This window comes from Lissotriton helveticus, chromosome 5_1 (assembly GCF_964261635.1).
Source record: "Lissotriton helveticus chromosome 5_1, aLisHel1.1, whole genome shotgun sequence".
NCBI classification, from domain to species: Eukaryota; Metazoa; Chordata; class Amphibia; order Caudata; family Salamandridae; genus Lissotriton; species Lissotriton helveticus.
Window position 1 is genome coordinate 1,566,728,312 of NC_136065.1, and position 144,179 is coordinate 1,566,872,490.

A 144,179-nucleotide genomic window follows, 5' to 3' on the forward strand; every position below is an offset into this window, starting at 1 on the left:
GTCATCCCCCCCTATTTATGGTGAAGTGACGATTCCTCAATTTCCCTACTAGGAGCCTTTAGCAATCCATCCATTATATCATGTCTCAAAAAGCTCAAACTACTGTCAGCATGGAGTCCAATTCTCCGTGCCCCACTTGCTTCTAGCAAGGTGTACCCATGCCAATCAGGGGTATCCATGCAGTGACAGCCATTATTTGCTACGACCCTGGCTCTCCCATTGGTACATCTGCCGCCAGACTTGCTATTACCAATACAGGCACTGTGAAGGGAGCGTCAAAGCCTAAGACATTACAGGGCTCTAAGAGATCCATATTACTTTCCGTACCCTCAACTCCCTAGGAGTTTTTGGGGTCCTAGGAGGTTAGCCCCTCATAGCCAATAGGAGGTTGTTGGGAAAAGGGTGCAACAAATAAACCTTGTTACATCATCGGGGGTCAAAACGGTGTATTGTCACTTCTGCTACCCCTAGTACTTTGGTCGATTGAGTCAGTGGAGGACTGCGATAACTAGTAGAGCCTCGAAGTTAGTGTTTTTTAGATTGGTGCACAGACAGGCGCTAGGAACCCCTCAAAGGAACCCTTCCTGAGCACGCACTCTATTAGTTGGTCGAAGCTGTATGGCCCCTCTTGCAGGATGGAGCCATATTTGGGCAAATTGAAGAAATACCTGCTACCCTCCCACCCCCCCTACTTTTGTGCATTACCCTGGACTACAACGAAATCCATGAGCTATTTTTAAGCTATGGAGAAGCAACGTTAAGTCTGGTAAATCTATTCTTACCTATATAAAATTACCTCCTCAGTATCTTGGTCATTGCTATTGAGACTACAATATTTTGTCACATTGATAATTCCAACATCCTTTTCTGATATGCAGCCAGCAGTGGTCTTGTCAATCCAGGTGGCGGCGCAGTCGTCAGGTCGGGAGATTTCGGTCTTCTCTGTTCAGGAGACAGTGGTCATTTCAGCTCTGGAGACAGCAGCATCTTTTGTGAAGAGGACAGTGCTTTTGTCAGTGAAAAGAACAGTGAGGTTGATTATACATATAGCTGGTTTGTAATCATGATCCTTTAATCGCAAAAGGCCTTTTAACATTTTATTGTCAAGACCAACACAGCTGAGTCAATAGGAAATGAAGATCTGCTCTAATAACATATATTGCATGCCTATGTATAGATAACTGACCCGGATACATTCAATACATGTGCAGCCGGGAGAGCGCACAGAACAAAAGCACTTTTCAGAAAGATCACAAATGTAGAGAGGTGAACAACGACTTCTCCTGATTGGCAAAACATCCCCAAAAATAGTGCCTAAATCCATAAAACATAGGCCCAGATTTCCTAATGCTTTGCACCGGGAGTGCACCACTCTGGTGACGCATACCCAGCACACATTTGGGGTGGGATTTACTATCCAACGCAATTAAGATTTACGTTGGAGAGTATCCCAAAGTAACACAAAATTGCTCTATATGCTGCTTTGTGTTACTTTGTGTGAGGTGGGTGTTCCATGAGTGGTGCATTGGTGTTCCCATGAAACCACTCATGTTTTTGATGCAAATCTCTATCTACAAACAGTGTTAGCCAGGGATTTGCAAAAAAATATCACGCTTCCTCGAGGCAGGCGTAACGAGGAGAACTGTTTTAATTTCTCCTTGTTTTTCCAACTTTGCATTTGTGCTGCATTGTACAACACACCTACAAAATGAGAAAAGCCTTAAAGTATAGTTTCTGCACTGGAAGAGAAACCTCCCATTACTAAACCTATGCTTCATAGAACGCACGCACTCTTGCCCCATGGTGCAAGGATGTGTGCGTTGACACATGGCTGCTAATAGTGCACCAAAGCTGGGGAGAGAAAACATGCACAGTATTTTACTAGTTATGGCACATTTTGTGTCTCCCCCTTTGACGCCAGACAGTGCAGCAACTTTGGTGCAGTGTTGTCTTGCATTAAAGATACTATGGGTGGCTGTATTGCAACGCCCATGTGCCACCCATGAGACCTCCCTTGATGCAAAGTAATGCATTGCACAAATTTACATTACTTTGGGAAACTAGCCAACTCAAATCCTGAGTTGTGTTGGATAGTGGATTTTACCCTAACACTTTGCGCTGGGTTTGCACCACAAAAGTGATGCAAACCTGGTGGAAAGCATTAGTAGATCTGGGCACTGGACCATAGTGTAGAAGTTGAAGGTAGTGCTGGACTGATTATTTACATTCAGAAACCAATGGGTAAAGCGCCAAGGTGCTGAAAGGCCAGTCACAAAAAGAGCAGGCGCAGCAGATGTGGAGGCAGCAGGGCCCTGTGGTAGTGAAACAGAAGAGAACAGCAGGCTCTAAGGGTGATGCAAGCTGCAGCATGGGTCCAACTTTACCAAGGATACAGTGAGCAAAGCGTTGCATGTAGCTGAACTCTGCCCTATACCACGGGTGCAGCAAGCACAAGCGTAGGTTTGCTTTATACCAAGGGTGCAGCATGCATAGGCATTGACTCTAGCAGGGCTTAGTTCTTTAACAAGGGTGTAGTAAGCAAAAGTGTTGGGTGTAGCTGGGCCCTGCTCTACACCAAGGGTGCACAAAGCACAAGCATTGGAGTAGCTAGACCCTGCTCTACATCATGGGTGAACAAACATAAGCGTTGGGTATAGCCGGGTCCTGCTCTTCAGCAAAGGTGCAGCAAGCTCAAGCTTAGGTTTACCGAACACTGCTCTACACCAAGGGTACAGCAATGCCTTGCCTTGTGTTACTTTGTACCAAGGGCTGTTTCCTGGGTGGTGCATGGGCGTTCCCATGAACCACCCATGGGTTTGATGTAAATCTCAATCTATGAAGAATAATAGACAGAGATTTGTACCAAAATCTTGCACCTCCTCAAGGCACGCATAATGAGGAGAAATGTTTTCATTTCTCCATATTTTTCCCACTTTGCATGTGCGCTGCATTGCACAGCACACATCAAGTGGGAAATGCCTAAAAGCATAGTTTTGTACATGAAAGGGCACCTTCCAGGACAAAACATATGCTTCCCACTACACAGACACCCTTGCTCTATGGCCAGGGCCACTGCAATTTTCGCATAGTTATGGATTTGCTGCATTTGCTAAAGACTCCTTCATCTGCTGCGTGAACTGCAGATTTAAACAAATTTTTTTTTGTTTCTAGCTTAAATGGTTCAAAAGGTACAAGAAATGCAGCAGCACATGTTGTTGCGCAGAGGAATGCCCTTTGCAAAGGTTGACTGGTCACCTTTCTGTTGCTTATTGCTATATTTGGGTGTTAAACCAGTACTATTGAGATGCATCTTATGCCCAGACAATGATAACACGTCTAAAAAAAAAAAAAATGAAACAATACGATCACAAAATATGCGGCTTTAAGCCACATAATTTGCCTTTTCTTGCCGCATTATTTAGTTAACCCTGCTGCTTAATTTGGCTTTTCCTTGATGCCCAATCTCAGTGGCCTTGACCTTGGCGCATGGTTGTCTGCGTTAGCTCATGGCAGCCAAAAGTTCGCCAGTGCAGGCAGAGAGCAGAACAGAGCCGCATCTTAGTAGGCATGGCGCTGTTCTGCTCTCTCCTCTTCACGCAGTGCAGTGACTTCACTTGCTGCCCGGGGTTGTAAATCTGGACTCAGGGGTCCATTGGCCTGAAGCATTCGGGTTCGTATGCACTGTAGTGCGCTGCGTTTGTACTAATAGCCATAGGGGCCAGATGTAGTATGCAGTACATTTACTAACAAAGGCAGCACTTTCCATGGTGTGGGAAAAGATGGACAAGTAGAGTCAGTGGTAGTGGCTGGAGGCGTTTGTAATACTGAGGGTGGAGGGACAAGGGGGAAGTGCCTGTGAAAGAAGATACCTGAAGAAGGAGAATTACTATAGCCAAAGGCTCACTGTGAGAGGTCGAGGAGTGGGGGAGGGGGGTGAAGGGAGATCACAAAAGCAGAGCATAAACAAAGGCGGGCAGAGAGATGAAGTTGAAAATGAGAAGGCATAGTGCATGAGAGAGAAGGCGAGATGTTGAAAGGTGCAAGGAGGTCTAGAAATTAGGAAATTACATAGAGACATATAGATCTTGAGCACATATGGACTCGATGGAACCCTGACAGACACAGTGACACAGAGTACAGGCAGGCATGGGGAGCTCTACTACAGAAACAAAGGAGCCTACATCTCAGAGAGGAAAAGCAACTCAGTTCGAAAGGTGAGAAGCAACCAGGCAAATGGGGAGAGGCACAGACGTAATGATGCACAGAAGAAGAGGGACTTAAACAAAGACGAGGCAAACAACTACTGCACAGGAGAAAAACACACCTAAAATACAGAGTTCAACACAGAGCTAAATAGAAACAGAAAATAATTCTGGAGGCCAGAGGGAGTAACACAGAGAAAGCCATAGGTACGACGCCGAGTTTCAGGATTAACGGCATTTGAGTCCGTACTGAAAACATATGGGCTTTTTCCTGGTGCCATGACTCTGGAAGCTGTTTTCCTGCCGCCATGACCCTGGAAGTTGTTTTCCTGCTATCATGACCCTAGAAGCTGTTTTCCTGCCGCCATGACCCTGGAAGTTGTTTTCCTGCTATCATGACCCTAGAAGCTGTTTTCCTGCCGCCATGACCCTGGAAGTTGTTTTACTGCTATCATGACTCTGCCAGATGCCCAGTCAGAAGCATCACTTGTCACATTTTGGGCCTTCTGTCTTGTTGTGAAGTACATACATGTGCTTGCACCTTGCTCTTTATTGGCGTGCCTTCCCTTCCAGAGCCATGCTTTAATAGCTCAGCAACAAGTACCTAAATACAATGGAAGAGAGATCTGGAACACAAGGAAGGTGCAGCGGAGAAGACATATCTAGCATCTAGCAAGAGATAGACTTAGAATACCAAGAAAGCCTTACAGATGCTAAGAGTGCAGGCGATTAAAACACGAGACAGCTGAAGAGATAATGAGTGAGACATTGGACCACAAGGAAACAGAGGAAGAGGTCAGGCACCAGACTGCCAGGTGCTCTTCCATCCCCCCGGAGGTGGTCACTCTCCAGGAGAGGCTCAAGGAGTTAGTCAGGTAGAATGAAGAATGGAGCGAGAGGCTGCACACAAACACAAGGCAGGCAGCTCAAGTAAAGGAACTGTCAGTAAATACTGCATGGTACAGAGAGTTCACCCTATGACCTAAGAAACAACTGCAGTGCAGGTAATCTCCTAACACCCCCATCCCTCCAGGAAGACACTGCACAGTCCACGGTCCCTGCCACATCCATCTCTAGTGACCAGCACCTCAGAAGACTTCAGGGACCTCCCCCTTCCCACCCCCGAGAGATCCAGGCTGGACAGTCAATAGTCTGTGTAAATCCTGCTCTCCAGCAGGGGGCGCTGGGTCTGTGCAGGGCAGTACGGCTCAGGCTCTGCAAGTGGGAGGCCGCCCCAGGCGTCCGTCGGGGTTTCAAAGTGCCCACAATGGGCAAGTCTCTTGGGAGTGATTGGCATGCACCTCCTTGGCCTTCATAGGCACCACTGTGGCATTGTACAGGGTGACACGCGGGGTGGTGTGAGGACTTGTGCACCTCCAAATTGATATGTTTGTGAAAGTATACATATGCTTGTTGGAATATGTCTTTTGGTTAATATGTGAACGGGTATAATAATGCATACATGAATGCCTGTGTGCAGGTGCACACATGTGAGCACATAAGACGTCTATAAAAGTAAACATGGCTGCATTGAGGGCAGAGCGGTTTGAAATGTCTGACAATGTGCATTTGTGTGTGGAACGCAATGTGTTTCAGCGGCAATGCACATGTGGTAAATGAGAATTGTGTGTGGGTAAGAATAGCGCAGCCAGGCATGGATCTGTGTTCAAGAATAGTGTTTGTGCCCTTGCCTCTATCTATGAAGGTGTGACTCAGATAAAGTTAACATGTAAGTGAAGTGTGAGATTCGTCTGTGTCAAAAGTACATTATTGAAACACACTTCCCTGAATTTATACATAGCACTATATGTGTTTGTGTGTATATCCGCCAGTTAAGGAGTACTCATGGAGCAGATCTGTGAATGCGCATGTCTCTGCCTTAGGAATCCATGTGTTCAATGTGAACCATGTGATTGTGTGTATGTCTTAGTATGTTAGTCTATGCTGAATTGTGTGGTCCTGTGATGAAACCGGCGCGTAGGTCGGTCAATGTGAGTGCTTGCATGCAGATATATGTATGTGAAACAGTGTCCATTTTGGGTCTTGAACGCCCTGATCCACGCCACGTTTTAAGATAACTAATGGCTTTGTAGCTTTGCTCTATTTTTGTGTCACTGTATTCACATTATTTTACAAGGATGTTTTGAAAACCAGGCATAGTTTGGACTTCTTGGGATTAACATTACATACCCCTGTCAAAAGCGTCCATGTGTAAATGTGTGCACCAGCATAACAATGTATGTGTATGTACATACAAGCATATGCCTTCAAGTATGTGTGTATTGTGCATTTCTGATAAAGAGACAGTATCTAAATGTGACCGCTTGTATTTCTGTACCAGAGCATTATGCATGCAGTCATGTACATACTAGGTGAGGCTTGTGCAAAATGTGCTTATAACCGAATGCATGTACGAATACTTGCAAAAATGGTTATTGTATCCGTTCACAGACGTGCATACACATCAGCAGTGTGTGCACTGGCCATAGTGTGGACCCTGAATGTAAATCAATGTATGTGTGCCTCTTGTCAAATGTGCATTGATTGGAGGGTGCATCAGTGCGACGGCGGATCTTTGCCGGTGTGCATCAGTGGAAGGTTGTGCTTGAGTGTGCTTATAAGTGTGCATTAGTGGAAGTGTGCACCATTACAAGTGCAGATCAGTGGGAGTGATCATCATTACAAGTGTGCCACAGTGAGAGCGTCATTCATTACCAGCATGCATCACTGTGGCTTGCATCCGGATAGCCTATTAGAGTGGATGTGCCTCTCTGCAAGCGGATGTGTAGATCATTGCATGTGCGCTTCCATGTGGGCTACATCAAAGCATGCATTTGTGAGTGTGCGCGCGCCTCATTACCAGTGTGCACCAAGGTGGGATGCATCCTGAGTGCAGACTGGTGTGAATGTACATCATCAGCTTGAGTGTGCACAGTTACAAGTGTACATGAGCGCTCGCTTTTCTCAGTAAGAGGCGGAATCATTGGAAGTTTGCCTTGGTGGTCGTGCTGTGGGACATGCCACCCTCTATGTGCCAACTGCTGATGAAGCCCCTTTCCTTCATCGATGCCCTGAGCAGGACCAGTCCGCGCCTTGGGAGGATCTGAAGTTTGAATATGTGAAACCTGGTCGGCAGGAGATTCCGAGCATAGGTGTGACTTGAGAGCATTGAGGAGTCTCTGCATCCCGCCTCGGATCGGGCCAGGGTCACAGGGTTTAGATGATGACAGACTGCAGGAGCCGGAAGCACAGCATGAGGTCCAGAGGAATAGGGGGCTTGAGCTGGTTCCCGTCCAGTCGCAGGTACCGCAAGCGGGGGATCTTCTCTGGCTCAGAGGAGAAGACTTCGAAGGACACCATGGAAGGGCAGATCTCTGTGCCGTTGACCTCTGGAAAGGAAAGCAAAGGATTACACACTGTTCCCAGTGAAGGCACAGTCAACAGTAGGAGTTGAGGGAACTTTTCAGCAGAGGGAGACACCATATTGTCTTGAAGGTCTATCTTATCAATGTTCTCCTAAAGCCCAGATTATAGACGTTTAACAGGTTCCTGGCTACTCAAATCAACACTAAAGGGGCAGTAATACTGCCCCACCCAAAACAGGCAACTTATTCAACTCAATCCTGTTCTCAGATATGCCAGACAATACTGGTTGCACAAATCCCTCCAGGATAGTGATTAATCGTGGTCAAGATGAAAACCGAGAACTTTAAAGTGACCACCCGTAAATTCCCAACACACAATCACACTAGCTTATTCGACCCTGTGAAAATGAGCTCTCATTGGGCACAGCTACCATTCCCTCAACCTGTGGTTATTCTAAGGACTGCCAGGCCTTTCAGAACCAAGAGTATTTGATGTGAGAAGAAAATCAGAAACGAATTATCTAGGCTACCAATCGGTTGGTATCTGATCTTCACACAAATAATGTGATTTTTCTGGGTTATAGAAAATACATTTGGAATATGACAGTATTTTAGAGAATTTAGCATTTTCTTCTGATGCTATAGCTATTTGTGTCTTAAAAATAGCTACATATTAATGTGAAATTATTTTTTTTTAAGTTAGGATAGTAACCAGGGCCACTTGAATTATGCGATTTTGCAGCCACAACTTTTTAAGCATAATTATGAATTTGCTATGTGTGCCACATAATCCATCATCTGCTGCATAATCTGCAAATTTAATCAAAAGAAATGTTGTTTCTAGCTCAAACGGTTAACAAGCTATTGAAAACGCAGCAACACCTATTGCCGCTCAGTGGAAGGCCTTTTGCAAAGGTTGATTGTCACCTTTCTGTTGCTAATGGCTACATTTGAATGTTAAACTCCTACTAATGAAGTGCAACCAATGCCCAAACAGACTTAACAAATGTAAAAATTACAAAATAATTAATACTATCACAAAATGTAGTACATTACGCCGCATAATTTGCCTTTTTGTGCTGAGTAATTTAGTTAACCCTGCCACATAATTTGACTCTCTCCTGCCGCATAATTCCAGATTCCAGTGACTCTGCAAAGAACATTTTACTCCAAAAGCACAGTTGAAGCACTTGCTGCTTGGATGTGCAATTTAGAACCCCTCTCACCTCCCCGCATCACACCTAGTCGCATTCCAACCAGCTGCCTAGCCTTGCCTTCCTCTAGACCTATATCTGTATTGCATATGAAGGTATAAGTCTGTCACAATTATGAGGAGTAGCAGCGGTTGTTCTGCACCGTGATTGTGTTGAAAGACAAGCTTTTCGAAAGTGCTCCTAGAATGTGAGAAAATTCATTTGCATGACTCTTTTTTAAACACCTGAAAGCTTGCAGTTTAAGCGCCTAATACAACTGTGATAGGTCTTTTTAAGTTTGGCGTGTAATGGTGGTGAACATATGTATGCCTACTGTAAGGGGATTTGGTTCAGCCTCCTTTAGCGACCACTGTTTTTTTTTTAGCTCAGGAGCCTTCAGCCACATTGTCAGTGACTTCATGGAATAACCTACACAAGTATTTGACCCTCAACCTCTTTCTATTGGCTGCACGGATGTATCCTCCCACCCTATAAGAATGTACGAGGAACTTTTTGCATGTGCAGAATGCACTTTGTTATCACACATTTTTTTAAATCTCATCCATGCTGTGTAAACACAAAACAATATTTTTTTGAATGTGCTTTAAAATTCCAATGCTTGTTTTCTTTACTGTAACTTTCTAAGTTTTAAACATAAATTTTATTTTTTGGGTAAAATGCAACCAATTATAAACAATCAAAGCAGCTAACAGATGATAGGTAAAAACATCAGACAAATTAAAGCTTACGCAATATGGAAAGAAGAAATAATGAAACAAAGATAGTTGCATATGGAACTTTTGGTATAAAAACATAGGAAGGAAAAAAGAAAAAGAAAAAGGGGGTAAAGGGGAAAGGAGAGACAAGGGTAAAGGAAATATTCATATTGTAAATAAATAAATACATGTGCAGGTAAAATAGATGAATACATTTTAAAAGGTATCGAAAAATATAACAAAGAGATTGCTGTTTAACAGTGTAAGATAAAATGAGAAAATATATAATTACAACTAAAAAAGCAATAGTATATCATTATTAACAAGTCATGGTGGTTTGGGAACCTCTTCAGATGAAGGATGACGATGGGTAAACCTTTGTGCAGAGACGTCTAGGATAGTAGTCATGGGAGACCATATGCGTTCTCTTTTGAGGAGTAAAGACATAGGGGAAACATAGGCATGATCTAATCGATGATTATAACATACACTGTACCACCAGGATAGAAAGGAAAGTTGCGTAGAGTATTTCCAATTTTTTGTTATTTGTTGGAAAGCAATAGCAAATCAATAAGTCCACAATGTCCATGTTATGAGAAAGGGTTTGCCAATGAACAGATAATGTGCCTAGAAATACAGCTTCAGGAGAAAAAGGAAAATGGGTATGGCAAATGATGTTAATTTGAGCCCATACCTTCAACCAAAATTGATGTGTAGTGGGACTGGAAAAAAGCATATGAAATAAGTCTGCGTGAGTAGCATTACACGTCCAGAAATTTGAAGAAAGTGCAGGTTGAAATTTATGCAAGGATAATGGTGTAAACAAATCGGTTGTAAATAAAGAAAAGTGTTTGGGTCATACGAACTATTGTTACTTACCTGTAAACAGGTGGTTCTCCAGTATTGGTGTCTTTCATAGATTCACATGCTTGAATATTCCCCGTCGTCGAAGTGGGAGTCCCACGGTATATAAAAAAATAGCAATAATGCTAATATAACATAAATGATAATATCATATAATAATAAAATAGAGATAATACACTGTAAAAACCTCTACAATGGTAACTTCCATAGGAAGACAGTATAAGAGAAAAAACTCATTTGTAACATATCAGTGTCATTATGTTGGTCCAAACTGCAGCCAATCAGGCTCACGCACCCTCTAGAACCTTCTCCTCAGAAGCTCAAGCCCTCAGATTTTCGTAGCACTAGTAACAATAGCGTATGAGGAGAAGAGAGCCTCTGAGGGGAGGAAGGGTGGGTCGCATGTGAATCTATGAAAGACACCAATACTGGAGAACCACCTGTTTACAGGTAAGTAACAATAGTTCTTCTCCAGTATTAGGGGTGTCTTTCATAGATTCACATGCTTGAATAGAATAGATAGCAGTAACTCCTTAGCACTGGGATTGCAAGCATCTTCACAAGAAGTAAACACATAGCTTAAAAGCATATAGCAATCACAGAAGAGAAAGGAGGAGGGAACAGAGGCTCACCTTATTTAAAGAGATGGCGAAGCACTGCTTGCCCCACTGCGGTATCCGCCTCGTTGATGGAATCCAAACAGTAATGTCTGGTAAAGGTGTGCCTATTCGACCACGTTGCCGCCCGGCAAATCTGGTGTAGAGGCACTCCGGCAAACAAGGCGGTGGAGGACGTCATTGCTCTCGTCGAATGTGCCTTCACAGGACCCTGTAAAGGCTTGCCAGCTTGTTGGTGACAGTAGGATATGGCTGCTGAGAGCCATCTTGCAAGTGTCTGTTTTGTCACTGAATGTCCCCTTCGCATTCTTCCATATGCTACAAAAAGCTGATCTGATTTGCGGAAGGGGGCAGTTCTTGAAATGTAAAACTTTAGACAACGGCTGATGTCTAAGGAATGAAGGCGTTGTTCTGCCGGTGACTGTGGATTCGGAAAGAAAGTCTTCAAGAAGACAGGTTCGTTCAGATGGAAATCTGTAGGCACTTTTGGCAAAAAAGAGGGATTGGTCCGAAGAGACACCCCATCTTGTTTGAATTGCAAATAAGGAGGCTTGATTGTGAAAGCATGAAGATCGCTGACACGGCGAGAAGACGTTAGGGCCAAAAGCAAAACGACCTTCCAGGTAAGAAACTTGTTGTCTGCTCTGTGGATTGGCTCAAAAGGAGGCTTCATGAGCTGTGACAATACCACGTTGAGCTGCCATGCCGGAGGCGGGCGTCTGATAGGAGGAAACTTCCTGAAAAGACCTTTAAAGAATTGTCTGATAATTCTGGATGAGCAGAGAGAGGTTGAGCCATCATGCCTGAAACGTGAAATAGCTGCCAGAAAGACCCTCAAGGTGGCATGAGAGAGGCCAGACTGAGCAAGGCTTAGAAAGAAGGGCAACAGCTGTTCTGGGGCAGAAGTGAGTGGGTGGACATTTGCTTCTGCGCACCAATGGCAAAACCGTTTCCACTTTAGTTTGTACGTTTGAACAGTTGAGGAAGCCCTAGCAGAAGCCAGAATCTCTCTGCATTCCTGGGGCATCTCTAAATTCGCGAATTCGAGGAATTCAGGTTCCATGCCCATAACTGAAGAGTGGTCGGGTCTGGATGGCAGACTTGGCCCTCGTCCATGGACAGAAGATCTGGACGTGGATGCAGACGAATGGGCGTGCATTGGGACAACAGAAGAAGTTCCGAGAACCAAGCCTGTCTGGGCCAACGAGGTGCAATCAGTATCAAGTGGCAGGGTTGCCTGCGCATCTTCCACAACGTCCTCGGCACCAATGGTATGGGAGGAAACGCATAGGCGAACAGGCCGCTCCAGTCCATGAGAAGGGCGTTGCCGCTGGACCCCGGATGAGGATGCCAGCTCGCAAAGGCGGGGCACTTCCGATTCAGTGGAGTGGCAAAAAGGTCCATCAGGGGACGACCCCAACGGCGGAACACCATGTCCAGAGTTTGTTGATGAAGCTCCCACTCGTGGGTAGACGATGTGGACCTGCTCAACGAATCCGCTAGGATGTTTGAAACCCCCGGCAGATGGACCGCCGTCAGGGAGATTCGATGATGAAGAGCCCAGTTCCAGATCTTCTGAGCTAGCCGAGACAAGGGCTGAGATCTTGTGCCGCCCTGTTTGTTCATGTAGTGCATGCTGGTTGTGTTGTCCGTTTGAACCAGCACGGACTCTCCTTGCACTACTGGCAGAAAAGATCTGAGAGCAAGGAAGATCGCCAGCAGCTCCAATCTGTTGATATGCCATGTTCGTTGTGACGGTGTCCACTTCCCTTTGATTGAAAGGTCTAGGAGATGAGCTCCCCAACCCTCCATGGATGCATCTGTGGTCAGCGTTAGATCCGGAGGAAGGGCCAGAAAGGAAACTCCTTCGTTTAGGTTGGATGGTTCTCTCCACCAAAGGAGACTGTCTTTCATGCGAGACGAGACTCTCACTAGATCGTTGAAGGATCCTGACACTTGGCGCCATTGCAGGTCTAGTTCCTCCTGAATAGGGCGAGTGCGGAGCCTGCAGTTCGGAAGCAGAGCGATGCAGGACGACGCCATCCCCAGAAAGGACTTCAACATGCGCACAGAAACTGACTGTTTTGAACGGATGAGGGTGACCAGACGTACTATTTTCACCTGTCGTTCTTGGGAAACGAAGGCTTTTGATAATTCCGTGTCGAGAATGGCACCCAGGAAGTTCCTTCTTTGTGATGGTGTTAAGTGTGACTTGTCCACGTTGATGGTCAACCCCAGTGACTCGAAAGTCCGCAGGCAGAGACTTGTGTCGTGAGCCAGCTGAAGAGGAGACGGAGATTTCAGAAGGCAATCGTCCAGATAAGGAAAAATCTGCACTCCTTGAAGACGTAGATAAGCCATGACTGGGGCCAGGACCTTCGTGAAAACACGAGGTGCCGAACGCAGGCCGAAAGGCAGCACCTTGAATTGGTAATGGACAGTGCCCACCTTGAACCTCAGAAATTGGCGATGTTGTTGCAGAATCGGCACATGAAAATAGGCGTCTTGCAGATCTATCGTGGACAGAAAATCTCCGCTGCAGAGAAGCCGCAAGACTTCTGACAATGTGAGCATGCGGAAAGACTGCTGTTTCAGAAAGAAATTGAGCGCCCTCAAATCCAGTATAGGCCGCCACTCTCCCGTCTTCTTGGCAATGAGGAAAAAACGTGAGTAGAAACCTGTCCCTTGTTGTGATATAGGAACCACTTCGACTGCACCTTTTAGTATGAGAAGACGAACTTGATGTTGCAATTCTAGAAAATGGGGAGGTGGCGGGCCTGATGGCGGAGAATGAGGAGGAATCTCTGTGAACTCCAAGGCATGACCCTTGCGAACAATGTCCAATACCCATTGGTCCGATGTTATCAGAGACCATTGGGAATAAAACTGCGAGATTCTCCCTCCAACTCCTTGTGTGACATGAGAGTCACTGGCGTTTGTTGTTGGCACCCCTATAAGTAGGTTTTCCTTTATAGGGTCGTGACTGATTTTGGCGAGTAGACTGCTGAGAGGAGTAACGTTGATTGCCTTGGTTGAATTGGCGGTACTGAGTGTGTCCTCCTCGAAAATTCGTGGAAGACGAACCTCTTCCACGGGCGCCACGAAAGGGCTGCTTCTTAAATTGTAAGGAGACTAGCGATTTTGCTGTATCGGTGTCCTTTTTAATTGACTCAAGCGCCTCGTCAATGTGAGCGCCAAAAAGAGATTCACCGTCATAGGGCATGTCGAGTATCTTCGACTGGACTTCTTGCCGGAAAGAAGTGGATTTAAGCCAGCCCTGGCGGCGGAGAGCCGCAGCACTGGCGAGGATGCGAAATCCCGTACTCGCCACATCAATCGCGCAGTCAATCATTTCCTCTGACGCCCTCATGCCATCCTGGAGAACTTGCTGGGCTTCCGCTCTGGACGCTTCTGGAATTAGAGAAACGAATGCGGAAATGTCCGACCACATTTGCCTGTCGAAGCGACCTAGAATGGCCAACGCATTTGCAGCGCGTACCGATGTAGAGGACATGGTGGAAAATTTCTTCCCAATGGCGTCCAAACGTCGACCCTCTCTATCAGGTGGAGTAGTGAGAGGAGTCGCCGGATTACGGGATCGTCGCTGTGCCGCCTGTGTGACAACCGAGTCCGGTTTGGGATGCGACAGCAAACAAGCAGGTGAACCCGCAGGAGCCTTGTACTTCTTTTCCAGGCGAGGGACTTGTGCCGGCAAGGAGTTAGGAGAATGCATAATTCTTATCCCTTCTTTCCATACAAATTCTATGATTGGTATGGTGTGAATTTGTTTGTATGGTTTGTTTTTGAAATCGTAGAGAAAGCAATCTTCTTGCCGTTGTTCTCTCGGCAATTTAAAGCGGTCCGCCGCTTTATTCATCAGCACATGGAAGCTTGCTGTATCAATGGTAGGCGCATCACCCGCCTCTGGCTGTTGCGGAGAAGGTGTCTGTATCCGATAGTCGTCGTAATCCGCCATATCTGGATCCTGATCATCGTCAGTATCCTGGTGTAATTCCCCTTCTTCACTGTCCGACTCATCCACCCCATGCGCACCAGGTTGCGGAAGAAGAGGGGGGTGAGGGCGGGGAAGCTCTGTCAAAACAGGCTGCTCCAAAGACTGTGGATGGGTGGCAGGGCCGGAGTCCTCCGCAGGAGCGTGGCTTGGAGTACCCTGAGGGGTAGGCGGAAACCTTCTGTTGTAGTCATCCAGCATATGCTGGAGGTTTGAAAACAAAGAAACTGGAAAAGATGCCATAGGCAACTGGACAAATTGGTCATCCGGTTGGACCACTTCCTCCACGTCCTCCTGGTCAGAACTGGAGTCTTGACATTTTATAATCAATTCTGATGGACTGTGAGCTTCATCGTCATCATCTTCCCCCATAGATCCAGTCTCGTGATCAGTTGCCATCAAAGGCGAGGGTAATTGGAGATCAGGAGGCGGCAGCTGCATAGAAGAATCCCTGCCAGAGGTCAAGGAAGGCAGTGGTACCAGAGGCATGGTGGCAAAAGAACCCGATCCTGACGAGGATCCTGAACATGCCGCTGAAGAAATCGCCATCGTCGACGAGGTAGGGCCCACTGAGGGATTCGTCGTCGACGGTATCGTCGTCGACGGAACGTGCGTCGACGGAGCCGTCTTTGCTGGAATCTGAGGAGACGGAAGCCTCGTCGACGGTGTCTTCGTCGACGGTATCTTCGTCGACGATACTTTCGTCGACGGTATCGTCGTCGACGGTACCTTCGTCGACGGTACCTTCGTCGACGGAACCGGCGTCGCCTTCTTCGACGACGACGCCGTCGTCATGGAGCTGGTCGACGGAGCACTCGACGTCGACGGGGCTCTCGTCGTCGGAACCATCGTTGCCTTCTTCGTCGACGATGCCGACGTCGACGAGGTGGTCGACGGAGAGGCTGACGTCGACGGGACCTTCGTCGACGAGGAATTCTTCGACGTCGAAGAGGTTTTCTTCGTCGACGGTAACTTCGTCGCCGACGAGACAATAGGGATCGTCGACGGGATCGTAGGAGTTCTCGTCGACGTCGAGGATGTCGACATCACCGTCGTCGACGACGAGGAAGCAGACGTCGTCGTCACAGAGGTCGTCGACGAAGACAGCAAAGCCAATCTTGTGGACTGAACGGTCGTCGACGAGCCCGTCGACGACCTGGGAGTCAGGACTGTCAGAATACTGATAGAGCCTGGACAAGACGCCTGAGAGCCAGGTCTCGTGGGCGTTGACACAGAAGGCATAGAATTTGAAGATTGTGCCACAGGCAAAGCCAGCTTTTTCTTTTTCTGAAGAAAAGGAGAAGGCAAGTCTTGAACACTCCCACGCTTGGAAGGAACAGTGGAACAGCCTGACTGAAGACTTACTGCGTCTGACAGAACATCTTCTTTATCTTGGAGGCGCTTCAACCATATAAGAAGGCGACCTTCCCTGTCTCTGAGAGTCTTAGAAGGAAGAGCTCTACAGATTTTACATTCATCCACCTTGTGGTCAGGGTACAGGCAGTAAATACACTTTTGGTGGGGGTCCTTCTCAAACAAACGTAGTTTCCCACATGAAGAGCAAGCTCTAAACAAGGACTTCTTACTTGACATTCTTGGAAAAATAATTTGAAGAGACAAACTTTGAAGAAAACTGAGCAGAGCTCAGGGAGACTCCCTTCACACGACGTGCGGTAGAAAATCTGAGGGCTTGAGCTTCTGAGGAGAAGGTTCTAGAGGGTGCGTGAGCCTGATTGGCTGCAGTTTGGACCAACATAATGACACTGATATGTTACAAATGAGTTTTTTCTCTTATACTGTCTTCCTATGGAAGTTACTATTGTAGAGGTTTTTACAGTGTATTATCTCTATTTTATTATTATATGATATTATCATTTATGTTATATTAGCATTATTGCTATTTTTTTATATACCGTGGGACTCCCACTTCGACGACGGGGAATATTCAAGCATGTGAATCTATGAAAGACACCCCTAATACTGGAGAATAGCTGATCTTGAGGTCTTGCAGAGTTTCAACCATAATTTATCCCAAAGTATAATAGGCCATGACAAATAGAAATCAGATTCCCATTGGAGTTCCGTGTGAGTCTTAGATATTTGTATAATTGGAGTACTGGGAAATTTTTTAATGGATGAGGCACTAGCTTGGGCACTTAAAATGGGAAAACTATTGCGTTGAGATGAAGGGGTTTGTGGTATAGAGGATATAAGAGGTAGAGAGTCTATTAAATGTTTGATCAATAAATTAAATTTAACAGAAAAGGATTTTGGTAGTTGATAAAGTGATTGTGCATCAGAGAAGGTAAGGAAAGAATCGTGTAAGTATAACTGATGGATCCAACGTAAACCTCTATCTCGCCAAGTCTTCCAAAAAGTTTTTTTTTTTAATTTTAAGAACTGTATTATGCCAAATAGAGGAGTTAAGAAATTGATCTTTGGGTGAGAGGTGAGATAGCATAAAGAAATGCAATAATTTGTGAGAAGTGTTATGTATAGTTGAAGATAGAAAACGAGATTTATGTGTGAAAGTGAGGGATTCATCAATAGAAAAAGGGTATAAAAAAGAATGTTCTAAATCCTTCCATAATGGAGAGGGATTGGGAGCAGAGTCCTTTAAAGATTTAGAGAGTTGCCTAAGAAGGAAGGCGTTATGGTAAAGTTGAAAATCTGGAAAATTAACTCCACCCTGAGATTTAGGGCGCCTTAGATAAAGACATACGTGGGTTTTTTCTTGTCCCATAAGAATAATGAAAGAATAGAATACATTTTTTTGAAAAAGTATGCAGGAAGAGTGAGAAGGATAGCTGAAATCATATAAAAAATGATGGGAGCAAGCATCATCTTAATAGTATCAAGTCTGCCCCACCAGGACAAATACAAAGGATGCCATTTATCCGTGGAAGAACACAAAGTAGAGAAGAGACGGGTCATATTTATGGAAAGCGTTTTCTTAATAGAGGGAGCAAATAGGAGATCTAAATATTTAATTTGTTGAGGATTCCATGAAAAACTCGTAGGGAGATTATCTTGTTTGGAACAAAAAATATTTAAGGCTAAGATTTCACATTTATCGTGGTTTATCTTGTACCCACAGAGTAAAGAGAAAGCATTGACTTCTGCTAAAAAGGCTGGAATGGAGAGTTGTGGTTTAGATAAAAATAAAATAATATCATCCCCATATACACTCATTTTAATATGGAGTTTATCATGTTGGAAATGTATTTCAGAGTTTTGTTTGATTTTAGCTAAAAATTGTTCTAAGGCTAAAATAACAAGCATTTACAATGCAATAGGTCTAGCACTGACATTATCTTAAGCTATTGACACTGAAAATGACGTTGTTTTTTTTGTTTTTGTGTTGTAAAACATAAATAAAAGGTATTTGCTATTGACTATTGACATTGCAAATGACAATGCCTTTTATTTGTGTTTTCTTTTTCAAAACATAAATAAAAGGCATTGGTATTAACAATGCCAATAACTTAAAGTAAACTTTTAGCTATTGCCATTTTAAATTACAATGCCTTTTATTTATGTTTTACAAAAGAAAAACAATGTCATTTACAATGTCAATAGCTGAAAATAATGTCAGTGTGAGACCTACTGCATTGTAAATGCTTGTGTTAAAATTTCTGAGGACTCCAGGGTGGCATGTATGGTGAAGTAACCTCTTGCATGGACTCAGGGTTCCTAGAAGAATCTATTGGCGGTGTTGGTGTGGCTCTGATTGCCGTGGATGTGCTTTTAAGGGATGGAAATCAAAACAGAGTGGGGTAAAGAGCCAGAGAGGAAATTATTTTAAAATATTCTCACACGACCAGCTTGAATCAAATTCTAGTTGTGTGGAGAAAGATGGCTGGCAAGAGTGCATAGCAGGTAAGGATCACAGTATCGTTTTATTCAATTCATGTTGTGAAAATGGCAATGAAGTAAAGGGGGCTAAAATGGAGTGAGAATTGACCAGGTGTGCTGTGCAGTCATCTTGCTACTCAGTATTCTAATATACATTGATGCCCATCTATGCAAACAAGCTTGTCTGCAGATGAGAAAACATCACCCTTTATTATTCCTACAATTGCGACACCATGTGAAGGACAACTACAACTTGGCAACGAATGCTCTCTTTAACGGAAGTCAAAGACATCTTTACCACGTGATTCCAAGGCATTGAAGACAAGGTGTTCCAGACCTGGGCTTTCCTTTTCATAAATCGGTGTTTTCAGGCGTATTAGTACAATGGGGTCACCTAAAATGAATCAAGACTACAACTCTCAGAATGCAGTATGTAGTTAAATGGATGTAAAGAACCATATAGCTGTTCCTGGTGACAAGGAGTGGGCTGGTAGCCTAGATAGCAAGGGAGTGGGCAAATCGTAAATGTGTTTAGCCAAAAAGAAAGATGCTTCCTGGAACGGAGGCGGAATTAGAAACGAGACAAGCTACTGGATGTCATGATAATTCCTCCTTCAAATAACATTTCGAAATTACCTCATGGCATCTATTAAGAACACTTGGAAATCGATGTCTTGCTTAAAACACTTTGTTATTTCTACTGAGTGGTTAAAATTAAGAAGAAGAAAAAGAGAACATCGGATCATATCAACTATAAAGACAGTCTGCAATTCGTAACCAAAGTTTCAATTTACTGCCACGACTGTACCAGGTAGTTTGATGTTTTTCTCATTGTATTTTTGTTTCAGCTAATAAGCCATACAAAAAAAATTAGATTTCTATATAAAAGTATAGCAACTACGATGATTGAATACAAGTAGCTGAGTTAGGTTTTTCCTTGTTATTTTTAAATCGGATAAGATACCATTCATGTTTAGGAAATTGGTTAAGGTATATTTGGTACATTGGAGACACAAAAAGGAAGCCCATTGCCTGTTTTTTCAAATTCTGCGAGAGAACCATAAGCTGTATTCCTGTAAAAGGGTGACTTTATTTCCCTTCGAAAGATAGGAGTGCCAGGCAGGGGGACTGATACAGTCTTCTCCCCAACACCAAACTCTTTATTGTTTTTGATTTCTAAAGCTGGCGGAGGGATGGGCCTCCAACTAGTCACTAAAAGTTGCAGCTTGGCCTCTTAGCAGGAGATTTAAAAGACCTGCACTGCATGATAACAGCTTTCTCAAAAGTGTTTCCCCAGAACCGTCCCTGAAACACAAACACTGCAACAGCCTCGCCCTTTTTAACTGATAACAAGCATTTACAATGCAACGGTCTCGCCTTTGCCAAAGTTAGAGCTATTGGCATTGTAAATGACAACATTTTTATATATGTGTTGGTTTTAAAAACAGATAAATAAATGACATTTTCATTTACAATGCCAATAGCTGAATCTCTCGCGAATGCGAAACCTACTGCATTTGCACCCACACACACACACACACACAGCCACACACACACAGCCACACACACACAGAGCCACACACACACACACACAGAGCCACACACACACACACATACACACACACAGAGCCACACACACACATGCGACACAACACCTTCCCTTCACTTTTCAGCCAACAGCACCTTGCTTCAGGAGTTTGATAGAACAAGAACGTTAAACTACAAGTCCCAAAAATGCAAAGTGCGGTTCTCTGGGGTGAGGTTGGCTACACACAAGGTTCTCTGGAGGTGAGATTAGCTACACACACGGTTCTCTGGAGGTGAGATTGGCTACACACAGGGTTCTCTGGGGTGAGGTTGGCTACACGCAGGGTTCTCTGGGGGTGAGGTTGGCTACACACAGGTTTCTCTGGGGGTGAGGTCGGTTACACACAGGGTTCTCTGGGGGTGAGGTTGGCTACACACAGGGTTATCTGAGGGTGAGGTTGGCTACACACAGGGTTCTCTGGGGGCGAGGTTGGCTACACACAGGGTTCTCTAGGGGTGAGGTTGGTTACACACAGGGTTCTCTGGGGGTCAGGTTGGCTACACACAGGTTTCTCTGGGGGTGAGTTTGGCTACACACAGGGTTATCTGAGGGTAAGGTTGGCTACACACAGGGTTCTCTGGGGGGAGTTTGGCTACACACAGGGTTCTCTGGGGGTGAGGTTGGCTACACACAGGGTTCTCTGGGGTGAGGTTGGTTACACACAGGTTTCTCTGGGGGTGAGGTTGGCTACACACAGGGTTATCTGAGGGTGAGGTTGGCTACACACAGGGTTTGCTGGGTGCGGTTGGCTACACACTGGGTTCTCTGGGGGTGAGGTCACCTGCCCCATTAAAGGTAAATACTCATTTTGCATTTAAAAAAAATAATAAAACATTAAATGGGCTTTCTCCACTGTACCTCTGCTTGGAGTCGGATGGATGGATCCGTTTCAGCACACACCACGCGCGCTCACCTCCCGCTAGCGTTTGCAGATGAAGACCGGCGCGCCCAGCGTCCTGGTGGGGGGAGAAGGGGCCCATCCCCCACAGTACCACAGATGGCGGCACGGCCGGACTGCTGCACTGCGCCGCCACTGATGATGCCACCGCGGGCGCCGGGACTCCTCTCCGTGCAGCGGGCGCTGCTGCTACACATGCCGGGGGCTGCTGGGCTCTACTGCCGGAGTGGCAAGCGGGCCCCCTGTCCCCGGCCGTGGGCTCCCTCCCTGCCGGCGGTGCCCGACGCATGCCCCCTAGCCTTTGTTATTAGGAACTGCAGCTTATCCGTGCGGCGGACGCGGGGCGCCGATGAAGGGACGGAGCAGCCGGGGTGCCGCCTCCCAGCTGGGCGGACCTGGCCACCGCCATCAGCAGCCCCTTCACGGAGCCCAGAGACATCCTATCCAGCCCCAGTAATGCCCCCCCCATCCCTCATACTCCTAATCGGCTCCAGAAAAACCCACAACGATGTGTGTGCCTCTCGCTCATGAAACCAGAAAACGCAATTCACCAAGGACGAAAACTTAACTCTGTCTCTGCAGCCCCCCTAACTCTGTCTCTGCAGCCCCCCTAACTCTGTCTCTGCAGACCCCCCTAACTCTGTCTCTGCAGCCGCACTAACTGTGTCTTTGCAGGCCCCCTTTACTCTGTCTCAACTGGCCCCCTTTACTCTGTCTCCGCTTGCCCCCTTTACTCTGTCTCCGCTGGCCCCCTTTACTGTATCTCAGCTGGCCACCTAACTCATTCTCTGCAGGCCCCCTAACTCTGTCTCCGCAGGCCACCTAACTCTGTCTCAGCAGGCCCCCTAACTCTGTCTCAGCAGGCCCCCTAACTCTGCCTCTGCAGAGCCCCCAACTCTATTTCTTCAGACCCCCCTTAACTCTGTCTCTGCAGCCCCCCTAACTCTGTCTCAGCTGGCCTCCTTTACTCTTTCTCTGCGGGTTCCCCTAACTCTGTCTCTGCAGGCCCACCTAACTCTGTCTCTGCAGGCCCCCTAACTCTGTCTCTGCAGGCCCCCCTAACTCTGTCTCAGCTGACCTCCTTTACTCTTTCTCTGCAGGCTCCCCTAACTCTGTCTCTGCAGGCCCACCTAACTCTGTCTCTGCAGGCTCCCTAACTCTGCCTCCGCAGGCCCCCTAACTCTGGCTCTGCAGGCCCCCTAACTCTGTCTCAGCAGGCCCCCTAACTCTGCCTCTGCAGAGCCCCCAACTCTATTTCTTCAGGCCCCTTTAACTCTGTCTCCGCAGGCCCCCTAACTCTGTCTCTGCAGGCCGCACTAACTGTGTCTTTGCAGGCACCCTTTATGTTATGTTATGTTAATTTTATTTTTATAGCGCGCTGCTGCCCCAGCAAAGGGGTGTCCAGGCGCTCAGACACGTACTATAACATAACACGCAGAAAATAAGAGGGAGCGGCTACTCAGAGATAGGAAACAAAAAAGTTTTAATAGCACGCCTGAAGATGGACAGGTCTTTACTCTGTCTCAGCTGGCCCCCTTTACTCTGTCTCCGCTGGCCCCCTTTACTCTGTCTCCGCTGGCCCCCTTTACTCTGTCTCCACTGCCCCCCTTTACTCTGTCTCAGCTGGCCCCCTTTACTCTGTCTCCACTGGCCCCCTTTACTCTGTCTCAGCTGGCCCCCTTAACTCTTTCACTGCAGGCTCCCCTAACTCTGTCTCAGCTGGCCCCCTAACTCTGTCTCCGCAGGCCACCTAACTCTGTCTCAGCAGGCCGCACTAACTCTGTCTCAGCTGGCCCCCTTTACTCTGTCTCCGAATGCCCCCTAACTCTGTCTCTGCAAGCCCCCAAACTCTGTCTCTGCAGGCCCCCTAACTCTGCTTCTTCAGGCCCTCCAACTCTTTCTCTGCAGGCCCCCTCAACCTGTCTCTGCAGGCCCCCTAACTCTGTCTCAGCAGGCCCCCTAACTCTGTTTCTTCAGACCGTCCTAACTCTGTTCCTTCTGGCCCTCCAACTCTGTCTCTGCAGACTCCCCTAACCCAGTCTCTGCAGGCCCCCTAACTCTGTGTCTGCAGGCCCCCTAACTCTGCCTCCGCAGGCCCCCTAACTCTGTCTCAGCAGGCACCCTAACTCTGCCTCCGCAGGCCCCCTAACTCTGCCTCCGCAGGCCCCCTAACTCTGTCTCAGCAGGCCCCCTAACTCTGCCTCCGCAGGCCCCCTAACTCTGTCTCAGCAGGCCCCCTAACTCTGTCTCAGCAGGCCCCCTAACTCTGCCTCCGCAGGCCCCCTAACTCTGCCTCCGCAGGCCCCCTAACTCTGTCTCAGCAGGCCCCCTAACTCTGCCTCCGCAGGCCCCCTAACTCTGCCTCCGCAGGCCCCCTAACTCTGTCTCCGCAGGCCCCCTAACTCTGTCTCAGCTGGCCCCCTTTACTCTGTCTCCGCATGCCCCCAAACTCTGCCTCCGCAGGCCCCCTAACTCTGCCTCCGCAGGCCCCCTAACTCTGTCTCCGCAGGCCCCCTAACTCTGTCTCAGCTGGCCCCCTTTACTCTGTCTCCGCATGCCCCCTAACTATGTCTCTGCAAGCCCCCAAACTCTGTCTCTGCAGGCCCCCTAACTCTGCTTCTTCAGGCCCTCCAACTCTTTCTCTGCAGGCCCCCTCATCCTGTCTCTGCAGGCCCCCTAACTCTGTCTCAGCAGGCCCCCTAACTCTGCCTCCGCAGGCCCCCTAACTCTGTCTCAGCAGGCCCCCTAACTCTGCCTCCGCAGGCCCCCTAACTCTGTCTCGGCAGGCCCCCTAACTCTGCCTCCGCAGGCCCCCTAACTCTGTCTCGGCAGGCCCCCTAACTCTGCCTCCGCAGGCCCCCTAACTCTGTCTCTACAGACCCACCTAACTCTGTCTCCACTGGCCCCTTTACACTATCGCTGAAGGCCCCTAACTGTCTCTGCAACTCCCCTAGCTCTGTCCTATTAGACGACCTCTAACTCTGTCTCTCCCATTCTCTGGCTGCTCCGCATGTCCCTGTCTCCTGAGACTGTCTCTGGCCCTGTCCCCCCATGCAGTCACTATGGAGTAAAATCCCATTTCCCCTCACGGATCTGTAGCCAAACTCAGTGCGCATTTCACACCCATTTTAGTGGATAAAAGCCAATTTCTGCCATTTCATAATGTCTGAAAGCTGTGCATGAAGGGCCTGTTTAGCCTCAGCTGGACAGAATCTGATAACGATCAGATGCCAGAATTTACATAGAATGGCGGCCTCCGCGACTGTATGTTTCAAAGATGCAGGGGTCGGATGAGGATGTCCCTACACTGAACCCGTGTGTGATGGGGCTAAGAAAAGGCGCTGACGGACGAATTCTGGTTAAGAGATAGGAGGAAATACCAGGTGTCGCATCTACGAAGCGCCTAGATTACAGACCACCACTGCCCTCTTGTAACCTGTTTTGAAACATTTACCTATGGTAAAAAAAAAAAAGTGTTCTGCCTTCAGGGGAGTATGTGATTGCATGATTTATGTGAGTGTTTGTTGAGACTTGTACAGCACTGTTTTCTACAGGACACCCACACGACCGAGCCCAGAAACCTGATAACTTCAGCAGTGAGTCTGGCCGCACAAACCACCAAGGTGGGTGTAAACGCCACATTGTCTCTCTAGGCTGGGAGGGCACTGGATTCACACTGGATCACAGAGATCCATGTTGAGGAGAGTTCAGATGGATCAGCTTCTACCCACCGAGAGATCATGCATGAAAGGCCGGCAGAGGGTCAGTTCTCTCTGGGGATTTCCGCTCAGTGTTGCTTTGACTGGATGCTCAAACTTGGCGTCACATAAAAGGTGCAAGTACCGTTTTTATATATTTGGGTTAACAGTTTAAATCCCGAGGTAGATTTTTCAATGTCTGCTTGCGTTATGTTGGTGTATCTTTGGTGCGACAAGAGAAGCACGTGCCCAGTGAGCATCTTCTTGCAGCGGAAGTGAAGGAATCCATCAAAGGTTCCCTAAATTTCTGTATGACACCAGCAGCTATCCGTGCGCTCGTGGGTCTGTCGCACAGTGGTCCCATTAGCCTTCGAGGCGCACTACTTCCTAGCATCTAAGCTACCAGGTAACAACTCACTGCTCTGGGGTGCCATCACTCTCGAAGGACGTGTTTATAAACTGTCACATTTTCGGTGATCAAAGGAGAGACCAATGGGCAGTCCAGAACTTTACAAACTTTCTGAGGGGTAGACCTGGGGAACTCCACACGTAAGTTCCTAAGAAACATTTTCATGGAGGTAGAGACTGGAAATGTGTAAACAACTGTTGCAATGTTGTCCTGCTAATTAAGTATGCATTCACTGTTGAGAACACTCAAGGGAAGTTGAATGTTTGTACCAACCACCTGGCACAGGTGATGGGACATCCAACCCCATCTCATTCTCTCAGATGCTGTATTTTGCTTAAATCGGTGATTTGAGCATGGAATGGGAAAGGCCTGATTTAGCGTTAGGTGGTGCTGTAAAATATCCTGTTTTCGGAACAAAGACCGTAAACCTCTAGAGCACAGACAAGTGGACTCCCTGTGAATTTAGCAGGGGTTTGTAGAACTGCAAGAAGTTCCATGTAGGTCGTAATGCAATCTGCAAACTGTTTCAAATAGAAGCAAACAAAACACAATAAAGCACACATCTATGCCCATGTCTGAGGAACAAGAGGCTGCACGTTGTGCTGGATGCTTCAGTGCAAAGAAGCCTAAATATATGCCTTAGAAAGAGTGTACGCTTCTGGGACCAGGCGTGATTGACCACGCACGCGATATTTAAAACGATCTGTCTTGAGATATATAACCTGTGAATTCAGACATATTTCCTTGCGGGCTATTGAATTTTGAATATTTTTTTTAAATAAGCTCCATACATCTTCAAAGGCCAAGTTAAAGACCTTACAGCTATGACTCTCCGTCAATGCAGTCCTTGAATCGCGACACAGTACTGGAATCAGGAAGTGTAGCGCACAGTGTAAGCCCAACATTGTGATTATCTAGGATTGGGCCCATAAAGACCGAGGCAACAGTCTTGGGGCTGTGAACGTGGGTTGCTTACATCAAAAAAATGGCAATGCCCAGTGTGCAAGAATTTATATTTTATTTAACTTTGGACAACATCGGCGTCAGCGTCCATATTTTCGTGACATTGCTGTCTAACATGTGACCTGAACGGTTGTTTAACCTATGTCATAAAAAAACTGATAAATTTCGGTAATTGATCAAATGATGTCCCGTAGCCACCAGAGCAGCGTGCACTTTCCCAAGGAAAGAGCAACTGCCCAGGCTGAATAGCATTGTATGCAACATTTCATGCCCTGAGAGCAGATGCCGTGAACACTGGGGCTCCATGTATTAGAACAGAGAAAATCTTTGACTATCCTTCGTTGCAACTGTTGCTCTTTGCTTAATTTCTACTCATTATGAGCATGGGAATCATGTGCTAATGTAGTAAATGTGTGAAGCTTTTGTCTAAAGCCCATAAAGGGTGTAATTTCTCCATGCTAAGAGGGTCCCTTTCCCAATCCTTTGAAGGCGAATCTATGCTGGATTTGGAACTCTACTGAGTTTTGCTGCATTTTCCATTGAATTGAATGGTTATTGATCTAGCCTTCATGGCCCAGCCCATGCATTTCTGTACTTTAATAATTGAGTAAACCTTAAAATGGAGACCCTTGTCTGTCGCTCTGTAGCAGACATGCTTTGTTCTTGCCTCTTGTATGCTCCCTACCTAGCTTACGATGAGAGACAGGTCCAGCAGGAAGCAACAAAGTCCAGCAGGTACTACACCTCTCCTGTTCCAGTGCTAGTGCGATCCGGAGGAAAGTAAACGTATGGGTGCGTGTCCTGGAAGGTCCTTCAAGGCCCTATAGAGAATAATCCTGGCGAGGACCTGCATTTGGAAAGAAGATACAGAGGCGACCCTGTCAACCTCTGTATAGTAGCTGACTCAAGCTCACCCATGCTTACAGGCAATACAACAGGATCCTAAAGATCTGGATTTCCCCATTTTCTCTGTCAGTTTGTCATCAACTTGAGGCAAGTGCAACTCATCCAGTTTAGAACTGCCACTGTGGTCTCATAAAAAGGATTTTCTGCAGTCTTTCGACCCGCCTCCTAGGACAGATGAGAGTTTGAAGACCTGTATAGGTGACAGTCCAAGGGTGGAAGAGCTTCACAACCAGATCAAAGTACAAGTTAAACATCCCTGTGGAGATTCTCAGTGGTTAGAAATAAGGAGGTGAAAAGTTTGAGAGCCCCCAACAATAGTGGGGGTACAGAAAGAACTGTATCAAGGATAGAATAGGAGCACCCCTATCGACCTCTGACTGTGTCAAAAAAGCGGATGGGTCCAAAAGAGCCTGTGATGAGACATCTGGCAGTTCGGGCTGGACTGTTCCCATGAGGCACAGGTTCAAGACAGCATATAGCTGTGTCTGAACTGGGGTAGCAAAGTGAGCTAAAGAACGATGATGGATTCAACCCAGATCTGTGACTGGGGGTGAGTGTCTGAAAAGTTTCAGTGCTCCGTCCATCATCTCCTTGTCTTTACATCTCCGTGGGAGACATACTTACCATGTAGCATGATCAATGGGAGAACAGATTCTGTCCTCTGAGTGTGGCCAAAATCCAATCTGAAAACACTGATGCCATTGCACCAAAATTCCAGGGGCAGTGAAAATGGCGTCACGCTGTCTTAGACTTTCTAAGATATCACAAGCTAGGCTCCTTGACACACTTTTAGATCCCAACTCATCCATCTGCTCCTGAGGATCTGTGGAAAGGGTAAGGAGTGAATGATATTGAAAATAAGCATGCCTTGAAGAGCCTGCTTACTTCCTGTTCAGGAAGATATTTTAAAGCCCTTTGACACCAGCAGTAGCAAGGAGAACGCCAGAGACACCGAAGAACAACTAGAGGGTACCGATTTCTGCCTCCTGCTACTCTTAAATAATATCCATGCATGATGATTGTGAAGGCAGTTTAAGATCTCCAAAACGTCCTTCATTTGAGATGCAGCCATTTTGGTAACAGTGGCAAGTAATTATGGAGAGGAGACACCAGCACCACGCCCTAACACTGGACACCACGCTGCCTGCCACCTCACGTCGCGGAAGGACATCCAAGGCTCTTTCTCATGCAGAAACTGCAGCTGCACCCGTACCCACCTCCGCACTGAAGCTCCTCCCACCGCCCAGCCGACCCACTGCATACCCGACCAGCTGAGCCGCATCCTCCTCAACATGCGCTCCCTCCACATACATGCCACAGAAATCTGGGAGTCCTCTACTCTGCTTCTCCCGAAAATGCCTTCCTTACGGAAACCTGGATGAACCCCAGCTCAGCCCCAGACATTGCCACCACCATCCCCTATGGCTACAAGATCATCCGCAAGGACCGCACAAACCGACCAGGAGGAGGTATCGCCATCATCCACAAAAACACCCTCCACCTGACCACCCACTCGGATGACCCAATGACAACCATGGAACATCTCCACTTCCAGGTCTTGACCAACCCCAACACCACCAGACGTCCTGGCCCCCGCCTGTCTTTCACCGACACCATCATCGACTTCATTGCACCCCACACTTTCGCATCCACAGATTAAATCCTACTCAGCTACCTCAACTTTCACCTGGACAACCCCAATGACAAGAACACCACACCCCTCCTAGAGAACCTCACAAATGTATGACTCAAGCAGCTAGTAATCTCTCCCACCCACCCAGCAGGACATATGCTCGACCCCGTCTTCTCTGCCAGTGAAAACATCCCCTTCAGCCACACCTCCGAACCCCTCTGGACCGGCCACCACTGTGTCCATTTCACCTTCACCAAACCCAACGTACATCACTGCACCCTCCGCCCCGGCAAAAGCTGTAAAAAGGTCATTGAAGAACATCTCACCACCTCCCTCAGCACAACCACATAGCCAACATCCACAGACGCCAATACCTCGGCACGCAACCTCCACTGATGGTCTTCAACTGTTCAGACACTCTGGCACCCCTCAAGAAAGCACCCAGCAACAAATACTCAAAGAAAGCCAGCTGGGTCACTCCCCCTCCACAAGTCCAGATGCACCTGTAGACAACTCGAGAAAAGATGGAGGAACAACAGAACCCCGGAATCCCACACAGCCTTCAAAGCCGTCGTCACCGCACCCGACCTCCTCCTCAAAACTATAAAGAAAATGACCCTTCAAGACAGAATAAACACCAATGCACACAACAGTAAAGAACTCTTCGCCCAACAGCGAGGCCACAGAAGTCCCACCCTTCCATGCCCTCTTCAACAAACTTGGCACCTACTTCAGCCACAAGATCAAGCAGATCTATGACAGCTTTGACACCCAAGAACGTTCCATCACTCCCGCCACCACCGCACCCATCAACGCCAGCCCCCTAAAGATCCTGCCCAACTGGACGTTGCTCACCACGTATGACACTCTCAAGACCATGAAGAGCATACACTCTGGACACCCCTTGGGCCCCTGCCTGCACCACATCTTCTACAAAGCCGCAATCCCCATTGCCCGAGCTATGCCGCACCATCAACTGGTCCATCAAGATTTCCACCTTCCTGGATGACTGAAAACACACAGAGATCAACCCCCTGCTGAAGAAGACATCTGCCAACCCGATGGACCACCTCAAGAACTTCAGACCCATCTCCCTGCTCCCCTTCCCAGCCGAGGTCATTGAGAAGGCTATTGAAGCCAACCATGTCCTTGACATTTCCCAATCCGGCTTCTGAAGCAACCACAGCACAGGGACTGCCCTCCTCACCGATGACATCGACTCCCTCCTTGACTGGGGCAAAACAGCAGCCCTCATCCGCTTGGACTTCTCAGCCACCTTCTACACCGTCTCCCACCGCACCCCAAGCACGAGACTCCAAGACGTCGGCATCCATGACAAAGCCCTGGACTGGATCTGCTCCATCCTCACCGGTAGAACAGGGTGAGTCAGACTACCACCGTTCCTCACAGAACCGACGGAGGTTGGCTGCGGAGTCCCCCAGGGCACTTCCCTCAGCCCCACCCTCTTCAATGACTACATGGCCCCACTCACAGCCATCGTCAGGAACCACCGACCCAGCATCGTCTCCTATACCAACGACACCCAGCTGATCCTCTCTCTCACCAACTGGCCCACAATTGTTTGAAACAACTTCTGTGACAGGATAAAAGCCGCAGCTACCTAGATGAGAGACAGCTGTCTCAAGCTCAACTCGGACAAGACTGAAGTCCACATCCAGAGGCCCACAACCTCCGCTTGGGACGACTCCTGGTGGCCCACCACGCTGGAAACACCCCCCTACACCCAATGACCATGCACGAAACCTCTGCATCATACTGGACTCCTCCCTCACTATGAACCGATAGATAAACACCGTCTCCTCCTCATGCTTCCACATTTTCTTCCTGCTTTGAAAGACCTTCAGATGCATCCCCACTGAGTCCAGAAAGACGGTCGTCCACACGCTCATCAGCAGCAGACTCGACTATGGCAAAGCATTCTATACAGGCGTCTCCCAGGAAACTACAGAACAATAAAAACGCTGCAGCCAGACTGGTTCTCAACATCCCTCCCTGCAGCCACATTACTCTTCACCTGCAAGAACTCTACTGGCTTCCAGTCAACAAAAGTCACCTTCAAGCTCTTCACAGATGCCTACAAAGCACTCCATAACGCCGGACCAGTATACCTGAACCACCGCCTACCATACCTCGTATCCACCAGACACCTCCACTCCACCCAACAGGCCCTTGCCACCGTCCCACGGATCTGCAAGATCAGGACTGGAGAAAGATCCTTTTGCCACCTTGCCGCCAAGACCTAGAACGCCCTGCCTCTCTACTTCGGGCAATTGCTGACCCAATTCAGGAAGGATCTCAAGACTGGCTCTTCAACTAATCTCAGTGCCCCCCCTCCTCATTGCCTTGAGACCCTCATGGGTGAGTAGATACGCTCTACAAATAATGATTCATTGATTGAATGTGATCTGCAAGATGGAGCTGACATATACACTAGTAAAGAGGCAGACTTAGTGAGTTTCCGGACTCTGAGGATATATAAAAAACTAGAACAGTGCCAATCAATGATTGTCAAGGGGATCTGTGTCATAAGTGAAAACTAGCTTTTGATCAGAGAGGACTCAAAGGCCTAACAAAGGAACCACACATAATTGGGGCAGCATGCATTCTTATACCAAGATTAAAAGGCCCACCATTACCATCCTCTTTGAAAAGCTTAATACTCACTTTCAATGACATTGTCATTCAAGTACAAGTGCTCCAGTGTGGGGCTGATCAGCGGCACAGTGGTCAGTCTGTTATGGGACAACTGCAGAACCAACAAATTTGAGACGTTGAAAATGTTCTTGGGCGTGCCTTTGTCAGACAATTGGTTGTAGTTTAATCTGATGAAGGCCAGGTTAGGGAAGTCTTTAAAGTAGTCATCAGGTATTTCCTCAATATTATTCCTGTCCAGAAAAAGCTGGTGGATGGTGTTGGGGACACCCGATGGCATCTTTCGGAGGATGTTGTGGGCAAGGTTTAGCTGCATGAGGTTCTTTAAGCCCTTGAATGTGTTCTTATTAAAGATCCCATCGCTCAGCTTGTTGTGGTGAAGGTCCAAAAGCAGCAGGTGCTCCAACTTATTAAATACACCAGCAGGAATTTTGGAGATTTGGTTCCTGCTCAACTTTAATTGTTCCAAGTGGGCAGGTAGAAAGGCAGGCAGTTCCTTCAGCTGATTCCTCTCCATGTACAAAAAGGTGAGATTGTCCATCTTCTCCAGTATGCCCCTTTCCACCCTCTTAATGCGGTTGTTGTCCAGGTTGATCCATTTGATCTCAGTTGCATTCCTGAAGGATTCTTCCTGCAGGTCGTCAATGAAGTTATTCTGCAGATAAAGGTACCGGGTGCGGGCGGGGATAATTGGGACCTTTCTCAGGTTTCGGCTGTCACAGTAAAGTGCTGATGGGAAATCTGGTGGGCAAAAACATTCCCGTGGGCAGTCTGGGAAAACTGATGGTGGACCAAAAGGAAGAGGTGGCGGTAGGTCCGTCGGCTCCACTGGTTCCGGAGGAGGTCGGGTGGGCTTCTTGGGTGGCTTGGGTGGCTTGGCCTTCGTTGGCTTTGGTCTGCGTTGCCCATCAACCTCAGAGAACAGTAGCAGGATCAGAGGGAGCAGCAGAATAAAAAAGTACTTCATGGTACAGACCCCCAGCAGCTGGAACACAGAAAGTGCAGAAGAGGCTAGTTAGACATGGTCCAAAGCAGTGTTACACCCCCCGGCTGGACTAAAAAAATCTGTTGAACATGATGACAGAAATATGACAACTAAAACAACCCAAATACATACTGCTAATTTTAATGATGTTTTCACAACAAACAGTTCCCTTTGTATCTCTACTGCCCTCAGTCCCTCCTACCTTCTGTTTTAGCCTGACATGTCTCTGCTCTAGCATTCCCTGTTTCCGTATCAGGCCAGAGTGTCGATGGGCACATCTGACCTTTCACAAGCTACGTTATGGTGCGTGGTGAAGATGTTTTGTCACTCATCAACACAGGCATTACCAAAAGCACATCAACCCACATCTCAGGAAAGTCCATTGGCTACCAGTCGTGAAGAGCTGCCAGTTCAAACTGCTCACCTATGCTTACAAGGCACTTCACAATGAAGGTCCGATGTACCGCTGCAAACGAGTGAACTTCCACCTACCAATCCAGGAAACTCCTTTCCAGATCCCTCTCTCTAGCAGCACCCAGCGCATCCGTCGGGCGAACTATGGAGGCTGCTGCTTCTCCCACCTGGTGGCTAGGATCAGGAACACCCTCCCCCTACACCTAGTGTAGCTCCGTCTCTCCAACAGTTCAGGAAGGACGTCAAGACCTGGATGTTCAACCAATAGGAATGGGCAGAGGAATCCTGCAGCAGGACCCCACAGCACCAAGACCCTCATAGTAAAGCACCCACACTCTACAAATCCTGATTGTTTGATTGATGTACAAGAAGCATCACTACTAAACTTGTCCCAAGGAGCAGAAGAAAATGGGTACAGATGATACTCTTGAGTTGTGTGCTGGGCCAACTTCCCCTAGAGAGACTTGGAGGATGCCATGCTGAAAGAGGGCATGACTTGCAAAAGGAGCACTTCTCTCTATAAAGCATTCAGTACAGTGAGATGGCCATCCTTCCCCCTTTGTCTGCCAGACGGAGCAGGAACTAGACCTCAAGATGGTATCTGGAAGTGCTAAGATCATTAGATGTGTATGTGGGTCAACAGGGAGAGCAGCTACACTCTGCCATTATACCTTTACATTGGGTTAAATCCCATAATCAAACCTATAATCTGGAACTCCTTACCCCCTGCAGCCACAAAGTTTTATCATAACTGAAGCCAGTTCAATTCAATTCAAAGACTTTATTTAAATCACAGGGATAATAAAAATACAACAAAGAACTTCACACGTGCATATAAAAATAAAGAAAAATTAAATAACACATCGTAAATCTTGGATAAATATAAAAAAACAGTCAAAGAAAAAAAATGTTAAAAAAGTAAGAACTGTTATACAATAGGAGCCCTTACACAATTAAAAAACAGAATCAAAAAGAAAAATCAGTAAAATACATCAACATAGCAGCCGGTAAAGCGAAAGACTCGAAGGGATTAGCAGCACAATAAAGGTTCTGATAATGACAAAACCCCTAATTGCTGTTGTAAGGAGCAAAAATATGTATACATTAAAGAATGAATAAGACATAAATACGTAAAGTTGCTAAGAGCCCAGTGCACATTATTGACTAAAGGCACTGCTAGCCAACCGAGGGAGTGAAAAACAACAGTGATGAACAGCGTCTAGTGTCCAGTCTAGGGGGGCAATGCCTTAATAAAGAGTTAGCCTACTTAGGGACTAATCTTTCAAACTTACATCCAATCCTAGCACTCCTAACCACCAAGAAAAATATGAATTCCAATCCCCAGTGGTTAGCAGTCATATTAATAACTATATTATATGCATTTTTAATGTCTTAACGACCGGGCCATTAAATATTTGGCCAAGCCAAAAACCACTACCCGGCGTATGTAGGTTTGCAGCAGTCTAAACTCCTCTTGGTACTTTCTAATGCCCACATTTTTGCAAAGTGGAAGAACCCCCTTTGCTCGAAGGTGGCGAACAATTAGGCAAAAGAGCAGTAAGTTGGTAAGAGATTCAGGGCTCCCTCAGCAAGCAGGGCAGAGATTGTCAACAGAGCCCTTTGCCTCCCATCTGCTGGAACACGCTTTGACAGGTAGGGATCCACAACTAAATTGCAGGAATAGTTTCTTTGCCAGTGGGGGACAATCTCATCTACAATATGCTAATACAGCACACAGGGTTTAACTACAGTGAAGGCTATAGTAATTTCTTGCAGTGCAACACATGTTCTACAGCGACACACTCCCAGAATTCCGCTTTTATGCTGGCTCTAGAAGTCATGAATAATTTCTTAAGGAAAAATCAGTAGATATCAAGGCCCAGTTTCTGAAGTGGAGCCTTGACAGCCCAAAGCCACAGTATTTTGTTAGCACAGTATGGAGCGATGAGGTCTCTCAGGCCCACCCAGTAGGATTCTAAGGCAGTAGTGGACCAAAGCCAGTGCCAAAAGGTAAGGAGTCTAGACCCGATCTTATGGGCAATCCTACACTGGGCCAGATTTAAATGGAGAGGAGTCAAAGGGCTACTCACTGGAAGATTTAATAGGGATCTCAAGAACCTGTGCTCCAATGAAAAAAGGCTGTACGTTTTCGTACAACCCCATAGCTCAACTCCATACATGACTGACCCCAGAGCCTTGATATTATACATCTCAAGAGCTGGGCCACCTTTCTGGAAATAGTCTTCCTATGGATTTTTGCTATACTTGCTGTATGCTGAATAAGGGACAACTGCACCTTTTCCATGTGCGGTGCCCAGCACAGTTTAGGCGTGAGTCTTATGCCTAATCAAATTCAGCCACCACATCTGGGTGGGTGTCACCAACCAGCAACCGTCTCTTGCAACGGTCACCTTCTGTTTAGAAAATACCATACATTTGTTATTGGAGCTATTTAGCTCCAGACCCCGCTTTTCACAAAACAGCTGAAAGGTGTTCAAAAGCTGTTGCAACCCCTAGTATGACTTGGAAATCGGCAGAGTATCATCTGCAAAAATGAGGGCAGAGGGTCTCCTCCCCCCTATTTTGGGTGTGTCACAGCCATCCCAGTTCACAAACTCAATCACAGCATTGATATATAAGGAGAACAGGATAGGAGCTAAAACACACCCTGTCTAACCCCCTGGTCAATGTGGAGGGGATCTGTCAATGCCCCATTCTCCCGCATTCTTACCTGGGCAAGGGTATCAACATGTAACCTCACAAAAATGTTGCGAGAGGCTAGCCTGGTATATGATGTCCACTAATGTAAGTGGGCACCGTGCACCAGTCCAGACAACCCTTATGGGGATTTCAGAGGTCTTAGACAACCTTAGAAAGCTCTCTAAGTGGTAGCTGTGAAGAGCAGCATTCAGGCTTAGCCCAGAAGGAGTGTAAAGCCGCTTGTTTTAGCAGAATGCAATCTTATTGTATAGACTAACTGAAAAGAACCACACCAAATATTTATAAAAATATGTATTTATTATATAACACTCTCTAGAATGTTCAAGTACCTCCAACACAGAGACAAACACAATGCACACAATACTTTAGCAAATAATCACATTAAATAGCACGAAATACACAGTGACCCCAGGGGGGGACCAAATCACATACTAAGATAATGGTATATGAAGCATGACTCGAGTCAAGATCGTGTCGAGAGGGTGTAGAATTGCTGGGATCCCAAGGCTCCACCCAAGGTGAGTAGATAGGGACCCCACGGAGAGCGTGTGCAATGTCGGAACCCAACCGCATGCTCCGTACAAGTCTATGTGCAAGTCGCGGTTGGATGTTTAAAGATTAAGGACCCTTCTCAGTGTATCCTGAAGAAACCCAGTGGAAGACAGAAGGTTGGAGAGCCACCCCACCTGTGGATACCATAGTGCCCGGGAAACAACCTTTACAACGCAACTTTTACAACGCACTACCATTACAACGAAACTTTTACAACGCAAAAACTTTTACAACGCATGTATTTACAACGCATGTTTTTACAACGTAGGTACCTTTACAACGCATACCATTACAACGTAAGTATTGGTAAGTATATAATTATATTTAAAATGTTATATGTTTGGGTTTTTTGGTAAAGGGGTATTTTTAGGGTTCAGGGTCAGTTTTGGGTTTTTGGGTAAAGGGGTATTTTTAGGGTTCAGGGTCAGTTTTGGGTTTTTGGGTAAAGGGGTATTTTTAGGATTCAGGGTCAGTTTTGGGTTTTTGGGTAAAGGGGTATTTTTAGGGTTCAGGGTCAGTTTTGGGTTTTTGGGTAAAGGGGTATTTTTAGGGTTCAGGGTCAGTTTTGGGTTTTGGGGTAAAGGGGTATTTTTAGGGTTCAGGGTCAGTTTGGGGTTTTTGGGTAAAGGGGTATTTTTAGGGTTCAGGGTCAGTTTTGAGTTTTTGGGTAAAGGGGTATTTTTAGGGTTCAGGGTCAGTTTTGAGTTTTTGGGTAAAGGGGTATTTTTAGGGTTCAGGGTCAGTTTTGGGTTTTTGGGTAAAGGGGTATTTTTAGGGTTCAGGGTCAGTTTTGGGTTTTTGGGTAAAAGGGTATTTTTAGGGTTCAGGGTCAGTTTTGGGTTTTTGGGTAAAGGGGTATTTTTAGGGTTCAGGGTCAGTTTTGGGTTTTTGGGGTACAGGGGTACAGGGTAAAAATAAAGTAAAATTAAATTTAAATTAAATTAATTAAATTAAATGAAATTAAATTAAATTAAATTATATTAAATTAAATTATATTAATTTCAATTAATTTACATAAAAAATTAATATATACTTACCAATACTTACGTTGTAATGGTATGCGTTGTAAAGGTACATGCGTTGTAAAAACATGAGTTGTAATAGTTTTTGCGTTGTAAAAATTTCGTTGTAAAAGTATGCGTTGTAACGTCATACATCCATAGTGCCCACGTTACTTACACCAGGGAAGTCGGGTGCATACGTGTGAAGTGGTATCGGAACGCAGTTGAACCCAATGGAGTACTTCAGGAAAGTGCCTCTGCTGGAAGAGGAGAAAGTGTCTGTGGGAATCCAAACATGGATTCTTGAAGAGGAGGACCTGAAAGCAGAGGGGACAAAGTCTATGTCACTCAGGGGTGACCAGGAGACTTTGAAGATGAATGCCCTCTGTTGTTGGGTGCTTCAGGATGGATGACAAGGACTTTGACTCTACAGCTGTGAGGACCAGGTGATGCTGAGAAGGACCAGGAGCCATGCATGAGCTGTCCCACGAAGGAGGTCGAATGCTGAGTAGTCGGTGTCTGGCGGGAGTATGAACAAGCCTTGGTAAAGGCAAGCCACGCAGGAATCAAAGAAGCAGCAACATCGGGACCAGCAAGGTCCAAGGGACTCACCAAAGGCAGGGGAGACAGGGCAGGCCCCGAGCAATCAGGGAAGCCCCAAAAAAACAAGTGCAACCCTCAAGTGGACCCACAGGCCGGAGGCACTGGAGTCGGTAAAGGGCCTCAAGCAGCTCACCAAAAAGATGCAGGCCACGATGCACACAATGCGGTGTGTCTGAAGATTCCGCACGGAAACCTGGATGAAAACCTCCTCAGCGCCCGACATCGCCATAGCCATCCCGGACGGATACAAGATCACCCAGAGGGACCGCGTCAACCAGACCGGAGGAGGCATCACCATCATCCACAGAAACACCATCCGCATCACGACCAACTCCGACGACACCCTCACCGCCGCCGAGCACCTTCACTTCCAGATACACACCGACTCCAAGACCACCCTCAGAGGCACTCTCATCTACAGACCCCCGGGACCACGCACACAATTCAGTGAAGCCATCGCAGACTTCATCAGCCCGCACGCCCTCACCTCCTCAGACTACATCCTCCTAGGGGACCTCAACTTCCACCTGGAGAACAACAATGACAGCAACACCACCACCCTGCTGGACAACGTCGCCAACCTCGGACTCAAGCAACTGGTGAACACCCATTACGCCGGCCACACGCTTGACCCCGTCTTCTCCTCCAGCAAGCACATCTCCTTCAGCCACCCCACCGGACTTCATTGGACGGATCACGGCTGCGTCCACTTCAACTTCAGGAGAACCACGACCCACCACCACCCACAACAGGTTCCCCGCAGGAGCTGGAGCAAGATCACCGCCGACCAGCTCACCACCTCCCTCAGCCAGAACCCTCCCGCCAACGCAACAGACCCCACAGTGGCTCACCAACTGCGCCGACAACCTCGCACCTCTGAAGAACCCACCCAGCAGACCCAGCAGCAAGAAAGCCTCGTGATTCACCAATGAACTCAAAACCTCCAAGAAAAACTGCTGCACCCTCGAAAAAGCCTGGCGACACGACCAGACTATAGAAAACATGACAGCCCTCAAGAACGCCACCCGCATACACCACCAGTTGATCTGCACCACCAAAAGGACAACATTCAAAGAACGACTAGACAACAACTCCCACAACAGCAAGGAACTCTTCAGCATCGTCAAAGAGCTCTCCAACCCCAGCGCCGGAAACAACGACATCACACCCTCGCAAGACCTCTGCAACTCTCTCGCCTCGTTCTTCCACCGCAAGATCGCCGACATACACCACAGCTTCGGCGCACAGACCACGCACCCAACCACCGAACCAACGCCCCCCACCACCACCCTTCCACAACTGGACCCCGATCAGCACCGAAGACACCATCCGCACGATGAACACCATCCACTCCGGCTCCCATACCGCCCCCTGCCCCCACCACGTCTTCAACAAGGCTGTCCCCATCATCGCACCCCACCTCCGGGATATCATCAACATCTCCTTCACCACCGCCACCTTCCCGGAGAGCTGGAAGCATGCCCAGCTCAGCGCCCTCCTGAAGAAACCGACAGCGGACCCCACCGACCTCAAGAACTTCCGCCCCATCTCGCTCCTCCCTTTTCCTGCCAAAGTCGTTGAGAACACCGTCAACAAACAGCTCGCCGCCTTCCTCGAGACAAACAGATCCCTCGACCACTCACAGTCCGGTTTCCGAGCTAACCACAGCACCGAGACCGCCCTCATCGCTGCCACCGACGACAACAGATCGCTGCTTGACATCAGGGAAACAGCTGCCCTCATCCTCCTGGACCTCTCTGCAGCGTTCAACACAGTATGCCACCGCACACTAATACAGCGCATCAGCAACACCGGAATCCAAGAGAAGCCACTGGAGTGGATCATCTCGTTCCTCGGTGGAAGAACCCACAGAGTCCGCCTCCCCCCATTCTGATCCGCGGCCACCGAAGTCATCTGCGGCGTACCTCAAGGATCCTCGCTCAGCCCCACCCTCTTCAACATCTACATGAGCCACCTCGCAGCCATCGCACGCCAACACAACCTTAACATCATTTCCTACGCCGACGACACCCAGCTAATCCTCTCCCTCACCAACGAACCCGCCACCGCCAGAGCCAGCCTACACGAAGGAATGAAAGACGTCGCCGAGTGGATGAAGAACAGCCGCCTGAAACTGAACTCAGACAAGACGGAAGTCCTCATCCTGGGATCATCCCCCTCCGCCTGGGATGACTCCTGGTGGCCCCCTGCCCTGGGCACCACCCCCAAGCCAACGGACCACGCACGAAACCGGGGTTTCATCCTGGACTCCTCCCTCTCAATGACCAAACAAGTCAACGCCATCTCGTCATCCTGTTTCAACACCCTGCGCATGCTCCGAAAGATCTTCCGATGGATCCCCACCGAAACCAGGAAGACGGTCACCCAGGGACTCGTCACCAGCCGACTGGACTACGGGAACACCCTCTATGCGGGAACCACAGCCAAACTACAGAAAAGACTCCAGCGCATACAGAACGCCTCCGCACAACTCATCCTGGACATCCCCCACCACAACCATATCTCCGCCCACTTGAGAGACCTGCACTGGCTCCCCGTCAGCAAGAGAATCATGTTCAGACTCCTCACCCACGCACACAAGGAGCTCCACGACCTGGGCCCCAAGTACCTCAACAACCGCCTCACTTTCTACACGCCCACCCGCCAGCTGCGATCGACCAGCCTCGCCCTCGCCACCATCCCACGCATTCGCAGAGCCACCGCCGGAGGAATATCCTTCTCCTACCTGGCGGCCAAGACATGGAACTCCCTCCCCATCCACCTACGGCTGACCCAGGACCATCTCTCCTTCAGGAAGCAACTCAAGACCTGGATTTTAGAGCAGTAACGGACCCCTCCCCTCCCAGCGCCTTGAAACCCTAGCGGGTGAGTAGCGCGCTTTATAAATCTGATTGATTGATTGATTAATTGAAGATTCAGGTCACAGGGGATGCTCGAGGTTGGGGCTACTTGAAGCCAACAAGCCTTTGCAACTGCAAGTTGGACACGGTACCCTGGGGTTCGGTTATTGCAACCCCCATGAGCACTTGTGGCCTCAAACTTGGTGAGATGGTAGAGCAGGCCTAGGGAGCTGAGAAAAACTACTATCTGTGTTGCAGACCCCAAGGAATCCAGAGGAGCTCAGGATCTGCAGACCGGTCAACTTAGTTGCGATGCCTGTGAATGCAGGGGAGTGACTCCTTCACTTTGTGTATGATGCACAGGCATAGACGATGCAGCAGACTGGAAAGGAGATGAAGTCAGGTTCAAGTGAAGGCCAGCGAAGTCCAGAGTGCCCAGATGGTAAAAGTGCAGTGGTGTCTGATCTGAATCTTATAACACAACGCATCTAGGGACCTACACCCAGGTAATCCCTAAGTACCCAAGGGAAAGGGTTGTAAAGATTCAGGGGACCCTCCCAGGGGAGGGTCTGGACAGGCGGGAGGTTACTCCCAGATCCTTTGTCCAGTTTCGCACCAAAGCAGGAGTCAATGGCTCCCAGAACTGGTTTGAACTGGACTATACACAGGGACACCAAATGTGCCCCTCATACAGACTTTCAGGTGCTGGCAAGTGCACCCAGCGGTCCCAATTCACAAAATCCTGTCTGGGAGGTGGTCACACCTCCCTGGGACAGGATGCCTATTGTTCCACCTTCCTCTGCTCGAACTTGGCTCAGCAGCAGGAGGGCAGAAATGTATCTCTGGTTGGCAGCAACCATTTTGTGCTGTCCGGGTTGAAAGGCTGGTATCGGGAACACTGAGAGTCTAACCGAGGGCTCTTCCAGTGCTTGGAATAAACCAGCCACACAGTTTACTGTGTCGGGGTATGATTCCAACATGTTTGTTACCAAACATGATAGGATTCGTTGCAGCCATTTTCAAGATGGTCATCGTGTAATTGTGCGGTGCCACTCTATATAATATATGGCTGCTTCACTGACAACCCGGGAGAATGGACTCCGTAGACTGCAGGAGTGTCCTCCTCATGCAGGGACACCCTCTCACTTAGAACCAAGCACCCTGCCTTCAGGATTGCAAAGGCCTGCTATATGGGTTACTTATAGGTTTTAAGTGCAGTGACCCTTAGATATAGTAAACATATATCTTTAGTAAATGGTGCATGCACCAACTTACCCAGTCTGCAAAGGCAGGCCTGTAGTTCCATTTTGATTGGTCTCTCATGCGTGGCATAATACATGCTTCAGCCCAAGGGAGACCTCTGGGGTACCTGTGCCCTGGGTACATAGGTACCATATACTTGGCCCTTATAAGGGTACCCCAGTATGCTATCTGGGGTGTACCTAAGTACTGAGCAAACCAATTTAGGTAGAAAGCAAATAGACTCGGGTCCTTAAAGGGATCCCAGTCAGACTAGTCAAAAACAGCATCACATCAAGCAAAAAGTCGGGGTAACCATAGTAGATCCTACTTTCCTACAAATGTTTAACGGGGGACATACCCATTTCTTGAGGCACCATCCACAGCTTGCCTCTAGTGACCAGATCAAAGGTAGATTGACGATCAATAAAGGCAAGATAACGTTTGCCCTTGTTGATTTTCACCTCCTTCCAGTAAATGCAGATAAAGCGGAAGACCTGGTCTATGGTGCTTACATTTGACCTGAAGCCCACCTGCCAGTCGGCAGAACACTCTCATTACTAATCCAGTCTTTAAGATAAATCATGACCTGCTTACAAAAACTTTTTGGAAGAGAATCAATCAGGCTTATGGATCTGAAATTCCCTGGATTGGTCCAGTCTCCAATCTTGTAGATTGTTATAATTTCTGCTAATTTCCATAATGAGGAGGTGGCCATACCTGAAAGAATACTGTCAGAGAGCAGTTTATTGTAAGGCACCTAGATTTCTGAGTTTTCCCTATACAGATCGTTTGGTATCCTGTCCGGACCTGGGGCATGAGCAGAGATACAGGAATCAATAGCGTCTATTGTATCGTTGAGTGAAAAGTTGATACTGATAGGATTGCCTATGGACGTACTACCATCCTCTTCTGTATTATGCATATTGGTGAATAAAGTCCTAAAATTGGCCACCCACTCCTGAGGTTGGACACAAAAATCTAACTTAGAATAATGACTATTTAGGCAGACCACTGCTGTCCTCCAAAAACCCTTACTGTTTTTCGTAGTCAGGGCATCATGCAAAGACATTCACAGCGAACTCTCCTAATCCTTTTTCGCTTGGACTAGTACTTGCTGATAATGAGACCTACACCTTGCTATCTTTGGTTGGGACTTAGATTTAATAGCTACAGGGAGCTTGCCTTTAGCTGCCCTACATACTATATTGTACCAGGTATCAGGTTTTGGTGCAGGCCTCCCCTTTATTCTAGCCTTATCTAACAGCTCCCTTATCTGAGAGAGTACTTTTACATGACTAGTTTTCAGTTCCTCAATCCTAGACACAAGTGGTAATAGGGATAGATATTCAACATTCAAATGTACTCTTTGCTTTACTATCTCTAAGGCTGCAGGGTTATTTACCACCCAGTCCCAACTGATGTGTTAGGTAATTTGCATACAAGAGGTCTCTTATATCCCTGTTCCCCTGGTGCACAGGACATGGATATGATTTGTCCAAAATTGACAGGCTGAGAGCATTGTGGTCACTATCTACTCGATCCACCACTTCCAAATCCATAATAGCAGGCCAGAGCTTGACGTTCGCCAGAAAGTAGGCAATTCAGCTACTATGGCCGGGCATGTTGTATGTTATCTTGCCTTGGTGGTCACAGGGGGATATGCCATTTGTAGCTCTAAGATGAACTTCAAGGTAAGTGCCAGTAACTGGGCAGCCTTGGGTATCCATCTCACTGTTGGGAGGCCAATTTGCGAGATACCCCACTGGCTATCCAATTCTTCAGTTAAATCAGGGGGAGTGACAGCCAATGGTTCGAAAGTAGAATTAAAATCACCTGCCACCAGCAGCAAGGCATTCCCAGCATGCTCCAAGAGAACTTGCTCTAGTACATTAAGGACAATAGACTCGGCATTCCGAACCCTTACTCTGTTGTAAACATTAAAAAATTGTAATGAAAAGCGTGAGGGGAGCACCGACCTGACTGCTAGGATGTCAGGGTAGGCAATAGGCGCAATATTAATTCTGCATGTAAGTGCTGGTGTGACCAAGATTCCCAACCCTACTGAGGGCCCAACCGTTCCAGACTTAGTCACATTCACACAAAAGGTTGTATACCCACTTCTGCTGGAAAGAGAATAAACACTGCATCTCCTGAAACAAGCAGATATCGAATCTTTCAATGAACTGGCCCCAGTCCATCTCGGTAATAACTTGAATATTCCAGCTACGTTCCACAACACAATTTGAATCGAGGACTCGAGTGACAGACTAACTTCTTTAAGTGGTTGAGAGTTAGAGCCCTCAGTAGTATTCTCCTCTGTACTTACATCAAGGGAACTAATCCCTGTTTGCAGACCTCCTGCATGAATTTGTGTGTCCTTGACACTACGTTGGGGGCATTAGGGGCCCACTCCCAGCTTCTGCTGCATTCACCGCAACCCCACAACTACTTAACCCAGATGAAATAGCTGGGTCCCGAAATTTTAACTGTATGCCTGTTTACTACCTATTTACTGAAACCACATAGCACATAATACCCACAAATGGGTCACAATTATTCCTGCTGGTAGTGCACCATTGAAGAAGGAAGCGAGCCAGCTGTTGAGAGTGTAACACTAACCAATCTCATTACAGGTGTGAACTGTGATTGGTTGATCCCCAGCTCCATTGGGCTTTAAAGTTACCTAGATCCAGGGCACAAGTCCTATAAAAAGAAGTGGGGGGACTGACAAAGTAAGACAATATGCAAATGACCTGACGTCACGATGTAGCGCTATAAAAGAAATTAAATAGTGCTATTTAAATTATTTGTGTAAATACTGGGACAGACTAACTCATCTGGCAGTCTTCCTGAGTAGCAGTGCGCGCTTCAAATCTCTATATAACATAACATAACATAACAGTGTCTGTATTTATCCGCATAAATGCGGCGGCTTTTCACGCTGTACGCGGCAGTTTTGAAATTACCGCGTTACATGACGAGCTCAGCTCATCATGAGCGCATGGCAGGTTACGCTCATGACGAGCTGAGCTCGTCATCAGCCCCGAAGGGGTTAAAAACAGGGACAGTACAAGGGCAAAAGCTTGCCTCTCTTAAGTACCTGTGAAGAGAAGGCAAGCTGTGTGCCTTTGTTTCCCTCTGTGGCATTTACATTTAAATGTAAGCTCCCAGGCGGCCCCCAGTCAGCATATACAAACAAAAGGGGGCCGGATGGCCCCTTAACTTCGGCTCAGCTGGAGGTGAAAAAAGGCTCCCTCGCTGCCTACACGTTGCTGCTGGGGATGGAAAGGAGGCAGCGTGCAGGTGCTGCTGAACTTGTCCTGGTGTCTGAAAATTACACCAGGACAAGTTCAGCATATTTCTGTGGGGCCCAACATCTTGGCAGGGGGGACCGCATCCAACCTGTGAAAAGAGTGGGGGACGCTGTGTACCTGCGTGTATCCCCGACTCGAGCCCTGCCTAGATCTCTTTAAATCTGCTCACTTTCATGGTACGCAGTCCGCCTCTGCTGTCGCTCTCTGCCCTGATATTCCTTGTGCGGACAGGTGCTCTCGAGAGGCACTTTTCACACACGGCGCTCTCGTGAGGCACTTCGCACACACTCTGCAAATGTGGCTTCCTCAAACCGCTAGTGCTATCAATTTGGAATCAATCGCACGGTATCTGCCGTCAGTCCGCCCTTTACAAATCACAGATACAACCCTTTCCGGAACACAAATGAGCCCTCCCATTGTACTGGGGGGCTTGAGCAGGTTCTTTTAGAAGCCCTTATGAAAACAAATATCTAGTGGAAAGTGGTATTTTTCATGCACTCAGGGTACTATAGGGCAACCAGGCAGTGTTCGAAGTTCTTGTCTGACAGATCAGTGTGTAGATGTGAAAATCTGTGGGTCTTTTTTATGGTCTGCTTTGCCGGTTTTACTGTTTAGTTCTCTGATATTACCATTAACATTGCCTGCAGAAAGCTCATGCTTGCAGCCTCCTCCCATACGTTGCAAACAAAAAGCGTGCCCTGATTTCAAAATGTCGACCACTTTTTTAGTTCTTTGATTTGCTAATGGGTGGGTGGGGTGGGGGCTGAGGAGGGCATTTTTAATTTGCTTGCTATTTTCTATTCTTCTCCGACTCTGGATCTGCTCACTCCTTGCATCAAGCAACTCTGCGCACAAACTCCCTAGTGCTCGACGGACGACCCCTCCAGCAAGGCCAGTGCGTGCCTATCTCTTACAGTCTCCAGTCACAGCTCCTTCACAATAATGCACAATTCTGAGTCTGCACCGGCACAACACCCTCTTCAGAAGACAAGCATCAATCAGAGTAAAGTACAACACAATTGAAAAGCAGCTGCCGTAGAGGTGCTGTGGATCTAGCGCTCTCTGCTGGCCATATCTATGTATTGCAAGCGGAGACATTCAAAATCCGCAGTACTCAACCGGCAGCTCAATAAAGAGCAAAATAAAATTGCACGATGTACTTTCTGTACATTTTCCCCAAGTGTACAGAAAGTCCATCGTATTTTTTAAATTTGCCTGTGGGCAGCTTTACAATAACTGGCGCATCCCTGCATATCAACAGGGATGCACCAGTTATTGTGCGATACAGCTCAGCCACCATGGATGCGCCGCATTTACAAAGGGGCGCACCATGGGGCAAAAATGGACAGATGCGTGACACATCTGCTGCCATAAAGGCGGCGCATTGCTGGAGTTGCATCGCAAGCACGACGCAGTTCCAGCAAGGCTCGGGGGTGCCCTATTCTTAAAATACTGCGTCAATCCTTACGTCTGCTTCAAGCAAGTGCAGGATTTTGACGCAGCATGGCCATAAAAGTGGCTGAGTGAAATCTTGTAGATTTCACTCAGCCACTTTTAGGAGGCGTTCCTGCGTCGGAACGCCCCCCCTGCGCCGGAACACCTACATGAGGCGCAGGGCTTTACAATGTGACACATCTCCCAGATGCGTCACGTTGTAAATATCCCGCAGCATGGTGCTGGCTTTGCGCCGTCGCTGTGTCACAAAAGTGATGCAACAGCTGGGTAAAAGAGGCACAAGGGGCTTGTAAATCTGCCCATTGGTGTTTTATAAAGCGCAAACTTCACCAAACCGAGCGTCAGAGTGCTCTCCAGAGGAAAGATATGAGAGCACCCTACAGAGTCAAACGCGTGGAATTCCAGCAGCTTTAAACTGATTGTTTACAATTCAACAACCCTTCCCTCTTCTATCCCTCCACTATCCTTTCTTAATCCAAATAACAAAATCACATGTCCACCGCTCAAATAAATTTCATATCTCTCTATCTTAATTGACCACTAATCCTTTTTGGGTTCCGAAGTAGCGTCCTACTAGCTGAAAAGCGCTTTGACGCATCATCAGGGATAGTAAGCGCTATATAAATTCAAATACAATTACAACAGAGGTCAGGAGTTAAGGTTGCAAAACATGTAATGCAGTTAGTCATAGATTATGAAGAACACAAATATGTAAGGAGTGCAAAAAAATTATTGTTCCTCTAAATTTGTTGCAATTGAAGGAGTTGCATATTGTAGGCAGTAGTGTGTTGGAGATACAACAGCACATTCTAGGATGGATTATAGAATTAGGGTTTGCTGTTGAGTTTGTCTTCTCTGCCTGTTTTGGGGGTGTACGGCCAGGTAGTAGGTGTACTTAATGAGAGTCTGAGATGTGTTCATAGTATTTGTCATACTGTGCTGGATGGCTATGTCAGGGCATGCTGGAAGGTGGTTTTGTGGGGTTAGGGCCGTTGTGAACCTCTGCTTTAGCAGCTTAAGCTGGGGTGGAGTTATTGATGGGCCTCTTCTGTCTACAGCTCGGCAGACAAAGGCTCGTAAATAACGGAAAAGGGTAGGTGGGTGTGTGAGTGAGTGCAGGGAAGGATAGTAGGATAGATGAGTGAAAGAATGAATGGGTGACTGAAAGGGAGGGTAAGTGGATGGATGAAAGGGTGGATGGATGGATGAGTGAAAGAGTGGATGCACAGATGACGATAGAGATGATAGATGTAGCATAGTACAAAATACTATGCAAGGCACGATGCAAAACATTTTCGACTTTGCATACATGCTGCACAGTGCAGCACGCATGCAAAGTCTGAAATGAAAGAGAAATAAAAGCATTTCTCCTTCCTTGCACCTAGTTTAAAAGGGAGCAGTTTTCTCACGCTAAACCCAATCTACTGTTTTTAGTAAATTGGGTTTAGCATGAGAAACCTTGGGTGGTTGCATGGGAATGCCCATGCAACACCCTTGGCACACCCCCATGGCGCAAAGTAATGCCAAGCAGCGCAATGCACTGCTTTGCAATACTTTTACGTTATTTCCAGCGCTAAACAAGTTTAGCGCTGGAAATTTAGTTAGGAAAAAAAGATTTCCCGCCGTTTTGCGTCGCTTTTGTGATGCAAACACGGGTCAAAATCTTATTAAATCTCCTCCTAAGTGCCTAATTCACAAAGGTAATCATAGACCTGAAATCTAAAGTTAGACTTTGGGTCTAAATTTAGATTTCTGGTCAAAGTGAAAGGTTTGTGAATCGGCCCCTAAATTTTGAATTAGGATGTTTTTCCTGATTTTCTTTTTGACTTGGGATGAAAATACTGGCTAGACTAATGGTCAGTTTCAATCCTCTTTATGGTTAATGTACCTGCACCAGAGCATTGCATGCAATGTTCGATCTCACGTTTGTAGTCAAAGAGAACTTAGTGGGTTGATGTTTTATTACAGATATCATTGTGTACGTTTTGCCACCACTTGAACACTTCCTTTTGCGTCTACCTTATGGCCCTTCATCTGCTGCTGTGCAGAGAAGATGTGGTTGTTGACTTGACCTGATGTCTTCCATCCTCTTCCTGCCTCAGCCTGGTTCCATCTACACTTTTTATCATTATTACCCTTCAAGTAATTGCTTTGCTGTGTCCTATGGCATGCCAGGGGGTAATGAGACGACTCTGAGGCCATCAACCTGCTACAAGCCATCCTAATGGTTCTGTGTTCACTAGATCAGTAGTATATCCAGCTTAAGCCACACTTACACCCTACAACAACAGTATGTATTAGATGTGATTCCTGTTCCTATCAAAAGCACAATACAGATCAAAGTCGTCCAGTGGCCTAATTGTTTGCTGCCTCAGTGGTACATCCTTTCAAGGCATACTGATAAACTATAGCATATCATTATTCCGTGTATCCGTTTGTTGAGGCATCCTGGCATAGCAGCAAGACACGGCGGATACTTGGGGACATATTTATATCTTCTGGCGCATCTCTGCGAATCAGCAGGGATGCGCCAGAACAGATGCGTCACGTAATCCCCCCTTGCGCCACCACAGATGCGTTGCATTTACAATGCCGCACACCATGGTGCAAGGAGGGGCAGATGCGTGACGCATCTTGAGGCGCACGGGCGGTGCATTGCTGGAGTTGCGTCGCAAGCGCGACGCAACTCCTGCAATGCACAGGGACCGCCCATACTCAACATGGTGCCTCACTCCTTACGCCTGCTTCAAGCAGGCGTAAGGATTTGACGCAGCAGCATCGTAAAACTGTCTCAGTGAAATCTTGTAGATTTCACGGCGTCAGTTTTACGTGGCTTTCCTGCGAGGGAACGCTCACCCTGCGACAGAACGCCCACATGAAACCTGACGCAGGTTTCATGTGGCGCAGGGCTTTACAACGTGATGCATCTGCCTAGATTGTAAATAAGTTGTAAATAAATAAGTCGCAACGTGGCGCATGGTTTACGCCGCCGCTGCGTCACAAAAGTGACGCAACTACGGCGTAAAAGTGTCGCAAGGGGCTTGTAAATCTGCCCCCTTGTCTCCAAGATCAGAACCTCCATAGGCACATGAAGTTTCCAGAGAAGTAACATTGCAAGGATAGAAAAAACCCTGAAATCAAGCCTTCTCATGCACGCCCGAGAATCTGGGAAAAGATCCCAATACAGATCTGAAGAGCACTCTCACGCCTCCTCCACAACTTCTTTGAACATTATTTACCCCGTGACATCATTCCTCTCCCCTTTTTGCCGCCAAGAGCCCACTTCTTCCATGAACCCACCCGCAGTGCTCGTCTCTACGGAAGGAAGCTTTAGGTTAGAGATCCCTACTTTTCTGTTGGTAATGAGTACCACATGTGCATAAAACAAAATTGTGTGCAACAGCCCATTTTTAAGAAAACACATTGCTGTACAGATGTTGAAATAATGACAACATCAACATTATTCTTGATTGTATAGGTTTGGACCATTCATCACGTACACAGTGGTTGAGATACATTCATTTCTGGTATCATCTTTTATTTAATATTGATGTGTTACTTGATCCAGAGCAGGCAGTCTCTATTCCAAAAAAAGAAATTAAGTCAACGTTCCTAAACTTTCAAAAGGCAGAGCGAGACAAAGTATACGGTAAGCTAGCCACCGTAAAGTTCTATAAGGACCTGAAATTAACTCCGGGGCTTCAATCTTACCTTGTGAATGTGACCCGTCCCTCCCACCAATTTGTATTAACTCGTGTCAGACTGGGTATTGTTCACCATCTGGTTGCGTTCCCGAACCAGAAAGTTAGATCTGAGTTACCCTGCCCGTGTGACAGTATTTCACGTCAGAGTTGTTGCCATTTTTTACTTTTTTGTACATTTTTTCATTTCTTTAGGGTAAAATACCTCAAGCCCATTTTTATAAAGTACAATACCCGTTCCACAAAGTCTGCACTGACATTATTATCCTCACTGGAGAACGAGGACATTTGTTTCTTTTTGGCTACCTATATCTTGAAGTGTACAGTTGCCAGGAAAAGTATTGTACTGTAAATTTTCTTATACTTACCTGTCTGTACTCGTGATGTACAGCTGCCAGGAATTGTATAGTGCTGCTATTACTTTTTACATTCCTGTCTGTACATATAAGTTTTTATGAGTTTTATAAAAGCTTTGTAAATAAGGAATAATTTTATATGTTGATGTCCACAGCATGAATTGTATGGTCCCCTGTTTTCTCCAGACTTACCCTTTATGTTAGTCCAAGCGGCCCAGTTTTATTCTACCGGAATGTACAGCTGCCAGGAAACTCTACTCGTTATGACAAATCTTTTGATTTCCTGTCTGTACACCTATGAACGTTTTTATCATTGTACTAGTTAGTTGTTTTTAAATTAATTTTTTAACTGTTGCCCACTAGCTTTTTCATATGTCTCCTACTCTCTTCCCTTGTAATATTTGTGTGTATATTGTGTATTAATATTATAACCTATGTATTTTTAATATGCTTGTATGTTTTGTATGTACAAATCGAATAAAAGCTTATGAACTTGACAACATCAACAAGTAAAACTGAGCTTTGCAAAGAAAACATTTGAATGATAAGTAAAGCAATAAGTTTTGCTTGCCAAACAAAGTTTGAATCTTTAACACCACATTGAATTTGCAAAGCAGCAACACACTCCGGATGTTATGGTATATTGATATGTATAGCGCACTAATCACCGAAGTGGGTATCCAGGTGCTTGTCCAGGTGTGTAGGTTAGTGGTTCCCAAGGGGTTTATATGAAGTGCCGGGTCTTCAGCTTCTTGTGGAACTCAAGAAGTGAGGAGGAGGCTCTGATGGGTTGAGAGAGGTTGTTCCATGTCGTGGGTGCGATGTAGGAGAATGAGCGACCTCCAGGTCTGCTTTTGTGGATATAGGGAATGTGTGCGAGTGAGAGTGAAACAGAGCGTAAGTGTCTGGTGGGTTGGTGAAAGTGTACGCATCTGTTCAGGTACTTTGGCCCTGTGTTGTGTAGGGCTTTGTATGTGTGTGTGAAAAGTTTGAATTAGCTGCGCTTGTTAATTGGGAGCCAGTGGAGCTTCCAGAGCTGCGGTGTGAAGTGGGTGTGGTGTGGGAGGTTGAGTATAAGTTTTGCAGTGGGGTACTTGATGGTCTACAGTCCGTGTAGAAGTTGTGTGGAGATTCCCGTGTAAAGAGTGTTGACCTTGTCCAGCCTGCTGCTGATGAGGGCCTGCGTGGTGGTCTGTCTAGTGTCCTTAGGTAACCATTTGATTTTTGCAACATGCATATGATGTGGAAGCAGGAGATGCACACTGCATTAACTTGAGCCGGCATGTTGAGCTTGTTGTCTAGGATGATCCTTAGATTTCTTGCATTGTCTGTGGGTGTAGGAGTTGGTCCTATCTCCAACGGTCACCAGGTGGAGTCCCATGGGAAGGTCTTGTTGCTGAAGACCAGTACTTTCTTCTTGTCAGAGTACATATTCAGGCAGCTAGATCACATCCAGTCTGCTACCATGGTCATACAATTGGTGGTTAGTTGTGGTGATGGTTGTTTTTTCCATCAGAGAGAGGATGAGTTGGGTGTCATCAGCATAGGAGATGGCGGTGATGTCTTGTGATCGGATGATGTTGTACATGTACAGATACTTTGTAATTACTTTTATCTCTGTACCAATCAGTACTACTAATTTTTCTGGGGTATGTTGCTGCAGATGACACATTTTTAAGTAAATTACATCAGTTGCATTAGCAAAGCATTAAACAATGGGAATAGCACTGCCCCTCAAGCGGAATGTGAGGCCGGTAATGGTAAATATGCATTTAATAGCCGTAATATTGGTCAATTAATGTTATGCTTTGAATACTACAGATCTGTACATAGAGAGTTGGGGTTCTCTACAAGCAATTTCTGGAGGTTTAGTATTAATTGTGCATTTGTGGGACTGACAGACAGATTTGTAGGTATTTGATGGATTCCTTTCAAGGATTTTGGAGAAATTGGAAGTAGTGGCAAATAGTGTATTTCTATATTAGGCCAATGATACTGGTTAAAACTTGTTAGGATGCAAAAATCCCTTAACACAAGAATGGGGGGCAGGATAATCTTTTACAGGAAATCTGGGGATTTTTCCCCCATTGAATTTTGGGACAAATGATACAATCATAAGGTGTGTATCACTTACAACGCAACTTTTACGTCGTAATGCTGTTACAACGCAGCTATTACAACGCAGGATCCATTACAACGCATGGCATTACAACGCATGGCATTACATCGCAGATGCTATTACAACGCATACCATTACATCGTAAGTATTGGTAAGTATATAATTTATTTTAATTTTATTTAATATTATATAAATGATTTAATTAATATTAATTATAAATAAAAATAAATAAAAATATTTATTTATGTTTTTAAATATTATAAATTAAATTTATTATTTTAAGTAATTTTCTAAATAAATATGAGTATAGGAGTATAAGGGGTGTTTTTAGGTTTCAGGGCAGGGTTTGGGTTTTGGGGTACAGGGGTGTTTTTAGGTTTCAGGGTAGGGTTTGGGTTTTGGGGTACAGGGGTGTTTTTAGGTTTCAGGGCAGGGTTTGGGTTTTGGGGTACAGGGGTGTTTTTAGGTTTTAGGGTAGGGTTTGGGTTTTGGGGTACAGGGGTGTTTTTAGGTTTCAGGGTAGGGTTTGGGTTTTGGGGTACAGGAGTGTTTTTAGGTTTCAGGGTAGGGTTTGGGTTTTGGGGTACAGGGGTGTTTTTAGGTTTCAGGGTAGGGTTTGGGTTTTGGGGTACAGGGGTGTTTTTAGGTTTCAGGGCAGGGTTTGGGTTTTGGGGTACAGGGGTGTTTTTAGGTTTCAGGGCAGGGTTTGGGTTTTGGGGTACAGGGGTGTTTTTAGGTTTCAGGGCAGGGTTTGGGTTTTGGGGTACAGGGGTGTTTTTAAGTTAAATAAAATTAATTATATTATATTAATTACATTTCTTAATTAAAATAATTAAATTAAATACATTATTTTAAATAATTTATTTTAATTACAATCAAAAAAATATTTAAATTAAATTAATTTAATTATATTAATTAAATAAAATTAATTACATTTTTTATTAAAATTAATTTAAATAAATAATCACTATTATTTTAATTAAAATAATTTAATTAAATTAAAATAATTACTTTTTTTTTAAAAAGGTATACTTACCTACACTTACGATGTAATGCCATGCGTTGTAATAGCATCTGCGATGTAATGCCATGCGTTGTAATGCCATGCGTTGTAATGGATCCTGCGTTGTAAAAATTGCGATGTAACGGTCTGCGTTGTAAAATAACGCGTTGTAACATCATAGATCCCAATCATAAGAGTGCTAGATTGGTCCCGTTGTAGAATTTAAAAAATACCTGGCTGCAGGTTGTAGGACTTCATTCTTTTTTGCATGGGGTGGAGTAGGTGTCCTGTGGATTAATTTTGGGGACACAGTGGTAAATATTCCAAAGGATTCTGGGAAATGATTGTAAATGGTGCATTTTATAAACTGTTAGGCTGGTAACATTGTTCAGTTGTTGTTCTGATTTAAACCAAAGGAAGCACAATTGCTTTACAAAGGAAGCACAATAGGCCAGTAGCAGTAGTTGTAACAGGGATATAAGTGCACTTTACCGGGACTTTGAAGGACATCTTGATTAATACAGTGACAGCTGAAAGCTGTCTGCAGGCAAGACCTAAAAAGCAAAACCCTGCCCCCCAGCTCCCACCCTGCCGCCACTAGCTGTAGAATGGTATTTTTTCTAACAAACAAAATATGAATACCTTTAAATGAACCATACACATATTTCAATATGTATCAGCAGAATGGAAAGTATAAATGAGGGATATTTTTTATTCTGAAGTGTGACGGAAACAAATGAAGAAACTTTACTTGGTGATGCACACATGATAAATATTCGCTGAAACCTGTTATCCATACATTATCGTTTGTGCGCTGCACAGTTGTATCAGTCAAACTGTATTTCTTCAAATTTAGCTTTCATTTTTTTATTTCAAAGTATTTTATTAAGAATTGTTCACATACACTTAAACATCGCTTTCACTTCACGCTGTGACACCTCCAACTGGTCGTACCTGCGTGAGGTATTCGAAATGGTTTACCTGATCGGGTGTCCCCCTTCGTTCTGTGATACAAAACTGAAAATTCTTCCAGCACCACCGAGGGCCCCGCACCCTTCAGCTCAAGGTTAATTAATATCTTTGAGATATGGGAGGCTCAGGGACCCTCTTCACATTCTGCAGGGGGGCCCATCATTTTGCCTTACACCACTGGTGCCAGCTGGGCACGCAGGCTTTGTCAGGCCTTGGAGGCCAGTGGTGTTCAGTCTTTACCGCAGGCAGTCTCGGTCTGTGCGCACGTGCTGTTTCGCCAGGTGTGTTGGCAGACCTATCAGGCCGTGTGTGCTGGCCTGCAGCCTCATCCTGTGCACGCAGGCAGCGCCTGGCTTGCAGGGAGGCCGTGCTGGCCAGCAGTGTCCGCCTGTGCTCGCCAAGCGCTGGGCAGCAGTGTCCGCCTGTGCTCGCCAGGCGCTGGCCAGCAGTGTCCGCCTGTGCTCGCCAGGCGCTGGCCAGCAGTGTCCGCCTGTGCTCGCCAGGCGCTGGCCAGCAGTGTCCGTCTGTGCTCGCAGGCAGATTATGGCGTGCAGGAAGTCCGTGCTGGCCAGCAGGGTCAGTCTGTTCTCGCAGGCAGAGTCTGGCGTGCAGGGAGGCTGTGCTGGCCAGCAGTGTCCGCCTGTGCTCGCAGGGAGGCCGTGCTGGCCAGCGTCAGGATGTGTTGCAGCTGCCGTCCGGCTCCTCGGAGCCCCTCCGCCCAAGGCTCACATTCCTGAGTCACGAGTAAGCGCCGGGAGCAGCCCCTCTGCCTCTTGCTCAGACATGAGGTACCTTGTTTCCAGCTGGGTCTGGTCAGCCTGACAGTCCCTCCAGGCCTTGGGCAGGTTCAGTCCGAGCCGGAGCCGACGGGGTCTGAGAACTGAGGCCGGACATCTCTGGGGCAGAGGAGGCTGCAGGCTACCCATGCCCCGTCTCTGTGTCGGAGGGGCCTTCCCTGGGAGAGATCCTGCTTTCTCCCTGCAGGCACAGGCCGCCGGGGCTCGTTGTTGCCCTCTGCCTTCACTAACTTTTTATCTGTGTATTGTTTTTTGTTGTTGTAGCACAGGGGCAAAGTTCAGGGTTCATCTTCTCAACTCAGTTCTTGATTTACCGAAGGGGGAAGCAGAAAACGTTAAATAAAAAATAGCCCATTTACCCCCAGCGCCTCTGAGAGTGCTGTATTGTAGTGCATTTATATAGTGCTTACTACCCCTGCGAGTTCACATTGAGGCGGATATCCTGCAGGTTGAAATTTGTATCCCTTGCAGTCCACCCACCAATCATGATCATTCGGCCTCAGAGTCTGGAGGAGCAGGCCTGTCAACACATCTGAAGCTGCACATCCATGACACCTGGCAGGCTGAGTCCATGCCATGGGGATAAATAGTGTCCAGTTCTGGGTTTTCGATTTAACATGTCAGTGCATTCTGGGAGCTGAAGTCCTGGCAATGATATGTAAAACAATGACCAGTAATGGAAGAGAGGCGTCCTGGTGAAATCCTTCGGGTCACCCTAGTGATGCCACCACACAAAAGGCGGCAGACGCTCCCTGAATGGTAAATGCTGAGTCCATAAGAGCATCTTCTGCATCTAGTGAGACAGAAATGCGACTGCTCGAAATGGATGACTACTTGGGCCCTGATTACACGTTGGTCGAAATATTCCGAGCCCTGCGTAACACTCTGCGCAGGGATCACACTCCAAGTTGAGTAGTATTTACAGCATCCACTAATTACCAGATGCATTTTGGCAGGTCATGCCTGTGGTATGTACCGTGTCATACAGATTTTGGTGCTATTCCGCAATCATGACGGAAGTCTTTGGCAATTGAGGCGCTGACTCTGAAACTGCGCTGTTTATTCTGTGTCAACACCTGTTCAATATTCTGCCATTTGTCTACTGTTTCAAACATTAACCAGGCACTGCCCTGCCAGCAGCATACCTGATGTAGTCCATGTCTGTACTGCAAGGAAGACTTGAGCTAACTTAATGTGGACATAGCGGAGATAACGTAGCCATTGGAGAATTCTGACTATCACTCCCTACCATTGCATTTTTTAGCTGAGCTTCTACCAGTCCAGCCTAGAAGGTTATTACCTGCAGATAGAGAGGATGCAAGAAGGTAGAGGAACAACAGGCGTTGATTTAAGTGACCCCAACCCCTTTCCATTCTGTGATAGGGATATTTTCAGGGCCACTGGAGTTATGCATTTCTGCGGATGTGGCATTTTCTGCATAATTTGATGCATTTGCCAAATAATCTATCACCTGCTGCATAGTTTGCAGATTTAAGCCAAAACAAAATGATTTCGACTCAAACGGACCAAAAGTTACAAAAAGTAGGCAACGTGTGGCTGCTCAGTGGAAGGCCCTTCCCAAAGGTTAACTTATCCTCTTTCATTGTTTATTGCTGCATGTTGGTGGTAAGCTGGTCCAAGTCAGGTGAAACCTTTGCCCTCAAGTTTTTAAATGTCCCCCCACACTCCCAAACTTCAATCTACTATGCTCGTGCCTTCCTCGTCTCCTTTCTCTACTCTATCTTTCATTACTCAACGTTTTCGTTCAGAGAACGGCAGTGGCGTTCCTGCATCCCTACACCCTTCCCCCTGCTCTTAGCAGTGAACGTTTAGAAAGGTAGTGAGAGGATTTCTGGGAGGTAGCGTTGGTGTGTTCGGATTGGTGCCTGGATTTGGCGGATCCAGTGGAGTTAGGATTAAAAGTGAAAGGAGTCTGGATGGTGGAGCCTGGATACAAGAGTCCAGAGATGCCCCGGTTACTTACCGGTAATCTTCATTACTCCGAGTATAGTCTTCCTCGCCACATGACTTACATAGTGAGCTTCAGCTCTACACCAGAACCCTCCAAAGTAAAAAAAGCCTCCCATCCCCTCCCAATATGGCCGACCAGATCACCCCTGACCTCTATAAGAGGCGGGCCGGCCCAACCAACAGTCTGAACAACCAAGCCAGCAATGAAGCCGATAGCCAGACAGGGAGGGAGGGAACTCATGTGGCGAGGAAGACTATACTCGGAGTAATGAAGATTACCGGAAAGTAACCGGGGCATTACCTCCTCGTTAGTCTTCCTCGCCACATGACTTACATAGTGAGCAAATATCTAAGCCAAAAGGCTTCATTGACCACAAGAAAAAAAACACCACACGGTGAAAATAGAAACACCAACACAAGGTTTATTCAGCACAAAACAAAGAAACAGGAAGACAAGAAACCTGAATCAAAGAAAAGAAGGGCCATCAAGGAGCCACCGCCCCAGCACTCAGCACGGCCCCAGCAAAATCCCCAGGATCAGAACCATCCAGGACAACCCGATAATGCTCCATGAACATGTGAGGGGACGACCAAGTCGCCGCCCTACAAATCTCCTCAGTGGACACACCCTTGAAAGAGGCCCAGGACACAGACACACTCCTAGTGGAACGACCCTGGACCCCCACCGGAACATCCGAACCCAGGGAAGCGTAGGCAAGCAGGATAGCCTGCTTAAGCCAGCGACTGAACGTCGAAATCGAGGGCTTGTCACTCAGAGATGATAGACCCCTGAGAAGCCAGGCCCACCACCAGAGAGTCAACCTTCACCGCCGGAGGAAATTCCTTTGTGAAGGTATCAATCGCGTAACGCTTCGCCAAATAACGGAGAAAAGACTGCTTATCAACATCCAACCACTCCCCCTCGATGACCTTCTTGATGGAGGCATGCAGAGGAAGGGAATCCGGAGCCTTGCGCTGATATTGGATGAAGAAATCCTCGGACAGATCCTCCTCCGCTGGAGGAGGGAAAGCCAAGTTATCCTTGACGTGAGAGAGAACATCCTGAAGTTCCTGACCCTCGATGTATCGGCCATGAAGATCCTCCTCCTCCCCCTCCGCATCCGAGACAGGAGTGGGGTCCCTACGTGGACGCTTCGGAGAGGAAGGGCCCGGGCCCTCATCACGCTGTGCAAGCGCCTCAGCCACCGCAGACCGGATCATCAACTGGATGGACTGCGCAGAAAAAGGCTCAGCAGTCGACAGTGAGTCAGACATCGTCCCCGCCGGGACAGAATCCCGTTCCATAATACTTCCGAGAGAAACCCCAGACAGAATGCAATACGGAGGATCGCAGAGGCTCCAAACCGGCATCAATATATAGGAACCAAACAGCTGATACGGCGAAAATCAACAGCCGTGCAAAAAAAAAACCGCCCTCGAAGGGCGGGCCGAGCCCTGGCCAATCCCAGCGTGGCGCAGAGCCGCGGGAAGCAGCACCTGGAAATCCGCCGCCGTCCGATACCAGAACAATGGAGGACAGAGACGCCTAACGCCGGCAGGTAAGGGACAGAGAAGCACCGCGGCGAGGCACAATTAGCACAAGGGCCCCGCAGTGGGTCTAAGAAAAGCAGGGCCAGCGGCCGCCGTCCGGAAAAGAAAAAAACGGCGAATGCAAAGCCCAAAAACCATTACCTGTGAAAAAGCGCCAATCAACAGAAAGCGCCGGTCCAACAGAGCCCGTGATCGGGCGGGGACCACAATAAACGACCGGGAACAAGGCACGGGTGAAAACACCCCACATCCCCGGCCGCCCCCCCCCTGTAGACCCTGGAATGCTGACGCCAAACCTAACCAGCCCCAAGGACCGGGGGAAGGAAGAGGGGGGTAACACAGATTCCAGGTCCCAGGGTCCGCTAAAGCAGGACCTCCAACCCAAACCCCAAGAACCTGCAGGAGCAGGTCCAACTTACCTGAACAGCGCCTCTGGAGAGAATCGCGCAGAACTAAAAAAACAGACTGTTGGTTGGGCCGGCCCGCCTCTTATAGAGGTCAGGGGTGATCTGGTCGGCCATATTGGGAGGGGATGGGAGGCTTTTTTTTACTTTGGAGGGTTCTGGTGTAGAGCTGAAGCTCACTATGTAAGTCATGTGGTGAGGAAGACTAACAAGGAGGTAATGTGTGGTTAGAGCTTCTCAGAGCTTGTGTTGACCGATGAGTGCTTGTGGTTGTACACCTCATCGTTAAGCAAAGTGTAAGACCAGGAGACTGTATGCAGGCCGCACAGGACCACGTAGGTTCATGAAGCATTGTCGATATATGGGGATCCTGGTGCTTGTGTAGCATACGGTGGGGTGTTATTGAGGGGGAGAGGTGGTCTTGGAGCCCGTGGTACAGCATCGATCCATGGACCATCTCAATGTCTTTTTCAGTCAACCTGCACTGAAGCGACATCTTGTTCATTAATTATCTTACCCAGTGGCATGGGATGGGACAGTATTGGATCGGATTCATTTTTACATGAGAGGAACAGCGCGGTTATATAGTGCATATGTTTGTAATTATAAAGCACCACAAAATCTGAGTGTGGTGAGTAGAGAGACCGATGGAGACTGGAGAAAGAACCCTATCGCTGTGTGCACTTAGGCCTGGAAAAGTCTGCGTTTTATCAAAGGCTAACAAGAGGTGTACAACTGCATCTAGAGATAAGACACTGGGTCTTACTAGATACTTCAGGAGACAAAATGCCATTGATTTCTACCGACAGAGTAACAGATGGTAGATCTTGCCTTCCATGCTCTAGCCGAAATTTCGTAGCAAAACCCTTTTATTCACCTAAAGGGGCTCTGAAACTGGCCCAGGACTTTCTACACTTACAACGTCCAACTCAGAATTTGGAGGCCAATCCTACATCAACAGGGGATAATTCTTGCATTTTTGAACCACTGTCCGCTCTGGTGAGATACAGCAGCCCCAAGTAATGACACCAAGTACCAATGAAGTAAAATGCAATGGGTTTGAATATATTTCATACCATTCGATGATTCTGAAACATAGGTTCCAAAATAGTGACTATATTAAACTGTCTTTGCATTATAATCTAGCACTTTAGAGGTAGAATAGGAAACTACTTATTTGCACTCAATAAAAGGACACATGTATTAAATGTGCAGTAAACAAGAGTGCAGAAATGCAAATTACTGGTTGAAACTAGTCAACAGTGATGAACAAAAATCCCCAAGTGGGACAAAGGAGGATCATCTAATATTTCAATAAATTCAGAAATGTCCTGGCTGAGCAAAGGATATTCATCACAATGAAGGCGGAGTCTGTTACAAAGAAAATATTACTACATTCTAGAAATAAAATCTTTAAAGCAGTCTCACATGGATAAAGTTATTCAATCCCAATATTTTAAAAAGGTGCTAATACTTGATCACAAACAGAAGGGCCACATTACTCTCTATTTTGATATTAATCGCAAAGGAAAAAAATGAAGAATCGTATTCTCCTAAATAAATCAGAGCTTCTCTGCCCGTTTCAGTTCGTCTGCTCTGATAGCTGTGGGTGTTTTTGATGATGGAAGGCACTAACTCATGTGGTTTTTACCTCACCCTTCATGGTCAACGCCTTCTGGGACATCAAGGATGGGTCCGAACTCTCTTGGGATTGCTCTATGACTGGTAGCAGAAATTTACACCAACGCTAGGGGAAATGCCCAAGACCTTAATCAACATAGAAGTCTGGCTGCAAATCAAGTATATTAATACCCCCAGTGAGCATCAAACAAGCTTAATCCAGTATCTGAGGAATTTAGGTGCTCTAGGGACCAGACATATACATATCAGGAAAATTAACAATTTCTCTTAAAAAATGATTTGATCCCAACAGAAAGATGTTCTCTACCTTTTGGTTGTAATAATCGTTTTTCACTCTTATTCAACTATACACTAGCTCAAGCCTAGTCCCCTTTGATCTGCCAGCAGAAATTCCGTAGTTCTCTCGCAACCTAAAAGTCAGTAGTTGGAATATCGACAGCTTTAATTGCTGTGTACGGTGGGGCAGTTTGACTAGCAATTAATGGACCGAAAAATCAAAGAACCCTAATACTGATGTTTTTTTGTCTTTCTGCAAGCCAGCGCACGTTATGGTGGGGGGGGGGAGCTGCTATCCGGAGGTTTGCTTATTTTGATATCCACAAGGATAGGTAATCGCTATCGAAAGTAGATCTGGACACAAAGTGGATTCAAGTAATTGTTGATGAAGTGCTGATAGAACGAGATTAGACTGCAACTTTAATTGAGAAAACGTGTATTTACATAATCCAACTTTATTGATTTTCTAAGCAATTTTGAAGGTATAATTACTAACCTACAACTAGAATACCCCGGCTCTATCCTGATAGTTGGAGGACTCAATATAAAATGATTCCACCAAAATTGGACAATTGATTAACTGTTCTCTTTGACTTGTACAATATCCCAGTTGCAGCATTTCCGACTGTGCATCCTTCAAAGAAACTGGGCTATATGTGTGACTGAATGGCAAGAAATGCTCTATTACTTACCGGAAATCTTCATTACTCCGGGTCCCGTTGTCCTCGTCCTATTCATTAACAAAGTGGATATAGCCATCTCCTGACAGAAAAAAGACCAGAGGAATGCTGGGTCCCTAACCCCGCCCCTCCTACCTGGAGTACATAAGCAGCACTTACCCAGCATTCCGCCTGAACCACAAAGCCCCCCAGGAAGGCCGGGCGTCCGGGAGGGAGGGAGGGTCGTAAGAATGGGACGAGGACAACGGGACCCGGAGTAATGAAGATTACCAGTAAGTAATAGAGCATTACCCCCAGGTCCCTTATGTCCTCATCTCATTCATTAACAAAGTGGAGAATACCAAAGCAGAAAACCAGGCCTTCCAAACCCTCAAGCACATCCAGGAAACCACACCAAAGGCAGCAACCCAAGGGAAGCAAAAAGGGGGGAACCGCAGGAAACAACCGGCCAGCAAGCCAGAACAGGGCAGCAGGGACACAACCAAGGACCGAAAACCGAGCCAAGGAAAACAGAAGGCCTCAGCCACAACAAGGAGGCAGCCAACCAGAGAAACAGGAAATAGAGTATCCAGGCCAAAAAAGGAAAACCCCAACCCAACAGTAAACGGCTAAGATAACCCATCGGACAAAGGCCGAGAAGACCCGCACCACCAGGAAGACACACAGGACCTGGCAGCAGCACTGACACAGAGCAAACCGCAACCACACTAGAGAAAGCAAAAGGAAAGAGGCCAAGGACAGCCGACAGGGCGCAGGCACAACCACCCAGACCAAACCAGGAAGGAGGGAAGCACCGGCCAGGCACCAGTCCCCTCCCCAACCAGAACGACCCGGCCCCCAGAGAGCCCAGAGAACAAAGCCCCCGAAACCCTGTAGAGGAGTCCCAGGCCTCAGGAAAGAATGGCCAGCACCACCAGGGCTGCCAAAGGTCAACCATCAAGCACCCAGCAGAAAAGTCAGAGCCACAGCAAGAGCCCAGGAGCAGGCCAAGAGCCGTGAAAGGCTAAGGGACACACAAGAAAGCCGGGGAAATAGGAACACAACACTAGGAACGTCGCCACACAACGCCCACAGAGCCAGCAGGGAGCAGGCCTACGAACCCAACAGAGACCAGCCACCGAAAGAACAAAACACCAACCAGGAGGACCAGACAGCCAGACCCCAACCAAACAGAAAAGGACAGGGAAAGAGCCAGAGACTAGAAACCCAGAAGGCCAAAAGCCCCACACGGAATGAGGCTGCAAACCAAACCAGAGCCCGACATGAAACCCCAGAGCAGCAGGGGCAGGGGAGGCCAACCCCAAAGGCCACAGGACTAGGACATACCCCAATGGCAGAAGTACAAGCCAACCAGAGACACCACCAGAAAGACCCGGCAAACAGTCGACCAAACAACAAAGAGGCAAGCAAAGACAGGGGACCAACAACCTGGAACTGCACAGGCATGGAAGGGGCGGGACAGGGCCAATGGCCACAACCCTGAAACCACCAACCCCAAAGGGAGGGAAAATGAACCCCTGAAACCAGGCAAGCCAGAGAGGCAACAGAAGCCCAGGCGGAAAGCAAACGGACCGCAAAGGCACACAAAGTCCATGGCCCAGCACGCAGCAAGGGCTGGCAGGAGCAGCGGAAAACGCCCCAGGGCGCACAGCACCCAGACCAGGAACCAACCAGGCCCGACTCCATTCAACTCCGGAGAAGAGACAAGAGCAGGAGCGGGCAGGGACAAAAGGCCGCAGGACCAAGAAAACAGCCACAACCAGTGCAACAAACGGAAAAGGACAGCCACAACCAGTGCAACAAACGGAAAAGGAACCAGGAAGTTAGGGCCGAAGCCAAGCAACCCGACAATGCAGAAGGACCCACCGGCCCAACCCACACCCGGAAGAAGCCCACGCAGCGCACAGACCAAAGCAAAGGGCAGGGAGGCCAACAGAGACCCCCAGCACACAACAGCCGGACCACACAGCAGGCCCTACGAAAACAAACAGAGGCAACAGCCAAAGCGGAAACCGTAGGAAGCAGAGAAGTCAGAGGCACAAGCAGCACCAGGCCCCGGACAACCAGCAGCAAGGAGCGCAGACCCCCACAGTGGCAAGACAAACACCACAGTACTGCACCACGACAGGGGAGAGGGAGGCGCAGGGCGGCATGCCAAACAACAAACACACACCAGGAGCAGGACCCGGGGAGCACGCAGGGAAGACAGGAGCAGGCCAGGACACCGGCACAAGGAAAAGGACTGGGGACGCCAGCAAAACACACCCCAGAGCCAGCACAGAGGCCACAGCACAGCCAGCAAAACTATGGAGGCAAAGTCGGAGTCCAAGTCAAACCAGCAGCATGCCGGCAGACCAGGAGCGACTGGAGGCAACCCCGGACAGGCCAACCCAGAAGCCCAGGAAGGTCAGACGCAGCCCAGGGGCAAACAGGCCAAAAAGGCTGCCAGCCACAAGAAGGGCCAACGAAGGAGGAGCACCGGGGAGAAAACCTGAAGCCCAACACCAGCCAAAGAAAACCCAGCAGAATCAGGCAGAAAAACGCTGGCACCCAACCAGATGCGAAACAAGCCCGGGAAGAGAACAGCCGGCAGGAGCAGGACCAGAAGGGTACACAAGGGCACAGCTAAAACCACCGGCATGCTGCACCAAGACACCCAGATAGCGCACAGACAAGGACGCAGGGCCGAAGAAGGTGACCAACAGGCGCAGAAAAGCCCGCAGGAAAGCCCAAGGGGCCCCCCACCCAGGGACCAGCCAGGCCCGCCCCAGCCAAACGATGGAGACCAGACAAGACCAGTAGCCTCCAAGGAGCAACCGCACCAGTATCCCAGGCGGACCTGTTGAATGGTAAAAAATGTATTCTGTTAAGTTAGCCTCTACTCCCCTTCCATTTTGTCTACCAGCCCCCATTTTTGTGTTTCTGCGGGGACTTTCATAAAGTCAGAAGTTACGTGTTCACTGAAAGCTGGCTCTACTGATAATGCTCGCGTGCCAGAGTAAGCAGCCCTGCCCTGCCGAAGGGCCTACGTGCACAGATATCTAATCTGTTTTCCCTCCAACGCCTGTAACCTCCCTTGCCTATCTACAAAGATGACGTGGGTAGGGGTTTGTCAGGATTCAACAGTTCAGCATGTTAGCATTATTCAAAGGGGCTGTGTAAGGGGTTGTGTAAGCATTATGTAACAATGACAAAATGGTTTCAATGTGTTTCATGAGGCACTGAAAAGTGTACATGCCATGTGTGAACTTGTACTTGTTAGCCCCCTCCCTCCGGCATTTGCAGTCTCGGAGTGATGAGACTCATCTGATGAGATATAATAAACCTGTGTTTTGATCCATTCCAGTGTCGATCCTCATTTACTGAACCCGTACACTATGGGTGTCCCTGCACCAGTGAGACAGATAAGATATCTCACTTCTACAGACCCCCAACAGGGAGAACCGCAGAGAAGAGAGATAACCAGGCGTCAACGACGAGGACACAGCACCAGTGAAAGACAGCCCGGCCCAAACCACAGGTTGTGCAGTGAACATACTGAACAGCTGAATCATTGGTTCAGTATTACACTGTTTAATTTAATTTTTTGCACATGTATTCTCACGTTTTGTACACTCATTTATTGCAGTAGCTGAATTAATGACCCTGAAGAAGGCCACAACACTACTTCAGGTCACTGGCCGAAACATGTTGATCATGCACTAACACAGATGCCTCTAATGATGGCACCTGCATTACCAGCTATTTGATCCTGTTTTTAATCCTGACACCGGGTAGCTGAATAAAGTTGCTGCATAGCTAACCCCGTAGCCAGTTTTACTCACGCACATTCCAGCACTGCCCTTTTTCTCACCACACTAGGCTCACATAGGGTTTTAATACTCCCGCGTCAATCCAACAAAAACATCCCTTAGCTCCCTCCTCGCAGCGAGGAGGCTGTAGCCTACATAGAGGAACTGTCCTTAAAAGGGATTCCCCCCAATGTTTGGAAGAGTACACCTAATCACTTTCCTGATCTCTCTTATTCCTCTGGACCCGTGGACTTTTTTGTGATATGAATAATTAAAAACATGCCATGTCCTAGGGTTGGTTTCAATATGGATTTAGAAAACAAAAAATAACATTTTTTAAATACAATATTGATATAGGAGGGGTTGTAGAAATATTACGTTAGCAGAAATTCAAATGTGGAAAACGAGGTACAAGAGTCTGATTAGACATAAAAAAGAGACCTTTTTATAATAAACCCTGGAATTAAAGGTTGGAAGTAATTGACTTGTAAAATCAGCACATGAGGGTTTTGGTGAATAACATTTTTGATACAAATGCTATGACTCTATCATGTATGATTGCTGAAGAAGAATAGGTCACTCATGTAGACAATCTGCTTGCCCCAACCCACTTCAAAAGTGATCGAAAACCCCACATAGGTGACAATGAAATAATGTTTTTTTGCGAAAATTCATAAAGGGCACAACAACATTATTTACATTAAGTAGAACTACCGGCCCACATAATATTCCGCCGCTTGCAATAAAATAAAATGTTGATTTGTTGCCAGATAATTTTTAGGTATTATTTCAATTAATGGCCACAACTAAAATTATCTGTGTTTCTTGGAGAGGCTCTATGATAAAAACCAATCCCAAAGAAAGGGGATGGCAGCATTACTGTAAATTACAGATCAGTCTTCTAGATGTTTATGAGAAGAGTTTTGTAAAATTTTTCTAATTTACCTAGAGCAATGAATTGTTATTAATAAGGTATTACCATTAATGCAGAGACGAGTTCGGGCCAGTCACTCTACAGCTGACCAGTATTTTGCCCGATGGACAATCATAAAAAAATCTTCAAAGGTAAATCAGAGGCTGGGCTGCTGTTTGGTTGATTTCCACACAGTATTTGATCCAGTGGAAGGGGGCAGCTATGGAATACATTTCTGTAATGGAATGTCAAGTGGGGCAACAGCCAATTGGGTTTGAGTGGAATTATATTCCTCTGGCTGTCTTTATAAAAATATTATTAAATGTGATGATTTTCCTCCAGGGTGTGTTTTGGCACTTGCCCTTTTTGGTCTGTATGTGGTGGATTTGTCGGCCATACTGACTAATTTAAACTCCTTTTCTCCTAAAATGGGATCAATACATATCCCTGGTCTCCTTTATGCAGACGGCCTTGCAATGCTAGATTATAAATCAAGAGGATTTCTGAAGAAGCTTATTGCAGTATATAGTTATTGAGACAAGGATTTTCTAAAGGTAAATGTAGAAAAAGCCAAAGTTCTTATGTTTAGGAGAAAAGTTTCCACATTATTTTTGGTTCTTAGGTGATATCAACGTGGAGGATGTAAAATCTTATAAATATCTAGGGTTTAATTCAAGTTAAAGTTGGGTGATCATATAAACTTAATTAAATCTAGGGCACTTTTGCAAATGAGTTCCCAGGTAAAATGTAATCATGTCTATTGGATGTTGGCATTTGACCTTCTCCTAAAAACCTTTTTATGTAAGATTCCTCCAATGGCACTTTAAAGGGTGGAAATACTGTGTCTGGAAATTAGTAATATTTTAGAGTCTGTGGAAAATGCATATTTAAGGCAAATACTTACCCTCAAAAGTCGGTCAATGATAAAAAGTATATTTTGCAATTAAATTTGATGTCATGGTCACACTTGACAGGCATTAGCTTTTTAAAATTCCTACAGAGGCTTTCCTCAGATGACAGCCCATCCAAAATAGCCTAAATCTGCTGGCTTGAAGTATATCACAGTAAGCACAGTTGGGCCCAGGTTCTCTTGAAATATACAAATAAGCTTAAACATTGTCACTTATTTTCAGGGGCTATATTTCACTGAGACCCTTTTCCTTCATAATAATAACTGCACGATGCAGCACCGGCTGTGTCTATTTCTCATGATAAAGATCATTTATCTCAAAAAGCTTCCATCACATTATCCTTCCAAATATTGGGTACCCCAAATCTTTTCCCATACCTCTACTATTTACCAGACCCGTGACTTTGTCAAGACGTATTAAAACATGGTTAGGCAGTCACCCGATTATTGGGGTCCCTGGTATAACTTACAAAAGTAGGGACAGGAGGGGGCTTTATATTTGTCCATTTAAAGTGTAGTGTGCTCTGTCTGTATCAAGCTTTATTAGACTACCCACTGCTCTTAAATTTTCACTGTCAGTTTTTGAAACCCATTTAAAAAAATATAGATTATATACAAGGCGCAATGCTGCAAAGGTTTTGCCTAATATGTGGTTCCTTGATGTTACCATCGATTTGGATTGATTCTTAAGAGAGTTGAAAAAATTTGAACGTTTTTAATGTTTGTGTAATAAATTGAGATATAATTAATTGTATTACTGGGTTTTAACAGTTTTATGGATGAATGTCTTTATTAACTAATTATTTTTCTTCTTCTTTACCCAGGCATTGTTAATATATATGTGTTAAAATGGCAAAATAATGGATTAATAATGTCACAAAGTATTCAGCATTATTCCACATAATTTGACTTTTCTGTGGTGCATATTATATTGAAACATGCCACATGATTTGTTCCTCCTCTGTTCCATAATTCCATTGGTCCTAGGTATATTGTGTACCCTCCACTTTAAGTATACACACTTTTAGAGACGGGATCTGTCCCCTGAGAACTCCGAGACCCTCGGAGCAAATCCCACCCTTATTAACTGACTGGCTTTCTCCGTATGTCATTGCGTGTAGTTTTGTGCAAGTTCAGAGTCAATTTAAATTTAATTTTAATGTGAGACCACACGATGAAACTATTGCACTTGTGTTACATACAAGGAAGCTACAGTGTGCTTCACATGTTGTTCCTCTGCATAAAGGCTTTGCATCATGCTTTGATCCACACTGGTGCAAGAAAAGCACACTATGCCTGTTTTATGCAAATGTCTTCTTAAAAACCAATCAAAAGCTTTCACCTGGCATTCTCTCCTACTGGAACTTGACATAGTAATTGGTGATGAATGCAAACATCCAATTAATCTGTCCAAGCCTACTGATTGATAAGAGACAGCAGCTGCAGAATATGTTTTGATGCTTTTCAGCTGAAACCACCCATTGAATGTGCAAAGCCTAGCCTTCCTTGCCCCGCCACCCCAGCCCCTCCCTTGGCTGATCTCACCAGTCTGTATCCTGCATAGACATATCCACTCAAGGTGGCCAGCTGGCCCTGTCACTGTACTCCTATTGCACAACAGACAGTTTGCTCTCAGCAAACAGATCAAGAATGAATATTTATGATTAACTATCTGGGCATTGACAAAGCCTTACAAGCTCTTTAGCAACCTGAACATGAATCACTCTGAACCGCATAGATGGCACACAGTGAAGGCAAGGGAAGTCCATATTTGAGATTAGGGGGCATATTAGCAAGGGCAGTATCGCCGCTTTAGCAGCACTTTTTGCCGATAAAGCGGCCCTATTAGCAAGCTGTCGCTAGCAGCTGTTAGCGACAGTTTAACGGTGATCGCGGACGTTTTTCAACTACTTTGCATGTCAGCGATATTTATCGCTAATGACATGCAAAGTGGGCGTGCAAAGTGGGCGTACCCAAGCTGGTATCTTGGGTAAATATATCTCACGCCGACGACACCCAGCTGCTGTTCACCTGCAAAAAGGATGAGGCGTTCAATGGGAAAAAAATTAATAAATGCCTGAGAGACGTTTTCGCTTGGTTCCAATCGAACCATCTCAAATGCAATTCAGAGAAGTCTGAAATCATCTTCTTCGGCACCCCGCCCCTGGACGCCTGGAAGCAATGGTGGCCCCCTGATATGTCCCCCCCTCAAACTCCAGTTAAGACGGTAAAGAACTTAGGGGTAAAGTCGGATGAGACATTATCCATGAAGTCACAAGTACAGTCAGTTGTAGGTACCTGTTTTGGCCTCCTGAAGATGCTTTGCAGGTTTTTGTTTATGCTACCTATTTCTAATAGGAAGACAGTTGTACAGGCTCTTATTACTTCTACGCTCGGTTATGCCAACAGCCTTTATTTGGGCCTCCCGGAGTTTCTGCTCAACAGATTGCAAGCTGTGCAGAACTCGGCAGCAAGGGCAGTTCTCCGCCTTGGCCTCAGAGAGCGGATCTCTCATCATCTGAAGGCAATGCACTGGCTGCCAGTCCGCTGCAGAATACTCTTTAAAGCTCTGGTTCTGGCCTTCAAAGCCCTGCATGGTATGGGGGCACTCTACACACGTAAAAGAATCTCATTTTACACCCCTGGCAGACCTCTCAGGTCTGCGTCTCAACATCTGGTAGTAACTCCTAAATGTGTGTGGATTCTACGGCTGAATCCTCACCTGCCTATTAACCTTTTCCTTAGCGATGGGAATTCATCGCTGCAATTCCCGCACTATTGCTGGAGAATCACTGCTATCGCTGGTGTATTATCACCTTGGAGATAAACGTTTATAGCGCGTTATCTCCGCGATGTAAACCAGCGATAGCCGGCAATAAAAAAAACAGCGCTCAGCCTTGCTAATATGCCCTCTGGTTCTTTAGTAAAATATGAAGCACTTGTGCACTAAAAATTCACACATTACGAGAGTCTGGATTATTTCTGCCGAGCTGAGTGCGTGGCTGTATTTGTTATACGTGCACAACCAAAACGGATGATAGAGGGAGTGTTGAACATTGCAAGCACTCACCCCCAGTCAACTGATCTGGGTTTAACCCATCCTCATTCTTTAGCTCACTCCGCCACCTCAGTTCAGACATGGCCATATGCAAATCAGTCTGGCCCTGTGCCTCATGGGAACAGTCCAGCCTGAACTGCCAAGCCATGTCTTCCCTGGACCGGAAAAAAGCATCCTGGGACCGGTTTCTGGCTTACCAGCCGTCATCAGCCAGGCTAGCTTGAATCCAGTGGCCAAGTGAGCAAGGGGCCCACGTCTGGGTATACCCTGCCAACTTAGGGCTGTGCTTCATGTGTCAAATACCAGGCAATAACTTCTGGCAAATTGCTGTTTAAATTTTAACATAGAGATTGGTGCTTGCTTTCTCTGACAGTAAAGTGAAATGATTTTGTGAGGTGAATTATTTGGCAATCTTGCACGGGTACAGTAGATGTCATTGTTCTAACACATAATAACATTTAAATACCTGTAAACAATGTTTGAGACTAGATGAGCAGTTTGGAAAGCACAAATAAAGAAAAATGTCTTTGTAATTCTAAAGTGTGATGTAAACAAAGATTTTAATTGGATCAAAATAAATAAAGACAACTGTATGTCTTACCAAATTCAGTGGCCATTTCAATGGAAAATGTGCTGTCTGTAAATGACAGTGCGCTACCGCACCATGCTTTAGTAATATGTTTGCAACAGTGTTCTCCAAAATGCACCACAGGCTGCTTATCACACCCCTACCACTCTCCTGCTGAATATATTTGGTACACTTGTTCTTTGCCTGCCACGCTTAGCATGTTTCCTATGCCTCCAGTGATGTAACATTGATGGCGGCACCCCCTCTCTCAAAATTGTTCCAGCACCATTGATGCAAGTCCAGTTTGTGGGTGGGTGTTTATAACACGCCACGATTGAGAGCTCTGGAGTTGATGCTGAAGGCAGAGCACGTTTCTCACACTAAGTGTAAAATGGCAAAAAGATGTACAGAATACATGCTCATCCAATCCTTGGCTTCTTTACAGGGCAATGGTCATATGAGCCTGCAAAAAGTTGTGAAGAAAGTACACAAATGTTGAAATTATTAACAGAGTGAAATTAAAAGAAAATGAAGTGCTTACCGGTGAGTGGATGTGTTGTGCGTGAGGGGATGATGAAGTGAAGGAGATACAAGGAAGGATGAGTAGAAGAGAGCGAAAAGAGGGTGCTGAAGAGGAAAGAGATGAGATGTAAGATATGCAGGTGGAGCATTTCTGAAAGATGTTAAGGAGATGAGGAGAAATAGCGCATAAGTGTTTAACAGAGAAAGAACCTGCAGAGGAAAGTGGAGTGAAAGGAAGAACAGGAGTGATCGAAACACTCTAAGGACAAGTACCCTTTCCACAGTCCTTATAATGTTGAATTCATAGTCTTATAATTTCATAATTCAAATATTTTCAATTAAATTCTAAATATTTGCATCAAAATTCTTGTTACTCATTTATCTGATAGTGCTAACAAGCATTGGCAAAGCCAATACGTTTGGCTTGATTTATGTGCATGAATGCTACTGTGTCATATGTCTGGATGCAACAACAAAATGGCACCAAAATTCTGGTCAGGTAGTACTCTAAGGAAGCACAGGATTTTAGTTTACGTGGTTGAAGCCACACCCTTAATTATATAGGCCACGCCTCTTGAAAAGTATGCCTAGTTAGCTTCTTAGGCCATCCTACTTTTAGATAACTACCCGTCCACACACACTTTTCCCAACACACTTAGGGCCTGATTATAAGTTGAGGCATTCTTGATTGCCCCTGATAAATAACGATACCACGGGGTACATTATTTATCGGGTGTTATAAATAAGACCTATGTCAAGTTTATGGGACATAACATGCATATTTTGGTGTTTAACGCACCAAAATCCGCATGAGATGGTACCTACCCTATGTTTTCCCCTATTCTATTTCAGCTGGTTTGACCTGCCGGAACGTAACAATGGCTGAGTTATTCAATGCATCCGATAAATATAGGAAGCGTTAAATACTTTCAAACTCCTAATCAGGCCCTTAAAGGACTGTGGTGGCTTGGAAGAAAGCCAGATCAGGGAGTATGCGCACCACTCATGCTAACACGAGATGTACTATGCCATCAGTCCAGCACTAATTAGCACTGAACTGTTACAGCTAAAAAAGCTCATTTTGTTAGGAGATTAGAAGAGAATAGTGGCTCCTCCAAGGAAACTTTTTAAGATAGTCAAGGAAGTTTCTCAGCCTATAGCTTTGAGCCAAACTATCCCAGTGTCTGCCCAGGGGTGCAAACATCTGGCTGAATTATTCCATGAGAAGATCAATACGATCTACTCTACTTTCGAGACCCAACCCTCTTTGGCAGAGTATTTCCTGGAAAAGGTTAATCTTCACCCCGGATTGTCTATCCACTGGGGTGAATTTCTGGCACTCACACAAGGAATGGTGGAAAAAACCAGTAAGGAGGTGAAATTGGTCTCTCCATTGGACCCTTGCCCTCATTTTATTTTCTACAGACTAGCCCCTATTTGAGCCCAAGTCTTCTGGTTGTTCAAGTCCTCCCTGCAAAATGCAGAACTCCCATCAAGCTTGAAATTTGCTCTTGTGCTGCCTCTATTCAAGAAGGCTGGAGCGGAAGCTGCTGATCTTTCCAACTATCACCCTATTTCTCTTTAGCCCTGTAAGGCAAAAGTGTTGGAAAGCCTAGTTAATATCCAGCTCTTGCAGTTTTTGGAAGCCAATAACATTTTGGACGTATCTCAACCAGGCTTTAGAGCTGACAACTGAACAGAATCTACCTTACTGGGTGTAGTGGACAGAATTAGACCGGAGGCTGATCAGGACAAGGCAGTTGCCTAGATCTTATTAGATCTGTCTCTGCCTTTGAATCTGTCTCACACTTCCAGTTAATCCATAGGCAACATAAAGTAGGTTTGCACTCTACCACCCTACAATGGTTTGGAACGTTTTTGTCTAACATGCCTCATCCTGTCTATCTGGCTTCGTTTAAATCGACCCTCACAGGCCAACTGTGGAGTACAACAGGGGTCCTCCCAAAGCCCGTCATTGTCCAATATCTATGTCACCCCCCTGGTGAATATTGTTAAGTCCTTGGGCTTCAACACATTTTCTTATGCAGATGATCCTGAGTTTATCATCTCCATCGATGAAAGTCCGCCTCGAACCGGCGGGAATCTACTGAGTTGACTCTCTGACTTTTGTCTAGCTGGATGCATTCACATTGCCTGAAACTGATCACAGAAAAAACTAAACTGAAGTTATGCTATTTGGAGAGGGGGACAAAGTATGGACTAACACTTGGTGGCCCACCTCTCTTGGTGCGGCTCCATTACCCAGGAGAGCCGGCAAGAATTTGGGATCCGTATTCGACGACTCCCTCTCTGTGAAAGACCAGGTGAACTTGGTGTGTGGGAGATGTTTTGAAAGTTATTCAGAAGGATCCTTATAGCCCGGTGTAGGACAGTTACCCAGGCTCTTATCTTGAGCCAATTGGACTATGGCAATGCCTTATATTTAGGGATGGATGCTCACTTATTTAGCCTCCTGAAGCTCATGCCGAATGAAGCAGTCAGACAAATCTGTAATAGCCCCAAAAGGACCTCCGAATCAGCCTGCCTCAATCTGCTGCCCTGGGACACAGTGCGGAAAAGAGCCAGGTTTAAACTACTCTGTTATGTGCATACGTCACTTCATGAGTCAGGGCCAGCGATATTATGTGGCAAAGTGGCTTTCTACAAACCCAGGAGAGCACTCTGCCCATCAAGCTTTGATCCACAGCACTCGAATTAAGAAAGCCAGGTTGTTGGCCGTCGGTTGGCCATCTGGTGGCACTTCACTGGAATCCCCTTCCTTTGGAAATGCGTCTTATGGAGGACCTCTTTGTGTTTCATAAGCACTTGAAAACCTGTCTGTTTCCACTTCAGGGGCATTAAAATGCAAGGTTTCCTTGCATTGGTTCTAGCACTGGGATGTCCCATTGGGGATGATGTGTGTGCTTTATAAATAAAATAAAAGGTTATAGCTACTTTCAGGTTAATAAACCTTGTGTTTGTGTCAGCTGGATGGCCTCGTTCAGCTGATGGAAGGCTGCACCTACATAGCATCATACAATGAAACATGAAACTCCACTGTAAGCCAAGAATAAGTCGGCTTTGCCAAAATGAACAGCACTTGGGAAATTTGCCACAGAGCTTGAACGCCCAGGATAAATTAAATGTTGCGCAATGTAATTATAATTCAGACACAAAGGTTACTAGTTACAGTTGTGAACATAAAATTAAAAACTTTCCAATGTTTGAAAAATTAACAACCATGTCAGTCCTGAGCCCTTAATACCATTTACATCTCCAAGCAATTAGAGAAAGAAGTCCTCATGGTAGCACGTAGGGCCCAAACTCCTGCGCTGCAGGGGCCCCAACCCTTCAGGGGTCTCCCAAACCTTTAATGGACCAAATGCAGCTGAAGACCAGTGAATGTAAGATTTATTTATTTATTTAAAAGATTTCTAAAGTGCAACACTAATCCCTTAGGGGATATCACGGTGCTGTATAACTCCCTAACGTTCAGCCGAGAGTACCTCATAAGAAGTATATGCATAAAAGCACTAACTTGAGAATAACCAGGTTTTCAGTTTCTTTCTAAACCATAACTGGTTCTCCATAAGGTGAAGCTCCAGGGGTAGCAAATGCCACTGGGTTGCAGCCTGATTCGAAAAAGAGCGACCTCCTGTTCTAGCTTTCTTAATTCTGATTGCTTTCTCTAAAGCTAGATTGCGCAATCTCAAATCACGAGATGGTTAGTAATATTCCACTGTGCCTGTAGAATTTTGGGACCGGTGTTATACAAGGCCTTATGCACATATCATAGGAGTTTGAAACCAACTCTTTTCCGCATTGGTAGCCAATATAAAGAGGACAAACATGTCGAAGCGGATCCAAACCTGTCCATGTTGCAGATTAGTTTGGTGGCAGCATTTTGAATAACTTGCAATCTCGAAAACAGGTAATCTGTTGTTAGGAAGTCTGTGGTTGACAGTAGTTTGCATCCTGTCCAAGTAGGAACCCTCACTCTAGTCAGAGTAAGTTACACACCTAAGATAACGCCTGCTCACCACCTTGGTAGCTTGGCACGAACAGTCAGGCTTATCCCAGAGACAATAACAGTAACACAGTAACACAGTGAAAACACTACAAAGGACTCCGCACCAGTTTAGAAACATAGACAATATTTATCTTAATAAAACTAGACCAAAACGACAAAAATCCAACATACACAAGTCACAATATGAATTTTCAAAGATTAAATAAAGTTATAGTTCTTATAGTTCTTAAAAATCATTGTTTGCTCTTGATCAGGACAACATATCTTAGATGCATCAAAAAGCAAAGTTGATGTGAGGTGCAGGGGAGGTGAGGTGAGGCGTCGAAAAAGCAGGTGATGAGTTGGTTCCTCACTATGGGCAGGGGAGGTGATGCGTCCTTAGCAGGCACGATGCTTCGGTTTCTTACTGCGGAATGGTGTCAATGAAGACATTTGCACCCAGGGATGATGTGTCGCAGTCAAGCCGCGCTGAGTCGATTCCACACCATTGAATCAGGCGCTTCATCAGAGTCACAGCAATGCATCACGGACTTCGGTGATCTAGTGCTCAAGACTCATGTAGCGGTGGCTCTTCGGACATGCTGGGACAAAAATCTGGGGCCTGCATTGTAAACTGCAGTTTTTGCATGAAGAAGGGACCACGCTCCAGTGCAGGCAGCTGTGATACTTAATGTTTTGGTGATGATACACCGGTTCTGAATGACGCTTGGAGTCGATGCGTGGAATTTCTTCTTGGTATCACCAGAAGTCACTTCCAAAGGCCCAGTAACTGGATTTGGCACCACTTGGCGGAATAGGACTCAGAGCAGAAGAGTCCAGGTGATTGCAGCTGAAGTCTTTGATGGCTCTAGGACTTCTTAGCAGGAGGCAAGCTCAACTCAAGCCCTTGGAGAACCTTGGAAGCAGGATGATGAAAACAAAGTCCAGTCCTTTTACTCCCAGGTCAAAAGCAGCAAGCAGCAGGCCAACACAGCAAAGGAAACAGCAAAGTGGCAGTCCCTCCTGACAGCAGTCCAGCTCTTCTTCCTGGCAGAATGTCCTCAGTCCAGAAGTGTTCTGAGTATATGGTGTCAGAGGTCCAGTACTTATACCCAATTCAGATTTGAAGTAGGCAAACTTCAAAGGAAAGTCTTTGTAGTGTACAAGACCCTTGCTTCCCCTGCTCTGGCTCCAGACACACTACAGGGTGTGGAGAATTCTTGGTGTGAGGACAGGTACAATCCTATTGGGGTGTCAGTGTCAACTCCTCCCACCACTCTATAGCTCAATTAGGCCCACTAGCCTGGTGATGGGCCATCAGGATATGCAGAGCACACCTCAGCCCCTTTTGTGTAACTGACCAGAATGAATGCACAAACAGCCCAAATGTCATCCCGTCCCAGATGTGTATTCAGAGACAGGCAGAGGCACAGAATGGTTAGAGAGGAGTTGTCATAACGGCTAGGGCAGTCGACCTCGAATCTGGGGAACTGGGTTTGAGTCTCGATAATGACGCTGAACATCCTCGCATTCTGGGAAAATCAATTAATCTCCCCGTGCCTAAAAAAAATTAAGGTGTCCTCATGTAATGCAAATGGTGCTATGTAAAGCGCTCTGATACCCGATTCGGGTCAAGTTCGCACTATATAAAACTCTGTTAAAAATAAATAAATAAATAAATAAAAAGTAAGAAAATGCCAACTTTCTAAAATTTGCGTTTTCAGACCTGCAATTTAAAAACCAACTTCACTAAAGGATGTGAGTCTGGAGGCACCAAACTCCAATTTTCTTTCAGCTCCCAATTGGCAAATACACTTGTAAGATGTTATAAGGCAGCTCCAATGCTAACCTATAGGAGAGACAGGCCTCGCTGTAGTGAAAACATTTAATTAGTAGTATTTCACTACCAGGACATGTAAAGCACAACAGTACATGTCCTAACTTTTAAATACACTGCACCCTAATCATGGGACTACCTTGGGCCTAACATGTAATAAAAGGGAAGGTTTGGGCCTGGCAAGTGGGTGTATTTGCCAGGTCAAAATGGCAGTTTAAACTGCAATCACAGATACTGCAGTGGCAGGCCTGAGACATGTTTAAAGGACTATTCATGTAAGTGGCACAATCAGTGCTGTAGGCCCGCTAGTAGCATTTGGCTTACAGGACCTGGGCACATCTCGTACACTGTACTAGGGGCTTATTAGTAAATCAAAATGCCAATAAGGGAGAAACCAATCATACCATATTTTAGAGGAGAGAGCATATGAACGTAAGCACTGATTAGCAGTAATAAAGTGCCCAGAGTCCTAAATCCAACAAAAAGATGGTCAGACAAGCAGGAGGAAGAAGACAAAATGTTTAGGGAGAACCTTGCAAAAAGGGCCAGGTCCAACATCTGCCATGCCCACAAAGAGGGCACTGCCATAGTCGAGGCGGCTAGTGATCAAAGCAAGGAGGATGGTTTGCTGCTAAGCTTTTGACAACCACTTAAACAACCTTCTCAGCAGTTTACAGATTCCAAAACATTTCCTGTAGGTAACTCTAACATGTTTCTGCATGGAAAGGGAATCATTCAAGATTATTCGCTGATTTCCTTGGGTTGGGCATATCCCACAAAGAGTCTGGCCACCAAGCGGCATCCCAAATCAAGTGGGCCGCACCGAATAGCAGGATCTCCATTTTGTCAGCATTAAGTTTTAGACAATGGTTGGTCATCCATCCTGCCACTTCGGTGAGGCACCCAGGTAGAATGCCTCAAAGTACATCATGTTTCTCACCCAGAGATATGATCAGCTAGGCATCCTCAGCGTACAAGCAGACCTTAAAGCCCCTTTCCTCCAAATTCTGGGTAGTGGGGCCACATACACATTAAAAGGGGTAGGACTCAAAGAGGATCCTTGTGGGGCTTCACGTTCAGATTTGTGAGAGCGAGATCTCAGAGTACCCAGCTGAACTGTGTGATCTGTTCTTTAGAAAGGAGTCTAACCATTGAAGGGCTTCGGAGTGAATACTAATATCAACAAGTTTGCTAATCAGCATGCTGTGTGAAACAGTATCAAATGCTGATGAAAGATCCAGTAGGATCAGGGCAGGGAGATATGGGAGACTCCAGGACCCCTCTTACAATGTGCATGAGAGGAGCTTCATTTTGCTTTACGGCACTGGACCAGAGCCCCATCCTCCAGGGTGAAGCAGCAATGAAGTGTGCACTGAAACCATTGTAGACTCAGTGATGCAGTGCCTAGTAGTGTACATATCAGTGTCTTTTGTGCCTATCACTCTAGAACAGTGATTCTTAGCCGTGGTGTGAGGGCCCCGTAGGGACCGAGACGCCTACTCTGGTGGTCTATGGCTTCTTAGAAAATGAATATTAACGAATTATTTAAGTATGAATAAATAAAGAAGCAACATGTAAAATTGAAAATTTATAAACATTCTGTACAAGTGAACTTGAAACTGGAGGCTAAAACTTAAGGGGAAGATTTATTACTTTTTTACGCAACACAGCAAGGGAACTTGCGGCACAGCGTTCCATGAAAGGGAGGGAACAGAAATGATTCATATTTACAAAGATATGAGGCATATCTGCTGGCTCCTTGAACTGATGCACTGTGTGTTGCCCAGCGTGAACCCAGGCATCCTTGCGCCACAGCACAAGGGTGCTTGCGTTATGGGCAGGATTGTTTTTATGCAGGATGGTATTCCTTCCTGTACAAACCACAATCCTTAAAGGCATATTCCTCTTACTATATGTGCTGCAAAATTCAGCACACATAGAAAGAGGAAGTAACGAGGAGAAATGAAGTTGGTCCTTCACCATTCCATTTAAAATTGTGCTTTTGTTGGGGGAATTAACACAAACTATTTCATAATTTGAGTATTTGCTTGCTGGATGCTTGTTTCTGCATTATTCGGTATTGTTTGGAGGTTCAGATCATCAAAATTGCTTAGGCCAGAGTACCCTGATTACATTCATCTCAGTGGGGGGTCCCTGGATTCCAATAATTATTCATTGGGATTCCCCAGATTTCAGTAATGATTAAATGGGGGTGCACAGAAGTCAAAAGTTTAAGAACCACTGCATGTGTCAGCGGGCCCTCCTCCTGTTCAACCCTGGTGTAACGAAAATTGAGGGGGCCTCCCTGCACGGTACGTAGAGGGGCCCCCTCCAGGCTCAATCAGGAGCCCTCCGACCAGGGTGCAGTGCCGAGGGGGCCCCCTTGAGCTTGGGGCCCCCTGCACTGCAGAGGCTTCGGGCCCTGTGTTACGCCTCTGGGTTCAAGGACTCCAGACACCATACAGGGCATGTGCCTGGGAAGACTTTAACTCCCAAAGGCTCCATCAGTGCAGTATGAATGAAGCAGATTGTGGATTTATGTGGGTAATGCAGCATATATGAAGCATACTGTACATCCGTGCAGTGAGACGTGTAGTCATGTGATCCTTGCGATGCAGTGCATTAGAAGAGTAGAAGGTAGATCCACGCGATGCTATACATTGCAAGTAAAAAAGTACTCTCCATCTGTGCATTGTGATGCAGTGTGATTGAAGTAGTCTGCATATATGTGCATCAGAATATGAAGTGATTTGACCGAAAGCTGTGTATGTGTGCAGTGTGATGCAGTAGTGAGTAGATGCTGTACGGTGCACTTGAATTAGTATTCTGTGTCTGGAGTGTAACTACATCAGTATTACATATCTTCAGTGTGATTCAATGTTTCTTGAATGGTATTGTATGTCTGTGCAGTGACAAGTAGCTTTTATTTCATCAGCATTACTGAAGTAGTATTGTATATCTGTGCAGTGTAATGCAGTGTAACTGAACTAGTATATATTCAGTGAGCAGTTTGATGCAGTGTAACTAAACTAGTACTGTATATCTGTGCAGTACAATGTAGGGTAACTAAACTAGTATGACACCTGTGCAGGGTGAGGCAGTGGAACTGAACTAGTATTGTATATCTGCACAGTGCGAGGAAGTGTAACTGAGCTAGTATTGTATATCTGCACAGTGTGAGGGAGGCAGTGTAACTGAACTAGTAATCTATATCTGCACAGTGTGAGGCAGTGTAACTGAACTAGTAATCTATATCTGCACAGTGTCAGGCAATGTAACTGAACGAGTATTGTATATCTGCACAGGGCAAGGAAGTGTAACTTAACTAGTATTGTATATCTGCACAGTGTGAGGCAGTGAAATTGAACTAGTATTGTATATCTGCACAATTTGGGGCAATGTAACTGAACTAGTGTTGAATATCGACACAGTGTGAGGCAGTGTAACTGAACTAGTAATCTATATCTGCACAGTGTCAGGCAGTGTAACTGAACTAGTATTGTATATCTACACAGGGCAAGGCAGTGTAACTAAACTACTATTGTATGTCTGTACAGTGCGAGGCGGTGTAACTGAACTAGTATTGTATATCTACACAGGGCAAGGCAGTGTAACTGAACTAGTATTATATATCTGTACAGTGCAAGGCGGTATAACTTAACTAGTATTGTATATCTACACAGGGCAAGGCAGTGTAACTGAACTAGTATTGTATATCTGCAAAGTGCGAGGCGGTGTAACTGAACTAGTTTTGTATATCTGTACAGTGCGAGGCGGTGTAACTGAACTAGTATTGTATATCTACACAGGGCAAGGCAGTGTAACTGAACTATTATTGTATATCTGTACAGTGTGAGGCGGTGTAACTGAACTAGTATTGTATATCTACACAGGGCAAGGCAGTGTAACTGAACTAGTATTGTATATCTGCAATGTGCGAGGCAGTGTAACTGAGCTAGTATTCTATATCTGCACAGTTTGAGGCAGTGTAACTGAACTTGTATTGTATGTCTGTGCAGTGTGATGCAGTTTAACTGATCTAGTAACACACCTGTGCAGTGCGAGACAGTGTAACAGAACTAGTATTGTGTATCTGCACAGTGCAAGGCAATGTAACTAAACTTGTATTGTATATCTGCACAGTGCGAGACAGTTTAACTTAACTATTATTTTGTATCTACACAGTGCGAGGCATTGTAACTGAACTACTATTGTATGTCTGTACAGTGCGAGGCGGTGTAACTGAACTAGTATTGTATATCTACACAGGGCAAGGCAGTGTAACTGAACTAGTATTATATATCTGTACAGTGCAAGGCGGAATAACTGAACTAGTATTGTATATCTACACAGGGCAAGGCAGTGTAACTGAACTAGTATTGTATATCTGCAAAGTGCGAGGCGGTGTAACTGAACTAGTTTTGTATATCTGTACAGTGCGAGGTGGTGTAACTGAACTAGTATTGTATATCTACACAGGGCAAGCCAGTGTAACTGAACTAGTATTGTATATCTGCAATGTGCAAGGCAGTGTAACTGAGCTAGTATTCTATATTTGCACAGTTTGAGGCAGTGTAACTGAACTTGTATTGTATGTCTGTGCAGTGTGATGCAGTTTAACTGATCTAGTAACACATTGTGCAGTGCGAGACAGTGTAACAGAACTAGTATTGTGTATCTGCACAGTGCAAGGCAATGTAACTAAACTTGTATTGCATATCTGCACAGTGCGAGACAGTGTAACTTAACTATTATTTTGTATCTGCACAGCGCGAGGCATTGTAACTGAACTAGTATTGTATGTCTGTGCAGTATGATCTAGTAAAACAACTGTACAGTGCGAGGCAATGTAGCTGAAATAGTATTGTATATCTGCACAGCATGAGGCAGTGTAATTGAACCAGTATAGTATATCTGCACAGGGCGAGGCATTGCAACTTAACTAGTTCTGTATATCTGCACAGGGCGAGGCAGTGCAACTGAACAAGTATTGTATATCTGCACAGGGCGAGGCATTGCAACTTAACTAGTACTGTATATCTGCACAGGGCGAGGCAGTGCAACTGAACTAGTATTGTATATCTGTGCAGTGTGAGGCTGCGTCGTGTCCTCCAGTTGGTTCAAGTCTCTCACAGAGGGTGGGTGATCCCAGCCTGGTTGTCTAGGGAGGGCCCAGGATGGGTCTCCGGTCTCCTGTCTAAACGAGCAGTGAGTGCTACGAGTAGTAATACTGTCAGGATTGCATGGTGTGTGAAACTGGCCAGGTGTCCACTTTCATCTGTAAGACACACGCTATGTCAGACCTTCCCTTCCTCTGGTATGAGTCTTGCCTGCTTCAGCAAGGGAAGTGCATCTGGGCCAGGCTGGGCCTCTGGCCGTCACCGTGAAGAGGTTCTGTGCACCCTCCTGCTCGTAGCACTCAAAGTCCTTGCATCATATAAAGAGGGCGGCCTCACCTTGATGGTCATTTCAGTACAAAGCCATGAACATGAGGGCTGCTGGCAGCTTCAGATTAGTCCTTGGACCTAAATGGGTGGTCGCATCACTGTAGAAGTCTGGTAGCCATTCAGACTAGAGTTGAGATCCTGTGGGCATTATAATCAGCCCTGTTCTCTCTCGCTATTCATATTGTTGCAGTTATATGTGTTAAAATGGAACATCTCTGTGGTTCCAAAAGCACAGACAGGTACTCTTTATTATAGGGGCTTTTGGCCCGTTCTCTTCATGCATTGGTCTGTAGTTGAGTTCTTCACGTGTTTGTTCCACCTACCTCAGCATACAGCATGAGGACCAGGACCAACCCTCTTAAGCCAATGGTTTACCTCACTTTGAGTAGAGGCATTCTGCTATTGCACAATGTCCACTTATGCACAAAGGTAGCCCCTTCAGTGCCAAGGTCTACAAGACCAATGTGTACTTACAGGTGACTCACTCATTCCTTATCATCAACTCAAGGTCAGCATTACCGCTCAGAGATGCTTCTCTTTTCAAAGAAAGAACGGGTGCTGTTTTTCTAGAATGAAAAAAGTGTGGGAGCATCGTCCCGGCCGATCCTACCCACTTTGACCCATGCTCTCCTCAGTCCACACCTGTGGCTCCCACTTTCTGCCTCAGTCAGTCTTTCCTTCCGCTCTCCCTGTGCACCCGCTGCCTCCCCTTTCTCCTTCTTTCAGTCACCTGTTAGCTGTCTTTCTCCCCACTTGTCTCTCTCTTAATCCTCACTTCTTCATCTCTAACACCTCTTTCTCTACTTTATGGCTCTTCTTTTAATGTCCCATTTCTGTCTCTTTTGTTCAGCCGTTTGCCCCCGTCCTCCCTGCTACAAGTTTCAGATGTTATGCGAATAAAGATGTTTTTGATGTAATTCACTGCGTTCTGCCAACCAGCTGAAGGCTAAAGCTGCAGGGTGGGGAGTAGGGTGGCTACTTCTGTAGGGGCGGGCAAAAGGCTGGGCTTCTGCTGGTAAAAGCCGAGGAACTCACTCTGTACATGGCTGAGAGGAGTAGGGAACCTTAGGTGCAGGGATATGTCTTCAAAGAACGAGATGTGATCTATGAAATGAGGTGTGGGCCAGTTGCAGGAATGCAAGAATAGAGATTGAGGCAGACAGGCAGGCGACCTAGAGGAGGTACTGCTCGGAGGGAGGAGGCTTCCAGAGCAGAGGTTGGAGGGGAAGGAAAGGATCAGTTGAATGAAAGAAAGGAGGGGGAACAATCGAAAGTTAATTGATGTACTCATTATACCAGTCTTTGCTTTCGTGCGGCACCAATTCTCCCAGGCTGGTTCATCCCACAGCATTTCTCCCATGCTGCTGCCTCTCTTCTACCCCACCAAGGAGCCCACGCATAATGAGGCGCAAAGATTGCACCCATGCACTACATCCATTGGCGGATTTCAACCTTGTGCCACCTCACTCATGATCCTCTGCAACAAGGACCCAGGACGGTCAACGCCCACCCTATCCTGCCTAGGGATGGGTTGTGTTCTGGCACGAGCAGTAACCCTGGGCAGTGAACTCCTCTCTGCTCGCGGAGTTTGCGGAGTTTTCCGCACTCCGCATTACACGTAGCTCGCGGAGTTCCGAAAAAACTCCGCCCAGCGTAGCGGAGTTTTTTACCTCGCTCGTGTTCATCAACATCAAGTTGGCGACCACAGGTGAAGAAAATCAACCTCCAGGCAAGATTTTTCCTCGTTTGTGATCGGCAACTGGCTAGTGCGAGCGTGGAAAATCAATCTCCTTGAGGGAGTTCTCAACGCCGGGTTGTCAGGTTTCTCATTGCGAGTGGTCGCGTATGCTCGCGACCGCTCGTGTTGAGAAACAGTCCGTTCGAGTTGAGAAAGCTGCCGCTCGGGTAAAAATCTACCCGAGTGGCAGAAAAGGAAAGCAGGGACCGTTTGCGCTGTGCATGGTGCCGTAAGTGATGATTGCACACTGCGGACAAGCATCCGGCACTGTGCAATAACTGCGAACATCATTTTTCTATCGCACTCCGCCGCTTGCGGAGCACCGCGTAGTGCAGTGGAGTTTTTTGCACTTCGCGGAGTTCCGCGTAGTGCAATTCCGTGAACTCCGCCCAGGGTTAATGAGCAGCCAGAAGGCTCTGACGTAGTCTTGTGCTCCTCCAGTAGCCCCGACGTAAGTGCAGTGATAAGACCACTTAGACCGATGACTGAACTTTATTTGTAAGTGAAATCTGCTTCATGTGCAACTGAGAGAGGTTGTGGCCTTATGGCTGGAGCTGCTGACCTTGGAGTGGGGGAACCAGGTTCGAGCCTCGGCTTCGGTTTAGCATCCTGTGATTCTGGGCACTTCACTTAATCTCACCGTGCCTACCAAGAAATGAATGTGTCCTTGTGTAACATAGCTGGTTCTCATGTAAAGCGCTCCGAAACCCTAGGGTCAAGTAACGAGTTTGCGCTATATAAATATACAACAAAATAAAGTGTCCGTAACGCAGACCTGCAGGAGTGCCCATAGTAGCTTTCAGGGCTTTATTTTGCAGCCTGCACATCCCTGGAAGCACTTCTATTGCCCGCAGTCTACGTGGGAAATGCCAGAGTGGCTAACGTGCTGGCCTCACTTTCCCTCTACTGTTACGTGTACCCTTTGAGTAATATGCATGAAGCTGTCCCTGATGTTGGCTGTCATTGTCTGCTCGCTGTGTATGTTTTCTAGTTTTGTTTAATCATGCTATTTATTATAGAAACCGAAACACACACACACGTTTTACTTGTACGTGTGCTGGCCGCCTATTTACATACTTTAATATGATCGTGTGACGTCATTGGAGGTGTCTTTAAAATTGACCCATTGACTCTGGCGTTTGTCCTGAATTTTGATCCTTTTTCCTGGATTTTTATAGCCACTGCCCAGAATTTGTCTCCATGCTATGTGGTCACCCTAACACAAAGGAGGAAAAATCTGGCTGCGTGCAGGTGTGTGCATGCTTGCGCATGTATGCACCAATGTAGCCCACACCATCAGGCCCACTTTAGTCTGTAGTTTTGGCATTCTCTGACTGAACCAGACAAACGCCCTCTGCTGGCGGGCCGAATGCACTGTGGTTACCTGATCACAAAGTTTCAATGGGATTTGATGTACTTTTAAGAAGGTTCTTTAAACATGTTTTAATATAGAAATATTGATATTGGCCTTTCGGACGTGTGTGTTTGTGTGCGTACGTGTCTGTCTGTGTGATTATTGGTCATTTGTGGTGTGTGTGTACATGTGTTGTGCCTGAATGTGTTTTTGGTTTGTAGAAAGAGAAAAACGTGAAAAGTGAGAATATAAGGAAGTAAAGAGAAAGGTAGGGTGATGCACCCTTTCAAATTAGAAGCAGACAGAGGTTAAAGGGAGCAGGGGATGGTGGGGAATGAATGAGGGAGGAAAGCAATGAGTAAAGAGAACATCCAATAAGAGCTTTGCTGAGTGGGGGGCGTGGCTTGGCAAGCCACGATGGCGGCTGTGTCCTGCTGAGGCTCCGCGATCGGGCTAGCATCTTGCCCACTTCCTAAGATCGCTGGGAGCCTCAGCCTACAAAACAATACTCCACTGAGGCTTACCTGCAGTGGGGCATCCTCTGGCTAAGCCGCGGGGGCTGCGGACGAGCGTCAGACACCGGCCCGTCCCTCACCGAAGCCGGAGCCGAGCGCCGAGCACCCAAGATGGCGGGCGCGGCTCCTTCTACCTGCTGTGGGCGCCACTGAGAACCTGTCCCCGAGGCGGCGACCCTCGACGAAACGGACGGCTAGCGGCCCCGGAACCCCAGCGAGGAGCGGAGTGACCGGCTCACGGGCTTTTGATCCAGGCCGGGCTGACTATTGCGGTGGCAGTCCGGCGCACAAGATGGCGGCCGCTATCCCGAAGCTACACTACACCGGCGCTCCTACACGGCCGGGAGCCTGACCCCAGCACCGACCAGCCCACCGCCACGGACCAAGGGACGCCAGCGGAGGTACCGCCTGCGTGACGCTGGGCCCTTCGGGCGGCCACGATCCCACCTGGAGGCGGTGAGTGTCGACCCCTCCTCCCCCCCCTCCTCCCGTGAACCGCGGCGCCGGTGACCCGAAGGCCTCCTACCCCCTCTGGGGCCCGCCGAGGGGTCGCGGACAGCGTCGGCCCTTGTTTGGGGGGGGGGGCAGAACGCTCCTGCCACATCGCGTGGCCCGGTGGACCCGGGTGCCTGACCCTAAGATGGCGCCCACAGGGACCAGGGCGCCGTGATCGGCGTGGGCTCCACCCTGAAGGTACGGTGCTCCTCTGACCCTGAGGCGATAGCACGCCACACCGTGGACGCTCATCAACCCGAGCCCCCCCCGAGCCCTGGTCGCCTGCTCCTCGGCCCCCGGGGTCGCCTGAGGGACTACACCGCACGCCGAGGAGGGAGGGGGCAGGATCCGGCCTCACTGAAAACACCCTGTCTCCGGGGAAGCCTGGACTATGGAAGCAGTGCCCTCCTGATGCGCATCTCCTGACGCCAGGACTGTCACCCCCTTGCAGCCGCAAGTTACTAATCGCGCCCCGAACTGGCAGGGGTCCCCTAGAAGGAAGACAGTGACTGCCCCGGGGCCAAGAAGGACTGGGAGCCCGACCTGCACTGAGCTGCTGCCTACCCGGATACACAGAGGGGAGGTGGCTTGCTGATCGCGGGGTGCACGGAGGCCCGGGCCCTCCCCATCTCTGACTGCACTCATGGGGAAAACGAAGACCTCGCAGATGACGGCTGTCCCCGAGACGGCCCTCGAGAGGATGCCACAAACAAGAACATGGACGCAGGCCAACGCGTCGCAAACCGACCCCACACTGTAGGCAAAGTTGGATCAGGTGTTGGCGGCAATCGAATTGTCCCGCCTTTCGATGGAGGAGAGATTGGGCGTCCTGACAACGGACATCAGTTTAATCCGCGACGACCATCGCAAGTTGGCGGACAGGGTGAAGGACGGAGAACGGATTGTGACCGAGCTGCAGCCTGCGGTGAAAACACAGGAGGCGGAACTGAAGGAGGTCCTACACCGCGTGGCGGCCCTCGAGGAACGCACAGTGGACTTGGAAGGGCGCTCAAGACGCTGTAACATCCGCGTCCTAGGCCTGCCGGAAGGGATTGAGAACTCGGACCCTCTGACATACATGGAGTCCTGGACCAAATCTTTCACACCGGAGGCGGAAAGGTCGGCATACTTTTCCATTGAAAGAGCCCATAGGGTCCCGGCCCGGGCGCCCAAGCCGGGCCTCCCTCCGCGACCCATGTTGGCTAAATTCTTGCACTTCCGAGACCGCGATGTGGTGCTTCGTGCGGCCCGGACGGCCGGCCCCCTACAAGTGGAAGACCAGCACCTTATGGTGTTCCCGGACTATGCCCGAGAGGTCCAACACCAGCGTTCCACCTACCTAGACGTCAAGAGGCGCCTCCGCGCAAATGATCTTCAATATTCCCTGCTGTTCCCGGCCCGCCTGAAAGTACTGCACAAGGGGAAAGCCCTCTTTTTCAACACGGCGGAGGAAGCACAGGATTGGACTGAGTTTCACTGCCCAATAATCCCTAATCCTGGACCCCAGAGAGCACGCAACAACGACTTCAGACGATCCAGACGACGAGGTGCGAGCCGTGCTCGATCAGGCCGCCCCAAAAGCCAAACATCATCCCCCACAGGCTCACCCGACCTCACGCAAATCATGCAGGAGCGACGAGAAGCCTTAAGAGCGGTGACCGGACTGCACACGTCACCCATAGCGTCGGATTTGGAAGGTCGACCGCACCTGTTCACCCCTGAGAAAGACCGGGACAGTGACGGAACAATGTCAGGGATTGGACCAATCTCCTCCCCCCTTGTTGCGACGCACACCTTGGATGCTACCCTGGCCAGCCAACCTGGCACCTCTTCATGATGGAAGAACTGTCCACTGTTATATCCTTCTCATGGTGGCCTATTGTATTGCGCGACGTCTAGGAGCCTAGACTGCTTTGTCAAATGATTGTAAGCGCTTGCGAGCGATAGACGCTTCTCCTGCAAGAGCCCGACCCGCGCACAGGCCCAGCAGCGACACACGCTGCCACCCCCGCAGATATCCGTTGTATTTCTCCCCTAGTGGGACACTAGTTTGGATATGCCACCTCCGGTGAGATATCCACAGTATTGGGACTGTTTCCCACCCAAGGTTCTATTTGTTGTTAATCCCCTTAGTCCCTCCCCCATGACTGTGGAAGCTTGGCGCATAGGAGCACACGTGACACATACACACTGGCGGCCGTCGGGGGCTGCAGGGGGGTCCCTCTCCCACTCACGACACCCTACGAATGGCAGACTCATGCTCAGACATTAATGTCCTTACACTGAATGTACGAGGCCTACACACGCCCAGCAAACGCTACTCTGTTTACTCATACATTAGGCGTATGTCAGCCAGTATTGCGTTTCTGCAAGAGACGCACATGGACACTACCGAACTCACTCGCTTGCAGGTCAAATGGCGAGGGATCTTCTGTGCGTAATCAAGAGAGAGAGGTAGGACCAGAAAGCTAGTCCATGTCCCCGGTTAATATATGATTAAATCAAAAAGAGACTAGCTCAAGTTACTTTAGGGGAGGGGGAAGACTCTGATATGTTTTGTCACGGAGTGTGAACACCCAGCAGGTGTGTTCAAAAAGCCCTCACCCACCAACCTAGTTGGTGGCATGCTTCATCATCGGGCCCACCCAGTGGCACCTAGCGTGCCCCGGGTGTGCTTCAACGCCTGACTACAGCGGAGCTGGTATTTTACTGAGTGTGCGGTGAAGATAGTTAAGGAAGTGATGTTAAAACGGCTGAACGGTGGTCCCAGTACCCGAAGGTAAAATTAGACTTTAATACCTGGGCCTCCGTCAGCGGTTAAAAATAAGGCAAGGGGATGTAAGGGGCGAGTTACGACCTCTCACATCCAATGGGTCAACATGTTTCAGCCAGTGCCTTATGACTAGACTGGCTTTCTTCAGGACCTAAAATAAGTGAGTGCAAATTACCTAGTGGGGGTGTAGAGGAGACTATGTGTCTACACGCCCTAAAGTGTATCTACGTGTGAGAGGGGGATTCCCTTCTCAAGACCACCTGTACACATAACATGGAAGGACAAAACAAAACACACAGGGAGAAGGTAGAGTCATTAGGATGTACAGTTTTACGCACATCTGATGCCGTCACTATAGCGAGTGCTGGTGGGCTATAGGCGGCTATGGTGTGATGGTATTGGTGGTACCATCACAGTGGGAATCGCACTGATAACTCGGGAGTGAGGTGATTTAAGAGACGGAGTAAAACAGGGTGCATTAGTGAAAATGCGGCGCAAGGAGGGATTCTTACGCAAGTTATTTGCTCAGTCTGACCTCAAGGTTGGGAGGTGGCAAAGGCTTGACCCTGGGGGGACAAACATTTACCATACTGATTAGGGAGACCTGTTAGGAAAGAAAATAGCGCTTACCAGGAGTCGTGATGGTGGTTTCTCATACTCACAGTACTTCTGGGTTGAGCCTGCTCTGGACCTGTAGTGCCTCCTTCGCATACCGGTGGGGAATGAGTGTTTTCCCAGGTCTTAAGTAGTCTTGTTAATTGGTCTAATTAAGTGCACCTGTGATGTGGAGGGCAATGGTGAAAAGACTCACAGGCCTGAGTCATGCTGCCTGGAGTAAGTATGGGCGCCTTAGGTGCGCGCGCGCTCTAGCGCCCTGTCGCGCTGGGAGGCATCGTTATGGGCCACTGGGGAACCACCCAGGCGCTCGCGTCTATAGTTAGCGCATGCGCGATAGGTCCAAGTGCATGCTCCTCAGGGGAACAGCCTGGAGGGTAGTGTTAGTTGTACGCGCATGCGCATTATGACCGGGCTGGTCTGCGCATGTGCGGCGTATGACGGGTGATCGCCCGCGCATGCGCGGTGTGTTGTTCACCGGGCACATTTGTTCTGGTCCATTGAGTGGACCTGGGGCATATAAATAATTTCGTTTCGTCCATTTCATGGACGTCGGGCATATAGAAACATTTAGACAAGTGTATTGTGAATAAATGGGGGACAATCTTTAGCAATTTTCAGGAGAAAGACTGCTTAGAGGACGTAGTCGTTTCAGTGATACTGCGCCCAACCATATGTAGTTTGATGATGGGGGTAGTGTGATCACTGACGGGTCAAAGAATTCCACGGGATGGCATCATTCAATCCCTGGGTGGATGTGGAAAGGCGGTAGATCCACCGTTGTTCAGCCTGCAGTAGTTTTTGGTCATTGTCCATAGCGCCTGAGGTGATCTGCTCTATCACCGTCCATGATAGGTCATTTGGTGTGTGGCCTTCGGTGATGAAATGGTTGGTCATCTTGCTTATGTTCTTTTTGCATCTGATGGTACTGCGGTGTTCGGTTATGCGGGTTTTTATTTTCCGTGTGGTCATCCCAATGTATCGGAGTCCACATCTACATGTAATTAAGTAGATGATATTGCGGGAGTTGTAGTTAGTGTGGCTACGTTGGGTCCACATCTTGTTTGGTTCCAAATCCAAGGTTTTGGTGTGGGAGGTGAGGTGGCACACGCTGCAGTCATTGCACGGATAGTGCCCGCTGACATTGGGAACAACGGTGGATCTACCGCCTTTCCACATCCACCCAGGGATTGAATGATGCCATCCCGTGGAATTCTTTGACCCGTCAGTGATCACACTACCCCCATCATCAAACTACATATGGTTGGGCGCAGTATCACTGAAACGACTACGTCCTCTAAGCAGTCTTTCTCCTGAAAATTGCTAAAGATTGTCCCCCATTTATTCACAATACACTTGTCTAAATGTTTCTATATGCCCGACGTCCATGAAATGGACGAAACGAAATTATTTATATGCCCCAGGTCCACTCAATGGACCAGAACAAATGTGCCCGGTGAACAACACACCGCGCATGCGCGGGCGATCACCCGTCATACGCCGCACATGCGCAGACCAGCCCGGTCATAATGCGCATGCGCGTACAACTAACACTACCCTCCAGGCTGTTCCCCTGAGGAGCATGCACTTGGACCTATCGCGCATGCGCTAACTATAGACGCGAGCGCCTGGGTGGTTCCCCAGTGGCCCATAACGATGCCTCCCAGCGCGACAGGGCGCTAGAGCGCGCGCGCACCTAAGGCGCCCATACTTACTCCAGGCAGCATGACTCAGGCCTGTGAGTCTTTTCACCATTGCCCTCCACATCACAGGTGCACTTAATTAGACCAATTAACAAGACTACTTAAGACCTGGGAAAACACTCATTCCCCACCGGTATGCGAAGGAGGCACTACAGGTCCAGAGCAGGCTCAACCCAGAAGTACTGTGAGTATGAGAAACCACCATCACGACTCCTGGTAAGCGCTATTTTCTTTCCTAACAGGTCTCCCTAATCAGTATGGTAAATGTTTGTCCCCCCAGGGTCAAGCCTTTGCCACCTCCCAACCTTGAGGTCAGACTGAGCAAATAACTTGCGTAAGAATCCCTCCTTGCGCCGCATTTTCACTAATGCACCCTGTTTTACTCCGTCTCTTAAATCACCTCACTCCCGAGTTATCAGTGCGATTCCCACTGTGATGGTACCACCAATACCATCACACCATAGCCGCCTATAGCCCACCAGCACTCGCTATAGTGACGGCATCAGATGTGCGTAAAACTGTACATCCTAATGACTCTACCTTCTCCCTGTGTGTTTTGTTTTGTCCTTCCATGTTATGTGTACAGGTGGTCTTGAGAAGGGAATCCCCCTCTCACACGTAGATACACTTTAGGGCGTGTAGACACATAGTCTCCTCTACACCCCCACTAGGTAATTTGCACTCACTTATTTTAGGTCCTGAAGAAAGCCAGTCTAGTCATAAGGCACTGGCTGAAACATGTTGACCCATTGGATGTGAGAGGTCGTAACTCGCCCCTTACATCCCCTTGCCTTATTTTTAACCGCTGACGGAGGCCCAGGTATTAAAGTCTAATTTTACCTTCGGGTACTGGGACCACCGTTCAGCCGTTTTAACATCACTTCCTTAACTATCTTCACCGCACACTCAGTAAAATACCAGCTCCGCTGTAGTCAGGCGTTGAAGCACACCCGGGGCACGCTAGGTGCCACTGGGTGGGCCCGATGATGAAGCATGCCACCAACTAGGTTGGTGGGTGAGGGCTTTTTGAACACACCTGCTGGGTGTTCACACTCCGTGACAAAACATATCAGAGTCTTCCCCCTCCCCTAAAGTAACTTGAGCTAGTCTCTTTTTGATTTAATCATCGAGGGATCTTCTGTGCCACTCACTATTCAGCGTTTGCGCGCGGCGCGTTAATTTGGGTCAGGCCAGGTACTCCCTTCCGGGAGCTCCGACGGGTGGTAGATAGAGAGGGCAGGTATGCGCTTCTAGAGGGAATACTTGATGGACAGGGAATACTCCTTGGTAGCATTTACGCCCCCAACACGGATCAGGATACATTTTGGGACCACCTCACGGGCGTTTTGGCCCAGTTCACTACAGTTCCGTGGGTACTGGGAGGTGACTTTAATTGCACACTGGACCCCACCCTGGACCGCTCGCATCCTCCCCCCACACACTCCCCGGCCCCCCGACAGGCAGAACTCTTCAGGGCATGGACCACGCATTGGGCGCTCACTAACGCATGGCGACACCTACACCCACTGGCTCGCATTTACTCCTTCCACTCGATTCCACATAACCTCAGGGTCCGCCTGGACCGTTTCCTCTGCTCTGCACCAATCCTCCCTAAGATCACATCTACAGATTACCTAGGTCGGATCCTCTCGGATCATGACGCCCACATCATTCGTCTAACCTGGCGCCCCCCGCACCCACCAGTCCCCACCTGGCGCCTCCCTAGGGACTGCCTTTCAGACCCAGTATTCAGAGACGCACACGAAACCAGCATCCAAGACTACTTCACGCACAACACAAACACGGCATCGTCGGTACTGGTGGAATGGGACGCGTTTAAAGTGGTGGCACGGGGAGAATGCATCAAACAGGTAGTAGGAGTCCGCCGCACCTTGGAACGGACGCTCCAAGCCTCAGAACAGACTCTGGCCGCACTCACTAAACGGCCTGACGACTCGGAGGAGCACGCCGTGCTCACGGCCAAGGCTAAGACGGAGTATCAGACTGCCTGCGCTGACCTCCGAAAATACAATTTTAGGGCTTATGCCTCTAGGGTACATAAGGACAGAGACAAAACTGGAGCGCTACTGGCCTGGATGGCGAGGCAGGATACCGAAATCAAGCCAATCACGGATATTGTCAATCCGGACGGTGTACTGGTGCGCTCACAGGCCGAGATCCTCCTAGCGTTTCAGCGACACTATGCACAAGTGTACGGGACCCCGGCCCAATACTCCCCATTTTCTGTGGATCGTTTTTTAGACCCACTGACGCTGCCCGCAATATCGGATGTGGACAAGCGCACCCTTGACGCCAGGATAAAACCCTCTGACATCACCCAGGCGATTCGTGCCATGTCCCGGAATAAAGCGCCGGGACTGGACGGCTTCCCGCTGGAATACTACTCGACATTCTCTCCCCTAGTGGTCCCCCATCTGTCACAGGTGTTCGGGGCGTCTCTTCATCTAGGGAGGTTGCCCCAGTCACTGCGGGAATCCGTGATTGTCACCTTTCCCAAACCCCACAGAGATCCACTCCACAGTTGGCCATCCTGTCGGCAGACTGTAAAATCCTGGGGAAAATTCTGGCTGATCGTTATGCGCATGTCATACGCCCGCTAGTCCACCCCGACCAATGCGGCTTTGTTCCGGGGAGGAACACCTCCCAGAACCTCCGCCGAATCTTCCACGTTCAAGATCAGATACGTGGCAGATTTCCCCGCGCCGCCTGCCTCATTATGGACCTGGAGAAGGCGTTTGACACCCTCACCTGGCCCTATCTCTTCTCAGTCTTGCAGCGCCTCAATATCGGCCCGACGCTCATAGCGTACACACGCCTCTTGTATACCGATTTGACCACGCGGGTTCGTATCGGGAAACGTATATCACCAGCGTTCGAAGTTCGGCGAGGCACAAGACAAGGGTGCCCCCTGTCGCCTCGCTTATTCGCGCTAGCAGTCGAGCCGCTGGCGGTTCGGCTGCGCCTGGAAGGTGTGGAATGGGGTATCCCACTTGCGGACAGCACGCATTGCGTATCCATGTACGCGGATGATCTCCTCATATACGTCCGAGACATCAAAACGGACCTGGCCCCTATAGGGGCGACGCTGGCGGAATTTGCAGAGGCCTCGGGACTACAGGTGAACTGGGACAAGTCCACAGTTTACCCCTTACACCCGAGCCTGCCCCCCCGGGAAGTCGGGCTCGGAGCGCATAACCTCTCATGGTCCGCGGAAGCCCCCCGGTACCTCGGTGTCCGCTTGTACCATTCCCCAGCTGACCTTTTCGAGGGGAATCACCGCAAAGCACTTGCCAGCCTGCGCCCGGCGGTCGCCTTCTGGAATAAACTCCCACTGGCCCCAATAGGAAGGATAGCTCTGGCTAAAATGGTAATGCTTCCCCGACTCCTTTACCACTTCACGAATTTGCCGGTAATACCACCCAGATCCTTCTTCCGCGACGTTGACTCCCTCCTAGGGACCCTTATCTGGGGCGAGGGCCGCCACAGGGTCGCCCTGAAAACCCTCCAACTTCCCACGACGCTGGGAGGACTCGGAGCTCCGTCCTTCGAGTCATATTTCCTCGCGGCACAACTCCAATGGCTGTCATACTGGACGGCGGACCGTTACCCTCAGGAGACTGTAACCTCGACCGGCAGAATCGCAGCCCCGGAACTCACCCGTCTTCTTCTCCCGGGCACCAAGCCACGGCGCACGTACCCCCTCCAAGTGGCGATAGCGCGCCGGTGCATGATGCGGATCCACTGAATGTCCCCCAATAGACCTCCGTACTCCCCGCTGTTACCATTGATAGGCAGCCCCAGGCAAGACTCCTACTTCACGGCTCCGTTCTTTACCGAATGGTCGCACTGTGGCATCACGGATCTGGAATCGCTCTTTGAGGAAGGCCAGTTAAAATCACTTGACCGCCTGACCGCTGAATACGGGCTCCCCCCGGGCCAATTCCTCAGATATCGACAGCTGATTGATGGATACCGGCCCCATTTTAACCTCCGTACTGGCGAGCCAGACACGAATCCAGTAATACACGCTATCCTGCGTATGGGGGTGGGACGCCACTTAGTCACCTGGCTGTATAAATCCATCCGGGAACTCTCACACGCACCCCTGACGACCTTGCGGGCTACATGGGAGGAGGACATAGGTCGCGCACTACATGACTCAGAGTGGACTAAAGCGCTTGAGGCCCCAAAACGCGTCTCTAGGAACGCCCGCTTCAAGAACATCCAATACTATATCCTACACAGGGCGTACCTCAACCCAGCGCGATTACAGAAGTTCTATCCCTCCACATCATTCCTATGCCCCAGATGCTGCTCCCCTGCTGCAGACTTTCGCCACATGTTTTGGAGCTGTCCCGACCATCACCCCTTTTGGCGGGCGGTACACGACACACTGTCAGAACTGACAGGTCTCACTACACTATCCACCTGGGAATCTAGCGCATTAGGCATCTTTCATGTCCCTAAGCAAGACCCAGTGCATAGACGCTTCGTGTCCTTAGCGCTCCTGTTGGCAAACAGATGCATAGCCATGCGCTGGCGATCCCCGGAAGGTCCCCCTATAGCAGCATGGACGGGGGCGGTCAGTAAATGGGCGGCGGCGGAAGAGGATGCTCTTAGAGAGGAAGAAGCCAGGGGTGCGCGTAAATTTCCCATATCCATGGAATGGGCCATGCTCCTCCACAGTTTCCGACAGTCCACACGTGTAGGTGACCCACCTACTCCTCCCCCCCCCCAGCCCGAGAAGACCAATAGCGTCTGCCTGGTGTCCTCCTCCCCGGGGCAGGTTCCCGGTGCCCCCTGCATCCTGATTGACTTCCCACCCTTCTGGAGCGCAGGCTGAATAGCTCCTTGGGCCCCCCCCCCGACGCCCATCACCGGTATCCCCCTGCTTCGACCATGCTAGCGCCCACATGCTTCCCTCCCACAGTTTTGCCCCCCCCGTTCTCTGGTAGCACCATTATATGGACAGTACAGACCCCGATCCAACGCCCTTGAGACGGGACTTTACATACCTGTTATCATTCACTGTCCTCTTGGCTATGCAGGCTCACTGTCTCCTAGCCTGCAAACATGGTTGCAAGATCTGTACTGATTAATGGAGGAAATGTATATTTGCACCAGTTGTATAAACAAAAAACACGTTGCACGCATGGCTGAATGTTGAGGCCACGTCAGCAGATTATTTACACTGTACCGTATACTTTGATGCAACAATAAAACAAATTTTAAAAAAAAAAGAGCTTTGCTGAGTGACTAAAGTTGATATATCAGGAAGGAGACAAGAGACGGGTGGGGAACAGTGGTTAATTTGTAAAATAAAAAGTGCCGGGGCTCTCCTCCGGAGGAAGCGCTAAGAAGAGAATTGTGCTGGTGCAAATTGCCTCCTGACTAGAGCCCTAGCACGTATTATTCTGGAGTAGACTTGGCCTAATGGCCAGAGCTGCCAATTTCGGAGATTGGGGAACTGGGTTTCGAGTCTCGACGTGACTTTACATCCTGTGATTCTGGGGAAAATCCCATGCCTGCCAAATGAGTGTGTCCTTAACTGGTGCTATAAGCCCCGGTGCTGAGGATTAGGTGCCGGTGCTGAGCACCATAAAGCACCAGTTCAAATAAAGCCCTGATGGGGAATAAAGGCAGGCAATGAGGAGGAAGATGGGAGAAGAGAACGGCGGCTAGATGCTGAGGAGAAAAGGGGGAGGGATTGAGACAAACGGGGAGGAGATGTAGGCAGGGAAAAGACAGAAGAGAAAGGGGACAGTAGAAGAATGAGGAAGAAAGTGAGAAGGAGACAGAAAGGACTAGAGAGAACGGGAGAAGGCTTCAGGAGAAATGGCAAGAGGAAATTATGGAAGAGGGAAACACAGGGAGGAGTAGGGGGTAAAGTCCATTGCTTAACTTGAGCTGAGGTTGCCAGTGATGCCCACTGCACTCATTTGAACTCATCAGACATTCAGCGAGAGCAAGAGAGGGAAAAATACACAAACAAAGAGAAAGATTGAAAAAAGTCACAAAGAGAGAAAGAAGTAAGGAAAAAGGACTTGCAAGAGTGAGAAAGAGAGGCAGGGAGTGTCTAGTGGTGAATTATAAAGGCATGAGGTGAATCCAACACTACGCAGCCTTGGCATTTGGTGCACCGACATTTAATAACACTGGCTGCAGGCTTCCGAGCAGAGATTTGGGCACCAGCATTGATTCTTTTACAAATGAAGCTCTTGGGAAGAGGTGAGAGAAGATGGGAAATGAGAAAAAAAGAGGCGGAAAAGAAAGAAGAAAATGAGAGGAAAGATACATTTTTTTTGATTGCAGAAGAGAAGGTAAACGAAAGCCCGCATAGGAGCAACAGAAGGATGGAGCATGTGAACACAAGGAGTGAGAGGGAGAAGAGTAAGTAGGAGAGAGAAGAGTGAGTAAGAGAGAGGGAGAGAAGATAAAGACGAGAAGCATCTAAATCAATGATTCTCAAAGTACGGCCCAGGTGCCCCATGCAGTACTCCTGACCCATACATGCGCCCGCTGGTTTACTAGACTCAGCACTAACAACAACAATATGTTAAATAAACAAGCAAGCCTTTTTTAAAGTTTAATTGGTGTTGAAGAAGGGAAGTAAGCAGGGAGTTCTTCGCCGTGTAACATTTGGAACACTTTATTTTCAAAGACATTTTGCAGCAAAAGTGTAGAAACTTTTGACCTTAGTACATCAGATTATATCAGTGCATTGAGAAGTATTAATTTGAAAGTGATAGTTTTTAAACATGAATTTATAAACATTAATTTCATTAGAAGACCGGAGGCTAACATTATGCAATAATCATTTTATTGCTGCCCACAAGCAGCCCTTTAAAGAACATGTTACACCATAAATTAAGCATACGCTTAGCAATACTTCGCGTACAAGGTAGGTAACACTTTGATTCTTTACTAATATCCTTCCAATTAATGGTCGGGTTCCCCAGGGAATTTCAAGTTTTTTCTTTCATTACCCTAACGTAGAAAATGACAAAAAGGCTTCCGAAACCCCCAGTGCGAAACCTCTGAGCGGAGCATCTCAGCCGATCACTCAGAAACACCACGTAGGCAACTGTTTACTCCTGCGGACGTGCAGAGACGGCTGTTCTGCCAAAACTTACACGGCAGACCACTGCGGGTAGACTTGAGACTTAAGCCCCGGAGACGGCTGACCACTCCACCTTTCCAGTGCGGCTGGCGTCAACCCGCTTTCCCACTTCCTCGCTACGCACGAGGGCTGAGCCCGCCCAGGTTGATCTTGTCTGGGACGAGCGCACCAGTTCCCCCACCCCGGGACGCGTGGGGTAAGCAGAATAGAGAAAACAAAGAAGAGACACAAAAATTTGCTCCCGCTGTGCATTGCTATGACCACGCACAACGCTGATAAGGCGTTTCTTTGAGAAATAACTCAAGTCCTCATGAAAAGAGGCAGTGGAGGCAGCTTTTAACAAAAGAAAAAGAGATAATGTTACTGAGGAAGACTCAGTTGACCTCTCTGAGGAGGAAAACCCTTTACGAAAGAAAGGAGGTATGGCCTTAATAAAGACCAAACACCTTGAACCTCATGGTAGCCTGTGCACCACAAATGACTGGGAACTATCCCTAGGTAGCCTGTGCGCTACAGATGAACTGGGTGCCCCTAGTGGCATAATGAGAAAGAGCGACCATATTGGCGCAATACGTACAGGTGTCCCTTGTGGCACAAGAAGACCAAGAGACCTTCATGGCACAAAGACCTCAGTTTACCAACTGACAATGATGACGATTACTTGTTCCTAGTAAATATTGATGATGAGGCAGACGAGTATATGTTTGATCCTCTTGAAACCCTTGATAATGACCTCATTGATGAACATTTAGATCAACACAGCAATTCTAAAACGATCAAAGACCCACCCGCATCACACACCCTAGGGGATCTGATTGGATACCCTTTGACCACATACCAAAATTTATTACATTCTGGATCCGGAAACGCCTTGAAAAGGTTACACAAAATCTTTTGAGGGCAGAAGGCCCTAGACCCTTTTCAGAGATTAATTCGAGGATGAGACCAAACCTAAACCCGAACTACTGACTTTTCTATTTTAAAACAGGAAGATACCTTAGAAAAGGGCTTGAGCGCTGCCTAAAACAGTGCCAAGTTAAACTATTAGGTACTCTAGGACTAATGGCTAGAATCCTAGACTTGGTGGAAGAAGTCTTCCTTAGGGGCACTCCTGTTGATGTAGAATTACTCCGGGTGTGGAGCCAGCATGCCCTATGCCTTCTTGGTACTGCCAACACAGGGCTAACTTCTAAAAGAAGAAGAGCTATACTAATGAGAATAAACACCAAATTGGGAGACCTTGCAAATAAAGATATTCAGGGTGACCCAAATTGCTTACTCATCGGGGAAAACTTTATCAAAATATTAGGAAAGGACATTTCCACCCGCTCAGCCTTTAGTAAAGCCCAATCAAACATATGAGACGCATGTTTGGGGGTATCATTTTTGGAAGGGTTGACTGGATGGAACTGGCTGTCAGTCGCGGCCAATATAGGCCCCATACTACAAACAAATTTGACATGGTTACGGGAGATAATTCCGCAGAAACAACGACTCCTTCTTTCTGCAAAGAGGCCTCAGCACCCGCACACGAGGTGGTGGTAGAGGCAGATTCCAAGGCCCAGAATAACAAGGTAAGAGTGTTACATCCCATTGGTTCTTCCCATCCAAAGGTAGAGAGAAGGATACGCCTTTTCAACCAACATTGGTCATTAATAATAAATGACTGTTGGGTACTAGATACCATAAAGGAATTCAAAATAGATTTCAATATGACACCTTACCAGATACACCAACCCAGAGAACTTAACCTAGACCAGGAACAATCATCTTGTAGATACAGAAGTGAATTAAATGCTATTAAAAAAGGGCTATATGCAGAGTGACAAACACAGGACAAGGATTTGTGAGCACGATCTTCCTGGTAAAGAAAAAAGACAATAGATAGCACCCTGTAATAAATTTGAGAGAACTATATATATTTTTCTAATATACAGACATTTCAAAATGGAAGGTATCCACCTTGTAAGAGATGTCCTACAAGAGAAAGAGTAGCTTGTGAAACTGGATCTCGAAGACGCTTATTTCACAATCCGTATGGACAGGAACTCTAAAAAATACCTAAGGTTTATTTGGAAAGGAATAACTTACCAATTTTGTTGTCTCCCCTTCGTCTTCTCGACAGCACTTTGGAGTTTCACCAAGATTCTGGGACCAGAGGTCGCCTCTCTCAGGAGAAGAGGAGTATGGCTAGTAATCTATCTAGACAATATACTACTGATGTCTCAGAGTCAAGAAGAATTACTAAGGCCCGCATGCATCAAAGCAAAAAAACGGTCGCAAACGGGCAGATTCTCAGAATCTGCCCCTTTGCGATCGGTATTTTTGCATTTGGGATGTATCATCCCAAATGCAAAAATCGCAATTTAAGGAATCTCTAAATTGCGATTACATTTAAGGAATCCCAAATTGAGATTCCTTAAATGCAATGCATTAAAGCAAAAAAAGAGTAGTTGGACTTCTGTCCTCTCCCATTCAAGCAATTTCCCCAGGGCCACCTCATGACAGATCCTTACAGAGACTGAAATCTTCGGGGTTGAAGAAGGGCCTATGGTACTCAGACAGAGTTCTCCAATCACTGGAAGCTCAAGAGGACCTCCTATGGTGGCGGAACAATTTAGACAGCTGGAATGGAAAAGCAATATTTGGGAACAGCCCGGATCACACTTTGGAGTCAGATGCAAGCAAACTGGATTGGGGTGCAAAATTGGGAGGAATAGAAACATGGGGGAAATGGTCCCAAGAGGAACTCCCACTCCATATAAATTGCTTAGAAATGATAGCAAGTTTGAATGCTTTAATGAGCTTCCAATCCGTACTGAAAAACAGTGTAGTTCTTATCAAACTAGACAATGTTACAGCTGTCTCAGATATCAACCGCTTAGGAGGTGCAAGGTCAAAGATATTTGCAGACCTTGCCAAAAAGATTTGGTATTTCTTTTGGAATCAAAAAATGGTACTGAAGACAGATTTCATCCCTGGCCATTAAAACACAAGAGCAGATTAGAACTCGAGGTTTCTAAGAGATTCAAGCGATTGGAAACTGAATCAAATGGTGTTCAAGAAGGTTCAGGACCTGTGGGCTTTTTGCAGGTGGACCTGTTGAATGAATGAATGAATGAATGATGCACATTTGTAGAGTGCATGGCTACTCAGCAAGAGTGTCCCGGCACTAATAGTCTTCATCTAACATACCAAACAGCCACCCCTAGCCATGGAAAAACCACGTTTTAAGAAGTATCTTAAAAACCGCCTGATCAGCCATAGATCTGAGAGTAGCCAGGAGTCTGTTCCAAGCATGAGCTCCCAGGAGCCTGAAGGATCTTTCCCCTGACCGGACTAGGTGTATTCTGGAGACGCAGGCCAGGCCCATGGAGGATGACTTCAGATTACTGGCCGGTAAGTAGTGGCTAACTCTTATTCTGAAATATTCAGTGCCCCTTCCATGAAGGGTTTTGAAGAACAGAACCAGGAACTTGAATTTAATCCTTTTACTCATAGGGAGCCAGTGCAATGCCTTCAGGTGCTGGGACATGTGAGTCCTGGGCTTGAGCATAGGAATCAGTCCGGCCACAACTGGAGGCACTGGAGGAGATATTCAGGAAGGCCTAAGTACAAAATATTGGCATAGTCAAGTCTGGAAGTAACCACTGCCTGGACCATGGTTTTCCTGGTGTCCAATAAGAGAAGTGGAAGAAATTTCCTCAACATACGTAGACGGCCAAAGCAGAAGCCCACTACAGAATGGACTTGAGATCTCATCGAGAGAACACTGTCAATATAGATGCCCAGATTTTAAACCGTAGTTTTTGCTGAGAGAGGTGGAGACATGTCCTCAGGCCACCAGTGTCTCCATTCTTCCGCGGATGGAGTGCCAAAAAAGATGATTTCCGAGTTCTCAGAATTAAATTTCAGTTGGTTCCTGCTGAGCCAGTTGAACACCATAGTGAAGCATGATCTGATCTTATCACCATCAAACTCAGCTCCCTTATCACAGGTGAAAATCAGCTGAGCATCATCCACGTATGATATTATTTTAGCCCCACAACCTTAAGCAAGTGATGCAAGGGGCGACAAATATAGATTAAAAAGAGTGAGGCTCAAAACCAATCATTGAGGGATCCCCACTTTAAGCTGCGAATGGAGGAAGCAAAAGGAGGAGTCTAAATTTCCTGGCTTTGGTTCTCAAGGAAGGAAGACAGCCATTCCAGCGCAGATGCGTCTATTCGAAGGTCTCTAATCCTATCCAGGAGCCTGTCATGTGTGACTGTATCACAGGTCCAATAAAATAAGGATAGCTCTGCCTCCTTGATCAAGCTTTTCTGTGGTGTGTTCAGTCAACTCCAACAGAGCCGTTTCAGTGCTAAAATTAGCCCTTAAGCCAGATTGAGTGATATGCAGAAGATTATTATTCTCTGTATAGTCAGAAATGACTCTATTCACATATTTCTCCAACACCTTAGAGAGAGACGTGGAAGAGATATGGGCCTTTAATTAGCAAGCACATTCGGGATAGCTGATCGTTTCTTCAGGAGGGTAAGAATTGCGCATGCTTCCAAATGGAAGGAATATGGCCCACTGAGAGAGAAGAATTCAAAACCTTATTGACCACTGGGTTTATGACCGAGGCCACAGAGGCCAGCAATTTCGCTGGACACAAGTTTGCATGGGAGCCAGACTTGATCCCCTTCAAAATATCTAGAGATATCTCAGGCTACAGAAAAGGTAGTTGTAATAAAGCGGGGTTTCTCTGATGGAACATTCCCTAGCAGGAACTCGCAAATGTGCGTGATCATCTGGAGGCCCCCTGAAAAAGCGTTCTGAATAGTCAGGATCTTCTCATGGAAGAACGTTGCCAGAAGCTTTATCTAGTCTGCAGAATGCGGGAGCTCCTTAATGGCAGCCTTAGGGGCTGTAAACAATTTTACAATATTAATAATTTCCTTTCCCTTTTTGTTGGAATTAGTTTCAATTTTATTTTCCAGATAGCTCTGCTTGGCACACTTGAAATTAGTATAGTAAGATTTCAATGCCGCCTTATATTCCAATTTATCCTTAAGATTATAGTTTTTCCGTCACTTCCTTTCCAGCGTTTACATACACTTTTGCTAGTTCTCAGAAGATTATTGTACCAGGTGACAGAGGGCCTGGTCTTTTTGGAAGTGCATATCATCAGAGGGGCTAATTCATGTACGTTCTGCCTTAACCAGGATTCCAGTTGTAGTGGGTCCCCATCAGGGTTACCTGATAACGAGGGGACAGAAGATTCAAGAGCGTCCTCCAGAGCTAGAGGTGAAATCCTGTGAAGGGCTCTAAACTTATTTTCAGCTCTACTCAGGAGATTCTGGCAGTCAGTCCAAGTGCTGGGCACCCTAAAACGAATTAGGCAGTGATCCGACCAGCCGGTCTTTCTGACGTTTGACCTGCAAAATAGATCTGTATTACAGTTGTAGACCAGATCCCCAAGCCACAGCAGTAGACGCTCTGCTCCAATCTTGGGATAAAGAGAACTGCTATGCGTTCCCTCCCCTCGTAGTGATTCAGAGGGTTTTACTGAAAGATCAGACAGAGCGATGCAGCATCATCTTAATGACACCATTTTAGAAGACTCAAATATGGCTTCCAGGGGTGATGGAATTGACAATGGAGAGCCCACGTTTTATACCAGGGAGTTTAGACCTTCCCCAGGGACAAGAGAGGGAGGTGCATCCTCTTCTTCTAGAAGGAAACATAAACCTTCTTGCTTGGGGGATTTCAGGGGATCAAGAAGATATTCTGGCCTTTCAGGAGAGGCTAACAACCTACTGGATGAATCATGGGCACCAGGAACAAGGAGAAGATACACAGGTGTATGGAGGAAATGGTGTAGTTGGTGCCTGGAACGGGATCTGGATCTCGTGGACGCCCCTTGGATGTAGCAAACTACCTAGCAGATTTATTTAATTCAGGTTTATGATATAGAACAGGTAACTGTTAGAGATCAGGGATTTCAGCAGGCCACTCACTAATAAATGATTATTCTATCGGTACCTTTGGTACGCAGAGTAATGAAGGGAATAAGACTTACACGTCCTCGCAAGGCCAGATATGACTCACTATGGAAGGTAACCTTATTTTAGACCTATTTGTCTCTAGTCCTGATAACCTTCATCTTTCCAGAAAACAACTATCAATTAAGTTTGCAACATTACTTTGTTTAATATCCTTTACAAGAGTATCAGATGTTAAGGCGTTAGAGATCTGTAACAGACACTATTCACCAGATGGAGTACGTTTTGAAACATGGAAAAGGACCAAAACTATGTCTGAAAATGTTTTTATCCTTACTTTACTGTTTACCCAATACTGTGTAGTAAGCTGCTTGAAAGTGTATGAACAAAAAATGATTGATGTTAGACCAAATGGTGAAAATCAATTACTAATATCCTTCGTAAAACCCTAAAAGCAGTCTCTTCAGTTACAATTTCAAGATGGGTAAGAACAGTCAAGCTAGAAGCAGGAATAGATTTATCCAAGTTTGGCGCACGCACATCCCGTGGTGCAAGGGCCAGTAAAGTATTTTGGGGTGGAGTTTCCCTACCTGATATTTTAAAAGCAGCAGATTGGTCGAATGCATCCACTTTTGTTACCTGATTTCTTTCCATTCTTTCCAGACACTACATCTCTGCGAAAATCTCTTCCTTATCGAATGCAATTAGGGAGGAGGACGTCAAATAAACAGATTCCATATTTTCATTGCAGCTTTAAGAGGACGATGCCTAGTTACCACGATGTTATATAATGTTCTATGTTCTTATGAAATGCTTATTTTATGATGTAACATGTTCTTTAAAGGGCTGCATGTGTGCAGCAATAAAATGATTATTGCATAATGTTAGCCTCCGTTGTCTTTAATGAAATCATGATTCTCTCTGTATGTTAATTGGAGAATGTAATTCTTTCCCCCACCCTGGCAACAATGCCGATAGTGAACTAAAGAGGCAAGTCCGTTGTTATTTGCACTCTTTTGGTTTCCGGGGTTGCTATTATACATGAACAACATTATAGTGTATTAAATTAAACATAGGAGAAGCATTTGTACAGCGCAAATCCTGAAGTCGTGTATTTCGAGGTCCTCTTATATGAGATAATGAAGAAAAGGGATAGAAAGTGACATAAAACTACTTCCTAGGATCACACAATTTGGTAAAGTGGGGAAGCCGGGACTAATCTCAGGTTTTCTGGTTTCACATTGTTCAGTTCAGTCACTAGATTTATATGCTTCCCTTACCCTACGCCTACCTTACCGCCAATCTCCCCGAATCCCACCTGCCTGACTGCCATCCCGTTGGCATAAATGTGATCCTCGGTCACATCACAGACTTGACTTTTTGGCCCCTGGGAAAATGTAGCGAGTACCCATGATCTAAATCTAAAGTAGAGGGGGAAAGAAGGATAGTAAAAGAGACAAGAGATATTAGGGGAAAGGGAGGAGGAGAACAAAGAGGGATAGAGGGCACGTAAAGAGAGATCAAGAACAGGAAAAGCAAGATGTGAGGAGACCAGAAGGAGATACAGAGAAAGCGAAAGGAGACACTAAAGGTGAGGACTGGCATAAAGCAATAGGATGATGTAAGGCCGAATATGAGATAGAGAGGTGGTAGAGAGAGGGGACAGTTGAGATGTGGGAAGAATTGAAGGGTGGTGTAGACTGGAGTGGGGTAGATTAGGATAGGGTGGAGTAGATTGGAGTAGCGTAGATTGGGGTAGATTAGCGTGAGGTAGATTGGAGTGCGACTGATTGGATGGGATAGATTGGAATAGGGTGGTTTGGGGTGGAGTGTGGTAGGATAGATTGGAGTGAGATGGAGTGGAGTGGATTGGTGTGGAGTGATTTATATTGGGCTGGAGTCGGGTAGATTTGGGGGGCATGCGATAAACTGGAGTGAAGCGGAGTGGGGTAGATTTGATAGAGCGGAATGGAGTGGGGTAGATTGGAGTGGGGTAGATAGGGGTAGAGTGGAGTGTGGTAGATTGGAGTGCGGTGGAGTGGCGTTAGATAGTTTGGAGTGGAGTTGAGATTGGAGTGGAGTGAAATAGATTGGAGTACAGTGAAGTGGGGTAGATTAGGGAGGAGTGCAGTGAGGTAGATTGTGTGGATTAGAATAGGCGAAATTGGGATGGAGTGAGGTAGATTTGAGTGAAGTACATTGAAGCGGGATGATTGGAGTGGCGTAGTTTGGAGTGTGTTAGATTGAAGTGGAGTGGGGTCAACTGGAGTGGGATAGATTGGGATGGGGTAGATTGGGGAGGTGTATATTGGAGTTGGGTAAATAGCGGTGGCAGCATGGTGGAGTAGATTGGGGTGGGGAGGATTGGGGCGGGGTAGGTTGGGGTGAAATGGGTTAGACTGGAGTGGAATGGGTTGATTTGAGTGGAGTGGGGTAGATTGGAGTGAATTGGACTGGGGTAGATTTGGGCAGAGTGGAGTGGATTGTGGCATAGTGGAGTTGATGACATTAGAGTGGAGTGGAGTGGGGTAGATTGGGTGGATTGGAGTGTGGTAGATTGGAGTGGAGTATGGTAGATTGTGGTGGGTTGGAGTGGGGTAGATTGTGGTGGAGTGGAGTAGATTTGAGTGGAGTTGAGTAGACTAGAGTGGAGAGGAGTTGGATAGATTGCAGTGGAGTTTGGAGTGGAGTGGGGTAAATTGGAATGGAGTGGGGTACATTTGACAGGGGTAGATTGGAGTGGATTAGAGTGGAGTGGAGTAGAAAAGAGTTGGGTGGATTGGATTGGAGTACATTGGAGTGGGGTGGATTGGGGTAAATTGGAGTGGATTTGATAGAGTGGTGTGGGGTAGATTGGGATGGAGTGGGGTAGGCTAGAGTGGGGTAGATTAGGATATGGTAGGGTAGATTGGAGTGGAGTAGATTGGAATGGAGTAGATTATAGTGGGGCATATTGGAATGGGGCTGATCGGATGGTGTAGATTTGAGTGGGGTAGTTTTGGGGTGAGTATGGTAGGAGAGATTGGAGTGGGATGTATTGAGGTGGAATGGAGTGGGTTAGCTTGTGCCGGAGTGGGGTAGGTTTGGGTATCATGTGATACACTGGAGTAAAGTGGAGCGGTGTAAATTGGATAGAGCGGAATAGAGTTTGATAGATTGGGGTAGAGCGGAGTATGGTAGATTAGAGTGGGTTAGATAGGTGTAGAGTGGATTGGGGTGGTCTGGAGTGGAGTAGGATGGAGTAGAGTTAGATAGTTTGGAGTGGAGTTGAGATTAGAGTGGAGTGAGATAGATTGGAGTACAGGGTAGTGGGGTAGATTTGGGGAATGGAGTGAGATAGATTGAGTGGATTAGAGTAGGGTAAATTGGAATGGAGCGAGGAAGATTTGAGTGGGGTTCATTGAAGAGGGATGATTTGAGGGGGGTTGTTTGCAGTGCAGTAGAGTGGAGTGGGGTCAGTAAGAGTGAGATAGATTGGTACGGGTGGATTGTGGAGGGGTAGATTGGAATAGCGTAAATTGGGGTTGTTGGGGTGGGGTAGATTGGAGTGGAATGGGGTAGATTTGAGTGAAGTGGTGATAGATTGGAGTGAAATGGAAAAGAGTGGATTTTTGAGTGGAGTGTGGTATAGTGGAGTGGAAAAGATTAGAGTGGAGTGGAGTGAAGTGAAGTGAAGTGAAGTAGATTGCACAGATTGGAGTGTGGTAGATTGGAAAGGAGTGGGTAGATTGTGGTAGTTTTGAAGGGGGCAGATTGTGGTAGATTGGAGTGGGGTAGATTGTGCTGGAGTGGGGTAGATTTGAGGTGAGTGGGGTAAATTAGAGTGGAATGTAGTGGGGTAGACTCCTTTGGAGTGGATTAGGGTACATGGAGTGGGGTGGATTGAGGTAGATTTGAGGGGAGTGGGGTAGATTAGAGTGGAGAGGAGTTGGCTAGATTGCAGTGGAGTTTGGAGTGGAAAGGGGTTAACTGGAGTGGGGTAAATTGGACAGGGGTAGAGTGGAGTGAAATGGAGTGAAGTAGAATGGAATGGGGTAGGTAGAATCCTTTGGAGTGGATTGGGGTGCATGGAGTGGGTGGATTGGGGAACATTGGGGTACATTTCTGTGGAGTGGAGGGGAGTAGAGTGGGGTGTTGTGTCATGGAGTGACGTAGATTGGAGTGACGTGGAATTGAGTGGCGTGTCGTAGAGTGCCTTAAAGTGGAGGGGAGTAGAGTGGAATGACCTGTCGTAGGTAGAGTGTTGTGTCGTAGAATGGAGTGGTGTGGCTCAGATTGGAAGGAAATAGAACAGAGTGGAGTGGGATAGAGTGGAGTATGCATGGTCTGATACCACTCTGACATTACAGACAACACATTTTCAATTGAAATGACCATTAAATTTGGACTGAAATATGGTTTTACTGCACGCAAACGATAATGTGTGCAAATGTCATCACCTAGGGCATTAGTGTGTTTTGATCCCATTCAAGTATTTGTTTCCACCACAATACAGAATTAAAAAAAAATCTTCATTTGTACTAATTCTGATATATTCTGAAGCATCAACAGAATACATTTTTTTGTTTTTGTATATGTGAAAGAAAAAAAACCTGAACCCTCTCCTCTTCATGGATACTCAGCTGATTGTCACATAAATGTTCTCACCCATATGGTGATTTCAGGGGTGCAACAGGGTGTCCTTTTGACACCCTGACACCCTTAAAATTGCTTGATGAATCTAGAGGCAAGCTCCCATTGTAGGGAGAGCTTGACATTTGACCTCTGTTTTTGAATACACACAGAAAATGTGTCAAGATAAAAACAAGTTTTAAAGGCCTATTTACAGAAAGCAGGCTGTGGAAAAGTGCAGTAAACAATGTTTGGGCAAGGGGAGGGAAACACTCAAGATTGACAGCCTAAAGCAAATAATGCCAGCAAATAGAAAGCCAGAAAATGTGATATACAAACCACAAAGCCAATGGTAAACAACGGGCAGAATGCATTTCTAGGTCAGCTTTCTGAACGTCCCCAACATCTGTTTAGCAAAGCTAAAACATTAGGTTTGGGAGGGTGCGAACAGTAAGTGAAGGGAGAGAAAGGGTGAGTAGCTGACGTCGTTGCCGAGGCAGGTGTGTGATCACAGCGCAGTCACGTCACCGCTTGCAGCATATGTGACACACGGCAGAAACCGAGCGGGGGCCAGGCAGTGAAAAAACCAGAGGAAAGAACAAGAGATGAACACACGCTACGCGAGGAGAGGTCAAGATAGGAATAGAGAAGAAAACGCAACGAAAACAATGTAATAAAGATGAAATCAGAGTAGTGCAAAAGGGTGTTGGGCACTAACTGCCCAGGAGGGTGCAATGTTTCACTCTCTCGCTGAAACCATCTCCTGCAGAAGCGCTAGTCTTCACAACATTTAGTAGAGCGCCTCGTGTTCACACCCACAGACCGCAGCGTCTTCACCCCCTGCGCCTCCTCCATCACGTGGGAGCTGTCAGAGCCCCGGAGGGGCGCTCCTTACCCGGGGCTGCACCTGCCGCCTGACCGCGCTCCGACGGTGCAGCGCCATACCTTAGCGCTCTCCGTCCACCGAGGTGCAGTCACTTACCTGGGAGCACTCTATCGGCAGGTGCTGTCCCTTGCCTGGCAGTGGTGCCTCCTCCTGCCTCTATCTCCTACCTTAAAACTAGCCACACGGTGCTGTTGGGACACTCTTTATCCACCGGGTGCTGTCAATTCCTTTGGAACTCTGGGGACAGGGCGCTGTCTCTTAATCGGAGCTCTCTATCGGCAGGGCGCTGTCTCTTAATCGGAGCTCTCTATCGGCAGGGCGCTGTCGCTGTCTCTTAATCGGAGCGCTCTATCGGCAGGGCGCTGTCTCTTAATCGGAGCTCTCTATCGGCAGGGCGCTGTCTCTTAATCGGAGCTCTCTATCGACAGGGCGCTGTCTCTTAATCGGAGCTCTCTATCGGCAGGGCGCTGTCTCTTAATCGGAGCTCTCTATCGACAGGGCGCTGTCTCTTAATCGGAGCTCTCTATCGGCAGGGCGCTGTCTCTTAATCGGAGCTCTCTATCGACAGGGCGCTGTCTCTTAATCGGAGCTCTCTATCGACAGGGCGCTGTCTCTTAATCAGAGCTCTCTATCGACAGGGCGCTGTCTCTTAATCAGAGCTCTCTATTGACAGGGCGCTGTCTCTTAATCAGAGCTCTGCATCGACCGGGTGCTGTCTCTTAATCAGAGCTCTCTATCGACAGGGCGCTGTCTCTTAATCGGAGCTCTCTATCGGCAGGGTGCTGTCTCTTAATCAGAGTTCTCTATCGGCAGGGCGCTGTCTCTTAATCAGAGCTCTCTATCGGCAGGGCGCTGTCTCTTAATCAGAGCTCTCTATTGACAGGGCGCTGTCTCTTAATCAGAGCTCTCTATTGACAGGGCGCTGTCTCTTAATCAGAGCTCTCTATTGACAGGGCGCTGTCTCTTAATCGGAGCTCTCTATCGACAGGGCGCTGTCTCTTAATCAGAGCTCTCTATTGACAGGGCGCTGTCTCTTAATCAGAGCTCACTATCGACAGGGTGCTGTCTCTTAGAGCTCTGCATCAACAGGGCGCTGTCTCTTAATCGGAGCTCTCTATTGACAGGGCGCTGTCTCTTAATCGGAGCTCTCTATTGAAAGGGCGCTGTCTCTTAATCGGAGCTCTCTATCGGCAGGGCGCTGTCTCTTAATCGGAGCTCTCTATCGACAGGGCGCTGTCTCTTAATTGGAGCTCTCTATTGACAGGGCGCTGTCTCTTAATCAGAGCTCTCTATCGACAGGGCGCTGTCTCTTAATCGGAGCTCTCTATTGACAGGGCGCTGTCTCTTAATCGGAGCTCTCTATCGGCAGGGCGCTGTCCCTTAATCGGAGCTCTCTATCGGCGCTCTCTATCGGCAGGGCGCTGTCTCTTAATCGGAGCTCTCTATCGACAGGGCGCTGTCTCTTAATCGGAGCTCTCTATCGACAGGGCGCTGTCTCTTAATCGGAGCTCTCTATTGACAGGGCGCTGTCTCTTAATCGGAGCTCTCTATCGGCAGGGCGCTGTCTCTTAATCGGAGCTCTCTATCGGCAGGGCGCTGTCTCTTAATCTGAGCTCTCTATCGACAGGGCGCTGTCTCTTAATCAGAGCTCTCTATCGACAGGGCGCTGTCTCTTAATCAGAGCTCTCTATTGACAGGGCGCTGTCTCTTAATCAGAGCTCTCTATCGACAGGGCGCTGTCTCTTAATCAGAGCTCTCTATTGACAGGGCGCTGTCTCTTAATCGGAGCTCTCTATCGACAGGTCGCTGTCTCTTAATCGGAGCTCTCTATTGACAGGGCGCTGTCTCTTAATCGGAGCTCTCTATCGACAGGGCGCTGTCTCTTAATCAGAGCTCTCTATCGGCAGGGCGCTGTCTCTTAATCAGAGCTCTCTATTGACAGGGCGCTGTCTCTTAATCAGAGCTCTCTATTGACAGGGCGCTGTCTCTTAATCAGAGCTCTCTATCGTCAGGGCGCTCTCTCTTAATCAGAGCTCTCTATTGACATGGCGCTGTCTCTTAATCGGAGCTCTCTATTGACAGGGCGCTGTCTCTTAATTGGAGCTCTGCATCGACAGGGCGCTGTCTCTTAGAGCTTTGCATTGACCGGGTGCTGTCTCTTAATCAGAGCTCTGCATCGATCGGGTGCTGTCTCTTTCCTTGAAGCTCTCTATCTACCCGACGTTATCTCACAAAGAAGCGCTCCACCTACCGGGGCTTTTGGAAGCACTCTACCCACCGGGTGCAGTCTCTTAACTTGGAGCCGTGTATCCACCGAGCACTCCTAGGATCTCCCCGGGAGCTGTCTGACGCATAGGTGCGTTCCGTCTCAGGGTGCTGTCTCTTCATGGAGCGCTCTGTGCTTGGGGTGCTCTGTCTTACCTGGGAGTGCGACCCCCGGTGCTTTCAACTACTAACTAAGAACTTTCTATTAACAGGTGCTGCCTCACATATACCCTCAGGGTGCTTTCTCTTACCTGGCAGTGCTCTCTCCTCAGAGTCCTGTCTCTCACATCTGGGGCACTTACCTTCAGGGTACGGACAGTTACCTGGATATGCTCTTTCCTCAGGTTCCCTAGTCTGACCTATCTTGCACTCTACCCTAAGGTTACTGTCTCTATTCTGGAATAGCTCTATCCTCAGGGTGCTGTACCTCGCCTTCCTTGCTGTCTACCCTAAGGCTGCGGTCTCTCTTCTGGACTAGCTCTATCCTCAGGGCGCTGTCTCTCGCTTTCCTTGCTCTAAGGCTGCGGTCTCTCTTCTGGAATAACTCTATCCTCAGGGTGCTGTCTCTCGCCTTCCTTGCTCTAAGGCTGCGGTCTCTCTTCTGGACTAGCTCTATCCTCAGGGTGCTGTGTTTTATCCGAGGCGCTCTGGCCTGAGAATGCTCTCTCTCACCTGCTCTTTCCACGTGTTGCTGTCTTTCACCCACATGCGGAGGGTTCTCTCTCCCCACACCAGCTACACTCTCTTTCGGCAGGATGCTGTCTTTAGTCTAGAGGGCGCGGGTCCCTCAAGTTGCTGTCTCTCACCTGCATGCATACTATTGTCAGGGCGCTGTCTCGCACCTCGTGCGCCCTGGACCTTTGTTCGAAGGTTAGTAATGTCCAGATGGGGTCTCTTACCTGCGGTGCACTCTCTTCCCAGGGCGCTGTCTCTCTCCCTCTCCTCCTGAGTCCAGCTCAGCTCTCAGTCTCTGCACTGCCAGTGTGCTGAGCTCACTGTCTGCGCTGTCTCCTGAGATCCCATCTGGGATGGAGGGAGGGAGGGAAGAGGGGAGGCGGAGAAAGGGAGCGCGAGGGAGAGACGGGGAAAGGGAGAGAGGAGAGAGAGTGACCTGGCAGGACAATGAGCGCTTTATCTGCCAGCCAAAGTTCTCAAGATGTGATCCACGCAGGGGCTGCTGCTCAGCCGGAACTCAAATAACATTCCCTTCTGCAGGGCTCGGCGGGAGAGAGGGCCGTGCAGGAACGACACACAAAGAGATTAACCAGCAACATTGTACTCGATTAGTAAAGCCTTCTGCCTCTTCTGCATAGGACTAATCTGTGCACAAGACCCTTTGCCCTCTGCACACAACAAATGCGGATAAGACCCTCCACCTTCCTCTGAACATGGCTAACATGTTGAAAACCCTCCACCCTACTCTGTGCAGGGCTAACATGTTGAAAACCCTCCACCCTCCTTGGTGCATGCCTTACATGCACAGAAGACTCTTCGGCCTCCTCAGTCTGTACATGGCTCATATAAGACCCTTCACCTTCCTCTGAACATGGCTAACATGTTGAAAACCCTCTACACTCCTCTCTGCATGGCTAACATGTTGAAAACCCTCTACACTCCTCTGTGCAGGGCTAACAAGTAAAACACCCTCCACCCTACTCTGTGCAGGGCTAACATGTTTAAAACCCTCCACCCTACTCTGTGCAGGGCTAACATGATTAAAACCCTCCACCCTCCTCGGTGCATGGCTTACATGCACAGAAGACTCTTCGCCCTCCTCAGTCTGTACATGGCTCATATAAGACCCTTCACCTTCCTCTGAACATGGCTAACATGTTGAAATCCCTCTACCCTCCTCTCTGCAGGGCTAACATGTTGAAAACCCTCTACCCTCCTCGGTGCATGACTTACATGCACAGAAGACTCTTCGCCCTCCTCAGTCTGTACATGGCTCATATAAGACCCTTCACCTTCCTCTGAACATGGCTAACATGTTGAAAACCCTCTACACTCCTCTCTGCATGGCTAACATGTTGAAAACCCTCTACACTCCTCTCTGCATGGCTAACATGTTGAAAACCCTCCACCCTACTCTGTGTAGGGCTAACAAGTTAAAAACCCTCCACCCTACTCTGTGCAGGGCTAACATGTTAAAAACCCTCCACCCTCCTCGGTGCATGGCTTACATGCACAGAAGACTCTTCGCCCTCCTCAGTCTGTACATGGCTCATATAAGACCCTTCACCTTCCTCTGAACATGGCTAACATGTTGAAATCCCTCCACCCTACTCTGTGCAGGGCTAACATGTTTAAAACCCTCCACCCTACTCTGTGCAGGGCTAACATGTTGAAATCCCTCCACCCTCCTCGGTGCATGGCTTACATGCACAGAAGACTCTTCGCCCTCCTCAGTCTGTACATAGCTCATATAAGACCCTTCACCTTCCTCTGAACATGGCTAACATGTTGAAATCCCTCTACCCTCCTCTCTGCAGGGCTAACATGTTTAAAACCCTCTACCCTCCTCGGTGCATGACTTACATGCACAGAAGACTCTTCGCCCTCCTCAGTCTGTACATGGCTCATATAAGACCCATCACCTTCCTCTGAACATGGCTAACATGTTGAAAACCCTCTACACTCCTCTCTGCATGGCTAACATGTTGAAAACCCTCTACACTCCTCTGTGCAGGGCTAACAAGTTAAAAACCCTCCACCCTCCTCTGTGCAGGGCTAACATGTTAAAAACCCTCCACCCTCCTCGGTGCATGGCTTACATGCACAGAAGACTCTTCGCCCTCCTCAGTCTGTACATGGCTCATATAAGACCCTTCACCTTCCTCTGAACATGGCTATCATGTTTAAAACCCTCCACCCTCCTCGGTGCATGGCTTACATGCACAGAAGACTCTTCGCCCTCCTCAGTCTGTACATGGCTCATATAAGACCCTTCACCTTCCTCTGAACATGGCTAACATGTTTAAAACCCTCCACCCTCCTCTCTGCAGGGCTAACATGTTTGAAACCCTCTACCCTCCTCGGTGCATGACTTACATGCACAGAAGACTCTTCGCCCTCCTCAGTCTGTACATGGCTCATATAAGACCCTTCACCTTCCTCTGAACATACCTAACATGTTGAAAACCCTCTACACTCCTCTCTGCATGGCTAACATGTTGAAAACCCTCTACACTCCTCTGTGCAGGGCTAACAAGTTAAAAACCCTCCACCCTACTCTGTGCAGGGCTAACATGTTTAAAACCCTCCACCCTCCTCTGTGCAGGGCTAACATGTTAAAAACCCTCCACCCTCCTCGGTGCATGGCTTACATGCACAGAAGACTCTTTGCCCTCCTCAGTCTGTACATGGCTCATATAAGACCCTTCACCTTCCTCTGAACATGGCTATCATGTTTAAAACCCTCCACCCTCCTCTGTGCAGGGCTAACAAGTTAAAAACCCTCCACCCTCCTCGGTGCATGGCTTACATGCACAGAAGACTCTTCGCCCTCCTCAGTCTGTACATGGCTCATATAAGACCCTTCACCTTCCTCTGAACATGGCTAACATGTTGAAATCCCTCTACCCTCCTCTCTGCAGGGCAAACATGTTGAAAACCCTCTACCCTCCTCGGTGCATGACTTACATGCACAGAAGACTCTTCGCCCTCCTCAGTCTGTACATGGCTCATATAAGACCCTTCACCTTCCTCTGAACATGGCTAACATGTTGAAAACCCTCTACACTCCTCTCTGCATGGCTAACATGTTGAAAACCCTCTACACTCCTCTCTGCATGGCTAACAGGTTGAAAACCCTCCACCCTACTCTGTGTAGGGCTAACAAGTTAAAAACCCTCCACCCTACTCTGTGCAGGGCTAACATGCTAAAAACCCTCCACCCTCCTCGGTGCATGGCTTACATGCACAGAAGACTCTTCGCCCTCCTCAGTCTGTACATGGCTCATATAAGACCCTTCACCTTCCTCTGAACATGGCTAACATGTTGAAATCCCTCCACCCTACTCTGTGCAGGGCTAACATGTTTAAAACCCTCCACCCTACTCTGTGCAGGGCTAACATGTTGAAATCCCTCCACCCTCCTCGGTGCATGGCTTACATGCACAGAAGACTCTTCGCCCTCCTCAGTCTGTACATGGCTCATATAAGACCCTTCACCTTCCTCTGAACATGGCTAACATGTTGAAATCCCTCTATCCTCCTCTCTGCAGGGCTAACATGTTTAAAACCCTCTACCCTCCTCGGTGCATGACTTACATGCACAGAAGACTCTTCGCCCTCCTCAGTCTGTACATGGCTCATATAAGACCCTTCACCTTCCTCTGAACATGGCTAACATATTGAAAACCCTCTACACTCCTCTCTGCATGGCTAACATGTTGAAAACCCTCTACACTCCTCTGTGCAGGGCTAACATGTTAAAAACCCTCCACCCTCCTCGGTGCATGGCTTACATGCACAGAAGACTCTTCGCCCTCCTCAGTCTGTACATGGCTCATATAAGACCCTTCACCTTCCTCTGAACATGGCTATCATGTTTAAAACCCTCCACCCTCCTCGGTGCATGGCTTACATGCACAGAAGACTCTTCGCCCTCCTCAGTCTGTACATGGCTCATATAAGACCCTTCACCTTCCTCTGAACATGGCTAACATGTTTAAAACCCTCCACCCTCCTCTCTGCAGGGCTAACATGTTTGAAACCCTCTACCCTCCTCGGTGCATGACTTACATGCAAAGAAGACTCTTCGGCCTCCTCAGTCTGTACATGGCTCATATAAGACCCTTCACCTTCCTCTGAACATGGCTAACATGTTGAAAACCCTCTACACTCCTCTCTGCATGGCTAACATGTTGAAAACCCTCTACACTCCTCTGTGCAGGGCTAACAAGTTAAAAACCCTCCACCCTACTCTGTGCAGGGCTAACATGTTTAAAACCCTCCACCCTCCTCTGTGCAGGGCTAACATGTTAAAAACCCTCCACCCTCCTCGGTGCATGGCTTACATGCACAGAAGACTCTTAGCCCTCCTCAGTCTGTACATGGCTCATATAAGACCCTTCACCTTCCTCTGAACATGGCTATCATGTTTAAAACCCTCCACCCTCCTCTGTGCAGGGCTAACAAGTTAAAAACCCTCCACCCTCCTCGGTGCATGGCTTACATGCACAGAAGACTCTTCGCCCTCCTCAGTCTGTACATGGCTCATATAAGACCCTTCACCTTCCTCTGAACATGGCTAACATATTGAAAACCCTCTACACTCCTCTCTGCATGGCTAACATGTTGAAAACCCTCTACACTCCTCTGTGCAGGGCTAACATGTTAAAAACCCTCCACCCTCCTCGGTGCATGGCTTACATGCACAGAAGACTCTTCGCCCTCCTCAGTCTGTACATGGCTCATATAAGACCCTTCACCTTCCTCTGAACATGGCTATCATGTTTAAAACCCTCCACCCTCCTCGGTGCATGGCTTACATGCACAGAAGACTCTTCGCCCTCCTCAGTCTGTACATGGCTCATATAAGACCCTTCACCTTCCTCTGAACATGGCTAACATGTTTAAAACCCTCCACCCTCCTCTCTGCAGGGCTAACATGTTTGAAACCCTCTACCCTCCTCGGTGCATGACTTACATGCAAAGAAGACTCTTCGGCCTCCTCAGTCTGTACATGGCTCATATAAGACCCTTCACCTTCCTCTGAACATGGCTAACATGTTGAAAACCCTCTACACTCCTCTCTGCATGGCTAACATGTTGAAAACCCTCTACACTCCTCTGTGCAGGGCTAACAAGTTAAAAACCCTCCACCCTACTCTGTGCAGGGCTAACATGTTTAAAACCCTCCACCCTCCTCTGTGCAGGGCTAACATGTTAAAAACCCTCCACCCTCCTCGGTGCATGGCTTACATGCACAGAAGACTCTTCGCCCTCCTCAGTCTGTACATGGCTCATATAAGACCCTTCACCTTCCTCTGAACATGGCTATCATGTTTAAAACCCTCCACCCTCCTCTGTGCAGGGCTAACAAGTTAAAAACCCTCCACCCTCCTCGGTGCATGGCTTACATGCACAGAAGACTCTTCGCCCTCCTCAGTCTGTACATGGCTCATATAAGACCCTTCACCTTCCTCTGAACATGGCTAACATGTTTAAAACCCTCCACTCTCCTCTGTGCAGGGCTAACAAGTTAGAAACCCTCCACCCTCCTCATTGCATGGCTTACATGCACAGAAGACCCTTCGCCCTCCTCCGTCTGTACATGGCTCACATAGACCCTTCACCTTCCTCTGAACATGGCTATCATGTTTAAAACCCTTCACCTTCCTCTGAACATGGCTAACACGTTGAAAACCCTTCACCTTCCTCTGAACATAGCTATCATGTTTAAACCCCTCCACCCTCCTCTGTGCAGGGCTAACACGTTTAAAACCCTCCACCCTCCTCTGTGCAGGGCTAACATGCTGAAAACCCTCCACCCTCCTCGGTGCATGACTTACATGCACAGAAGACTCTTCGCCCTCCTCAGTCTGTACATGGCTCATATAAGACCCTTCACCTTCCTCTGAACATGGCTAACATGTTGAAAACCCTCTACCCTCCTCTCTGCAGGGCTAACATGTTGAAAACCCTCTACCCTCCTCGGTGCATGGCTAACATGTTGAAAACCCTCCACCCTACTCTGTGCAGGCCTAACAAGTTAAAAACCCTCCACCCTACTCTGTGCATGGCTAACATGTTAAAAACCCTCCACCCTCCTCGGTGCATGGCTTACATGCACAGAAGACTCTTCGCCCTCCTCAGTCTGTACATGGCTCATATAAGACCCTTCACCTTCCTCTGAACATGGGTAACATGTTGAAATCCCTCCACCCTACTCTGTGCAGGGCTAACATGTTTAAAACCCTCCACCCTACTCTGTGCAGGGCTAACATGTTGAAATCCCTCCACCCTCCTCGGTGCATGGCTTACATGCACAGAAGACTCTTCGCCCTCCTCAGTCTGTACATGGCTCATATAAGACCCTTCACCTTCCTCTGAACTTGGCTAACATGTTGAAATCCCTCTACCCTCCTCTCTGCAGGGCTAACATGTTTAAAACCCTCTACCCTCCTCGGTGCATGACTTACATGCACAGAAGACTCTTCGCCCTCCTCAGTCTGTACATGGCTCATATAAGACCCTTCACCTTCCTCTGAACATGGCTAACATGTTGAAAACCCTCTACACTCCTCTCTGCATGGCTAACATGTTGAAAACCCTCTACACTCCTCTGTGCAGGGCTAACAAGTTAAAAACCCTCCACCCTCCTCTGTGCAGGGCTAACATGTTAAAAACCCTCCACCCTCCTCGGTGCATGGCTTACATGCACAGAAGACTCTTCGCCCTCCTCAGTCTGTACATGGCTCATATAAGACCCTTCACCTTCCTCTGAACATGGCTATCATGTTTAAAACCCTCCACCCTCCTCTGTGCAGGGCTAACAAGTTAAAAACCCTCCACCCTCCTCGGTGCATGGCTTACATGCACAGAAGACTCTTCGCCCTCCTCAGTCTGTACATGGCTCATATAAGACCCTTCACCTTCCTCTGAACATGGCTAACATGTTTAAAACCCTCCACCCTCCTCCATGCAGGGCTAACAAGTTAGAAACCCTCCACCCTCCTCATTGCATGGCTTACATGCACAGAAGACCCTTCGCCCTCCTCCGTCTGTACATGGCTCACATAGACCCTTCACCTTCCTCTGAACATGGCTATCATGTTTAAAACCCTTCACCTTCCTCTGAACATGGCTAACATGTTGAAAACCCTTCACCTTCCTCTGAACATAGCTATCATGTTTAAACCCCTCCACCCTCCTCTGTGCAGGGCTAACACGTTTAAAACCCTCCACCCTCCTCTCTGCAGGGCTAACATGCTGAAAACCCTCCACCCTCCTCGGTGCATGACTTACATGCACAGAAGACTCTTCGCCCTCCTCAGTCTGTACATGGCTCATATAAGACCCTTCACCTTCCTCTGAACATGGCTAACATGTTGAAATCCCTCTACCCTCCTCTCTGCAGGGCTAACATGTTGAAAACCCTCTACCCTCCTCGGTGCATGACTTACATGCACAGAAGACTCTTCGCCCTCCTCAGTCTGTACATGGCTCATATAAGACGCTTCACCTTCCTCTGAACATGGCTAACATGTTGAAAACCCTCTACACTCCTCTCTGCATGGCTAACATGTTGAAAACCCTCTACACTCCTCTCTGCATGGCTAACATGTTGAAAACCCTCCACCCTACTCTGTGCAGGGCTAACAAGTTAAAAACCCTTCACCCTACTCGGTGCAGGGCTAACATGTTAAAAACCCTCCACCCTCCTCGGTGCATGGCTTACATGCACAGAAGACTCTTCGCCCTCCTCAGTCTGTACATGGCTCATATAAGACCCTTCACCTTCCTCTGAACATGGCTAACATGTTGAAATCCCTCCACCCTACTCTGTGCAGGGCTAACATGTTTAAAACCCTCCACCCTACTCTGTGCAGGGCTAACATGTTTAAAACCCTCTACCCTCCTCGGTGCATGACTTACATGCACAGAAGACTCTTCGCCCTCCTGAGTCTGTACATGGCTCATATAAGACCCTTCACCTTCCTCTGAACATGGCTAACATGTTGAAAACCCTCTACACTCCTCTCTGCATGGCTAACATGTTGAAAACCCTCTACACTCCTCTGTGCAGGGCTAACAAGTTAAAAACCCTCCACCCTCCTCTGTGCAGGGCTAACATGTTAAAAACCCTCCACCCTTCTCGGTGCATGGCTTACATGCACAGAAGACTCTTCGCCCTCCTCAGTCTGTACATGGCTCATATAAGACCCTTCACCTTCCTCTGAACATGGCTATCATGTTTAAAACCCTCCACCCTCCTCTGTGCAGGGCTAACAAGTTAAAAACCCTCCACCCTCCTCGGTGCATGGCTTACATGCACAGAAGACTCTTCGCCCTCCTCAGTCTGTACATGGCTCATATAAGACCCTTCACCTTCCTCTGAACATGGCTAACATGTTGAAATCCCTCTACCCTCCTCTCTGCAGGGCTAACATGTTTGAAACCCTCTACCCTCCTCGTTGCATGACTTACATGCACAGAAGACTCTTCGCCCTCCTCAGTCTGTACATGGCTCATATAAGACCCTTCACCTTCCTCTGAACATGGCTATCATGTTTAAAACCCTCCACCCTCCTCTGTGCAGGGCTAACAAGTTAAAAACCCTCCACCCTCCTCGGTGCATGGCTTACATGCACAGAAGACTCTTCGCCCTCAGTCTGTACATGGCTCATATAAGACCCTTCACCTTCCTCTGAACATGGCTAACATGTTTAAAACCCTCCACCCTCCTCTGTGCAGGGCTAACAAGTTAGAAACCCTCCACCCTCCTCATTGCATGGCTTACATGCACAGAAGACCCTTCGCCCTCCTCCGTCTGTACATGGCTCACATAGACCCTTCACCTTCCTCTGAACATGGCTATCATGTTTAAAACCCTTCACCTTCCTCTGAACATGGCTAACATGTTGAAAACCCTTCACCTTCCTCTGAACATAGCTATCATGTTTAAACCCCTCCACCCTCCTCTGTGCAGGGCTAACACGTTTAAAACCCTCCACCCTCCTCTGTGCAGGGCTAACATGCTGAAAACCCTCCACCCTCCTCGGTGCATGACTTACATGCACAGAAGACTCTTCGCCCTCCTCAGTCTGTACATGGCTCATATAAGACCCTTCACCTTCCTCTGAACATGGCTAACATGTTGAAATCCCTCTACCCTCCTCTCTGCAGGGCTAACATGTTGAAAACCCTCTACCCTCCTCGGTGCATGACTTACATGCACAGAAGACTCTTCGCCCTCCTCAGTCTGTACATGGCTCATATAAGACCCTTCACCTTCCTCTGAACATGGCTAACATGTTGAAAACCCTCTACACTCCTCTCTGCATGGCTAACATGTTGAAAACCATCTACACTCCTCTGTGCAGGGCTAACAAGTTAAAAACCCTCCACCCTACTCTGTGCAGGGCTAACATGTTTAAAACCCTCCACCCTCCTCTGTGCAGGGCTAACATGTTAAAAACCCTCCACCCTCCTCGGTGCATGGCTTACATGCACAGAAGACTCTTCGCCCTTCTCAGTCTGTACATGGCTCATATAAGACCCTTCACCTTCCTCTGAACATGGCTATCATGTTTAAAACCCTCCACCCTCCTCTGTGCAGGGCTAACAAGTTAAAAACCCTCCACCCTCCTCGGTGCATGGCTTACATGCACAGAAGACTCTTCGCCCTCCTCAGTCTGTACATGGCTCATATAAGACCCTTCACCTTCCTCTGAACATGGCTAACATGTTTAAAACCCTCCACCCTCCTCTGTGCAGGGCTAACAAGTTAGAAACCCTCCACCCTCCTCATTGCATGGCTTACATGCACAGAAGACTCTTGGCCCGCCTCAGTCTGTACAAATGTATGTTCTTATTCCGCAGGGATTCACAACTCAACGACCGCGTTGTGATTCCGCATATCATTACTCCGCAAGTCGGGACAATGACTTGCGTTGGGGGGCGCTGGATGTTGGAATAGTATAATTTACTATTCCAACTCCAGTCTGTGCGGATACTAAGGAAGGTATTGGATTTTAAATCCAACCCCCCCCCTTCGCAAGTCGTTGTTACGACTTGCGGAGTAATGGTATGCGGAATCACAACGCGGTCGTTATAACGACCGCGTTGTGATTCCCTGCGGGGAAAAAGATTTGTGGTAAACATTGTTCACCGTCTGTACATGGCTCACATAAGACCTCTCACCACCGTGTGTGCAGTAGAATAACACCTTACGGGCATTATGGATCTCAGTACAAGCCCTGGAAGCTGTAGTGTACCACCTGGCCCTGGCCGAGGGAAGAAATAAACAGGAGGTGGACGGCTCGAGGCAAGGGGCGTAACGCAAGTCCCTGGGGTGCAGCGGGTCCCCAGCACTTCAAGGGCCCCCAAACCCTTCATGAGAACCCCAAACCCTTTATCGGGCCCCTATTCAGCCCAAGGCTAATGGATATTTGTGAAATATGAGATACTTAGTGGCCCTCATCAGATTCTGCAGGGGGGCCCATCATTTTGCGTTATGCCACTGCTTGAGGGGCCACACCCACACCAGATACGGAGTGTGTGTGCGTGTTCTCTCATCGGGCCATGGTCTCCTGTGCAGCCTAGTGCGCCATTCTACACTGGTGGCAGGCCGGGCAGCACAAACTTAGGCATGTAACCAGGCCTGATTCCATGAATTTTCCTTTGGATGGGCCAAAGGTATGTTTGGGTGGGCCAATGTGGGCCCGATATTTGTCAATTCTGGAGAAAGCCTACAAGCCCACGATGACATCATCTTGTGTTCTAAACAGGCCTACAGTGCATCTAGGGTGTTATTTGAGAGTAAGAGCTGATGTCCATACTCAAAAGTCCCAACCTTTATAAGGGTAGGATTCAACAGAAGCACCTGGAGTCCTAGCATATTCTAATAGTAGTTCAAGGTTAAGAAGGTCCCTGTTACCACACCTAAGCCAAGACATTTTGCACTAGGAATACTGACTACTTACTCTTTGAAATTTGCCCAACATCTCACTCCTTTGCATATCGTGAACTTTGTGACAGTTTATTTTCACGTCATTCTTTTGCAGTGTACTTTCATTTATAAAACAGTTTAAAAAACAGCAACACATTTGGAAAAACAGAAAGCAGTGTTGTTAACAACTGAAAGCAGTTATCATGCCCCAGAAGTGTAAAACCATTAACTGCAGTCAAACAGGTGATCTTCTGGGGCCGTATTACACAGAGTGCCCGGCGACAGAAAGGGACACACATGCTTGTGCATCCCCATCTTCAATATTAAAGCACTGGCACGCAAGTATAAACAATTCTATATTCAAAGGACGTTCTTTCATTTGCATGGGGTGTGACCCACAAACAAGGGATTTATTTTGCCTCTTTACCCGTCCATATCATGGATATGGGCACAGAGGCAAACAGACACACAACATGGAAAACAAAAGCAGTCATCCTTACCAACAGAATACTCCAGCCATGGTTGGGTTTTGTACCAGTTTGCACTGAATGCTCCATAAAGTGCAGTTGCTTCCTTTGGGCCATGTCATGTTACGTTGGTTTGTAAAGCACTTTCTCACCCAGGAGGGTGCGCTGGCACTGAGCAGGTGTGAGATTAGCCAAACCTAGCTCCTAACTTGGTTACTTAAAAAGCCAGGTTTTCAGATTCTTGTAGAATTCAAGAAAAGAAGAGGAGGCTAGGATGAGTAACAGCACTTCTTTTTACGCTTTAGGAGTGACATAGGAGAGGGCTGAACCACCAGATCGGTTTTTTCATATGCATGGGGTGTGAGCAAGTAGGAGTCTTGCCAAGCAGAGGTGTCTGGAAGGTTGCTGGGCCAGAGTGCCTGAAAGGTTTGGCAGAAAAGTTTGAAATGGGCTAATTTGGGTATGGGTAGGCAGTGAAGCTCCTTGAGGTGAGGTGAGATGTGTAAGAGTCGTGGGAGGTTGGGAGTTTTTCTGATCGAGTTCTGGATGTTCTATAGCCTCCCGATGATATGCTTGTTTATCCCAGGGTTGAGGGTGTTCTTGTAGTCTAGGTTGCTGGTGGCAAGACTGAGTGTGGATGATGATTTTCCGCATGTTTACTGGGAGCCATTTGAAAATCTTCCTCAGCATCTTCAGTATTTTCAAGCATAAGGCACTGATGGCATTGACTTGGCTGTTAAGTTGAGTATGGAGTCAAGGATAAGCTGAAGGTTCTTGGCTAGGGTTATTTAGTTCTGAGGTAAGTCTAGATAATTAGCATTAATGCCACCGTTTGTATATCATACCACTTTTCTTAACCCATGGTAGCCCTTTATGGAACTGAATTATGAACAGACCCAGTGCGAGTAGATGTGGTTGGACAAAGAGTATCACCAGGTGCTCTTGGTACTTCGAGCCCATAACGAGCCGAGCCTTCATGTACCTTCTGCTTGCCACCCCCAATCTACTGAAGATGTGGCATTACAGCAAACGCTTCCAACTTTGGAATTGAACAAGCTAGGTTTGAGTTTCGTTGTTGGCTCAATATCCTGTGATTCTGGGTAAATCTCCAGTGCCTAAAAGAAATTAATGTGACCTTGTGTAATGTAACTGGTGTTTATGTAAAGCACTTCAATACCTCTAGGTCGAGTTTGCACTAAATAGAAATTGCAGAAAACTGAACAAAGAGGTAAAAACAAAGAATTAACATAAAAAGGAGAGACAAGTAGATAGCCATTTAGTAGCTGATTTGTACAAAGTGAAAACATAAAACCTGGATACATTGCAGCTTCCCCACTTAAATTGTGTGATCTTTGGCAAATATTTTATTTCACCAAAACTCGTTTTTCTTCATATTTGTACATGAAAGCACGTTCAAATACATGAATCAGTAAACCAACTATACAAAAACCTGTTGTGTTTGATTTATTAGACTTATGTTGCTATATATTAATTTTGGAAAAAGCCACAGGAGTATGACCCATAAACCAAGATGAGATCAGGGTGAGTATACAACAAAAACCAACAATATCTCAATTGGCATCATTTGGGGAGTCAGTTCAATCAGTATGTAAAATACATTACGAGGAAAGAAGAAGGGAGACTCGCGATAATTTTTTCTACTGTGCTCATGGCATCATATATTTAGTAGCAAAGATAAAAACAATATAGTTGTAACAGCACTGTAGGAATAGAATGCATAGGCAGCCCAATTTGGACTTGGTGCACAAATGTGCTTGTGACACATGTAAGTGGCGAAGCAAGTGACAAAGTGAAAACAGCAAAAGGCGCACAGTGACAAAAATATGAAAATATATACAAGAGACTGTGCGGTTCAGCATGAAGTAATTTACAATGATGGCATGAGGAACGATTGAGCAATTTAATTTGAACCACACAGAGTTATGGCGCTGATGGAGCAAGGTGGCAAAACAAAATGTTGTGTACCCCTTGTGAAATCAATGTTCCATAACGTTAATATTTACTAATGGTGTGTTGCGGTGAAATAACCAACAATAGTATAAAATGCACATACATGAACACGAGGGTATACTAATTTTGCTTGCATGAAGCAATATAATTAACTAATTTGTGTTGTAATTGTGTTTTGAACTAATGCATAGCTAAAATATAAATAATTGCAATGTGAATGTGCTTATTGTACACGTTATTGTGCTAAAAGTCGTCGGATATGTAAGTATGAAACGCATTTATGTGGCTTACCTGCTAGGTGGTAACTAATAGGGAAACATTAGTATGGTGGGAGGGAAACAGAAAGGTTTCAGTACCATAATTAACATGAATTTGTGTTTGTTTCTATGATAGTTCCAAAAGTGGCCTCTGAGGCCTACGAAATCCAGTCACTCTGGCTAACTGAGAGCAAATGCTGGACTGCGCATGCGTGCTCAAAGCCTGCCAGCAAGAGTGAGCTTCCTGTGCTCGGATGGGAAGTTCAAGGCTGCTTTGCCCTGAAGTTAGGATGTTTGCCAAAACATGGACGGTCAAGTGTTCTGAACGTGAGAATATAGCTCGACGTTGCGAGTCAAGGAAGTTACCATGCCAAAGACTGTCCTAAACAATAAACTTATTATAATTTTGCTGATTCACAGTGAATACGATGTTGTAATGGTGAGGAAATGCTCACCCACCCCAAATTGTCCAATCAGAACCTGAAATGGTGATGTTAGATACTTTTTAGATAGATCAAGTTAGGAAATTAGTGTATAAAAACTTCTGATTTTACATAGAGGGGGTCGCTTTGTCGATTTCCTCTCGAAGTGCTGCCGGACTGAAGATCGATTCCTGAATGTAAGAGACTTTAACTTTTCCTTGTTTGCCTTTCAGGATAAAAGGATAAGATGAGGGCGTTAGTAAGGGATGTTAGGAGAGAATGAATTTGGAACTATCTATCTTTTGCTAAACTTTTAACGGACTTCTATATAAGTGACTGTTTTCTGAGCTCTAAATAAAATGATCATTCTGAAATAAAGTTTAAGATTTTTACTTAATAAAGAAATAATCAATGCTTAAATGTCAGACATATTAAAGTTTTGCTTTTAATAGAATTGGGAAAATGGAATATTAAAGCTGGTCTTGTGATTTTCCTACGCCTAATTTTCTTTCTGGCAGATCCATTGCCACTATGGTGGTGTGTCTGAATAAAATTCATGTTTGATAAAACCATGGTAAAGTGTATAAAACTGTAGGTGTAAATAAGAACTGATTAAATAGGTTTAGACATTCCATCAAATGTTACAGCATTACTCCATTGCGTTTCACCAAATTCCTTGAAGCCAAGTTTAAGTGAATAGAATAAAAGTGCAGTGTTATGGGCCCCACTGACGAATGATTGTGTGTTCGAAGGTTTCAGGGAAATGGTGAGTGCTGATTAGAAATGATTTTTGGAGTTCCGCTGTAGCAGTTATATCTTGGTAGCAGAGTAGTGGTTGCTAATGAAATTAGCTAGGGTTATGTATAAAGTACTATATACAATTTGATGTATAGAATTGTGACTAACATCTGTTGAGTTCGTATTACGTTATATGTAGGTCTGCAAAGGCTTCCAAGTGTTGCGTGAAGCTAGTGCCTCTGTCTGCAGGCAGAGGAAGTGTGGCATGTAAAGTCGCACAGTGCATTGGTCTGTTTCAAAAAAGGAGTATCGTCGTATACGGCGGTGGTATTGTCACATATAACTGTTTAGGGAAATTAGGTGTGAAAGGGTAAATGTTTAGGGAGGACAGACTATGTCAAGTCAAGTCAAAAGGCTTTATTTCGATAAAAACATATCATAAAAGCTTCACATTAAAAGACACAGTTTTGGGATAAAAACATGAGATAATCTATTTACACCAATTTTAAATTCATTATTTACAAAAAGACATTTCAAGCAATTAGTTAAAATCTAATTAAACATTTCATTTAAGCCTTTTGCTTCTAATTTGCCATGCCCATGCTAAAAATTTGGACAGGCACAAGCATACAGTGGTTGTGGGTCTGATGTTAGGATACGCAACGCCTCATTGTGAGACCTGGTGCCTAGCAACCGACACAATGGTTTAAGCCACCTATCTCTTGGGCGCGTGTATTCCGGACACTCGAACATGAAATGCGCTATAGATTCTGGCCTAGTTAGGCAGATGGGGCAAAATGCTGTTGTCTGAGCCAGGGGTTTCCAGCGAGCTGTAAAGGCTCGCACAGGGAGAGCCCCGGCCCTGAATCTAAAATAGAGGGCCCTATCAAATGGTTTGGAGATGATGTCCAGATAAAGTTCGCGGATCGGTAGATCCTTAAACTTCAGAAAATCATCTGCAAGCCTGCCCAGATCATGGTTAATATTGGTTCGAAACACAACCCAGTTCCAGTACAAGCTCTTTAGAGTTGTTTTCGGGGGAAAGAACCTGCCATCCATGCCTCACTTAGACCCAGATTGCCAAGCAATGCTTTTAAGTCTTTTAACCACTTTATTTTGTGCCATCCAGGCAATGACATGACTTCTGATAGCCCTTTAGCGTATTTGGCCAGTTCCGGTACTCGCCACAGCCGGGCCCATAAGAGCAGTGGCCGCAGTTTTGCCAGATCGCTAAAAGGGCGACAACCTAGGTCAAGGATGAGTGGTATCTTTGGGGTGCTCTGGGGGAGTGACATGAGAGCCCTATAAAATCTATTTTCAGACCTCGTTAATTCATTTATACTATTTGTACCCCATAAAGAGCAGCGCTAACAGCCTTAGCTTTGTAGATGTCAATTACTAGGGCTATTGGTCTTGTTAAGCAGGAACGCTGCTCCTTGAGCAATGCTCCAGCTACCCTCTTATGGGTTAGCAGCATTTTGCTAAGGTGTGGGATCCACTGCATGGTATGTGTTATTCGTATGCCCAAGTAGTCGAACACAGTGACCCTTTCTAAGGGGACAAGATTCAGGGTAGGGACTCGGGCAAGATTTTTGGGGGGATTCATCACTAGGTATTTCATTTTATCAGTGTTAATTACTAGGCCCCTGAGGGACAGGAATTGAATTAGGCCTTACACGGGGATAGAGAGTGTAGTTTCTTAGTATTCAGCGTGATGCAACTAATTAACGTGCTATGTACGTCCCTATGGCATAAGACACCTTTTCAGTTACACTCTGCCATTTTCTTTGCAAATCATACTTTAACCCCTCCTTGTAAATAGGTTAGCGTCGGTCAGCAGGACGGGCGCCATTTTAATTAGTCAACCCGTTATGCTGTTTGTCGACCTCCATGGCTCTGCATTTTCACGACTCCTTGTTCTCATGAGAAATAGCTTAACATATGTAGCGAGCAGCTGCTTCTGCTTTTGGGCCCGTCAAGGTTGTAGGAGGGGGCCGGCCAGATAAGCACATTCTTGCAAGCGCTGCGCGGACTCTCACCGAAACCACCAGAAGGGTGTCGACCAGCGTGACCTTGCTATACTGAGCTCAGATAGAAACTTTGTCTCCCATACATGGTCTTTCCTTCTGCACCAACCTGTACCAACTTGTACTTTTCCATCTTAGGTAACGGTTGCAAATTGTGATAGTATATATGTGTTGTGCTGACAATGTGCCGGCAGTCTCTCTGCGGTCCTCGGGGTGTGAGGTCGCTGGGAGCTCCTCTGGCAGAGTATTATTTTGCTAATAAACGCTTGAACTTTCTACACTGCCAATCGACTGGTTATTGATGAATGATATTGGTAATTGTAAGTATAATCCTTGGGGGCTGGGGAAATTTCGGTACTTCAGTTGGCGACTCCGCCGGGACTCCACGTTGGGGTCGTCCCTCCGTATCTGGGAAATAACGGGACATTAAGATGGGTGTTCTCGGTCGGGGGGGTGGACTGACCAAAGAAAAAGGGTTGCTCCGCTTTTCCGATCGGGAGAAGCCTCGGCTGCTAGTGGCCCCACGCCGGAGTCCTACGGGTGAAACCCGGAAGAACAGATCGATTGGCAGTGGAGAAATTTGCAATCGGACCTGAGTGCACCAGGTGAGCGTTTCGCCTTGTCTCCTGTTGGATGTTCTTCTGTATTTGGTTTTGGAATTTGGTGGTCATAGACCACGGAGATCTCGGTATTTTGGAAGAGGGTCTGACGGGGCAGTAGTGAGACTGCACGGGCGGACTTCCCTATTTCTGTATTTGATAGAGATATGACTAACACGCCTCGGTGTGACTTGTGAAGAGTTCACACCTGGCCAGATCGCCCTCTGAAATGCTGATGGTCATACTTGGGTAGCACTTGGACAGATCTGGAGCGGTGCTTGAAAAAGCGGGCTAAGCCAGCATAGTCCGGGAGGTGAACCAAGAAGGCCATTGGATGGTCGGTAGGTCAGTCTGTGGTTGTGAAACACCTGTGTGGCTATCTCTAGGAAGCCCTTATGGTGAGGCTGTTTTTAGCTTTGGTTCTTTGACTTTGGAATATACCGGTTCTCCACAGACGAGAGTCGACGGGCTCCGTTTTTTATTTGGGCTAGCATTGGTTCATATTGGTTTGTTTTGTCTGTATTTTATTTGTGTTACTTGTGTTATTGTGATATGTCTTTTGGGGTATGAATGAGTGATTGAGTGAATAATTAGACATGGCCATGTGTATGTGAGAGTATCGTGAACAATAACTTGCCTGTTCCTTCCACAGCTACCGCTAGAACGTAGCAAAGCAATGCCGTGCTTCAGTAAACTATGTTTTGGCTGTACCAGCAGAAATAGTACTAGATTAGATGAAAGTCAGCCAGCCCCTCCGGAAGGCACTCCCAGTGATGACTTATACTGTAAGCACGGGATTGGACCTTTGGTATTTAATCGTCTATGGCACAAGTGCACCAAGGATAATGTAGAATTGCAGTGGCCCTTAACAGGGTCCTTCGATGAGAAAAAAATCAACTATTTGCAGGAACGTCTGTTCGCGAAACGCAGCAGACAGTCCATGTTCGATACCCTGAGGACATGGCAGAAAGAGGCCACCCGTAGGAGAATAAGGGCCGAGAAATTAGTAAAAATGAAGCAGGGGCGGACCATTACTCAGAAGGCAATTGAGCATGACAAGAACCAGACCGAGCAGAACATCGAGTACCTGGAGAGACAATTTCGGCTGGAGGTAGATAAGAGTTATGTTGTCCGAAAGGAAGCCGAAGATGAGATAGAAGATCTGTTGGACGTTCGCCCCCCTCCGCCATATGCTCCACAGCGTATATATCCAGCGGTGCCTCTCTCGGCACCCACAGCCCCTGGAGCGCCGGCTCAAGGGGGAGCCCCGCCCCGAGCTCCCACAGATATGCCGGGCACTGTTGCTTCCCCTGCTAGGAACTTAGCCACCCTGATCCCTGACACACACCACCCCCTTGGGGCGGCAGGTGTCTCCCCAATGATATTAACAATGCCTAGCCCCGTAGGGACTTCCCAGTCAGCTAGCATGACCCCCGAGTGCAGGAGTCGAGCTCCGATTGGGGATCCAGAGGGCTCACGCTTTAGATGACTATTTACGAGAGGGTCTGTAGGCTATGGAGAAAAAGAAGCAATAGCTGACCAAGCAGTCAGATGGATGTCCAGGGATATATACACTTTGACTGACATATGGAGAACTATATAAGATTTTGAGCCGGTGATGCAACAGACGGCCCTGCGACACATGTCCCGATTTCTTATTGAAATCTGGGAACAGAGTTTTGGGGAAACCGGATTGGCCCCAAAGATTCTGTATGACATCAAGGACCGCGCCCATAGATTCGAGTTAGGCCCAGAAGAAGTATATAAGAATGTTGACACTCTGGTGGGTTATCGAGGCAGACTACTTTCACGGTTCCCTGAGTTGGGTTCTCAACACCTCATGAGGGAAGTGCATCCCATTTATCACCCCGAGATAACTGAGCTGCGCAACGATCAAAATATAATAACACGGGACAGGGTAGAAGCCAGGTTTCAGGAACAATGGGTGTATATGCCATGGAAAAGAAGTGAAGTGTTGGCTTTAAAAGCCCAACTTCCGGACCCCCGTAAGAATCCCACTGCCTATTATAAGGAATTAACGGAGGCAGAGTCTTCCGCTGTCATGACTCTAGCAGATATTGAGCTGTTTTTTGGATTATTGGTTCCTGTAGATATATGGCGGCAAGTCCATGATGCTCCCCACGCGGCCGAGTTGGGGGGTACCTGGGAGGAGCTTAAGGTATGGGATCAAGTCCGTAAGCCGGGGGATAAGCCGAGGGCTGAGATAATTGCGTTACCAGCAAAAATTATAGCCTATATGCAGACCTTGATTCCTCCACGAAAGGTAGATTGGGATAAACTGACTGCTTGCAGACAAAAGAAAGATGAAAGCGTCTCCGATTTCTTTACCAGATTCGAGGGAACTTTCATCGATTTTAGTGGTCAGGACCTCGCTAGCGAGGGGGGAATACGATTGTTTGTAAATAGATTTGTAACAAATCTGATTCCTGAGATTTCAGCCCGACTGCAAGCTGCTGAAAGTACGTGGACTACGTCCTCCCCTTCTATCATATTAAGCATGGCTCAGTATTACGAACACAGGGAAAATGAGAGTAAGGATAAAGTTGAAAAGAAAGCTAAGGATCCTAAAACTAGAGTACTGTTACAGCAAGTCATGAGGGGTCGAGGGACATGGAGAGGCGCCAGAGGGCCTGTGTCCAGCGGGCCGGTCTCCAGAGGAGGAGGAGGAGGGGGTCAGACCTCCAGATGGGGACCCAATCAGTGCGCATATTGCCGAGAGGAGGGTCATTGGAGAGATCAGTGCCTGCTGCTGTTAGCACAGAACGGAGCTGTCCGAGGAAGGGGTCGAGGACGAGGCGGCCCGGACCGTGGCGATATGCACAGAGAGGCAGCAGAGATGGGAGATCACGGGCGAAATCATTTCGATAGACCCCAAGGTAGGCAATACTACAATGAAGATTATGGTTACGAAGATCAGGACAGATTCGGAGATGTATAGGACAGCCAAGGACAGAGTGGGGGCCAAGTGTCGATACCGGTCAATGAACAAGGACCCTATGTGACGGGGGAGTTGATGGGGATCACCGACAAGTTCTTAATTGACACAGGAGCCATGAATAGTTCGGTTGCTCGCTCGCTGGTCCCAGGGGCCGCTCTGTCTGGGCAAAATAACGTCTCAGTGGGATTTTCAGGAGTTCCCGTAATAAGCCCCATCTCTCAGCCTCTTCCCTTTACGATTGGTCCGTTTACTATGGACTCTTCCTTTCTTTTAACTTCCAGCTGTGGGGAGAATCTTTTGGGTTTTGATATGCTAAAACGATTGAACGCTAAAATACATTGCTCTCCCGATGGTGTTTATTTGACGATTCAAAATCCCGATGGAGGCACAAAGCAATGTTTTTCTAAAAATGACCCATTGCCGCCTGAATTTGCGAGCATACCGCCCAGTTTGTGGGCAACAGGAGATGCGGATGTCGGGAAATTGGATATCCCTCCTGTCCGCATTACATTAAAGCCCGGTCCTAGGTTGCCTCACATACCCCAATATAAGATCTCCCCAGCGGGAGAGCGAGCCTTGCTTTCTACAATACAGGATTTGATTGATAAAGGTGTGGTAAATAAATAAATAATACCTCTCTTTTTGAATGCATAAATGAATAACAGATAGCTCAATAAATAAGAGTCAAGATTCGAGGTAGTAGGAGTTTGCAGGTTTAATACAGCATAAGGACAGGAACAGGACAACCTGCACAGGAATAGGATGGCAAGCCCTGGCAGCGCTGCCGGGGTCAGGATCTGGACAAGAAGGCTAGCGTGGTTTTTAATAACAGATACATGAGCATATATACATAACGCAAACACATAGCATTACATTGCATTAGGCGTAGCAGTGGGTGGAGCAATAGGCATGACGCGTAGCAGTCGCGAAAGATAAGGGTGAAAAAGAGGTGTAACAGGGCGTATACATAGACATGTGATGCAAACGTAACAGAATATGTCATGAATGGGGTGGAAACCATGGAGGGGGCTACCTAAGGAGCCGGGACCTCTAACCTGATGGTGCGCGCAAACTGGCAATGACGTGTTACTAGGAGAAGCTGGGGGCTACGAACTCTGTGCTAGGAGCAGAGACTGAAGTCTGGAGAGTCAGGGCGACATGTACCTAAGCAGTATCTAGTATCTGATGTTTAGAGAACATGTTGATAGAATCCAAATGTTATCGGGGTAAAGGCGAACAGACTCTAAGACTGGAGCATGCATTATCCTACATGTAGTGCGTGATGAAGAATATTAAATGACCATTAAATGCAGTATTTCTCTTACATAGAGACGTAGAGGCTAGACAATGACGGAAACTATTGATACGATTCAGTAGCTTTAGGAATGCAGAGAAGGAGGGCTGTACTGATAACTCGAATCATAACATACTCTTGGCAGACTCAGAGGCAGAGCCAGGCTGAACCGGGCACTGTGAGGCAGGAAGTAAGTGAAGGGTCGAGGATACAGGTGGGGGCTGTATCGCTCCTCAGCGAGGCTTCAGGAGACAGGAGCTGAATCTGGTGTCCGGGCCCTTCTGAGGCCTAGAAACGGAGATTTTACAATGGAATAACGTGCACACTGAGAAACGTGGCAACGTAGCTTTACATAGGCCTGATATTCGTAGTATTCACGAGAACTGGAAACTGACATACTAAAGGTGGACACAACTATAATTGCGTCTTTAATCGAACATGGGGAATAACATATGCATATTAATCATGCACATATAACATATGATGGAGGACGCGTAGGGACACAGAACATGGCAAAATTTACTTTTCCACATTCCCTCCTTGTCACTACGTTTCCTTCAGGAAACATCAATATTCATGATACCATCTATCATTTCATACAGTATCATTTGCTCGTCTCGAATTTTCTTGGAACGGGTTTTAGAACGGGGCTTGGGACTAGGAATACAAGAGGTAGCACAGATGCCGCAAATCGCAGGGCCACATTGTATACAGAGGCAGCAGCTGAATATGATCGCTACTGCAATACCTAGAAAGGACAAGACTTTCCATCCCCAGGCGGAAACTATATTCCAGAACCAACCGGACCATGTCCAGGTGCCTGGATCTTGGTGTAACAGATGGGCAATTTTATGAAGTCTGGTTATAGCTGAATAAACAGACGGCGCGTTATTTGGAATGAAAATGCAGCAACTAGATCCAATGACTCTACAGGCCCCGCCCCTATCGGCCAATATGACGTCAAGGACGAGACGATTCTGGAGCACGACAATTCTCATAAAGGATTGTTCTTCGGTTAAATTACTTAGAGCAGAAGTAGTCTCAATTACTACTGCTTCAAGGGTTCTGGTTAACCTACGTATCAGTTTACTATTCACAACTGTACCTAAATAAGGGAAGACACCTTTATTGATATCTATATATTGTTCTAGAGCAGTTTCAGTATAATCGACAATCGGGAGGTTTCTCTTGTGTCTAGTATGTACTAGGTGGGAATTCCTATGGTAGTCGGGTGGGGCTAGAAAAACCGGTGGCAGTAGGAAGGCAATGTAACAGGTTCCCTCCCAATCGAGGGGCAGACGAACATATGCGGTCTGACCACAAATAAAATAAGAATGACGTGAAGCTTTGAAAATAGATTTCCCACTGTCACTATACTTGACAATAGTAGTACAATCACTATGTCCTACATGTACGGAACCATTATTTCGGACACATAATTCGCCTTTGACTGGTAGTACTGAAATTGCAGGTAAGTCTGGAGTAGTATCAGACTGAACATTCAGGACCATGAAATTCGAAGAATAATTACCTAAATTATACACTTCATTTTCTAGATCTAACCCGGTTCTGTGGGGGAGACCTTGCTTGTCTGGAAAACATGTACTGTTAAGAAAAGACATATCTGTTGAGGATGACGTTAACGTGGACCATGCTCCACACGAACCATTATGTGAAAAAGGATAAGGAAAGAGTGGCAGAACTCCCTTCGGTGTCTGAAAAGGGGGGAGTCGACCACACACCCAACAATTAGTGGCATTGCTGGTCTGGTGTGAATAATGTAACATGCGGATGAAAGAATTATTACGCATAGCGAGGCGGTAAGAGAGTTCATGAGGAGGCAGATCACTAAACGTGTGCTCCACCGTAACATTAGCAGACTTATTTACATGAGAAACTGGAAAATACAGGTAAAATGCATAACTGGTGCAGGAAATCATAATACTGAGGAATAATATGAAACATAGAAAAACGATACATCGGATTGAGTTTTGACTAACTCTCTCACTATGGGGGTCTATTTTATACATGTCAGAAACAGTCTAACCGTTTCACCTAGGGGAGGACTTAGACAATCAAACTGGCTGACTTATTTTACTAGACCGGAGTTTCAACTTATACTCCTGCTGCGGAGTTTTCTCTAACAGGGAGGGTGCAGTATCATTGTTCTTTGCGGGACAGTCCTTGAGAATAGTACTTTGGTAATCCTTCAAATCCTGGGAAATGTTCTTTGAGACCGGTTTCAGTCCATAAAACTTCTTTATATGTGAAAGATGCACCCAGCCTTTGCGTCCCTCCAACTTCACGGCTGTACGGGTGGCGAGGAGGACCTGTCGGGGCTCCTTCCAGCGAGGCTCTAGCGGACTTGAGCGGTCAAAATTTCGCACCAGGACCATGGATCCTGGAACGATTTCATGCGGTGCCACCTCGGTATTGTCTGGAAATGCGGCGGCAACCTGTGAACGACAAGAGTTGAGGGCAGACATCAAGGAAGCTAGGTAATCTGTCAGCATATTACTTGAAACATCGGTAATACTTCGGGGTCTGGGTGTACCCCACATGTTAGGGGGGCGGCCGAAAACGACCTCATACGGGGACAGACCTGATCTGGAATGTGCGACCATGCGCATATAGAACAAAGCGACTGGCAGAGCTACTAGCCAGTCCACACCTTTCTCTTTACATACTTTGGCGATGCGGATTTTCAGGGTCTGGTTATGTCTCTCTACGAGACCTGCTGCTTCAGGGTGGCGTACACAATGGAACTTCCACTGGTACCCTAACAAAAGGGAAACATGCTTCATTAACTCTGAGGAGAATGGCTGGCCGTTATCAGAATATACGACCCTAGGGAGTCCATAACGAGGGAAGAACTCACGAACCAACTGCTTGGCAGTGGTCGCGGCTGTGTAATCTGGGACTGGATATGCTTCTGTCCACCTGGACAAAGCGCATACAACTACGAGGACATACTTGAAACCTCGACATCGCTCCATCTGAATATAATCCATCTGGAGGACTTCAAAAGGGTGGTCAGGAGGTTGGAATCCCCCTTGTTCCACCGGGACACTTTTACCTGGATTAAACTGACAACATATCATACAGGTACGGACTTTCTGCTTGGCTGCAGCTCGTAAATGCTTGTTGAACCAAATGTTCTGGATACTGTCTAACATAGCTTTTTCTCCTAAATGTGCTGGACTATGTGCAGTATTGATAATGACTTGAACCATAGAGTCGGGGAGAAACCAAGTGGCTTTTCCTTTCGTTAACCATCCTTGATCTGTCTGGACCCCTCCTTGTTCGGACCATTTCTTGATTTCTTCGGAAGTAGCATGTAACTGGATATCTATGACATCTTGAGTAGGGTCCTTAACTGTCATACATGTAGTCGGATCTGGAGTGTGTGTCATGTTAGCTGGAATGTCTGGAGTCTGAGCTGTAAGCTTGGCTGTGCGATCTGCTAGATCATTACCCTGGGAAATAATGTCAGTAACTTTCGTATGTGCTTTGCATTTCATGATAGCAATGGATGTCGGTAAATGTATTGCATCTAACAGAGCTTGAATAAGGAGGCCATGCTGAATCTTGGTTCCATGAGAAGTCATGAAACCTCTCTCCTGCCAGAGCACTCCAAAGTCGTGTACGACTCCAAATGCGTAGCGTGAATCTGTGTAAACATTAACTTTCCGGTTCTTGGCGTGTATGCAGGCTTGTGTCAGAGCAACTAGCTCTGCTGCTTGAGCGGACAGGGTGTCAATACGGTGTGTCTCAATAACTTCAGTGTCAGTGGTCACTGCATACGCGGCGACTAGTTCTCCTGTACTTGTTCTCATACATGAACCATCCACATAAAGTGTCAGGTCGGGATCTGGTAATGGAATATCTGTCAGATCTTGTCTTGGCTTGGTCGTGATGTTAACTACTTCCACACAGTCATGTGTGTCAGAATTCGAAGTAACTGACGGTAACAGTGTAGCAGGATTTAAAACGTTGCAGCGTCTGATTTCTATATGTGGCTGAAACAGTGTCAATTCATAACCTGTTAAACGTGCAATTGTCAAGTGCTGAGTCTGTGTTCGGTTTAAAAGAACTTCCACGGAGTGTGGGACTTGTACTGTCAGGGAGTGTCCTAATACTATGGAATCACTTTGTCTGATAGCTAGTGCTGTGGCTGCAACTGACTTGAGGCACGCAGGCAGAGCCTGGGCTACAGGATCTAATGTGCTCGAAAAATAAGCACAAGGCTTGTACTGTCCTGCTTGATCTTGTGTGAGGACAGATAAGGCCGTACCTTCGCGTTCTGTGACGAAAAGTGTAAAAGGCTTACTGTAGTTTGGTGTAGCTAGAACTGGAGCTTGGCATAAAACTTTCTTTAACTCATTGAAGCTAAATGTATGTTCAGACGTCCAAGGGAGGACAGTCGGTACGGCTGCCTCCTGTGTCGTTAACTGTATCAGTGGCTTGGCTAGAAATGCATACTGAGGAATCCATTGTCGGCAATAAGAAGTAAGGCCGATAAAAGCACGTACCTCCTTCTGGGTCTTGGGCTGAGGAAGACTCGCTATTAACTGGATACGGTCAGGTGTCAACTGCCTACCCCTCTTGGACAGTAAGTGTCCTAAGTAGACCACTTGCTGGACACAGAATTGAAGCTTAGAAGGGGACACCTTGTGCCCCATCTCGGCTAGGAAATACAGAACTGTAAGGGATGCTCGCTCGCAAGCACATTCAGAACGGGCTGTGATCAATAGATCATCGACATACTGGAGCAGGGCAGTGTCAGTTGGCATGTGAACATTATCAAGTTGTCTCTTAAGTGCTTGACTGTAAATACTAGGGCTTTCTGTGAAACCTTGAGGAGCTCGTGTGAACATATAGCTCCTTCCATTTAAACAGAATCCGAAAAGAAACTGGCTGTCTGGATGAATGGGAACACTGAAAAACGCGTTCTTGAGGTCGATTACAGTAAAGAACATGGCTTCGGAATCAATGGCTGTTAATAGGGAAGAGATATCTGGGACCACTGGGTACTGGGGAATAATACATTTATTAAGTTCTCGGAGATCAATCACTAATCGATATACTGGGGGTGCATTTGGATCAGTACGTTTCATGACTGGAATGATCGGAGAATTGCATACATTGGAGTCAGTTTCTACAACTACTCCTTGAGCCATGAGCTCGTCAATAATTTTGGATAAGGCTGCTACAGCCTCAGGTGGCAATCTGTACTGTCTGATTCGTGGTAACACTACACCTGGCTTGAGAGTCACACGATGGGGTGTGATTTGCATGTAACCTACATCAGTTGGACCTTGCGCCCATAAATGCTGCGGAACATTAGACAATCTGGGATCAAAATCTCGCAATACATAGTGACCCTTGAAGTCACGCAAGAACAGACGTATTCCCTCTGGGGAACAGCATATAACTGCACCTAACTCTTTCAGTGTTTTAATACCTAATAGATTTTCTGCACATGACTTAGTAAGTAACAGATCAGTAGTACGAGACAATGGACCTACTTCTAGAGTAACTGGCTTTGATATTTCATTTACAATGGGTTTTCCTGAAAATCCAAGGGAAACATTTCTTGAGCCTGAGAGCGGAGCCCCTGGAACTTCGGCGTGGCTAATTGTGGTCCTACTTGCCCCTGTATCAATCAAAAACTTTCTGTCTTTCCCTAATACTTGACTGTGAACATAGGGACCTTCTTGATCTACAGGTATCTCGATGAGAGGCAAGCCTACCTCCCTCTCTAGGCTGTTTCATGAATACGGTTGATACTCTGGATACTCGGACTGTGCATACTGGTACATCTGCTGTGTAACATGCTGTGTTGCAGCGATGGGCTGCGGTGCTGTAACTGTCTGTGGTGCATTCTGTGGCTGAGGAATCTGTGAAACTTGTTCTTGTCTAGGCGGACGTGGTCTTTCTTTAGTCTTACCAGTAGCTATGTTGTGTTTCAGAACTGCACACTCGTTTATAAAATGACCTGGCTGTTTACAATAATTGCAGTTCCCTTTAACGGGAGCTGCAGGATGACTGGCTTGATTCGGACCCCTCTTCTGGCTGTCTTGTGGAATAGATTGTGCAACTAGTACTTTCATTTTCGTGTCTTTCATACGTTTTCTCTCGTGTTCTTGTTCTTCCCTGATTCTATTCTGGTGGTATTGGAGCATCTGTAACATCTGGGATGGGGTATTAGCTTGCCAGGTACTTTCGACTTTCAAAACTCGATTTTTAATTTGTGGACTTGAATTCTCGACTAATTTAGTAACAAAAAGGTGAGGGTATGACTCACTACTTGTCTTGAGGCCACTGTTGATGCTAAAACATTTCTCAAATCTAGAATAAAAATCACTAATGTCTTCGTCTTGTTTCTGTTTACAGGCTGAGATTGCATCCCAGTCTTCCTTTTTCGTTGTTAACAATCTGGGTAAAACTTGAATCAATAATTCAGGTAATTCTTTACATTTCGCTCCAAGACCGGTACCTGGTACTCGTGCCTTATCTTCAGCTTCTAGAACTGCCCAATCGATCTTTTTCTCTCCCACCTCCCATTCTTTTTCCTTGAGCTTTTCATACACCCCTGCGGGCAGCAGAACCTTTAACATTTTAATTATATCTGGATACGTGCATTCTCCCATACGGAGCATGTCTTTTAATTCTCGATGGAACCCTGCTGGATCTTTATCATGACAGGGAATTAATTTTTTCATCTCTAAGAGTTCCATCTTTGTGATCGGGGTGTAAACAAACACTTGTTCTAGTTCGCCACCCGTTCCTCTAACTGGGTGGACTTCTCGTAACGGATTCTGTCTCTCCATGTAAAATGGTTTACTTTCTGGGGGTGAGACATGAACAAAATGCGGGTTCAAAAACGTTCTATATTTGTGATGCTGTTCTAGAATGACACTAATTAAATCGGTACCTAGACCTTTCCATCTATACTGGAGTAACTCGTTCAGGATATCATGTAACGGGCCTGGATCAGAGTGCTGACCCTCATACAATGTAATGAGGTGCTGAATCATATACATACCCGCCAGTCGTTGCTCGGCTGGGGGCATTTTCAGAAACATTTGTGCCACTATTTCGTCTGGAAAAGTGGTAGAATCAGTAGTCCATCGGACTGCTGATCGGGCTAGTTCTTGTTCATGCATAGTACTTAACTCGCTATAACCGATTCGTGCTTTCAGAATGTGATCGGTAGCTTGAAACACTTGTTCTAGAGAACCTTGTTCTGGTGCTGGATGATGGAAAGTTGACTTGTGTTCTAGGCGTAAATGGCGATCTGGGAATCTAGATTTTCCTACATACGCTATTCTGGCGGGATTCTCGTCGTCTACCTCTTCAGTATCAGAGTTACTTTCTTTCTCGCTTACTTGTGCTGCTTTACGCTGCTCGTGTAACTTTATTATTTCTTTACGGATTTTCTTGTACATACTTTCCATAGCACTGATGGTTCTGTGCTTACCCTCGGCTATATTATCACTCCACTTTGTCAGGGTTCTCATTTCGGCTTGATCTTTGGACGGGTAATCTTGTTCTCTTATTAAACAATTAATCAAAAACTTTAGTATCATGAGCTGGATCTCGGCTTTCCTTTGAGACATGACTTCGCCAATGCTTTCTGGATCATCCCCTGTACGGATGAAACGATATATTCTGTCTAGATCTTCTTTCATATCTGGTAGGGTGACTAGATACTCGGTCACCTTTCTTACGCGTAATGAATATAAAACCATATTATCCTCGCCTGGGACTGGATCATAGCCGCATTCATTAAGGGCTTTTCTTATTTCTGCTACAGACTGATGTCTGGGCGTACGCTGTGACGCTTGAGCATGTAATTCGACTAACGTTAAACGCTTGTGTGGCGGCGGGGTCTGAGGAGGACCTCCCCCTGCGGCCCCTAAACTAGAATCGTCTACTGATGCTCTTCGTCCTGGCAGAGTGGGAAATGGAAATGCAGACTGGACTTGTATGGCGGGCTGGACCTGGGGGACCGTAGCAGGTACTGCAAGGTGTACCCCGGTGTCTGGAGAAACGGGGAGTGCCTGATTTACAGGGACTGGCGGAGCGCGAACAGGATTTGCATATTCTGGGACTGTGTCGTCCAAATAGGACGAAATGAAAATATCAGCTGCGGTCTGTTTGTGACGTAGCTTGGTCGGAACTAATGGTGGCGGAAAGTTACTGGATGCCTCCGGGGTCGCTTTTGGCAGGCCCTCGGCAAGAAGAGGATACATACCCTTAATAAGAGCATGCCTCTGTCTGTCTGACTGTTCGGTTTTAACTCGTTCACCAATCTCGATTAATTCCCTTTCTTGGGCTCGTTCCAAGGATTCTCTACTTAATTCTGACTTTCTGATTTCTTTTTCGGTTCTTTTATGAGATTCTTTGCGCCACAACTCAATGGCATCTTTCTGTGACTGTCTGGCTTTCTTTTTCCATAATGTTTCTT

The 144,179-nt window shown here is 47.0% G+C and overlaps 1 protein-coding gene across 1 annotated transcript; it reads right to left on the reverse strand.

Annotated features, from left to right (window-relative positions):
* Positions 1–1,051: 1,051 nt before the first annotated feature.
* On the reverse strand, positions 1,052–114,375 carry PRELP (proline and arginine rich end leucine rich repeat protein). Its single transcript, XM_078644692.1, has 3 exons — positions 114,252–114,375; positions 31,605–32,577; positions 1,052–7,591 (listed from the first exon to the last, which is right to left on the reverse strand). The coding sequence occupies exons 2-3, from the start codon at positions 32,557–32,559 to the stop codon at positions 7,419–7,421; spliced, it is 1,128 nt and encodes a 375-aa protein (XP_078500818.1). The 5' UTR covers positions 32,560–32,577; positions 114,252–114,375; the 3' UTR covers positions 1,052–7,418.
* Positions 114,376–144,179: the final 29,804 nt, after the last annotated feature.

Bases quoted from the DNA above. Each gene is read 5' to 3' on its own strand.
- PRELP (XM_078644692.1), bottom strand. From the start codon at position 32,559: ATGAAGTACTTTTTTATTCTGCTGCTCCCTCTGATCCTGCTACTGTTC. The intron at 7,592-31,604 runs GTGAGTATTAAG...TTTCCTTTCCAG, and splicing joins GAATGACAATGTCATTGAAA to AGGTCAACGGCACAGAGATC.